The 144,179-nt window shown below is 44.2% G+C and overlaps 1 protein-coding gene across 2 annotated transcripts; it reads left to right on the top strand.

Annotated features, from left to right (window-relative positions):
* Nucleotides 1–33,315: 33,315 nt before the first annotated feature.
* On the top strand, nucleotides 33,316–142,386 carry RUNDC3B (RUN domain containing 3B). Of its 2 annotated transcripts, XM_075271741.1 has the most exons (11): nucleotides 33,316–33,707; nucleotides 69,606–69,721; nucleotides 88,024–88,157; nucleotides 89,245–89,330; nucleotides 89,985–90,074; nucleotides 91,568–91,648; nucleotides 95,248–95,416; nucleotides 100,083–100,240; nucleotides 125,960–126,106; nucleotides 139,354–139,472; nucleotides 141,698–142,386. In XM_075271741.1, the coding sequence occupies exons 1-11, from the start codon at nucleotides 33,625–33,627 to the stop codon at nucleotides 141,841–141,843; spliced, it is 1,329 nt and encodes a 442-aa protein (XP_075127842.1). In that variant the 5' UTR covers nucleotides 33,316–33,624; the 3' UTR covers nucleotides 141,844–142,386. The 2 variants fall into 2 exon arrangements, with proteins under 2 accessions (XP_075127842.1, XP_075127843.1); XM_075271742.1 differs by lacking the exon at nucleotides 125,960–126,106.
* The last annotated feature ends 1,793 nt before the right edge of the window (nucleotides 142,387–144,179 follow it).

Here is a 144,179-nt window from a genome sequence, read left to right as displayed (position 1 = left end):
CTGCAGGACTGGAGTGATATGCTGGGTCTGGTGACACTAACCTATATATCTGCAGGGCTGGGGTGATATGCTGGGTCTGGTGACACTAACCTATCTATCTGCAGGACTGGGGTGATATGCTGGGTCTGGTGACACTAACCTATCTATCTGCAGGGCTGGGGCGATATGCTGGTTCTGGTGACAGTAACCTATCTATCTGCAGGGCTGGGGTGATATGCTGGGTCTGGTGACAGTAACCTATCTATCTGCAGGGCTGGGGTGATATGCTGGGTCTGGTGACAGTAACCTATCTATCTGCAGGACTGGGGTGATATGCTGGGGTCTGGTGACACTCCCTTTAACCCCTTAACGACCAATGGCGTACATGTATGTTCATTGATCATGAGGGTCTTCATGGAGAGGACTCAGGAGCTGTATAACACAGCCAGCATCTACCGCTATCAGCCACAATCGGGTCTGACACCGATTGCACCTGTTAACACTTTAGATTCCACTATTAAACATGACAGCAACATCTACAGTGTGAAGACTCCCAGGCAGTGTATTGTCTGAGCAATCAGACCCCCTGGGGTTCAAGGTCTTTGGGGAGTCTGAAAGTAAAAGAAAAAAGTTCTAAATGTATAAAAAACACAAAAAATCCAAACTTTCGCCCCCTTTCCCTAGATCACATATAAAAAGAAATAAACCATTATGTGATTATATGAACTGGAAAATGAAAAAAATTATGACTCTTGGAAGGTGGGGAGGAAAAACGAGATGCGCAAAAATTTAAATAAACTCTTTAAGGGGTTAATAGGAGGACCGCCCCTGAGGAACCTGCCATTGGATGACCAGTTTTCCTGTAATGGAAATGTAGTAGTAGTCTTCTAGATAAACTTTTAGCAGATTTTTGGTCTGGCTCATAGATAGGGGCATGAAGGGCATATGGACATGGGGTTCCTTGATGGGACCCCCCTTTTACTGCATTAAATAATATTATAGTAGCAGATATGACATATACAGCATTTGGCTGTGTCTTTAGTGTGGTAGTATACAGTACATGCCAAAGCTAACTTGTCAGAGTATCCTTAGACATTATGAATGGAGAAGAAATCATAGAGTAAGTAACTCGGGATAAGGAAAGATAAGGAACACAAAGATTTACAAAGTGACTCAACATTTTATGTAAAACTTATCAGTGATGTCATGAGTTGATCAAAAGATTTACTTCAAAGCTGGTAAAAATAGACCTGATACGAAAGGTAGGCAAATACACTTAGTGTCCACCAATGGCTATCCACCGCACATGCCAGGAGAAAGAAGCAGCGGGGCTAGCACTAAAAAAGAAAATCACTTGTTCTAAAACTTAAAGGAATCCTATGAATAAAAACCTTTTTTTCTCACTAACACATAGGAATAGTCTTAAGAAAGACTCTTCTTCTCCTACCTTTAGATGTCTTCTCTGCACCGCCGTTTGGTAGAAATCCCAGTGTTCATCAGTATGCAAATTAGTTCTCTCGCGGCATTGGGGGCAGGCCCCAGCACTCAAACAGCACTGGGGGCGTCCCCAATGCTGCGAGAGAACTCTCTAGCACCGCCTCCATCTTCTTCAGGAACGGGGTCTTCACGCGTCTTCTTCTGGCTTTGGGGGTCAAACTTCTAGGCCTCGGGCTTAGGGCAAAGCCAACTGCGCATGCCCACAGGCCACAAGAAAATAGCCGCTTACACAGTATTGTAAGCGTCTATTTTCTTGTGGCTGGTAGGCAAGCGCAGTCGGCTTTGCCCTAGGCTCGAGACCTAGATGTTCAAGCCAACGCCCGGAAGAAGACGCTTGAAGACCCCGTTCCTGAAGAAGATGGAGGCGGTGCTGGAGAGTTCTCTTGCAGCATTGTGGACGCCCCCAGTGCTATTTGAGTGCTGAGAGAGAACTCATTTGCATACTGGCAAATACCAGGATTTTCACGGAATGGCGGCTCGGAGAAGAAATCTAAAGGTAGGAGAAGAATAGCCTTTCTTAAGGCTATTCCGACGTGTTAGCGAGAAAATATTTAATTTTAATAGTAGAATCCCTTTAAAGGGAAGGTGTTGGCAAGAAATGACCTATGCTTTAAATCACATTTTTTGTGACAAACATATTTTTTTAAGAATTTTTGATTATGTAGTTTTTAATTTCGCAAATTGATATATATTTTAAAAAAATCTAAAAACCAGCAGAACCAGCGTTGATTGGCCGAATGCTGTACTCTGTATGGCATTCGGCCAATCAACGCTGGTCAATGCATTCCTATGGGAAAAAGTCAGCTCGCGCATATCGCAAGCTGACAGGGATCCCAATGTAATACAGTGACTTGGGCATGTTATATGCCCCCAGACATGCTTCCCCTGCTGTCCCAGTTGCTTTCCAGGGTGTTGGCATCATTTCCTGGGGTGTCATAGTGGACTTGGTGATTCTCCTGAGTCGAAGAGTGGGATCCCCTGAAACCAGCATTTTTTCCCCTTAGACTATAATGGGGTTCGATATTCGTTCGAATAGTCGAATATTGAGGGGCTATTCGAAATGAATATTGAATATGGAATATTTTACTGTTTGCTCATCTCTAGTCATCATCTAACTCAAGGCTCTTGAATGGGTTTGACACTGCCTTGCTGGTGTCAGGGCAGCTACCTATAGGTGGCGATAGAGAGAGAGCTAATTTGCATACTTTATTACCCATGTTGCATTGCCTGTAAGACTCCCTGGATCTCCTCAATGAGAAACACTACCCCCAGAGATATACTCCATATTGTTATTACTGATAAGGTGTAACATAACTAATAATATTAAACACATTAACAACTAAAACCTTATAGGAGAACATTTATTGATCACAGTGAAAAAACTAACTGAGACTTTGGAACCACAAGTGACATCCGCAGCAGCGATAGAAGCCAAGTAATACAACAGAGGTCACATAGACAAACTTACTTTCCTGTTTCCCACACACTATGTGGTTTTACCTGTAACATTGTCCTCAGTATAGTAGCATATATACAGCATGCAGTAAGTTATACAAAATATTCTAAGATTTATTGGTTCTTATTATATGTAAACCAACAACATAAAGAATATTCTGCAAAGCAAAATACTGGTATCTCCCCGCTGCAGATTCTGCCTGTCTGAGACTTGTTCTTCCTAGTCATGTTCTGATTATTTTATTGCTGGATTTTACCGTATCCTATCTATCTCCTATCTATCTGTCTATCTATCTATCTATCTATCTATCTATCTATCTATCTATCTATCTCCTATGTATCTATCTATCTATCTATCTCCTATGTATCTATCTATCTATCTATCTCCTATGTATCTATCTATCTATCTATCTGTCTATCTATCTATCTATCTATCTATCTATCTATCTATCGCCTATCTATCTCTCCTATCTATCTATCTATCTATCTATCTATCTATCTCCTATCTATCTATCTATCTATCTATCTATCTATCTCCTATCTATCTATTTACTATCTATCTATCTATCTCCTATCTATCTATCTAGCTATCTATCTCCTATCTATCTTACTATCTATCTATCTATCTATCTATCTATCTATCTATCTCCTGTCTATCTATCTATCTATCTATCTATCTCCTATCTATCTATTTATCTACCTACTGATTATCTATCTATAGTATCTATCTATCTATCTATCTATCTATCTATCTATCTATCTATCTATCTCCTATCTATCTATCTAGCTATCTATCTCCTATCTATCTATCTATCTATCTATCTCCTATCTATCTATCTAGCTATCTATCTCCTATCTATCTTACTATCTATCTATCTATCTATCTATCTCCTATCTATCTATTTATCTACCTACTGATTATCTATCTATAGTATCTATCTATCTATCTATCTATCTCCTATCTATCTATCTATCTATCTATCTCCTATCTATCTATCTATCTATCTATCTATCTATCTATCTATCTATCTATCTAGTTCTACAGAGCCTGACAACTTTCAATATACAGTAGTCAAAGTACAAGCATCTATTTCTGCACAATTTCCACTATGGATATTATGTAAAGTAGATGTTCCATGCAGATTTAGTAATGTTATCTAAAATTTACACGATGCAAAGTTAGACTAGACAGTCTTATACTACACCAGATTTATCACAGTTACTGATGCTGGAGGATACATCAGGTGAATTATTAGACTTTCTAGTGTAACTTTACACCTCCTATTAGTTTTCTTAGTTTACACTAGAAAATTTTGGACCTTCGTCTTTATTGGGTCTCCTATCTTGCAACTGGCGGAGAGTACAGGTGACTGCACATGCTTGGCTCTTTCTGTCCATTTATATGAGTACTCCAAAAATAGCCAGCCAGGAAATGAATGGAGAGAGCTGCGCATGCGCGGTCACCTCTCCTCTCATAGAGATCACAATCCTTGTTAGAAAAGAACGACGTGACACAAATACTTGTATTTCCATGAAATCATAATGATGGGGCATATTTTGCTATGACTTGTCCTCTGTGATTCCTCCTGGAAATGTATAAATAAATTGCCAGCCAGGTTCCGGAGGGCTGTAGACTCAGATTAGATCAGTGTTTTCCTCGCAGACAGTCCCCCGCTGTTCTACATACAATTGTTCTTCCGTTTTATAGTTGATCCTGGAAGGACCCTGGGTAAGGAATGTGCAGGAACAATGGATATTTTTGATTCAATATGTCAAATATTTCAAAATATGTTTCCTTAAGTATAATTTTATTAATATTATTTATTCTAGAGACCGTGTCTTGTGTATTTATTCAGGGACTGGGAGGACTTTCATTAGTGCATTTCATTGGAAAAAGCATCTTCTGCAAAAAAACAAAGGAGATAAGAAGAAGTTGTTAAAGGGATATTCCATGAAAGCAAGTCATATAAGATAGGGGATAACTTGCAGATAGATAGAGAGATAGATAGGAGATAGATAGATAGATAGATAGATAGATAGATAGTAGATAGATAGATAGATAGATAGATAGATAGATAGATAGGAGATAGATAGATAGATATATAGTAGATAGATAGATAGATAGATAGATAGATAGATAGGAGATAGATAGATAGATAGATAGATAATAGATAGATAGATAGATAGATAGATAGATAGATAGATAGGAGATAGATAGATAGATAGATAGATAGATAGGAGATAGATAGATAGATAGAAGATAGATAGATAGATAGACAGATAGGAGATAGATAGATAGAAGATATATAGATAGATAGATAGATAGATAGATAGATAGATAGGAGATAGATAGATGATAGATAGATAGGAGATAGATAGATAGATAGATAGATAGATAGATAGATAGGAGATAGATAGATAGATAGATGATAGATAGATAGATAGATAGGAGATAGATAGATAGATAGATAGATAGATAGATAGATAGATAGATAGATAGGAGATAGATAGATAGATAGATAGATAGATAGATAGAAGATAGATAGATAGATAGGAGATAGATAGAGAGATAGATAGATAGATAGATAGGAGAGATAGATAGATAGATAGATAGATAGATAGATAGATAGATAGATAGACAGATAGGAGATAGATAGATAGAAGATATATAGATAGATAGATAGATAGATAGATAGATAGATAGATAGATAGATAGGAGATAGATAGATGATAGATAGATAGATAGATAGATAGGAGATAGATAGATAGATAGATAGATAGATAGATAGATAGATAGATCGATAGATAGGAGATAGATAGATAGATAGATAGATAGATAGGAGATAGATAGATAGATAGATGATAGATAGATAGATAGATAGATAGATAGGAGATAGATAGATAGATAGATAGATAGGAGATAGATAGATAGATAGATAGATAGATAGATAGGAGATAGATAGATAGATAGATAGATAGATAGATAGATAGATGATAGATAGATAGATAGATAGATAGGAGATAGATAGATAGATAGATAGATAGATAGATAGATAGATAGGAGATAGATAGATAGATAGATAGATAGATAGGAGAGATAGATAGGAGATAGATAGATAGATGATAGATAGATAGGAGATAGATAGATAGATAGATAGATAGATAGATAGATAGAAGATAGATAGATAGATAGACAGATAGGAGATAGATAGATAGATAGATAGATAGATAGATAGATAGATAGATAGACAGATAGGAGATAGATAGATATGCCCAATAACATGTTGCCTATATGTTTCACCAGTGTGATCTGTTTGCTCATTGTGACCGATGACATCATATCTCATGAATCACACAGATCTGGCATTTCTCCAAAAACTCAATTAGACATTGCGGCTCTGTAATGTGTCTGACATCAGCTCTCGTGTATTTCTCCATTATTGGAGGACGAGTGAGATTGACCTTGTTCTTGTTGTGTACGGCTTCCTCTTCTGTGATGACGCATACTGATCCCACAATACCAAGCCACGACTGTCACATGTCACTGAGCTCAGAATGTCGCCCTGAAATCTTCTCTTATTTTATGTCTTTCTATTGTCTGTTGATTTGTAAAACTCTGTTCAGATTTTGGTTGTTTTTTTGGTAGGTGATGTCCCAGCACAGTGCTATGGTGCCTAGAAGAGCAAGCTCAGCCCAACCAGAGGAATATTACATGGGCTTGCGCTGATGTCAGATGTCAAAGATGGATCAGGCATGTTGGATTTCAATATGCTTTATCCTTAAATAACATAAGTCAGTACCAGGGTCAGGTGCTCACATAGTATAATGCCCCTTAGGTAACCCCACAGAGTATAATATGGCCTAGCTGGTATCACACCGTATAATACCTCCCTCTTCATTGACCACCATACAATATAAATCCCCTCTGTGATTCCCACATAAAGTATAATGGCCATCGTCAGGACCCAGATATATAAGGTCCTATGGATGGAGAGACAGCACCCGAAATACTGGACTGTCCTGTTGGATCTGGGATGAATGAGAAGTAGCTTTGTGTCCTCAATGGAAGCTGAGTTGCAGTAATGGTGCCCATACAATTATATAGGACACAGAGACGCCACTTCCAGCTCCGAGTTGTATATAGTATGGGTGTCAGAAGCAGCCCCTTACAGCTGACCAAATATTGATGGCCTGTCCTAAGGATAGACCATACAAACATTCCTCTCCAATCAGACATTTTCTGGCTCCTTCTTATGGGTATTACGGGCCGGCACCCTTGCATTATAATTGACAGGTATGTTTATTAACCGTAATGTAAAGATTGGGTTATCGAGTCTCGGTACTGTCAGGGTTGAGCCGATCTTGAGATTCCAGGATCGATTTTAAAATCCGATTTCTGATCATTTTCCAGCCGATCCCGATTGGGATCCGATCTTTCCCGATCCCGATTTCTTAACCCTAGTCAATGCTTCTCTATGGAAAAAGTCACTTTTAGGGTTGAGACGATCTTGATAGTTCAAAATCTGATTTCCGATCATTTTCCAGCCGATCCCGATCATGAAATTTGCTCAATCACCAATTGGGATCCAATATTTTCCGATCCCAATCGTTCAACCCTAGCCAGAGTTCCTACTTTTGTCTTATACATATTCGGTATACAGTAGGCTTATGTGCATGTGTACATAGTGTCAGACTAAGTAGATGGCGGTGAGTCAGCAGCACCGGACCTGCAGGTACAAAGTCCTTACAATAACACAAGTGTCTGTACAAGCAACACAACAAAGATTTCCTTTTCAGGACATATATGTAAGGTGGACTGAGAGGAGTGACTATATGGACAATGTATGGTACCTGTACAGGTTAGTCACCATATAGGGCTTGCTGCGCTATCTCTACCATGTCCAAATTAAGTAGTCTTATAATCCCCAAGAAACCATGCCATATTAGGTATCACATATCAGGGCTGCTATATGTACACTTACCCCCCGTGTGTGCTGTAAGGATTTTTTTTCCTCTTCCAAGTCCAAGGATAACCTCCGTGTCTGAGACCAATCGATCTACATGTGTATATGAGATCAGTGGTCCATTCTTCGTTAAAGACCCTCATCAAACACACACACACAAAAAATACCCGACCCATTGATCTTCAGTACCATGATCTCCTTATATGTCCTACACACGGTATAACGCCGCCTTTACTGGCACACACAATGTATTTTTCCCTTTACTGGCTGTCACAGTGTGTTACCGCTTGGGACCCCTTGTACAACTTCTCCTCCTATCCCTATCCTTGATTATATCCTGGCAACAAACTGCTATTTTTGCCTTTAGAGGGTTATTTTTCTCCTTTCTGTCAGTGGAAGGCTGTGTATCATAAATCTTCCGACTCCAATGCACCAGAGGGCAGGGGAAATAAATTTACAATGCACACTACTCGGCCTCATATAAGGTATTCAGCTAGCATTGTACCAATTCTCTGTTCCACCTGCAGCCTGGTCACTTATATTATATTCACTCTATCTCGGCAATGGAGGCAGCAATTCACAAGGGGGAAAACACCAATTGATACAGCTGACACTAACCTATCTATCTGCAGGGCTGGGGTGATATGCTGGTTCTGGTGACACTAACCTATCTATCTGCAGGGCTGGGGTGATATGCTGGTTCTGGTGACAGTAACCTATCTATCTGCAGGACTGGGGTGATATGCTGGTACTGGTGACAGTAACCTACCTATCTGCAGGACTGGGGTGATATGCTGGTTCTGGTGACACTAACCTATCTATCTGCAGGGCTGGGGTAATACGCTGGTTCTGGTTACACTAACCTATCTATGTGCAGGGCTGGGGTGATATGCTGGGTCTGGTGACACTAACCTATCTATCTTCAGGGCTGGGGTGATATGCTGGTTCTGGTGACACTAACCTATCTATCTGCATGGCTGGGGTGATATGCTGGTTCTGGTGACACTAACCTATCTATCTGCAGGGCTGGGGTGATATGCTGGATCTGGTGACACTAACCTATCTATCTGCAGGGCTGGGGTGATATGCTGGGTCTGGTGACAGTAACCTATCTATCTGCAGGACTGGGGTGATATGCTGGGTTTGGTGACACTAACCTATCTATCTGCAGGACTGGGGTGATATGCTGGGGTCCCAAGACAGACTTTCTTTAACATAACTTGCCCATCAGCCCACTCCCACACCGCCATTGGTGGTCTGACATAGAAACATATCTACTAGTCATCCATTTCCCTATGAACAGCCTCACCCTGTGGTTTGATGCCCCATAACTGCCCCATGAACTTGTGAATTGGTGAACCCAAAAACTTATCCAAGGGCTATAAAAGGAAAGATAGATTGTAGACTGTAGTATGTGATAAAACTAGATTAAGGGAAATCATTAATCTGGATTTTTCACCACCCAGGTTTATTTGTAATCAAGGGCTGGGCATGTGAGAGAACAAGTACATGATAACATGAGTGCCCAGAACCATGGCAGGTAGCCCAACAACAAGGAGAAAGGTCAAGTAACACAAAAACATCCAGACAGCCATGTTATGGCCTCAATAACTGGCCCCGCCTGCAGTCCTTGCTCTAATGTTAGATCACCACAGGGGTCCATGTCTGTGAGGGGGCTGTAGTTATATGTCCACTTATGGCTCATGCATCGTATTATGTCTATTAGACCAGAACTATTGGTACATGCAAATAAGACCTCCTTGGTGGAAAAAGGGGAACTTGCTCTAGCACCACCTTTGGGAAGGTAGCTCCCTTTGGATCAATGCCTGTTTTTTTTTTCTGTAAAATTAGAATACCCCCTCCAATAGAAAGAGTGACCTATCCACAGACATCAGTGTCAAGGTTATTGCCGCTCATCATTGCAAAGCAAGGTATTGGCTGGCTAGGTCAGAGGTCATAGACGTAGGTAAGCAGCGGTAATATATAACCCATCTATGCCAGATTTTTGGTGTTTTCTTCGGCGCACAAGATTTTTATTGCACCAAAGATGCGCCCCATTGTTCCTTCTTGCCAGTTCTTACAATAGTGGTGGAGACCAAAACGGCCATGGCTGGGATGTCTCGGTCCAACAAGTTTACGGTAACTCACACCAAATAGCTGATGTTATTCCTAAAATCTACGCCAGTTCTTGACTGGCCTAGACTTCATTTCTGGCACACAGGAGCGCCGGAGTTGTGTATTCTGCCAATCAGCAGATTGTTTTAAGCCTCATGATTGGCATGAGCCTCATGGGGTTTTTGCCTTCCCCTGGATCAACACTGTAGGGATTGTAGGGTTATAGGTTGGACTTGATGGACTGATGTCTTCATCCAACCTCCTCTACTATGTAACATGCAAGTGTTATCCAAGTGCCTTCTATGATCCATTCAATGGGGTTCCTGCTCTATAAATATTGGAACGAAGCACTGGTACCCCCTTGAAAAAGCCTTGGGCTGCCCACTTGGTCATGCACATACGGCCTAAGACTGGCATACAGAACACCAGTCTTAATAAATACCTCCCACCATGGATCTTAGACCGCAGTTTTGCTACAGTAGTTCCTTTTTTTGGGATGGGACTAGACTGGCTAACCTTTAGTTCCCATGCCCTTCTTCAGACCTCTTTTGGTGACCCTGACCACTGCCTTCGGGAACGTCCCACAAGACTTGCTATTTTGGAGATTCTCTGACCCAGACATCAGTACTTGGCCCCTGTCAGAGTCGCTCATATCCGTCCCTTGGCTGTGTGCAGATAACGCACAAGATCCTCCTCCACTAGGTAAGAACATTGGCCACAAGCCCTAGCAATAGTTATCTAACACAGCGGAAGCCGAGGGCCCAACCTCCCTCCATGACCGCTCTGTGGCCATAAATAGGGTGAAATCTTTCAGGGCTTATTAATGATTTACCTAAATTAGGAGCGTGGCACTTACTCTCCCAGGTCAAGTTTCTGTGTTTTTTTCACATCCCCAGGAATAATAATGTAAGTGCCAACCAGCAAATAATGGAGCAATAAAGCCCAGAGTGTGACACAACCTACTGCCAGAAGACAGACTGATATCAGGCCGCTTCTTGGAACAGCTCAGCAGGACTCATGGGTCATCTGTGTCTGTAGGGCCAGCTCAGTTCATTACGGTGATTTCACCTCCATTAGACTAAGACATCTCTACTAGAATGGTGATAATAAATACATGTTAGTGCCTATTCACATTAGGCATATTAAGAGCTCCTGGAGTACAAGCTAAGTAAGTCCATGATGGTCCCAACAAGTGCCCTGATATTTTAGAGTATTTCAAAGAACTCCTGGAATTGTGCTATTCTATAAGGTGAATGCAACAGATTCATAGCTATGAGGCCGGTGTATTCATGAGGAGAGTGACCTCCTCCCCCACCGACCGCCTGTCCAGACCTATTGGGCCAGTGATTGACAGATTGCTCTGTGTAAGCTCTCATACACAACAGACTGTGAATTACAAGCTTATGGGGACTCAGAATGAGGTGAGATGGGGGCTCTGCTCATAAATACACTGGTCTCATAGTTATAATTCTACTGACCAGTAACTGTAATATGCAATATAGGCCAGTACAGAGCCAGGAAACCCATTAATGGTGAGTATTATACAGGATGTTACTTACGATCAGCACAGGATAAGTAATGTAATGTATGTACACAGTGACTGTACCAGCAGAATAGTGAGCGCAGCTCTGGAGTATAATACAGGATAAGTAATGTAATGTATGTACACAGTGACTGTACCAGCAGAATAGAGAGCGCAGCTCTGGAGTATAATACAGGATAAGTAATGTAATGTATGTACACAGTGACTGTACCAGCAGAATAGTGAGCGCAGCTCTGGGGTATAATACAGGATAAGTAATGTAATGTATGTACACAGTGACTGCACCAGCAGAATAGTGAGCACAGCTCTTGAGTATAATACAGGATAAGTAATGTAATGTATGTACACAGTGACTGCACCAGCAGAATAGTGAGCGCAGCTCTGGAGTATAATACAGGATAAGTAATGTAATGTATGTACACAGTGACTGCACCAGCAGAATAGTGAGTGCAGCTCTGGAGTATAATACAGGATAAGTAATGTAATGTATGTACACAGTGACTGCACCAGCAGAATAGTGAGCGCAGCTCTGGAGTATAATACAGGATAAGTAATGTAATGTATGTACACAGTGACTGTACCAGCAGAATAGTGAGTGCAGCTCTGGAGTATAATACAGGATGTAACTCAGGATCAGTACAGGATAAGTAATGTAATGTATGTACACAGTGACTGCACCAGCAGAATAGTGAGCGCAGCTCTGGAGTATAATACAGGATAAGTAATGTAATGTATGTACACAGTGACTGTACCAGCAGAATAGTGAGTGCAGCTCTGGAGTATAATACAAGATAAGTAATGTAATGTATGTACACAGTGACTGCACCAGCAGAATAGTGAGCGCAGCTCTGGAGTATAATTCAGGATAAGTAATGTAATGTATATACACAGTGACTGTACCAGCAGAATAGTGAGCGCAGCTCTGGAGTATAATACAGGATGTAACTCAGGATCAGTACAGGATAAGTAATGTAATGTATGTACACAGTGACTGCACCAGCAGAATAGTGAGCGCAGCTCTGGAGTATAATACAGGATAAGTAATGTAATGTTTGTACACAGTGACTGTACCAGCAGAATAGTGAGCGCAGCTCTGGAGTATAATACAGGATGTAACTCAGGATCAGTACAGGATAAGTAATGTAATGTATGTACACAGTGACTGCACCAGCAGAATAGTGAGCGCAGCTCTGGAGTATAATACAGGATAAGTAATGTAATGTATGTACACAGTGACTGTACCAGCAGAATAGTGAGTGCAGCTCTGGAGTATAATACAAGATAAGTAATGTAATGTATGTACACAGTGACTGCACCAGCAGAATAGTGAGCGCAGCTCTGGAGTATAATTCAGGATAAGTAATGTAATGTATATACACAGTGACTGTACCAGCAGAATAGTGAGCGCAGCTCTGGAGTATAATACAGGATGTAACTCAGGATCAGTACAGGATAAGTAATGTAATGTATGTACACAGTGACTGTACCAGCAGAATAGTGAGCGCAGCTCTGGAGTATAATACAGGATAAGTAATGTAATGTATGTACACAGTGACTGTACCAGCAGAATAGTGAGCGCAGCTCTGGAGTATAATACAGGATAAGTAATGTAATGTATGTACACAGTGACTGCACCAGCAGAATAGTGAGCGCAGCTCTGGAGTATAATTCAGGATAAGTAATGTAATGTATATACACAGTGACTGCACCAGCAGAATAGTGAGCGCAGCTCTGGAGTATAATACAGGATAAGTAATGTAATGTATGTACACAGTGACTGCACCAGCAGAATAGTGAGTGCAGCTCTGGAGTATAATACAAGATAAGTAATGTAATGTATGTACACAGTGACTGCACCAGCAGAATAGTGAGCGCAGCTCTGGAGTATAATTCAGGATAAGTAATGTAATGTATATACACAGTGACTGTACCAGCAGAATAGTGAGCGCAGCTCTGGAGTATAATACAGGATAAGTAATGTAATGTATGTACACAGTGACTGTACCAGCAGAATAGTGAGTGCAGCTCTGGAGTATAATACAAGATAAGTAATGTAATGTATGTACACAGTGACTGTACCAGCAGAATAGTGAGCGCAGCTCTGGAGTATAATTCAGGATAAGTAATGTAATGTATATACACAGTGACTGTACCAGCAGAATAGTGAGCGCAGCTCTGGAGTATAATTCAGGATAAGTAATGTAATGTATATACACAGTGACTGTACCAGCAGAATAGTGAGCGCAGCTCTGGAGTATAATACAGGATGTAACTCAGGATCAGTACAGGATAAGTAATGTAATGTATGTACACAGTGACTGTACCAGCAGAATAGTGAGCGCAGCTCTGGAGTATAATACAGGATAAGTAATGTAATGTATGTACACAGTGACTGTACCAGCAGAATAGTGAGCGCAGCTCTGGAGTATAATACAGGATAAGTAATGTAATGTATGTACACAGTGACTGCCCCAGCAGAATAGTGAGCGCAGCTCTGGAGTATAATACAGGATAAGTAATGTAATGTATGTACACAGTGACTTCACCAGCAGAATAGTGAGTGCAGCTCTGGAGTATAATACAGGATAAGTAATGTAATGTATGTACACAGTGACTGTACCAGCAGAATAGTGAGCGCAGCTCTGGAGTATAATACAGGATAAGTAATGTAATGTATGTACACAGTGACTGTAGCAGCAGAATAGTGAGCGCAGCTCTGGAATATAATACAGGATAAGTAATGTAATGTATGTACACAGTGACTGTACCAGCAGAATAGTGAGCGCAGCTCTGGAGTATAATACAAGATAAGTAATGTAATGTATGTACACAGTGACTGCACCAGCAGAATAGTGAGCGCAGCTCTGGAGTATAATTCAGGATAAGTAATGTAATGTATATACACAGTGACTGTACCAGCAGAATAGTGAGCGCAGCTCTGGAGTATAATACAGGATGTAACTCAGGATCAGTACAGGATAAGTAATGTAATGTATGTACACAGTGACTGCACCAGCAGAATAGTGAGCGCAGCTCTGGAGTATAATACAGGATAAGTAATGTAATGTATGTACACAGTAACTGTACCAGCAGAATAGTGAGCGCAGCTCTGGAGTATAATACAGGATGTAACTCAGGATCAGTACAGGATAAGTAATGTAATGTATGTACACAGTGACTGCACCAGCAGAATAGTGAGCGCAGCTCTGGAGTATAATACAGGATAAGTAATGTAATGTATGTACACAGTGACTGTACCAGCAGAATAGTGAGTGCAGCTCTGGAGTATAATACAAGATAAGTAATGTAATGTATGTACACAGTGACTGCACCAGCAGAATAGTGAGCGCAGCTCTGGAGTATAATTCAGGATAAGTAATGTAATGTATATACACAGTGACTGTACCAGCAGAATAGTGAGCGCAGCTCTGGAGTATAATACAGGATGTAACTCAGGATCAGTACAGGATAAGTAATGTAATGTATGTACACAGTGACTGCACCAGCAGAATAGTGAGTGCAGCTCTGGAGTATAATACAAGATAAGTAATGTAATGTATGTACACAGTGACTGCACCAGCAGAATAGTGAGCGCAGCTCTGGAGTATAATTCAGGATAAGTAATGTAATGTATATACACAGTGACTGTACCAGCAGAATAGTGAGCGCAGCTCTGGAGTATAATACAGGATAAGTAATGTAATGTATGTACACAGTGACTGTACCAGCAGAATAGTGAGCGCAGCTCTGGAGTATAATACAGGATAAGTAATGTAATGTATGTACACAGTGACTGTACCAGCAGAATAGTGAGCGCAGCTCTGGAGTATAATACAGGATAAGTAATGTAATGTATGTACACAGTGACTGTAGCAGCAGAATAGTGAGCGCAGCTCTGGAATATAATACAGGATAAGTAATGTAATGTATGTACACAGTGACTGTACCAGCAGAATAGTGAGCGCAGCTCTGGAGTATAATACAAGATAAGTAATGTAATGTATGTACACAGTGACTGCACCAGCAGAATAGTGAGCGCAGCTCTGGAGTATAATTCAGGATAAGTAATGTAATGTATATACACAGTGACTGTACCAGCAGAATAGTGAGCGCAGCTCTGGAGTATAATACAGGATGTAACTCAGGATCAGTACAGGATAAGTAATGTAATGTATGTACACAGTGACTGCACCAGCAGAATAGTGAGCGCAGCTCTGGAGTATAATACAGGATAAGTAATGTAATGTATGTACACAGTGACTGTACCAGCAGAATAGTGAGCGCAGCTCTGGAGTATAATACAGGATGTAACTCAGGATCAGTACAGGATAAGTAATGTAATGTATGTACACAGTGACTGCACCAGCAGAATAGTGAGCGCAGCTCTGGAGTATAATACAGGATAAGTAATGTAATGTATGTACACAGTGACTGTACCAGCAGAATAGTGAGTGCAGCTCTGGAGTATAATACAAGATAAGTAATGTAATGTATGTACACAGTGACTGCACCAGCAGAATAGTGAGCGCAGCTCTGGAGTATAATTCAGGATAAGTAATGTAATGTATATACACAGTGACTGTACCAGCAGAATAGTGAGCGCAGCTCTGGAGTATAATACAGGATGTAACTCAGGATCAGTACAGGATAAGTAATGTAATGTATGTACACAGTGACTGCACCAGCAGAATAGTGAGTGCAGCTCTGGAGTATAATACAAGATAAGTAATGTAATGTATGTACACAGTGACTGCACCAGCAGAATAGTGAGCGCAGCTCTGGAGTATAATTCAGGATAAGTAATGTAATGTATATACACAGTGACTGTACCAGCAGAATAGTGAGCGCAGCTCTGGAGTATAATACAGGATAAGTAATGTAATGTATGTACACAGTGACTGTACCAGCAGAATAGTGAGTGCAGCTCTGGAGTATAATACAAGATAAGTAATGTAATGTATGTACACAGTGACTGCACCAGCAGAATAGTGAGCGCAGCTCTGGAGTATAATTCAGGATAAGTAATGTAATGTATATACACAGTGACTGTACCAGCAGAATAGTGAGCGCAGCTCTGGAGTATAATACAGGATGTAACTCAGGATCAGTACAGGATAAGTAATGTAATGTATGTACACAGTGACTGCACCAGCAGAATAGTGAGTGCAGCTCTGGAGTATAATACAAGATAAGTAATGTAATGTATGTACACAGTGACTGCACCAGCAGAATAGTGAGCGCAGCTCTGGAGTATAATTCAGGATAAGTAATGTAATGTATATACACAGTGACTGTACCAGCAGAATAGTGAGCGCAGCTCTGGAGTATAATACAGGATAAGTAATGTAATGTATGTACACAGTGACTGTACCAGCAGAATAGTGAGTGCAGCTCTGGAGTATAATACAAGATAAGTAATGTAATGTATGTACACAGTGACTGCACCAGCAGAATAGTGAGCGCAGCTCTGGAGTATAATTCAGGATAAGTAATGTAATGTATATACACAGTGACTGTACCAGCAGAATAGTGAGCGCAGCTCTGGAGTATAATACAGGATAAGTAATGTAATGTATGTACACAGTGGCACCAGCAGAATAGTGAGTGCAGCTCTGGAGTATAATACAGGATAAGTAATGTAATGTATGTACACAGTGACTGTACCAGCAGAATAGTGAGTGCAGCTCTGGAGTATAATACAGGATAAGTAATGTAATGTATGTACACAGTGACTGTAGCAGCAGAATAGTGAGCGCAGCTCTGGAATATAATACAGGATAAGTAATGTAATGTATGTACACAGTGACTGCACCAGCAGAATAGTGAGCGCAGCTCTGGAGTATAATACAGGATGTAACTCAGGATCAGTACAGGATAAGTAATGTAATGTATGTACACAGTGACTGCACCAGCAGAATAGTGAGCGCAGCTCTGGAGTATAATACAGGATAAGTAATGTAATGTATGTACACAGTGACTGCACCAGCAGAATAGTGAGCGCAGCTCTGGAGTATAATACAGAATAAGTAATGTAATGTATGTACACAGTGACTGTACCAGCAGAATAGTGAGCGCAGCTCTGGAGTATAATACAGGATGTAACTCAGGATCAGTACAGGATAAGTAATGTAATGTATGTACACAGTGACTGCACCAGCAGAATAGTGAGCGCAGCTCTGGAGTATAATACAGGATTTAACTCAGGATCAGTACAGGATAAGTAATGTGATTAATTTACATGTAAACTCCAAGATGACATTACAAGTGGATACATCTATAATATGTTATATCTGGTTGAATAAATCTCTGTATTCCCTGTGAAATAATAATTCTGCATCATCTTTTCTCAGAATTTCCTATGTGCTGTTATTCCTCCTGGAAATGCTCTCATCCGCTGACACTTAGGAGTTACTCTTCTTCTTATCTGTTTACAAGAATAAGCCACACTGCTAGTTTACAGCTTGGGTTAAGCCTTCCTATACATTGTGTGTCTGTAATTCCAGGTAAATTCCGGTCTCTACCTTATATAGGTGTGTTCGCACTCACTTCACCTGAACATACGGCTTATCAGTTGCACCAACAGGGTCAGTCATGGAGGTCATAAAGTTATTAGTGTAATATGACGGCCTTACATTCCACATACCGCCATTCATTGTTAAACTGCTTCGTCATTTAGACACTTCAGAAAGACATTGAGGACCATTTATCATGGGCTGATGCTCGGTATATAGGTGCGCTTCCAAGCCGCGCTGGTGCTGAGATTTATCGAATTTGCCGGAAAACAAAACATTTTCTTGCATTTTCCAGTCTAGTGAAGTACAGATGTAGCAATGGTTAATAGCACAGAGTGTTGGCCTCATACACGCTACTTAGCATGCACTCAGTGACATTTGGATGACATCTGAGTGTCACGTGAATGCCTTCTGTACTACATTTATTTCTATGGGGGGGGGAGTTCTGTTCTGATCCAGAACAGGGCATTGGATCCATCCTCGGCCATGTGGGTGACACTATAACTTGACCCGTTCAATGCTCTATGTTGTCTTCTGTGATAAGATATCATTGCCCAGAAAGTTATCACACTGCAGAAACATTACTACATGTACATTGCAAAGTCTACATATAAAGCTCTGCATATTACGTTTCTTTCTGGAGTTTTTTCCCACGGACTTTTCTATAAAACTTTAGCACACTGAATGTAACAAATGAAAAAAACAAACACCAAGAACAGTTGTAAAAAATGCAGTGAAAAACTTGCAGTGAAATGTATTGTGTCTATACAATAACTAAAAATAGTAAAAAATTGCAGATTTACTCTAACTGCAAAGTGGATGGGATTCTAGTGAATCCCATGCCCACTATGCAGTAAAAATGTGAGATGATGACTTGGGGCAGCCCTGGAGACAGCGCTGCTTCACCACTCACCTATCGGCAGCAGCGCTCTATGCAGTCTGCAAAGAAATAACGATTTTTTACAATATATTGCAATGCATTGGCATTGTAATGCATTACATTAGTGATCAGACCCCCTGGGGTTCAAGACCTCTAGGGGGTCTAATAAATGCAAAAAAAAAAAAAAATAAAAAAAAAAATATATATATATATATATATATATATATATATATATATATATATATATATATTAAAAAAAAATTAAAACGTATGGGGCAACACAGTGGCTCATTGGTTAGCACTGCAGCCTTGCAAGGAGTTTGTATGTTCTCCCCGTGTTTGTGTGGATTTCCTCCCATTCTACAAAGTCATACTGATAGGAGAAAAAAAAAAAAAGTACATTGTAATCTCTATATGGGGCATACAATCTAAACTAAATTTTTAAAAAAATTTAAAAGTATTAAAATTCTAATCCTCCCCCTTTCCCTAGAACACATATAAAACTAATACTGTCAACACTGTGAGGTAAGGTACGTTAGGTAACCCTGTGTCCGAAAACACTCTACAAATCTATAAAAATATTTTTCGTGTATGGTATACGCCGTAATGGAAAAAAAAAAGTTGTCTAGGGGTTAATAGGAGCACTGCAGATCCCCTATAGTCAGCCAGACTGAATTCCAAGGGCGGGAAAAACCCAGTCCTCAAGCTCAGGGAAGGGGCAGACAGACAACCAAAACACCCCCTCCCCTTCCCCAGCACCTACTGCACCCAAACACTCCAACCATTTTAATTTTTGAAATTTTCCAGTAGCTGCTGCATTTCCCCCCTCGGCTTATACTCGGGTCAGTAAGTTTTCCCATTTTTTTGTGGTAAAATTAGGGGCCTCGGCTTATATTCGGGTCGGCTTATACTCGAGTATATACGGTAGATAGATTTGGTATTGCTATAATAATACTGACACAAAATGCCATTATATTTTTCTATTTTTTTGCATCCTGTCCTACCTACTATATAATAATTGATTGGTACAATCCATTGCACTACTGCCTGTACATGTGTGACCTGCTCCAATAACTGTTAGAGTATGTTCACACAGAGTTTTTTGGAGCAGATTTTGAGGAAGCCGGATTTTGAATCCGCCTCAAAATCTGGCTCCAAAAACGGCTCCCATTCACTTCAATGGGAGCTGCTCACTTCTTTTTTCCGCTATTGCGCTGTTGCGGCTAGCCACGTTGAAGTGTTCACACGCAGAATGCAAATTCCGCCATGTGAACATACCCTTACGGCGCACATCAGTCCCCCATCAGAGGGTATCACACAGGTTAGCACTGCCCTATAATCATCTGGGTCATCAGAATGGAAAGGACCAGAAGCCCCATAGACGTGACTGCATCACAGAATACACTCGGATGTCACTCCGATGACTGTCATAGCAGTGCATTCCACATCACATGCACACTCGGTCGTGTACATGGGGTCTTAGACTGTATCTAGAGGTCAGAGTCAGCAAGGTTGATGAAATACAGACCTGTTATCTCTTCTATCTCCACAATTCTTGTAATTCATCATCTCACGATATACTCACCACTCCTTGGAGGGAACTCGCTTCACCTGGCTACTGCCGCTGTGTTATTAATGTAGTCAGCCAGCAAACATGGCAATTGCCTGACAACTTTGTACCGTGGAGAGATAAGTAGCGAGATATCTGCCCTTTATTGCCAATCTTTGATCCATTGTTTCACTCATTCTAATAATATGTCTTCTTACTGCAAGAACCTGGAAGACTCGATGTCCATGGATGTGCGAGCAAGTAAATAAATGACAAGGGTGACAGTGTGCAATAAAGTCTATCTGCAGCAACGGACATGAAAGGGGTGAGCGGGGTCACAATACCTATATTATATAGGACTGTTCACCAACGCCAACTCTTTGTCTCTGTCCATAGACACCGTTCTATTGATTCTGGCGCAGTTGGAATTTGGACTCTGCGCAATTGATGCTACTAGTTCCAGAATCCAATGTGTTAATCGTGCTCTCTAATGTCAGGTGGGTGGTCCCAAAGAGTCAGCGACCGCCCACCTGACAGTAGAACCATGAGTAACGCATCAGCTGCTATATCTAATAGCGACGCAGGGACGTAGGGGTCTAGAGAAAAAATCCAACTGTGCAGAAATCAGGGGAGCGGAGCCTATTATCTGTGCAGAAATCAGGGGAGCGGAGCCTATTATCTGTGCAGAAATCAGGGGAACGGAGCATATTAACTGTGCAGAAATCAGGGGAGCGGAGCCTATTATCTGTGCAGAAATCAGGGGAGCGGAGCCTATTATCTGTGCAGAAATCAGGGGAGCGGAGCCTATTATCTGTGCAGAAATCAGGGGAGCGGAGCCTATTATCTGTGCAGAAATCAGGGGAGCGGAGCCTATTAACTGTGCAGAAATCAGGGGAGCGGAGCCTATTATCTGTGCAGAAATCAGGGGAGCGGAGCCTATTATCTGTGCAGAAATCAGGGGAGCGGAGCCTATTATCTGTGCAGAAATCAGGGGAGCGGAGTCTATTAACTGTGCAGAAATCAGGGGAACGGAGCATATTAAATGTGCAGAAATCAGGGGAGCGGAGCCTATTATCTGTGCAGAAATCAGGGGAGCGGAGCCTATTATCTGTGCAGAAATCAGGGGAGCGGAGCCTATTATCTGTGCAGAAATCAGGGGAGCGGAGTCTATTAACTGTGCAGAAATCAGGGGAACGGAGCATATTAAATGTGCAGAAATCAGGGGAGCGGAGCCTATTAACCCTTTCCCAACGTCCTTTGTATTATTACGCCAGATGTCAGGTATTTAAATATGGCAGCAGCCCCTCAGGAGCTAAGTGAAGGGGTCACCGCCACTGATCCCTGGCATTAAATCCCTTGACGTCTTGGTCAAAGCTTATCGGGACTCCGTTATGTACTGAATTGCCGGCCCCAGGAGTGTGTGTGATGATCTTTTAAAATGACAGGACCCTATGGAAGGCCCTCAGACTTGTCATTGTCAGCGAGGGGCCATGGGGGTTGGTCAATATACCAGTTCCACAACCCTCGGCCCACGGGGAGCATCTTGGTTGTATATAGAAAAGCACCTCCGCTCCTCTGCGACATATAAGTTCTTACCTGAATGCTCCATTTATGGAGGAGTGCACCCATCCAGAGTCTCCTTATACAAGCTCTTCCATAACTCTCATAGAGCTGACTGTACTTTTTCTAGTTTATGGCGCCCTCTACTGGCAACGACAAATATCATCCAGTTATTTATCTATATTGCAGGCAGCCCAGAGATGTAACTGGCAATAGGAAATCCTTATGTATAGCACCTACATTAGATACTGTCATTATATGGCTATTTGTACAGTATATAACAATATGCCCCTATTGAACGAGCTTTCCAGTGACCGTCTGCAGTTAGGAAATCAACCACTAGGTGTCGCACTTGTTATTCTTTGCATAATTCTATAATGTATTACTATTTATACACTATTTAGAAAAAAAAATACATGGACCCCCCCCCTTCCCTGACCATTACACCTATATGACCGTGTCGGACATCCCATTCCAAACACAGGGGTGTTAGTACAGACCCGGGCCCCCTTTGTGGCCCCTTTCTGTAAGAAACTGGAGTGAGCCCATGAAAAGTATCAAATATCCCCTGAAAATGGAAACTATTCAGAGGTTCTGCTTTATCAACTTGCTTGGTCTGTCGGCTTTGCCTCTATTTTTGTCAATGTTGTTCCTTTTATCCCTGGTGTCTGGGAGCTGTACCCATAGGGGAGCTTATTTTTTTGCAGGACGAGTTGTATTTTTAAAGGGGTTGTCCAGGAATGATAGGAAACTCAGGGGTGTCAGGCAAAAAATAAAACATCGTACTCATCTCCCACTACATAGGATATATGTGATATGAAACATTGAAATAAGATATTGCTGTTACATATGTCTGATGGCGCCACCTACCGGTTCACTCAAAGAACATCCATCTTATTTGCTCAGTGTCGCCCCCACAATCACAAGGTTCGCTCGATCGCCTCTGTGCAAGAAGATCCACATGATGGGAATGAGCTACTGAGTATGTGTGACCACTGGACACAAAGGGAGGATGTTCTTAGAGGGAGTCAAAAGAACAGCAGGGGGCGCTATTACAAGTATGTAACAGCAATACCTAAACAGCACTTCATAGCTTAAAAACTGATCCCTGCTGAAAAATTGTTGTCATTCCCCATCTGAGAGATAAAAAATTTACTTGTGGGGCAGCCGTTGGGGGACCCCTTTAATTATTACTATTATTATTGCGCTCTCCTGGTTCTCCTCTTATCTCTCAGACCGCACTTTCAGTCTATCATTCGCGGGCTCTGTTTCTTCCCCTCTTTCCCTTGCTGTTGGGGTTCCTCAGGGCTCGGTCCTTGGCCCCCTGCTCTTTTCTCTCTACACAGCCCCCATTGGACAAACCATTGCCAGAGTTGGCTTCAGGTACCATCTTTATGCTGATGACACCCAATTATACACATCTTCCCGTGACATCACCCCTGCACTCATACAGAACACCAGTGACTGTCTCTCTGCTGTCTCTAATATCATGTCCTCGCTTTATCTGAAACTAAATCTCTCTAAGATTGAACTACTACTGTTTCCACCATCTAACAGATCTGTCCCTGATATATCCATTACAGTCTCAGGCCTTACTATAACTCCTAGGCAGCAGGCCCGCTGCCTCGGGGTCATATTTGACGCAGACCTTTCCTTCACCCCTCATATTGAATCACTCGCACGTTTATGTCACCTCCACCTCAAAAACATCTCCAGAATACTCCCTTTCCTCATCAGAGATACACTAAAGACACTTATTGTCTCTCTGATTCATTCTCGCCTTGACTACTGTAACTCCTTACTAATCGCTCTTCCCCTCACTAAACTCTCCCCTGTACAATCTATTCTGAATGCAGCGGCCAGACTCATCTATCAGGCTAGACGCTACAGCGATGCCTCTGGTCTGTGCCAGTCACTACATTGGCTGCCTATTCATTATAGAATAAAATATAAAGTTATCCCCCTCCTCCACAAGGCTCTCCATAATGCTGCACCTCCATACATTTCCTCCCTCATCTCTGTCTACCGCCCAACCCGTGTTCTCCGCTCACTCAATGACCTAACACTTACATCCTCTATTATCAGAACCTCCCCCGCTCGTATACAAGACTTCTCCCGAGCTGCACCACTTCTCTGGAATGCTCTACCCCGGACAATCAGATTAACTCCCAATTTCTACAGTTTCAAACGCAAACTAAAGACGCATCTTATCAGACAGGCCTATCACAATGTCTAACGTAAACCCTTAACCCTCCTCTGTCCCCGCTCCCACATTTCCCCACATGATATGATGCCATCTCAGGCTAACTTTATAGGTCCAAGCTCCATCCACATGTTACAGGACACGACTAGTGACGGCTCATACAGTTTTATGTTTGTGTAATGACAGTCACCTCTATTACAAAAGTATCTGACCTCTGCATAAGCAATACCGCCCCTGCTACCTCTTGTGTCACCCCCTCTACCTCATAGATTGTAAGCTCTTGCGAGCAGGGCCCTCAGTCCCATTGTGTGAAATGACTTTCTTTGTTATGTATCTTTCTGTCTGTATTTGAACCCTACAAATCGTACAGCGCTGCGGAATATGTTGGCGCTATATAAATAAAAAAAATTTTTATTATTATTATTATTACTATTATTATTATATCTGTATATGTTCAGTACTGTTATCTAGAGCGCTGATACTATTAAAGGGAAAGTGTCACGGCATACATAGTGACCCGTTGCTGACTCCCCGCACCACTGATTGACAGCTTTCTCCCTATGTACGGTATAGGGGGACAGCTGTCAATCAGCATCTAAACAGCAAGGGGAGACAGCCATTTAATGAAAGGGGAGGGCCCCCTCCTGGTCCAGGCCATAGCAGGTCCTGCAGTGCGGTGCGAGCCACGTTCTCATCTATAACCCCACTCAGGCTCCTAACAGAAGATGCCGCCTAATGCCACTTGTACAAACAGGAAAACACAAGTCATTTTCTAGACTGAAGAATCCACTTAGAGCTTCGTCTTAATGATGCCGCTTGTTCGGCAGGATTGTGCGCTCACGTCTCAGCGTAATAGTTATGGAAAATACGAATATGACAACTATAAAGAAAAATCTACAATTCACGCTGCGTCTCCCAATATTGTGATAAGGCGGCAGAGCGAGATAAATCCTTCGGTGTTTTACTGCCGGCGGCGGAGATATAGACGGAGATAAGAGGAACAGGAGGGGGCGCTAGTGCGTGAGCATGAATCAGTACTAGTGGGGGAGGGGGAGACAAACTGATTAAACGGATTATTCACTCAATATCTTGGATCCATCAATAGACTGAGGCTTATGAAGGATCTGGGATAACGGATCCCACATGGAGGCAAAATGGCCTTTGTCCATTTTCCATGGCCGTTTTGTTTAATGGTCATGTGAATGAAGAATAGCCCCCTGTGACATATTATTTCTACATCATTGGAGAGCTGAGTGTCACCTATCACCTGTATCAGAACTTCCTATAGGATTAAATGGTATGGACAGACCTTCCATAGAGGAGGACACAACCTCCTACCACAGCTACGGCTGATGATAAGACAGGCTCCTGTCACACAGTTATAATGGTGGAGGTGACAGCTCCGCCTCCCTGACTACATACTTATGGAGTTTTAGCAAACTTAATGTAAGTTCACACCCAGTGGCGTAACTAAGAATGGCGGGCCCCTGTGGCGAACTTTTGACATGCCCTCCCCCGACCGACGCCAAAGACCCCGACCTACCAACCCCCCTCTCCCTGCATTCCTGTGCGCACTATTATGCCTCACTGTAGCACTTGCACACAGTATTATGCCCCATAGTGGCCCTTGCACACAGTATTATGCCCCATAGTGGCCCTTGCACACAGTATTATGCCCCATAGTGGCCCTTGCACACAGTATTATGCCCCATAGTGGCCCCTGCACACAGTATTATCCCCCATAGTGGCCCCTGCACACAGTATTATCCCCCATAGTGGCCCCTGCACACAGTATTATCCCCCATAGTGGCCCCTGCATACAGTATTATCCCCCATAGTGGCCCCTGCACACAGTATTATGCCCCATAGTGGCCCTCGCACACAGTATTATGCCCCATAGTGGCCCTTGCACACAGTATTATGCCCCATAGTGGCCCCTGCACACAGTATTATCCCCCATAGTGGCCCCTGCACACAGTATTATCCCCCATAGTGGCCCCTGCACACAGTATTATGCCCCATAGTGGCCCCTGCACACAGTATTATCCCCCATAGTGGCCCCTGCACACAGTATTATCCCCCATAGTGGCCCCTGCACACAGTATTATCCCCCATAGTGGCCCCTGCATACAGTATTATCCCCCATAGTGGCCCCTGCACACAGTATTATGCCCCATAGTGGCCCCTGCACACAGTATTATGCCCCATAGTGGCCCCTGCACCCAGTATTATGCTCCATAGTGGCCCCTGCACACAGTATTATCCCCCATAGTGGCCCCTGCACACAGTATTATCCCCCATAGTGGCCCCTGCACACAGTATTATGCCCCATAGTGGCCCCTGCACACAGTATTATGCTCCATAGTGGCCCCTGCACACAGTATTATCCCCCATAGTGGCCCCTGCACACAGTATTATGCTCCATAGTGGCCCCTGCACCCAGTATTATGCTCCATAGTGGCCCCTGCACACAGTATTATGCCCCATAGTGGCCCCTGTGCACAGTATTATTCCCCATAGTGGCCCCTGCACACAGTATTATTCCCCATAGTGGCCCCTGCACACAGTATTATTCCCCATAGTGGCCCCTGCACACAGTATTATCCCCCATAGTGGCCCCTGCACACAGTATAATGCCCCATAGTGGCCCCTACACACAGTATTATGCCCCATTATGAACACCCATGTACAATTATTATACTCTGGGGTTTTCAGACCCCAGAGTATAATAATCAGAGACTGAGGAGAGATACCAACATAAAAAACACTGTTACTTACCTATGCTCGGCTCCTCTGCACTCCTTGGTGGTGTCGTCCATCTTCAATGACATCCGGGACGTCACATGAACCGGGACACAGGTCCCGGTCATTTGATATCACGGACATCATACAAGTAGGCCTGAAGCCTGCCTGGAGAGGTAAATAACAGTGTTGTTTATGTTCCCTTACCTCTCCTGGGCCTCCGATCATTGTACTAGGAGATCTGAAAAGACCCCCGAGTATAATAATAGTTTATGTGGAGCCCGCGGGGTCAATTACCAATCCCGGCCCCTGGGAAGTAAATCTGCTTGCAAAAATTGAAATTTGGCCTTGCCCAATAGGTAAAATACAGTCGTTCTCTTCTTCAAATTCCACTTCATATTCAGCATCAAAAACCTCATCTGTATTGGACAAATAAAAAAAATTCTGCTTTAAATTCCCGAAGCAGAAATTTTCTGTTTGACAAATTCAGTGTCCAATTCCTACGTGTGAACTTAACCCTACGGATATATAATAAGAGAAGGGAAATGACACTGTCCTCCCAGCAGGCACAGAAGGTACTGTCTCTAGCTGCCATGTGATGCTGAAACATCATGGGAGTTATAGTGAAGTATAGGAAACCTAAAAATCAAGCTGGGGGCTGCTTAGGAGCGGACAGGAGGCCGTACTTCAAGAAGTAAGACCAGAGGACATAAAAGGGGAGCAAAGTGTGATAGATAATGGAGTGGGGGGTGCATGGGGGGGGAGAATGGCAGAAGAATGGTGAGGTATTGCTTATTTTATGTTTTAACCCTTTAGTCCATTACCAAATATAATTGTGCACAGGTTTCTTCATAAACAGTGCCACACCTATCCGCAGGTTGGGTTTGGTATTGCAAATCAGCCCTTATTCAGTTCAAAGGAGCTGAGCTGCAGTACCTGACACAACTCATGGACAGGGATGGCGCTATTTCTATAAGATAGCAGCTGTGCTTGTCTGCGCTACTTTATCTGCTTAGGGCCGTCACTAGGGGGCGCTTACTACGTATGGATTTATAAAGTCAATAACTCCATATGCTTACAGCTCCCCTAGTGGCTGCTGCTGGCAGACCTCAGGTTCGTTTTGGCAGGCATCTCAGATATGGCAATTACACCCAAGCGGCGACAATATAAAACATCAGATTAAGTTGCAGACAGACATCTGCCCTCCGACACCATCTAAGTCCGGTGGGACGGACAGAAACAGATGGACTAAATCTGCCGTTACAGAAGACCGAAGTCACTGGTGCATGGCCTGCATTACTGACGGGATCAGCTGTTTAGTTAATATATTACATATGTACAAGTATCCAGGTTTAGAAAAACAGTGCCACCCCTGTCCACAGTTTGTAAGTGGTATTACAGATTAGCCAAAGTTGTACTGAACTGAGCTGCAATTGCAGAGGGAGCCTGTAGACAGGAGTGGTGCTGTTTCTGTACCAAAGCCGCCATGTTTTTTTGCTCCTGGGCAGTTTGGAAGCAGGCAGGAGCCATTTAGTGGGGCAAGATATTACTTTTTTTGTGCATTTTACTATTGAGCTCAGGTGTCAGAATCAGGTGTCGGAGAGAGATACTCGGCTGAAACTTTAACCTGATGTTTGACTGTTTGGACATGTCGGCGCGGTCGCCGCCGTCCAGCAGGGGTCACCCCACTCCCGGATACATCTCACAAATCTGCCAGCTCTTGTCTATTTACAAGGTCAGAAGTGAATTAAATAGAAACCATTCGCCACAGATGGGCGGCCATTATTCAGCCAGATGCCAAGTCACATGCTCGCTGTTTATTTGGTTATCATTATATTGTATCATGTACAAAGCTGCAATGAAATATACAATATACTTATGTATTAAAGGGGAACTCCAAGACTGGAAATAGGTGATTACTAAAAGATTGGTGGGATCAGACACTTGGCACCCGCGCTGATCAGCTGTTTGGAGATAATGCAGCCTCAGCTTCTGTACTCAATACCAAGCACAGCGCCATACATGGCCTAGTGGTTGTGCCTGGTATAGCAGCTCAGCCCCATTCACTTGAATCCAACTGAGCTTCAAATAGGCCATATGACCGATGAACATCACCCGACCATGGCCAACCAGTATATAACCATTTACTTGATCTCTGGTGCGTTACCCTTTATTTTGTTCTACTTAACCCCAAGTGACTGAATAACCCGTGCCTATATTATACTGGACCCTGGCCCTCTTTAACCATTGACTGTCGCCCCTATAGATGAAAATACATTTGTTACATTTGTTCTAAATTCTTTGCATATTTCTCTTTTCTATGTTTTGCTTCACAAGGAGCCTTTACTTGGCTTAATCTTATAGATTTTGCTATGACACAGCGCGTTCTATATGAAGTATCTGGAGAAGACGGAGCCGGCTGTGTCCCAATCGTACAACATCAACCAGCTGCAGTATAAGGAGCGGGGCCGCAGCAGGACGTCTTCTTGTCATAGGATGTATCGTGAGCCTTGGAGTTCAGCACTAAATCTCCTGGACAGCTCCGGGCAAAGAACGTCTTCAAAAGCAACAGACCCCGCTGTTACCGAATCCTCCAGCACCAGCGCCCGTCCCAGCGTTGTCAGATCACCATGTCTGATTATTTATGCTGTTTATAGAGGATTATGGTTCGATTTATTATATCCCAAACTTCTATATATGGATACCCGCTAGAAGAGAGACAGCTTCCCATAGATAAAACCCCGCTGTACTGGCTGGATACTGGTTACTTTATGGTGTCCCTCGAATTCTGAAAAAATAAAAAAAAGAATCAGGCGAATATAAGAAACTTTGTAATATATCTTATTAAGGAGATCTGTTTTCTTCTCCACTTATCAGGATGAGTTACTTCTCATATAGAAGTCTATGGAGAGGCTGCTGGGAAAGACACACAAATAAATGTGAGAGAGAGCTGTACTGACACTGCTGTATCGTCAAGGTAAGACTCTACCACTGCACAGAATGAGGCTGGCAGCAGCCTTCTCCTCTCCATAGACTTCTGTAGGTTAGGCTAAAAAATGGAGGCATTTTTTTTTAAAAAAAAGCCTGTCGTTTTAGGCTACTTTCACATATCTGATGGGATTATGTGTCCGATACAAAATCTATACCATTCAGTGTGCATGTTTTGCATGGACACCTACACGTAAAGTATGCCGCCATAACACATCCATTATCCCTGTACTGTGACATCACTGTGTGTATTATCCTGTACTGTGACATCACTGTGTGTATTATCTCTGTACTGTGACATCACTGTGTGTATTATCTCTGTACTGTGACATCACTGTGTGTATTATCCCTGTACTGTGACATCACTGTGTGTATTATCCCTGTACTGTGACATCACTGTGTGTATTATCCCTGTACTGTGACATCACTGTGTGTATTATCCCTGTACTGTGACATCACTGTGTGTATTATCCCTGTACTGTGACATCACTGTGTGTATTATCTCTGTACTGTGATATCACTGTGTGTATCATCCCTGTACTGTGACATCACTGTGTGTATTATCTCTGTACTGTGACATCACTGTGTGTATTATCCCTGTACTGTGACATCACTGTGTGTATTATCCCTGTACTGTGACATCACTGTGTGTATTATCCTGTACTGTGACATCACTGTGTGTATTATCCTGTACTGTGACATCACTGTGTGTATTAGCCCTGTACTGTGACATCACTGTGTGTATTATCCCTGTACTGTGACATCACTGTGTGTATTATCCTGTACTGTGACATCACTGTGTGTATTATCCCTGTACTGTGACATCACTGTGTGTATTATCTCTGTACTGTGACATCACTGTGTGTATTATCCCTGTACTGTGACATCACTGTGTGTATTATCCCTGTACTGTGACATCACTGTGTGTATTATCCCTGTACTGTGACATCAGTGTGTGTATTATCCCTGTACTGTGACATCACTGTGTGTATTATCTCTGTACTGTGACATCACTGTGTGTATTATCCCTGTACTGTGACATCAGTGTGTGTATTATCCCTGTACTGTGACATCACTGTGTGTATTATCCCTGTACTGTGACATCACTGTGTGTATTATCTCTGTACTGTGACATCACTGTGTGTATTATCCCTGTACTGTGACATCACTGTGTGTATTATCCCTGTACTGTGACATCACTGTATGTATTATCCCTGTACTGTGACATCACTGTGTGTATTATCCTGTACTGTGACATCACTGTGTGTATTATCTCTGTACTGTGACATCACTGTGTGTATTATCTCTGTACTGTGACATCACTGTGTGTATTATCTCTGTACTGTGACATCACTGTGTGTATTATCCCTGTACTGTGACATCACTGTGTGTATTATCCCTGTACTGTGACATCACTGTGTGTATTATCCCTGTACTGTGACATCACTGTGTGTATTATCCCTGTACTGTGACATCACTGTGTGTATTATCCTGTACTGTGACATCACTGTGTGTATTATCCCTGTACTGTGACATCACTGTGTGTATTATCCCTGTACTGTGATATCACTGTGTGTATTATCCCTGTACTGTGACATCACTGTGTGTATTATCCCTGTACTGTGACATCACTGTGTGTATTATCCCTGTACTGTGACATCACTGTGTGTATTATCCCTGTACTGTGACATCACTGTGTGTATTATCCCTGTACTGTGATATCACTGTGTGTATTATCTCTGTACTGTGACACCACTGTGTGTATTATCCTGTACTGTGACATCACTGTGTGTATTATCCCTGTACTGTGATATCACTGTGTGTATTATCTCTGTACTGTGACATCACTGTGTGTATTATCCTGTACTGTGACATCACTGTGTGTATTATCCCTGTACTGTGACATCACTGTGTGTATTATCCTGTACTGTGACATCACTGTGTGTATTATCCCTGTACTGTGACATCACTGTGTGTATTATCCCTGTACTGTGATATCACTGTGTGTATTATCTCTGTACTGTGACATCACTGTGTGTATTATCCTGTACTGTGACATCACTGTGTGTATTATCCCTGTACTGTGACATCACTCTGTGTATTATCTCTGTACTGTGACATCACTCTGTGTATTATCTCTGTACTGTGACATCACTCTGTGTATTATCTCTGTACTGTGACATCACTCTGTGTATTATCTCTGTACTGTGACATCACTGTGTGTATTATCTCTGTACTGTGACATCACTGTGTGTATTATCTCTGTACTGTGACATCACTATGTGTATTATCTCTGTACTGTGATATCACTGTGTGTATTATCTCTGTACTGTGACATCACTGAGTGTATTATCTCTGTACTGTGACATCACTGTGTGTATTATCCTGTACTGTGACATCACTGAGTGTATTATCTCTGTACTGTGACATCACTGTGTGTATTATCTCTGTACTGTGACATCACTCTGTGTATTATCTCTGTACTGTGACATCACTCTGTGTATTATCTCTGTACTGTGACATCACTGTGTGTATTATCTCTGTACTGTGACATCACTGTGTGTATTATCTCTGTACTGTGACATCACTATGTGTATTATCTCTGTACTGTGACATCACTGTGTGTATTATCCCTGTACTGTGACATCACTGAGTGTATTATCTCTGTACTGTGACATCACTGTGTGTATTATCCTGTACTGTGACATCACTGTGTGTATTATCCCTGTACTGTGACATCACTGAGTGTATTATCTCTGTACTGTGACATCACTGTGTGTATTATCCTGTACTGTGACATCACTGTGTGTATTATCCTGTACTGTGACATCACTGTGTGTATTATCTCTGTACTGTGACATCACTATGTTCTGTAGTACTGATCTTGCTTCCTAAGATGGTCATAGTAGACTTGGGCTGCACTGTAAGTTTTTCTAAGGACCCCCATGGTTATCTTTAAGCGCTGCAGTAATATAGTATTGGTCCTCTAAATCCTTCATACACTTCATAGTGATTGCATATCCTAGCAATGTACCATACAGAGATATCCCCCTATATGATATTTATCTTTTCGTGGAGATCCCCTTTAAGAGCATGCTGATGCTGATGTAGATGGGGCTGCTGCTCCCTTCTGATCTAGCAGAGCTGGTTGCTGCACAGCTGACATATTGCCATCCCCTCTGCTTGCTGCATTCTGGCCTCATCTCATTGCACAGGCTCCAGCTCCCATTCTCCTGCAGGAGCCTCCATTGTGTCTTGTCCTGTGGCTGGGCTCTAGCAGGAGGCTGGCTGCTCTGCACTTCCGCTCCAGTCACATGAGGAGGAGAAGAAGAAGCTGGATCCAGCTGTATGACTAAGGAGCAGCTGCTCCCAGCTCTGTGCAAGGAGGAGCAGTCACTGGGGGCTAAGCCATTACCACACTGCACCTGCTGCCCTGCAAGGGTCCTCCTAGGAGAGTGCCAGGCTGCAGCCCCCTGCCCAGCTGGAGTGCCCTGACCCCCTCCTCAGTGCTCTGCTGCACCCCAGCCTGTGACCAGAGTGACATCAGCCACAGACACCAGAGGGGGAGGAGGAGGAGGCAGCTCACAACTCCAATATTCCTATAGAGGAGACAAAAGGCTGGCAGTCCTGAGTGGAGATGGCTGCCCTCAGCCTGTCCAGGAAGAAGAATGCCTCAAGGAATGCAGCAGTGGAGAGGAAGAACCTCATCACAGTCTGCAGGTAACACTGGGGGGCGCCAGGGAGTCCATGGGGATGGTGCAGGCTGGTCAGTTTCTCGCACTGTTTACATTCTATCATGTGCAGTTACATTGTATCATGTGCAGTTACATTGTATCATGTGGAGTTACATTGTATCATGTGGAGTTACATTATAGCAGGTGCAGTTGCATTATATCCTGTGAAGTTACACTCGATCATGTGCAGTTACATTGTATCAGGTGCAATTACATTCTATCATGTGGAGTTACATTGTATCTTGTGGAGTTACATTGTATCTTGTGCAGTTACATTGTATCAGGTGTAGTTGCATTATATCATTGCAGTTACATTCTATCCTGTGCAGTTACATTGTATCAGGTGTAGTTGCATTATATCATTGCAGTTACATTGTATCAGGTGCAGTTACATTGTATCAGGTGTAGTTGCATTATATCATTGCAGTTACATTCTAACCTGTGCAGTTACATTGTATCAGGTGCAGTTACATTGTATCAGGTGCAGTTACATTGTATCAGGTGCAGTTACATTGTATCAGGTGCAGTTACATTGTATCAGGTGCAATTACATTCTATCATGTGGAGTTACATTGTATCCTGTGCAGTTACATTGTATCAGGTGCAGTTACATTGTATCCTGTGTAGTTACATTATATCATGTGCAGTTACATTGTATCAGGTGCAGTTACATTGTATCAGGTGCAGTTATATTATACCATGTGCATTGTTACATTGGAACTCTTTGTCTAAGGTTTCTTTGCAAATGTTCTGGTTTTGTGTTGTGCAAAGTAACAAACTTGATTCAGTTGAGCCCTGGAGGTTCAGCACTGCTACATCTGCACATAGGACTGACTGCTAGTGTATTCTATTAGTCTATTGTGTTTAAAGGGAAGTTTGCAATGAACATGACCATATTTCGTTTTGGAGACAATTAAAGATCAAACAGTTCTAAAGATTTCCTCTAACCATCTTAGTGGTGACATCTGTTGTCTTGGTTGCCAATACGGCCATGAATATAGGAACTTTCTATAGTCAGAAACCAGCTATGATATCCGTATAGTGTTCGGGTTATCTTCTCATACATGTAGTGTCCCCTCCACAATATCCAACATCATGGCTGGGTGTCCGACAAGTCCCAGACCATAGAAAGTTCCTTTATTCATGGTCGTATCCATTGTTAACCGATCAAGACAAAAGATGTCACCACTAAGATGGTTATCTATAAAACTCTGCAAAATTTTTAATTATTTTTATTTGGAAAAAATGTTTTCCTATTGATTATTTACAGATATAAATATGGTTATGGAAAACCCCTTTAAGTTCTAAGCAATAGGGCAGACCGTGCAGTATGGAGCCCTGGTAGCGGCATTATGTGATCTACATGTGATCGATAGGAATCCTATTATTAATTAGAGATTTTTATAGGATGTTTGTAGGCAGATTGAAGTCATGTGATTTGTCTGTTTACCGCCATGACTATAGTAATTGTTACCGTGCTATGATATATTCAGTTTGTTGCCTTCTCCATGGTCGCAGTCATGTGAGTTGTTCGACTTTTCTCATGTTTCATTGTTTAATATTTGGAAAAGCTGAGTGCTACAAAAAGTGTAATAACCTATGTCACATGACCGGCCAAGTCAAATCTCGGCTTCTAACCTGGAGGCTATGGCTACCCGGCAATTTTAGTATCAAGCTGCATACAAGTGAATTGGGACCTGCAACACCAAATACAGCAGGTTTGGAATGTTTGCAACTGTTGCATTGTGGTTGTATTATGTTGCAGTGTAGCCACAATAACAGTCACTAGATACAATGTTGCAATGCAAAGACAACGTATTCCTAGCCTGATGGAGGAAAGCCGCCTACGCCTACGCTGGTGCTTTATATCACTCCATAGGACACCTTTACACAATTTTGCACCTCATTACACCGACACCGCTCACCCCTGTTGAGGAAATTCAGTCCCACGAAGGCGAACTTTAATAAATCAGTCATATTGGACATCAGGGAATGCATATGCCAAATGGATATCTAGCACCCTATAAACTATAATATAAAATAATATTCCTCTGGCTTCTCTGCTTCTTCTATGCTATAGGAAAGTCTGTTCCGCTTTACTGTACAGAGGGATACAGATAAAAAAATGTATACTGTTGGAGGTATACGAGACATATCGTGATGTGCCCTGACATAGAGTCAAAAATGTCAAAAAGTATAGAAATAGATATTGTGTCTGCACTGGTTGGGCTGAGGCTCAGGTGGATGGACAGTCACTGGCCTCAGTGGTCACCTATCGGGTCTCCTTGATCTCCTATATTTCATTGATACGCAACATTTGACCACTGTGGCAACCAAATGGCTGCAATGGTCACTCAATGGACTAACCAGTGGCAGAATGGGCAATCCAATGCCCCAACTGAGGACTAGAAGTATGTGAGTATCCGATCTTATACCCAAAAACACAATACTAGAATAGCGACCAACTGGTACAGTGAGATAGGGGCCCTGTCTGGAAGGGCTTACAATCTATAAAGGAAGGCGGATAGAGACAGTAGGTGAGGGTAGAAGCTGTCCAGATGGTGTTGTGGTGGCCGGAGAGTGTTTGGGGTCCTCTTGAAGGTTATGATGGTGCTGGATGGTTTTATGTATCGTGGTAGCCCATTCCAGAGTATGGGGGAGGCACGGGAGAAGTCTTGGACGCAGTTGTGTGAAGAGCAGATAACAACAGGAGGTCTGGAGATTACGTGTGGGTATGTGACGGGAGATTAGGTCAGAGATGTATGGAGAGGACAGGTTGTGAATGGCTTTGTAGGTCATCATTAGCATTTTACAGCATCACTCACTTTGCAGGACCTGTCCTGTCCATCCATATCAATGCACTGTGTAATACCTAGTATCGCCTATGGGGGAGCTGTAGGGAAATGGAAACATTTACTGGCAGGCTTTCTGATAGATTGTAGCAGGTCGATGGAGGAACTGTGTCATCAGCTTATTGACCCTATTATGGGGTCAACTCTATTGAGATGGATTGTGTTTGTGTGTCACATATAATATAACGATATGAAATACAAGGTGACAGTATTCGCTGGTGGTGACTCTATGTAGCGGTGACATCATCTGCTATTTACGTTCAGCATAACATGGACTTTCATCCTCTTAAGTAACCACAATGAATTCTTGGATGATCGTGAAGCCCCCGCTAGTGTCCCAGCCCGTCTGTAACCGGCCATTACTAAAGCTACCTTTACTAGGTCAGAGAAAAAATCCTAAATCCTATATGTAATGAGTCAAACGAAACAATCAATATTAACCCCTTAGTGTTGTAGTTCGTGGAGTCTTCCGTAGGTTCTGGTTAGGGTTCTATTTAGGCTACAGCCCCACGTAGCAGAAACGCAGTGTATTTTGTTTCTGGTGTGGATCGAAGCAGAATGGAAAATAGAAAGGAAGTTCTTAGACTTTTCCCTTCGGTTAAATCTTGACTTTGTCTCAAAAACAAATTGCAGCAAAATCTTCAACAAAAAAACGTTGCGTTTCCACAACGGGTGGCCTTAGCCTAAATGTTAAAAACAAGACAAAAACAGACATAATGTGCACTATCTGCATGTGTCATTTTATTATTTGTTCAGTTCATTGTTCTGATCCGATGATAGATCAGAACAATAGACTAAGTAGTGGAAATGTGAACTTAGCCTTACATGTTTTGGGTTCCTGGTAAGTGTATGGCGCTGTACTTAGGTACTTTGCGCTGGCGGTATGTGTTATGTAGGTTGGGTAATGGTGCAGTATTTGGTTGGTGCTTCTGGGGAATAGTTTGGACTGTTCTGTGGTGTTTGATTTTTCTGAAGAGGTATTTTGTGTTACACTGTAGTCTGTGTTATCACTGTTCTAGGGAGGTAATATTGTGATGCGCTGTGGTGTTTGGCTCCTCTGGGGAGGTATTTTGTGTTGGGCTGTGGTATTTGGCTCCTCTGGGGAGGTATTTTGTGTTGGGCTGTGGTGTTTGGCTCCTCTGGGGAGGTATTTTGTGTTGGGCTGTGGTGTTTGGCTCCTCTGGGGAGGTATTTTGTGTTGGGGTGTGGTGTTTGGCTCCTCTGGGGAGGTATTTTGTGTTGGGCTGTGTTATTGGACTCCTCTGCGGAGGTATTTTGTGTTGGGCTGTGTTATTGGACTCCTCTGGGGAGGTATATTGTGTTGGGCTGTGGTATTTGGCTCCTCTGGAGAGGTATTTTGTGAATGGCTGTGATATTTGGCTCCTCTGGGGAGGTATTTTATGTTGGGCTGTGTTATTGGAGTCCTATGGGGAGGTATTTTTTGTTGGGCTGTGGTATTGGACCCCTCTGCGGAGGTATTTTGTGAAGGGCTGTGGTATTGGACTCCTCTGGGTAGGTATTTTGTGTTGGGCTGTGGTATTTGGCTCCTCTGCGGAGGTATTTTGTGTTGGGCTGTGGTATTTGGCTCCTCTGCGGAGGTATTTTGTGTTGGGCTGTGGTGTTTGGCTCCTCTGCGGAGGTATTTTGTGTTGGGCTGTGGTATTGGACTCCTCTGGAGGGGTATTTTGTGTTGGGCTGTGGTATTTGGCTCCTCTGCGGAGGTATTTTGTGTTGGGCTGTGGTATTGGACTCCTCTGGAGGGGTATTTTGTGTTGGGCTGTGGTATTTGGCTCCTCTGCGGAGGTATTTTGTGTTGGGCTGTGGTGTTTGGCTCCTCTGCGGAGGTATTTTGTGAAGGGCTTTGTTATTGGAGTCCTCTGGGGAGGTATTTTTTGTTGGGCTGTGGTATTGGACCCCTCTGCGGAGGTATTTTGTGTTGGGCTGTGGTATTGGACTCCTCTGGGTAGGTATTTTGTGTTGGGCTGTGGTATTTGGCTCCTCTGGAGAGGTATTTTGTGAATGGCTGTGATATTTGGCTCCTCTGGGGAGGTATTTTATGTTGGGCTGTGTTATTGGAGTCCTCTGGGGAGGTATTTTTTGTTGGGCTGTGGTATTGGACCCCTCTGCGGAGGTATTTTGTGAAGGGCTGTGGTATTGGACTCCTCTGGGTAGGTATTTTGTGTTGGGCTGTGGTATTTGGCTCCTCTGCGGAGGTATTTTGTGTTGGGCTGTGGTATTTGGCTCCTCTGCGGAGGTATTTTGTGTTGGGCTGTGGTGTTTGGCTCCTCTGCGGAGGTATTTTGTGTTGGGCTGTGGTATTGGACTCCTCTGGAGGGGTATTTTGTGTTGGGCTGTGGTATTTGGCTCCTCTGCGGAGGTATTTTGTGTTGGGCTGTGGTATTTGGCTCCTCTGCGGAGGTATTTTGTGTTGGGCTGTGGTATTGGACTCCTCTGGAGGGGTATTTTGTGTTGGGCTGTGGTATTTGGCTCCTCTGCGGAGGTATTTTGTGTTGGGCTGTGGTGTTTGGCTCCTCTGCGGAGGTATTTTGTGAAGGGCTGTGTTATTGGAGTCCTCTGGGGAGGTATTTTTTGTTGGGCTGTGGTATTGGACCCCTCTGCGGAGGTATTTTGTGTTGGGCTGTGGTATTTGGCTCCTCTGCGGAGGTATTTTGTGTTGGGCTGTGGTATTTGGCTCCTCTGGGGAGGTATTTTGTGTTGGGCTGTGGTATTGGACTCCTCTGGGTAGGTATTTTGTGTTGGGCTGTGGTATTTGGCTCCTCTGCGGAGGTATTTTGTGTTGGGCTGTGGTATTGGACCCCTCTGCAGAGGTATTTTGTGTTGGGCTGTGTTATTGGACCCCTCTGCGGAGGTATTTTGTGTTGGGCTGTGTTATTGGACCCCTCTGCGGAGGTATTTTGTGTTGGGCTGTGGTATTTGGCTCCTCTAGGGAGGTATTTTATGTTGGGCTGTGTTATTGGACTCCTCTGGGGAGGTATTTTGTGTTGGACTGTGGTATTTATCTCCTCTATGGAAGCAATATTATATTGAGCTGGTGTTTGGCACTTCTGGTGAAGTATTTGGTGCTGTGTTGTGGTAATAGGGAGTGGGGCAAGGGCTGTAAACAGGGACATGACCTACAAATGGAGGTGCATACCACTAGTCCTTTTCTCCTTGGAAACAGATTCCCAAAGTTGGCAAGCATTGTTTACAGAGGTCTTTTCACCATCTCCTCTAACTCAAGTTTGTTCATCCTGTAATAGGTGTGGCTCCACTGATTCTGGCACCGTTGGATTGTTTTCTATAATCCTCACCATTCCTGAGCAATCAGTGCTGTTAGTTTTGGTGTCTGATATTGTAACTAATTTCCCTAATATCAACAATTCTGGGCTCTGACACTGTCTACTTCTGATTGGAGATCTGGGTCACGCCATCTTGCCTGCTCCTGCCTGACGCCACCCACTTGAAATAAGGTAGTCTAGTTACCATATCAGGCACCAAAACTAACATCATAAATTGCTCAGGAACGGTGAGGACGATAAAAAAAATTCCAACTGTGCTGGAATCAGTGTAGCGGGCCTATTAGAGGATGCAAAGAGTTCATGTTGGTGGAGGTGATGAATGGCCCTCATTAAAGGCAGTGTAAGGGGCAAACATTTATTTACAGGCTCGCTACCTACAGGTGGCACTAGAGAGACAGTTTTCAACCCTCTTTGTGTGGCCGCTTGTTACCTTAAAAGTGAATGTTACATATTAGGAAGTTTCTGTATTCCATTGTTTCCCCGTCACTGTCGTGTAAGATAATTTTAGATGACTGATGAACAATGGGCTCAGATTCCCAAGTGGCACAGTTATATTTAGGGATCTGGGCAGAGCGGCTGATGAGTGGATTTAAGGTAACGGTGGATGTGCCAGTCACTTCTTACACACCATGACAAATAAACCTTCACCTCACATGTAAGGTGCAGCCGCTCAGCGTAAAAGCTGTTACTCTGCCCGTGAAATGTTTCTGCTGCACGAGCAACACCTATAAGATAGTCAGTAGAATGTTATGTCCTGTTTACTGATGTAGCAGAGCTGAGATTGTATATCCTGTAGAGTATTCGGGATATTAAAGTGTAACTAGACAAGGTCCACACTGGCACCAGGTGTCCAACAGCCCGAGGGACCCCATTGACTATAATGGGGTGCGTCAGGTGTCCCTTCATTTTAGCTGAAAACATTGGACAAAAAGTTGGACTTGCAGGACTCGGAAGATTTAGGACAGACACTACGACGGAGTCTCTGAACGGAACCTTGATGATTGGTGATAGATTGAAGGGTTTGTCTTCTTAGCACAAACCTTTTAGTATACCCTATTATGGAACATCATTTAGGGTTTCCCCTCACCCTTCATGAAGTAGAGCGAAGAACCTGCGTTGGTGGCCCCTCCATGTATGGGGCAGTAGAAATAGCCCCAACTTCCCAAAGTTGCACAATGTAGCCACAATTTCCCATGCCAATGTCGAGTGGGGGGTTTAGAAGCAAGACTTATGGTGGTCCCCTGAGCAAGAAGGGATTAGCCATGTGAGACAATCCCATTAAAACCATCTTCGTCTTCCATACTTTGAAGGTTGGACGTGTTCTCAGATGACCATCTCCTCCCCTGTACTGTTCAGACACCCACTTTAGGATAAGGCTTTGGAAGCCATGTCTTTTTTTCTGGTCAGGACATACACAAATGAGAAACCACTATTCCAAAAAATTCAGGACAGTTGGCGTCCATGCTCTTCTCAGACACACTTGTCTAAGTCCATTCGGATCCCGAAGGACCCCCGTTGACTATAATGGAGTCCATTGTTCTCTCAATCACTTTGCTGGACGAAATAGTCACATTTGCAGATTTTTGCTGGACTCTTCCATGGCAGACCCACATTGGGACCCACACTTGTGTTACGACCAGGAGACCATTGTCATCCCATTGGATATGCTGTAGAGGTCTGAGATGGGAATATCCCTTTAAGAAGTAGGTGACAGAAATAAAGGGTTAATATCCTATTTTATTCGTACACGCAGAGAATCTCCTCGCCTCTTTTTCTTTTCTGTGATTCCGGAATACTCTGCGCGGTTTGGTTCTGTTCCAGAACATTGAAGCGTTGCCCGGTATTCGGCGGTGAGACGGCCGATGCTGACATCGTACATTTTTCTACAAGAACAGTGATTGAATTTTCAGCGGTATAATTATCCCAAAACTCCGGTGTAATATCTCAGTGTAAACGTGCCAGGAATTCATCGGTGGCGATTGTCAAAGTTTTTGTATTTCTCGTTATTTTTTATTTTATTATTATTTTTTGTCTGTTTTTGTATCGTAAACATATTTTTCATCTAGACCTGAACAGAGGAACTAAAATCCTCCAGTCGGATTCCTTTAGGTAGGAGTGTAGGCGAATCTGCTAAGTTGATGCTTACGTACATATCCGTACCATGAGTCCTCTGTCATATATGGAGGTGTAATATGGCATCCATAGCGTTACATCAGGTCTCTGTTCTACTGCTTTACATCATCGAGATTTTACAACATTGCCCAAAGTAACAGAATTTGGGTACAGTTCAGCATTTTCTGCCAGTTGAATGTCCTGTCGTCCATTACACGAACCCATTGATCTCAAAGGACAACGTGCAATACCTAATTTCACCAGCGGTGTCGCTGCAAGGGGATTGAACTCTTATTGCCACAAATGGAGAACCCCATTAAGATAACTTGATTGTATCCAAGCCCCTTTAATGTTGATATACTGTATATTAGGGTACACGGGACAAGTGGGCGGTAACACTGTGGTTCCTCTGGGGGCGGTGTCTCCGTGCGCTACATGTCCTGCATTGTTACCGCCCACTTGGCTAGTAGACTCTAATCTGTATCAACACTATAAGGGCTTATATCTTTGGAATAGCTGAACGGATTTGGATAAACCAAGCACCAAAATGCTCAGGATGACAGCGCCAATCAGGTGAGGTAGGTCATTGAACTTAGTGGTAGAAAATGTCTGCACAGACCTTGATGAAGAACTAGTAAGCAGATGAATGCTGGGAAATAATGTCATATCAGGGGCGTAACTATTAGGGTAGCAGCGGTAGTGGCTGTCACAGGGACTGGGACATTAGGGGGCCCGGCGGCAGACCCTACCACTGCAAAAAAAAATTTTTTAATAGGTTGCTGTAGTAACTCCAAACAGTAATGGGCCCTATTTACTTATCAATCGTTGCTCCTGCTCATGGCCGCCGGCGCTTCCCCTTCTGCGGAGGTGGCTGTAAGCAGGAACTGGGATCAGTAAGTAAGGCCGAGGACCTGCGAACCCACCAAACTCCACTATCATTATACTCGGGGGGATCTTTTCACTATAATGATCGAAGGACCAGGAGAGGCGAGGGAACACTTAGAACACATAGAAAACACTGTTACTTACCTCTCCTGGCTCTGGAAGGCTTCAGGCCTATTTGTTGACGTCACAGACGTCATGTGGACTGGGGCTTGCGTCGTGACACATGATGTCTCTTCCATCATTGAATATGGCTGACATCAGCGGGAAGCGCGCCGGAGCCCAGGAGAGGTCAGTAACATTGTTTTTTTATGTTTGTATCCTCCCCTGGGTCCCCGATGATTATACTCTGGGGCCATATCAGAAGTACACCACGGGGCCCCGCCATAGTGTGTCATGTCTCAGACTACAATGGAGATTACAGTAGCATTGTCATAGTGACAAGGCCTCTGCCTCGCTGCTTCTTACATCTTACGAGAACCATCATGATAATAATGGGTATGGCCGGGCTCTCAGGTTTTGATGTGGATTAAAGGAGTTGTGGAACTTTCTGCTGGTTAAATTGCTGCAAATCTACTGAAAATTGCCTCCATCTGTCTGCTGGATATATACTGAGATGATGTTATGTTTGAGCTGCTATATACAGTGATTTATTCTTACAGGTCACATTGTATTTGTTGTTGTGTTACACAAAGACTTCTGACCTGAGCCCATTTTAGTCTATGCAGGGCAGGGGTGTCCGCAAGTAACCGCTTTTTTAGCGGATGGGCTCTCCGTCATTCATGTCCCCAGTGATGGAGAGCCTGGCACAAGTATGAACCTAGTCTTAGCCATATTGCCATAGCAATATTACCATTGAGGCCTGCCTGTGGCAGGTCTCAATAGTAATCCAGGGATTTTTCCATAGACTGCAATACAGTAGTTTTTCAGTCTATAGTATAGGCCAGGGGTCCTCAAACTGCGGCCCGAGGGCCACATGCGGCCAGCCAAGCACTTCTGTCTGGCCCCGCCGACAACGCCGGCAGGCGTGCATTTATAATGAAGCTCCTGGGGAGCTCGGGCCAGGCCATGGAGCGCACTTCACTTTACCTATTGGAGGGCACTGCTCCTGATGTCTGTGCGACCTGCTCTGTTCCGGCCCACTGTTTAAAAAGTTTGAGGACCCCTGGTATAGGCAGTCTAATAAATGCAGGTTTTATCCCCCTGGATAAATAAAAAAAACTATATACATTTGGTATCACCGACTATAGGTAATGTATAGAGATGAGCGAACACTAAAATGTCCGAGGTTCGAAATCCGATTCGAACAGCCGCACACTGTTCGACTGTTTGAACAGATTTCGAACCCCATTATAGTCTATGGGGGGAAATGCTCGTTTCAGGGGGTAGGAAAAATTCGATAAAATCATACTTACCAAGTCCATGAGTGACGGTCGGGCTGGATTCTGCTTGAAGTCTTCTCCCGGCGCAGCGTCCCCGCGTCTTCTTCCGGGTGGAATTCACTCTGCCTAGGCATCCGGCCTAGGCAGAGCCGACTGCGCATGCGCGGGCATGCACGTGCATGCATGCGCAGTCGGCTCTGCCCAGGCCTGACGCCTGAGCAGAGCCGACTTCACATGCGCGAATATGCGCGTGCAAGCCCGCGCATGCGCAGTCGGCTCTGCCTAGGCCGGATGCCTAGGCAGAGTGAATTCCACCCAGAAGAAGACTCGGGGACGCAGCGCGGAGAAGACTTCGGAAAGGTAAGAGAAGAACCAGCGTTGATTGGCAGAATGTATAGCATTCTGCCCATCAACACTGGTTCTGCATTGAACCTTAAACTTCAAACAGCTGGTAGTGTTCGATCAAGTACGAGTATTTCGAATACCGTAGTATTCGATCGAACACTACTCGCTCATCTCTAGTAATGTACCATTTTTACTGTACATTGGACATTATAAAAACATAACCTGTACACAAATGCCATTGCACTTTTTCCCAATTCCACAACCTTCCGATTTGTTCCCCAACTTCCCAATACATTGCATAGAATATTAAAAGGTACCATTAGGTAGTACAACGTATCCCACAAAAAATAAGCCCTTGGCTTTAGGAAGTCACGGAGTAAAAAATGAAAACACAACAATGAAAAATATCTTTGGTGGGAAGAGGTTAAACTGCAGGTAGTTTGCTACAATGTATCAGTTCTCCGGCATTGACCATTGTCAGGTTAGGGAGGCTGTTCCATTATGGCTCCCACTGACCCTAATGGTGGCTGTATAAATATGTGTACGGTGGGATTATTTGGGTCACTTTGCTGCCACTTTGGTTTATGGCAAGCATTCAGCTGGCAGTATTACGATGTCACAAAAGGCTAATGCATTTATAATGGAGAGCAGTGACAGGTGCTTGAACCAGCTGTGAATACACATCGGGCATATATCAGCGTCCTCTCCGCTCTGATCTGGACCCACCATTGTTTGCTTCTGCTCTGCTCTCAGTACGTTGCGATCACTGAATCATATCCTATTGTGTCTGCCGAGCCCCATCACTCAGAGATGTCTGCAGCGGGAGAGCGAACGCAGTAGAAAAGGTCATTTTGTACTATCACAATGATAAGTCTTTGTGAATATTTACCCAATCAGATGTAGAGCCTGTCTGCAGAGCAATGGCCGCCACATGCGCAGGATATAGAACTCATGCAGAGTATGAGATGGAGTCTGTCAGCACCTAAACATTAGCAGAGTATCTTATAGTGCACAGAGCCCTGACTGCAGTGTTATGATGGATTTGTGGAATGGTTGCCTGAATTTGACAAAAAACGGTTTCTCATACTTATGTGAATGAGCTGTGAGTGTAGCGACACATGTTCAGTGGAGGAGGAGGAGGATCTTGCTTTCCTTCAGCACCCCATTCCAGCAACAATGACGTCATTGGAGCTTCCCCGCCTCCTCCTGAGTAACAGGTAGATCTTGTTGTGATGCTCCGCCTCCCCAGAACATGCCCCCAATGCACTCTTTGCTCATTTGCATAGGAATAAAAAGTAGCTTTTCATTGAAAGTAAGAAGCCATTCTATTCTACAAATATGTTCTAGCACTGTGGTCAGGGCTCCGAGTACTCTAAGATACTATGGTTAGTTTCCTTACGTTTTGTAGCTGTCAGACTCCCTTTTTAGACAACTTAGCCTCAGTTCATAGAGCTTGTGAGTCTGGACCAAAATGTAACGCACTTTGATTCAAAATGATGCTGAAAAACCTCTCTGACGTGTCTCCCTTCTAGTTGATTTGCAGATCACATCCTGTTAATAGGGAAGTCCCATCTATAGATACATTAAATAAGCAAGACAGGGTCACAGTGAGTGGAAGATGGAGGGACTGGTCTCTTCACACAGTGAATGCAGAGGGGAAGGGCAGATTCTCCTCACAGCCTCCACACACATCTGCAAACTGCTTAGTGATTACATATGGGATATTATTCACAGACAGCAGCAGATTTCCTGACTGTGCTCATAGATTGCTCTTTTTCTATATCATCCCTGCATGTATTTGTCCTGTATTTGCAGTCCAGTGTTCCTAGATCTCCTATATGGTGGTCACTTGGGATTTTCTCAGCTATTTGTTTTGCTATTGTACAGTTACTCCTTACACCTATAAGTAATGGATAGGGGAGGGGGCAGACTTCTTATTTTACATGTCCCCTGCCTCAGAGACAAATACAAAATGTGCAGCAACCATAATGTGGATATTAGCGTCAGAAAAACTGATAAGACATCATGTATGAAGGCTTATAAACTCATATATACAGCAAGACCCTGCACATATTCCAACTTTTCATGAAAACTCATGCACTTCCAGTTGTAAACAACTTCTCATATAGGAATAGTACAGGTGAATAGAAGAAAGTTTGTAATAGATCTGTTGATAGATCTGTTTCCTTCACCACTTAATAAGCTGTTCCTTATCTTCAGTTTAACTTCTTGTTTACATGATATCCTTCTTTGTATTCAGCCTCACACATAGAGCTCTATGGAGAGGGGAGGGTGGAATAACATGCGTCTGCCAGTTGGGTAATTGATTTATTTCCTCATTCTGTGTTCTTATAGCCCCTTATCTACATACCTAGCGGTTTTAGGAGTGTGGCCAGAGCAGCAAGTATTTGAGTGTTTTTCTTTCCCCCCTCCCCTCTTCATAGACTAATATGGAAAAAGTAATTACCTGAAAAGTGATTAAACAGATTTCTTTAATAAGATACATTGCAAAGTTTCCTTTTTCACCTGGGCTATTCATTTATGAAAAGTTGTTTATACAGTCCTATGAAAAAGTTTGGGCACCCCTATTAATCTTAATCATTTTTTGTTCTAAATATTTTGGTGTTTGCAACAGCCATTTCAGTTTGATATATCTAATAACTGATGGACACAGTAATATTTCAGGATTGAAATGAGGTTTATTGTACTAACAGAAAATGTGCAATATGCATTAAACCAAAATTTGACCGGTGCAAAAGTATGGGCACCCTTATCATTTTATTGATTTGAATTCCCCTAACTACTTTTTACTGACTTACTGAAGCACAAAATTGGTTTTGTAACCTCAGTGAGCTTTGAACTTCATAGCCAGATGTATCCAATCATAAGAAAAGGTATTTAAGGTGGCCAATTGCAAGTTGATCTCCTATTTGAATCTCCTCTGAAGAGTGGCATCATGGGCTACTCAAAACAACTCTCAAATAATCTGAAAACAAAGATTGTTCAACATAGTTGTTCAGGGGAAGGATACAAAAAGTTGTCTCAGAGATTTAACCTGTCAGTTTCCACTGTGAGGAACATAGTAAGGAAATGGAAGACCACAGGGACAGTTCTTGTTAAGCCCAGAAGTGGCAGGCCAAGAAAAATATCAGAAAGGCAGAGAAGAAGAATGGTGAGAACAGTCAAGGACAATCCACAGACCACCTCCAAAGAGCTGCAGCATCATCTTGCTGCAGATGGTGTCACTGTGCATCGGTCAACTATACAGCGCACTTTGCACAAATAGAAGCTGTATGGGAGAGTGATGAGAAAGAAGCCGTTTCTGCACGTACGCCACAAATAGAGTTGCCTGAGGTATTAAAAAGCACATTTGGACAAGGCAGCTTCATTTTGGAAACAAAAATTGAGTTGTTTGGTTATAAAAAAAGGCGTTATGCATGGCGTCCAAAAAGAAACAGCATTCCAAGAAAAACACATGCTACCCACTGTAAAATTTGGTGGAGGTTCCATCATGCTTTGGGGCTGTGTGGCCAATGCCGGCATCGGGAATCTTGTTAAAGTTGAGAGTCGCATGGATTCCACTCAGTATCAGCAGATTCTTGAGAATAATGTTCAAGAATCAGTGACGAAGTTGAAGTTACGCCGGGGATGGATATTTCAGCAAGACAATGATCCAAAACACCGCTCCAAATCCTCAGGCATTCATGCAGAGGAACAATTACAATGTTCTGGAATGGCCATCCCAGTCCCCAGACCTGAATATCATTGAACATCTGTGGGATGATTTGAAGCGGGCTGTCCATGCTCGGCCACCATCAAACTTAACTGAACTTGAATTGTTTGTCCAAAATACCTTTATCCAGGATCCAGGAACTGATTAAAAGCTACAGGAAGCGACTAGAGGCTGTTATCTTTGCAAAAGGAGGATCTACTAAATATTAATGTCACTTTTCTGTTGAGGTGCCCATACTTTTGCACCGGTCAAATTTTGGTTTAATGCATATTGCGCATTTTCTGTTAGTACAATAAACCTCATTTCAATCCTGAAATATTACTGTGTCCATCAGTTATTAGATATATCAAACTGAAATGGCTGTCATAAACACCAAAATATTTAGAACTAAAAATGATTAAGATTAATAGGGGTGCCCAAACTTTTTCATAGGACTGTAACTGGAAGTGCACTTTAAATTCTGTTTTATCCTCATCCTTAGGCTACATGCAGACTGTTTGGCTGGCCTGTAAAGGGAAGCCTCCTTCTCCTCCTTCTCCATCACATGGAATTTGTTCTGCTTCCTACAAGGCAATTCCTCTGCAATGGCAGTTGTATCTATGTCTACTTTCTGTGCTGGCTATACGGGCTACCTTGCCTAGCGTGGACCTACTGACCTACTGTGTTCTGCAGCTAGGTTGGGGTTACGGGTTGGGTATCCTAATTATATACCACCCCATTGAGGAATTGACTACCCTGTGTGACCACGACCAATATGAAATACACCATTGTGGTACAACTCTGTCTAGTGTCTAGGTGTCTATCTCGGCCTTGCTACGAGTGATGATGGGTCTGATTTAGGAGATGCCTCTGCTTCGGTTTATCGATCATGGACATTTCCTTTCCGTAGACTTCATGGCCTTTGGTGATTTTCTGCCCTGTGAACATTAGTTGTATCTTTTAGCCTTCTTGTTATCACAGTATCATCTGTTTGTGTGCAGCGTCTTCCATGACGGGCGGTGTAATATCCGGCACAGGAGAAAACACTCATATTGTAATATTTTCCTAGAACGTCTTGTCGGTGAATATCCTAATCACGAGTCATTCTTCGGATTACCATATTTTCCATCTCTGGTAGAATTGTGATGCCTGTAGACAATTTCTCACAGAGCTCTTCTTCTTCCTCTTTCTTATTCAATTATTACAGTTCATCTTTGTCTCTTCTGAAGGTTGATGGATGAGAATTGAACCATCTAATGACTTCCCTTGTCTCTCCATGACGCCTTTACTTGTCTTTATTTAGAAGGATAACACTATGTAAAGTTCAGTTCTTGTCTGACTCCTGGTGCCCTCGCTGATCAGCCTATTTAAGGGGTTTGTGGCACTTCATTGCAATCTAGCGCCATACATTAGAAGTGGCTATTTCTGGTACTGCATCTGTTTGCAGCTCAGCCCATTCTTACCAGATATAGACCCTACAAAATGTATATGAAGGTGTGCCAGGTAATGCAGCACTGACCAGAGCACCGAGATCCCTGTAGTTAGCTGATTTTTTTTTTTTTTTAAGTCATACTTGTAATGGAAATTTTCTTGTCCTGTACATGCTATTACTTTATACAAGATATGGATATGCAGTTGTTGAGCGAATAAGTCAGGCTGTTTATTAAAACTCCAGGTAATTTTTACATAAATTGGGCCAAACTGCAGATATTTTTACATAAATTGGGCCAAACTGTAAATATTTTTTCATAAATTGGGTCAAACTGCAGAAATTTTTACATAAATTGGGCTAAACTGCAAATATTTTTACATAAATTGGGCCAAACTGCAGATATTTTTTCATAAATTGGGCCAAACTGCAGATATTTTTACATAAATTGGGTCAAACTGTAAATATTTTTACATAAATTGGGCCAAACTGCAAATAATTTTGCATAAATTGGGCCAAACTGTAAATATTTTTACATAAATTGGGCCAAACTGCAGATATTTTTACATAAATTGGGCCAAACTGCAAATATGTTTACATACATTGGGTCAAACTGAAGATATTTTTACATAAATTGGGCCAAACTGCAGATATTTTTACATAAATTGGGCCAAACTGCAGATATTTTTACATAAATTGGGCCAAACTGCAAATATGTTTACATACATTGGGTCAAACTGAAGATATTTTTACATACCGTAAATTGGGTCAAACTGCAAATATTTTTACATAAATTGGGTCAAACTGCAAATATTATTAAATAAATTAGGCCAAATTGCAGATATTATTATATAAATTAGGCCAAATTGCAGATATTTTTTCATAAATTGGGTCAAACTGCAGATATTTTTACATAAATTGGGTCAAACTGCAGAAATTTTAACGTAAATTTGGTCAAACTGCAGATATTTTTACATAAATAGTTTTTTTTTGTGGGTAAGGGTCCTTTTAAAGAAATACTAAAGCTAGGAATGACTGAAAAGTATACAAAAATATAGACGCCCTCATTTTTTACCGATTTGCTGCATTTTCTCCTTGAAGCAAACAGCTTTGTAGAGACCCTGCAGAGAACAGAGATGTTATCCACTTCACCGAACTGCCTTTTCACCGCTCCATTCCTTATAAAAAAATAAAAAGTGTTCAAAGTACAAGAAAAAAAACCCCACAAAAATGCTTTAAAAAAGTACACACAATTGGCATTGGATACAAACTATAACTTTGTCAGATTATTTAACCCTAACCCTCTAAATAATTTAAAAAAATATTAGTGGAGTTTTTTATTTATTAAAAAATTATCAAATATTTTACTAAATGTTACCAATGAAAATCTCAATCAGTCCTGTTAAAAACAAGACCCATGGTAAGAAACATAAAACAAAAGTTTTAGAAGGTTTTTATACTATTCCAAAGTAGTAAAAAATTTTAGACTCCACGCTGTGTAGTGATTTAAAAAAAAAATCCTCTGGCTACTTAGTCCCCCCCTGTTGTCCACTCACCTGCACAGATCGCTTCCACTCCCCATTCTTCTCGCTCTCTTCTTTCTCCTTCATATGCCTTCAGAGCGCCGTGCGCGCCCTCGCCTCCCTAGGCTAGTGTTAGAGATGCTGGGAGTAGGCGGGGCTTGTTGTGGATTAGAAGAGTGTGGTCGGGTACAGGGCGGGGAGACATGAGTGCATCACTCACGTCTCCCCTCCCAGTTCCCGCCCACAGTCTCCTAAGCCACAAGCCCCGCCTTCTTCCTAGGTCTGTAACACTAACCTGGGAAGCAAGGTGCACACAGAGCTCTGAAGGCCTGTAAATGAGAGAGAACTGGACCAAGAAGAACGGGGAGCGACAGCGGCAGTGGATCTGTGCAGGTAAGTTGAGCGATCGGGATCGGAATTCTGTTCCCAATCTATTTTAGGAGGGATTGGAACCTGATCGTGATCGTGAAATTTAATCGATTGCCGATCGGGATCCGACCTTTTCTGATCTCGATCGCTCAACCCTATCCACCACCTCCACCTCAATGCATCCTTTTGTAGGTGTCGCTTCAATGATTCTGGCACAGTTGGAATTTTTTCTCTAGCCCCCACCAATCCTGAGCAATCTGTCTTCTTACTTTCGTCACCCACTCTCTACTTTCAGGTGGGCGGTCCTAGGATAGAGCAGGTAGACACAGACTGCCCACCTTACAGAGAGCCTAAGAAGTATGTTGTGTGCTGAAACTAACAGCTCAGGAATGGTGGGGGCTAGAGAAAAAATTCCAAGTGCCTTGTAATCAGTGGAGGAGTGACTATGCACGGGTGTGAAATGTTAATGTTGGTGGAGATGATGAAAGGTCCCCTTTAACATGTTATTTACTGAACAAAATGTATAATGCAACTCCAGCGATGTGACGCCGCATCTCTCAGCACGCCTGGGAGTTGTAGTATCATAACAAGTTGGGGAGCCATAGACTAGGGACCACCACTCATTAATAACACATTCCCAACTTATTTCAGTCAATCTCCAGTATTTATCAGGCTTGGTTTTTGGGTTGTAATGTTCCTTTAATATTTACACCTGTAGCTGTCAGTCTGCCATGCCCCCGAGGCCCCAGGATTGTTGTCAGATTGAATAGACAAGTGGCTACAGATGGTGCTTATGTTCTAGAGTCCCAGTAATGTGTTGTAGAGGAGTCTTTGGCGTTCTGCCTATCTCCAGATAACACTGATCGTGAATGGTAAGCCAAAGAAATGTGAATCATTCTATTTGGAGCAGCTTTCAGGCTCGTCCTGGATATACGGCTCAGTCATCGGCTTCTGCCGCACAAAATTAGCTTTTTATGTCTAAATAAGCAACAAAAGAAGCTAAATCCCATCGCAGCCTCACAGCATAGACTTAGAATCCATCACCTCTTCATCAGCAGACAATGGAACTTCGTCTGATCCATGTCTGTAGCTTATCTGTATCTGGAAAAGCTGGGTGACAGCAAGTGTAGCTGCCATTCTCTCTGGGTTTGTTGCTCAGCCTTGACGTAACGGGTGAAAAAGAATTTTAAGCAACTTGTCAGGAGAAGATGAAATACAGATGGAGGACAGCGTCACATATAAGGTGCAAAAATGGAAAATTAAAATAATTAAAATTAATGGTGAAAAATGGCAACTTTGTGTGTGTAAGTCATTCAGTGTAAACAGGACTCTGTGTGGACCACTTAAAGGGACCCAGCATATCACCCCAGCCCTGCAGATAGATAGGTTAGAGTCACCAGACCCCAGTATATCACCCCAGCCCTGCAGATAGATAGGTTACTGTCACCAGACCCCAGCATATCACCCCAGCCCTGCAGATAGATAGGTTACTGTCACCAGACCCAGCATATCACCCCAGCCCTGCAGATAGATAGGTTAGTGTCACCAGACCCAGCATATCACCCCAGTCCTGCAGATAGATAGGTTAGAGTCACCAGACCCCAGTATATCACCCCAGCCCTGCAGATAGATAGGTTAGTGTCACCAGACCCAGCATATCACCCCTGCCCTGCAGATAGATAGGTTAGTGTCACTAGAACCAGCATATCACCCCAGTCCTGCAGATAGATAGGTTAGAGTCACCAGACCCCAGTATATCACCCCAGCCCTGCAGATAGATAGGTTAGTGTCACCAGACCCAGTATATCACCCCAGCCCTGCAGATAGATAGGTTACTGTCACCAGACCCAGCATATCACCCCAGCCCTGCAGATAGATAGGTTAGTGTCACTAGAACCAGCATATCACCCCAGTCCTGCAGATAGATAGGTTAGAGTCACCAGACCCCAGTATATCACCCCAGCCCTGCAGATAGATAGGTTAGTGTCACTAGAACCAGCATATCACCCCAGTCCTGCAGATAGATAGGTTAGAGTCACCAGACCCCAGTATATCACCCCAGCCCTGCAGATAGATAGGTTACTGTCACCAGACCCAGCATATCACCCCTGCCCTGCAGATAGATAGGTTAGTGTCACTAGAACCAGCATATCACCCCAGTCCTGCAGATAGATAGGTTAGAGTCACCAGACCCCAGTATATCACCCCAGCCCTGCAGATAGATAGGTTACTGTCACCAGACCCAGCATATCACCCCAGCCCTGCAGATAGATAGGTTACTGTCACCAGACCCAGCATATCACCCCAGCCCTGCAGATAGATAGGTTACTGTCACCAGACCCAGCATATCACCCCAGCCCTGCAGATAGATAGGTTACTGTCACCAGACCCAGCATATCAACCCAGCCCTGCAGATAGATAGGTTAGTGTCACTAGAACCAGCATATCACCCCAGCCCTGCAGATAGATAGGTTAGAGTCACCAGAACCAGTATATCACCCCAGACCTAGGCCTATGTCCATGCCTCTGCTGTAAAGCACATCACTAAATGCTGTTAGCAGAGCAGTGGAGAAGCTCGGGCAAGATGGCTTCCCCCATTATCATGTACAGTAAACAGAATCAAAAATCTACAATTGGAAAATAAAAACAGATAAAAGAGCAAAGTGCTAGATATCCAGTATCTGGTTTTGATAATTAAATAAAATCAATTTAGTAATTATATAAAATAAATTGCCAATACTTCCCCTTTAAATGTTCTAATTTGTGATAACTCCTGCAAGTAACAAGTTACGTCTGAGTTTCCTCCCGGTGTTGCAGTCTTCTGGCTCTTAGTTCACCTTAATCTTAATAATCGCACAGAACAAGGATTTGATTGTCTGCCGGAGCAGAAGACGTTTCCAGCGCAACTCGGAGAAGAACTAATCATCGGTATTGTTGCATGCAGAGAGCGCCATTGTTCTGCTATCAGTGTCATCTGGAATTGCTTTGCCGGCTTGGTGCCGTTGCAGCGTCTGTATACCCTGTGATGGATGAATTGCCGGAGCTTTTTGTACTCTGCCGGTATTAGGAGACTCTGCAAATGACCTCTATTATTTGTCTTTGTGTTTTTTTGCAAACAGAAATGTGCTGAAAAACAGGCTGATTTTATGTTGTAAATGTTTACATGGCATAGAGTAGAGGAGCGGAAGGGATGAAGGAGTGGAGAGAAGGCAGTGGGAATTATGATGGTGCTGCGCAGTGGGATGTGTGGGGTTAACGTGGACCCAACTAGTATTTGTGACATTAATATATTTTATTAAGAAAATGTGTCTCTTTCCAAGACATCCTGCCCTTCTCTACTGAGAGTTGTACTCTGCTTTCACTAGGAGTATACAGGGCCCAGCTCCTGTACGATGCTGGAAAGGTTCTGGTGTCATATGAAAGCTAGACTTCTAAGCTCTCACATGACACCAAGATCACAGTTCTATTTGTAAAATTCCCAGAAGGAATCACATACTTAGAAGCAGCTGCTCTCAATCCCAACTGTGTTATAAACTGGTTATATCTCCGTAATAATATAGATTATAATCCCCTCTTTCATAGGACACCAGAAGGATGTTTCTACGTTTTATAATCCCCAAAATATAGCTGTTTGAAGTGACCCTCTTACTTAAAGGGATTGTCCAGGATAAACTAAGAATTAACCCCTAAACTAAATTCCCTACCCCCCACCTAACTTCTAATTTACTTTAATTAATTTTTTTTAATAATTACTCATATCTCAGGAGCAGTCATATGACCACCCCAGGGACACTTTCTGATAATCCGGTAACCCCCCTGTCCCTTTCAATATTTACCACATATTTCCTGTCTGCTAGTAGTAGGCGGAATAGGTTAGCTAGAGAGAGGGGGGAGTGTGGGAGGGGGTAGTAATGAGTGGGATTGCTAGTCTACGGAGAAGGCGGAGGGGCTAGTAATGGTGGGATTGCTAGGCTAGCGAGACGTGGAGTGTGGGAGCGGCTAGTAATAAGCGGAATCGCTAGGCTAGAGAGACGGGGTGGGTGGAAGGGACTAGTAATGGGCGGGATTGATAGGCTAGGGAGATGGTGGAGGGTGGGAGGGGCCGGCAGTAGGCAAAATCACTAGGCTGAGGAGATGGCAGAGGGTGGGCGTGGCTAGTAATGGGCAGGATTGCTAGGCTAGTGAGACAGGAAGAGGGTGTAATGGAGTGAGAGGGGGGCTGAGTGAGAGGGAACTATTGCACAAGCTACAAAGGAAGCTGCACAGCAGGAAGTTACACTATGTAAACAAATGCAGAGGATGCAGCAGCAACCAGAGACATATACTGGTATATGGGTGTACTTATTAACCCTTTACTAGCACAAACAGACCTTTCTAAAAAAATAAAAAAAAGACTTTCTGCCTGGAAAACCCCTTTAAGCTTTCCTGCATTATGCAGAGAGCGCCTCCTAGTGTGCAGTGTACAGATTCAGCTCTCAATAGAGAAACAAGGGAAAGTAGAAAGAGGGGCAGAATTTCCCAGAAAGGAGATATTTCTTAATAAAGTAAATTACACAATGTATCTACTGTATGTCACAAACACTGCAAACAACTCAGGAGTTTTTGGAAAGTTTAGTTACACTTTAATGTATGTAGAGTTCTGCAAACGTATCGGCAACGCTTACCAAATGGCTAGTTGTGTTTTTGTAAGTGGAGTTATTGCAAGTCTTGACCCTTGTTTATGGGAATACTCCAGAGATATATCTGTGATGGAAGCTGAAATGGAAAGTCTACAAAGCCGAACAGTCCTTGTATGTTTTCTGCATTATTTCGCATTCCTTTAGCTATCTTGCATGTGCAGAGTATTTCAGATCTGACCATAGTCAGGATTTAATCGTTTGTTTATTGCAGTAATTTTGTAACATTGTATCAGCAGCCGGACATTCCGGCCATGAATTGTATCAGAGATTTTTCTTTGTCCCCTACTGTAGATCTTGTCTTGACAGGAGTAATCTCATGAAGACAAACCCTATTAGAGCATATGGAAGTTGTAGAGGAGGTCGCCTCTCAGAGAACACTCTATAAGAGCAGCTTATACACTCGCTTCACACACTTGCAAAGGCCAAAGGTGCCATGGTTATGAAAGCAAATCCTAGGTACTAACTAATATAGCCGAGTCTGATGCTGAAGCTGAATAAGGGCTTTCTATTACTACCAAAGCACTTGATTGACATCAGTACATGTCAGTACTTCCTTATATGTGTCACATACTGACAACCATTGTACGAGCTACAGTGATAGGAATCTTGTTTTTTTAATGTAGATTGTGAGCCCCATATAGGGATCACAATGTACATTATATTTCTCCTATCAGTATGTCTTTGTAGAATGGGAGGAAATCCACGCAAACACGGGAAGAACATACAAACTCCTTGCAGATGTTGTTCCTGGCAGAATTCGAACCCAGGAGTCCAGCGCTGGGCCACCGTGTTGCCCCTTAGTAATCTTGGTTGTCAGGATTTCCCCAGACCAATATCCACTGCTTTGTTTTGCCTTTTTGGAGATAAGATCTTTATACGCCTCCATATTTTCCATTGTAGAATATGAATGTGTTTTCCTTGCGTTCTTTGCTCCGTGCGGCGGTGATGGTCTCATTCCAATACATAACACAGAATAGAGGGTGACTCAGGAGTAAACGGCCCAGCGGCTCCGACGTCAGCGAGCAATGACAAGTCATTCTACCATGTAATGTAACATGCCGTCTCCCTTTTACTGTGGTCTTATAGATCTGATATTATATCGCCCAACAATGCCAAAATAAAACAGCACGTACAGGGTGTCATGGAATGAATGACATTTACAAGATTTTATGAGAATATAAAACAGTTTGCTTTATTTTGTCAGAAAAAGCGCCACTCTTGTCCAGTGGTTGTGTTTGGTATTGCAACTCCAAGTCAATGAGGTTTATGCAATACCAGACACAACCTGTAATCCAGAGTGGTGCTGTTTCTTAAAAAAAAATTCTTTACAACATGTCTGTAAGACATGTAAGCGTCTGTTCCACTCCAGGTCACTGGTCTCAGCATACACATGGGGCGCAAGATTCATACACAAGGACTGAATGGAAACCGGCGGCAGACACCAGAGCACCGGGGATGGGTGAGTATGATTCGTTTTTAATGTTACACCTCCCCGAGCCTTCACAGGGGTAGACCAGTTCCTGGACAACACCTTGAAGCTCATTGGCCTAGCTCTTGGTGGTGTACTGTATTTGTAGTCAGATATTCTACTCTCCATTGTCTTACGTCTCAGCTGGATTCTGGTAACCACTTCACTATGAATGATATCGATCCTTCTTCAGAAATGAGATCCATGTCAGGCAGGGACGGAGTAAAGTGATGGATAAAGTTCTTGCAACCATTAGACGTGTTCGGAAACAGAAATCACAATGATTTTCCGCTCCATTTCTGTTTATTTATGGTTGCTGAGGATCTATCACCTTGTCACGCTTCCTTGTCTCAGTAATACTGTATAGAAACGTAATCTGTCACACTCAATAAATGGAACAATTTAGGTTTACCTCCAATTATGTAAAACGTTTCATAAATGAATAGTCCAGAGGAATATCAGAAACTGTGTAATATATCTTATTAAAGAAATCTGTTTCCTTCACTTGCCAAGCTGAGGTTTTTTACATAGAAGTCTATGGAGAGGGGAGGAAGAGGAGGAGGTCTGGAAAAGACACACTGATAGCTGCTGCTTTCAAGATAAGGCAATACCATGATAGTAAATCAGTAAACAGCCACTTCTTCCCCTCCCCTCTTTTCATAGACTTCAGTGTGTAGATACAGACTCTATGTAAACAAATAGTCGAGTGAAAGTGAAAGGAGGAGCAACTTGGCATGCACACGGCCACAAGAAAATGGCTGCTTACACAGCTTACTAGGTAAGTGTTCATTTTCTTGTGGCCCGGGCATGCACAGTCAGCTCTGCCCCAGGCCTAGAAGATTGAAACCCAGGATGGAAGAAGACACAAGGAGAGGCCGTTCCAGAAGAAGATAGAGAGTTAAGTGGGTTGTCTCTAAAATAACATCTATCCCGTAGACACAAAATAGCTTATAAATCATTGAGAAAGGGTCGAGACAACCAGAGTATTAGCAACACAGACAGATAAGGCTATTATAAGGAGACAATCCCTTCAAAGGGAACAGCCACCTAAATTTGGTACACTAAGCCAGCAACCGATCCTTATGGACAGGGGGTTTATCAGGTGCCCCAGATATCCCTATAGTCTCCCTGTCTATGAGAGTGATAAAACAGAACACATCACTTAGCGTCTATTATGTGTTATATTTAAGTAATGCTTCAGGGTCTATGTCAAGGCTCGGACATTGACATAGGTGTTTAACTTTCCAACAGGGGCCACTAGAGGCGCAGTTTTCTTTTTTGAGTAGAGGGCTAATTTGTGTACCATTTCCTATCAAATTTTTAAAGGGGTATTCCCATGACGCTTGTTCAGCAACCTTCAGGCTGTTGTGCTCTCTTCACTTCCTGCTTTTCTCAGCATATTGGTGGGTGGGGTTTCACTTGCACGGGATTGGTTGTAAATGAATTACCACAGTGTGAAGCTGATGTAGCAGAGCTGGATTTGAGTCAGTTTGCATTACATACAGAGGTAACGGACTCCGTATCTCAGCCCTTATCAGCCAAATTCAATTAAACCGACTGATAAGAGCTCAGAAATCCCGGAGCTCTCACCTTCCCTATCTGAGAAGCTCTGCTACTTATCAGACACAAACAGCTCAGAGCTGCTCCCAGTCCCTCCCTCCCCCTCTGAGAGCAGGCAGCTACATCACTTGACAAATGAGCAGATAATCCCAAGAGCCATAGAAACGGAGTGTAAACAATGAAGTGAATAAATTAAGATAGCGGCCAAACAAAGCAGTTTTGATAAAGCAATGCATTTAGGAAAAGTCTTATATCCACATAAACTAGCAGTATAGACAGGATCCTTGTGATGGGACAACCCCTTTAAGTTCAAGGACCGTAGTGTGACTAAAAAACAATATACTACCTGATCCCGAAGTATTTGTTAATTTAATGTAAAATTCAAAACATAAATCAAATATTACGTAGTGACATGTCCATAATGACCTGAGCAATACTACTGTAATATTATTTTCCCTGCATGGTGAACACTATAACAAAAAAAAAATGGAAAAATGCAAAAAGAAACGGTTTGGTCATGAAGGACTAAAGCAGGTCAGTCACTAATGGATTAAGATTAACATGCTCCCCATCATTACAGTCATGCCAGGCTTTATTTAATACACTGTCATTATCATTACATTCATGCCAGGCTTTACTTAGAACATGGTCACCAATAGAGATGATTTGAATACTAGATTCGAATAGTTTTGAATACCTCCACTCCTATAGGAATGCATTGTAGTGGCCGCACACCAAGGGGTTAAGTGCCGGCCGGCGGCGCCGGATGCTAACATGCATTCCTATGGAGCGAGGTATTAGAATCTAGTATTCAAATCATCTCTAGTCACCATCATTATATTCATGTCAAGCTTTATTTAGTACATGGTCACCTTATTACATTCATGCCAGGCTTTACTTATAACATGGTCACCAACATTACATTCATGCCAGGCTTTACATACAACATGGTCACCATCATTACATTCATGCCAGGCTTTATTTAATACACGGTCACCTTATTACATTCATGCCAGGCTTTACTTAGAACACGGTCACCATCATTACATTCATGCCAGGCTTTATTTAATACATGGTTACCATCATCATATTCATGCCAGGCTTTACTTAGAACACAGTCACCATCATTACATTCATTCCAGGCTTTATTTAATACATGGTCACCTCATTACATTCATGCCAGTCTTTATTTAATGTTATATTTACGTTGAGCATCCTCGGCCGTGCGGCTCTCATTAATTCTCCAGTTTATCACTTTGTATTTTCGGGCACTTTACCCGTTAGTAATTAGCTCTTCTAGTAATTTGTTGAGACAGAAGATGAGGATTACGGTAGATTTAATAGACCCAGACGTTCCGTTTTTTATTAGTGAACATTTAGACTCGTGGACCTTGTTCTATGTAAATGAGGAGCTGTAATATATTCCCATTGTCGACTGTCTTAGCGCACTATAATTATATCCAAGTGCAGAACAAAGAATCTCATGAGGCTCCTTGAGGAGGGAATGGACCGCACTGGAGATGTACACGTGTGCTGAGACAGGAACCGCGAGCTGGGGGCAAAAACGCCACAGGACATATAGATAATGTTATTAGCGAGCAGGATGGACATGGAGGAACTCGCTGTTATACCGGGTAATGCAGGAACATGGTCGGGGGGAGTTAGGGGGATCTGGTAGCTTTCACTTTGGTCAATTGTAAACTAATCTGAGCGAATGATAAAGGGACGTCTATCTATAAATGTATGTGTATCAAGCCTGCAATCTAATAACATAATGATTATGTAGCTGTGGGATCGTGAGATATATATGTGGAGATTTATAGGGGCAGAGAGTTGTGCAGTAGATTCTCGCAAATCCACATCCAGCCCTATAGAATACGTTACAAGCCTTTGAGTAATGCTGTTCTTGCAGTAAGATCTCTATAGGATCAAGGTCACCCTATATTGTACAGTGTTGCCCTGAGGCACCATACTGTATATACTCGAGTATAAGCCAACCCGAATATAAGCAGACCCCCCTAATTTTACCACAAAAACCTGGGAAAACTTATTGACTCGAGTATAAGCCGAGGGGAAGGAATGCAGCAACTACTGGAAAATATCAAAAATTAAAATGGTTTTTGGGTGCAGTAGTTGCTGGGGAAGGGGAGGGGGTGTTTTGGTTGTCTGTCTGCCCCTTTCCTGAGCTTGAGGACTGGGTTCCCCCCCCACACACACACACTTGGAATTCAGTCTGGCTGACTATAGGGGATCTGCAGTGCTCCTATTAACCCCTTCCCGACAGAACAGGAGCACTGCAGATCCTCTATATTCAGTAGACCGGGCACTGTCAGACACAGGGATACCTAATGTGTTTGTGTTTCACAGGATTCTAAGGAAAGGAGGGATTTACAACTTTTATTTTATTTTATTTTATTTAAAGCTTCTTTCTTTTCCCCCACTATTTTATGGCAGATTCTATACATTGATATTTTTTTTAAAAATTCTTCTTCTAAGTGTATAAAAAGATAACGCTATATAAATTTATATTACTTACTAATTTTTTTGTCTGAGCATAGTAACTCCATCCATTTTATCAAGACAGAGTCGTTTGTATCTATCTGCTATGTTACGCCATATAGTTACATTTTTGTGCCCATGTGCACAGTGTTCCCCCACACATCTCAGTTTCTCAAAAAACTCCTGTGAAACCATTTCTCTCATGGCACCTTAGTTAACTTCTTCTATTTTTGCTTTTAAAAATTTTATTATTTCATAAATAGAGATGAGCGAACACTATTCGAAACAGCCGTTCTGAGTAGCACGCTCCCATAAAAATGAATGGACGTAGCCGGCACGCGGGGGGTTAAGCGACCGGCCGCCGACAAAGTCTGCGTGCCGGCCGCTTTCATTCATTTCTATGGGAGCGTACTATTCGGAACGGTTCTGCAGTAGATTCTCGCACGTCCAGCCCTACAGAATACATTACAAGCCTTTGAGTAATGCTGTTCTTGCAGTAAGACCTCAATAGGATCAAGGTAAAGAGGCCCTCGGGATTACAGACATTATTATATGTGGGAACCTGTTTATTTCGCTTTGTCTCGCTCACAGGATAATAAATGCAGTGTATGGAGACTAAAATACTGGTTGCTTAAAGAGAACAAGTCGCCAGGAAATTACCGATTTTTTAAAACAAGTTTTTATGTTAAACATATTTAAGAATTATTTTGCCATATGCATTAAAGGTTTTCAGTCTGACCACTAAGCCTAATAATAGCCTGACACTTCCAATTTTGTATGGGTCTTTTTTACATCACAGGCAAGATTGCAATAGAAGATAACACCTCTATAGATAACACTGAGACATCATTACATCCACTCCTGACAATAAGTGATGTCACAGCTTATTATCTCATCCTTAGACCACAATGTGTCGGTTCCAGTCTGTTGCTGTCTATGGCTATAAGAGAGCTGTAAACCGTGCCACTAAATGCTGTTAACAGAGCAGTGCTTTATCCCATGAAGGGCTCATAAGGGGGGACATTATAATGAGTAGGCGACACTAAGGAGGAATTATACTGTATGTGGAAGACTAAGGGGGCATTATAATGTGTGTGGAAGACTAAGGGGGGCATTATAGTGTGTGGGGAAGACTAAGGGGGCATTATACTGTATGTGGAAGACTAAGGGGGCATTATACTGTGTGTGGAAGACTAAGGGGGCATTATACTGTGTGTGGAAGACTAAGGGGGCATTATACTGTATGTGGAAGACTAAGGGGGCATTACACTGTATGTGGAAGACTAAGGGGGCATTATACTGTATGTGGAAGACTAAGGGGGCATTACACTGTATGTGGAAGACTAAGGGGGCATTATACTGTATGTGGAAGACTAAGGGGGCATTATACTGTATGTGGAAGACTAAGGGGGCATTACACTGTATGTGGGAGACTAAGGGGGCATTATACTGTATGTGGAATACTAAGGGGGCATTACACTGTATGTGGGAGACTAAGGGGGCATTACACTGTATGTGGGAGACTAAGGGGGCATTACACTGTATGTGGGAGACTAAGGGGGCATTACACTGTATGTAGAAGACTAAGGGGGCATTACACTGTATGTGGGAGACTAAGGGGGCATTATACTGTGTGTGGAAGACTAAGGGGGCATTATACTGTATGTGGAAGACTAAGGGGGCATTATACTGTATGTGGAAGACTAAGGGGGCATTATACTGTATGTGGAAGACTAAGGGGGCATTATACTGTATGTGGAAGACTAAGGGGGCATTACACTGTATGTGGGAGACTAAGGGGGCATTATACTGTATGTGGAATACTAAGTGGGCATTACACTGTATGTGGGAGACTAAGGGGGCATTACACTGTATGTGGGAGACTAAGGGGGCATTACACTGTATGTGGGAGACTAAGGGGGCATTACACTGTATGTAGAAGACTAAGGGGGCATTACACTGTATGTAGAAGACTAAGGGGGCATTATACTGTATGTGGGAGACTAAGGGGGCATTATACTGTGTGATGGACACTAAGGCTAGGTTTATATGGTGGAAAGTGAAGAAAAATTCCTCTTCATTCCCCCCCCCCATATTTGGCCGTGGGATTACCGTGACGGAATGGCGATGTCCCTGCATTACTATTCCTCTGATAATAGGCCCAGATCAATGGTCCTTATTAGCAGGGACTCACAAGCCGCAGAATCCGCTGCAAAATCAAGCAGGACACTGATTATTTTCCACGTCCTGCTGCGATCCCTGTCTCCCCTTGAAAACAATGAGAAGCAGTTTTGGGATTTAATCTGCCAAGGATTCAGTGCAGAATCTGCTCCCAAATCTGTGACAGATTTCTCCATGTGAACCTAGCCTAAGGGTTCGTTATACGGCATAAGGGACACTAAGGGACATTATACTGTGTAGGGGGCTATAAGGAGGTATTATACTGTATGTTACAAAAGAAATTGAACTATCACTGTATGGGGGGCACAAAAAGAATGGGGAGGTCCAAAGGGTGCATGGGCGTGGTTTTTGGCCCTTCAATAAATTTGCATGTAGGGGTGCAGCAGAGGGAACCTGGCATTTTATAGGACACAATAACACTACATTCTGCACTATTTTGTAATAGGGGACATGGCGTGTAGGAAGGGAACATGGCCACTGGCCCATTTCTTCTTGAAAACCGTTTCTGAAGGTTGCCATGTATGCCCTAGTTTGAGGAGATTAGTCTGGAGACAGATCCTCTTTAAGGAACATAATTCTATCTGCTCCAGAAATCACTTTCTTCCTGGTAATTGACTGTCGGAGAGTGTGAAATCTTCCCAGGGACCCCGGACTGACGGCCAATAAGGAACGCATCAGAACTGAAGAAAGCCATTAGAAATGGGAGATGTGTAATATGTCCATAGACATGATCTCGCAGGGATGAATCAGCGGCCACTGGAGCCGAATCTTACAGCTAATTACCCAGGTCACATAGAGGGAGCAGATGCCGAGGAAAGGTCCGCACCTACCTGAGTGCCATATAGAAGGAGATTACGGTTTATTTCCATATCTGTGCAGCAGATGGCTTCTTGAGAGGTTTCAGAACACGGTGGAATACAAGAAATCTCCAAAGACATCCAGTCAGACTTAACCTGACAGAGAATGTAGATGCGAAATACAGATTACAGGCTGCTGGCCCATTCCAAAGTCCTTATGGGTTTCAGGGAAAGAAATTAGATTTACATTTAACCCATTTTGTTTGTTTAGTATGAAATACACTGACCATTTCCAATACACGGGACTGTCATACTAGTATACAGCCAACCATGTTGTTTATATGGAAAGAAATCATGAATGGCATAGACCATAGTTGGGAAAACATGGTAAAAGGGATCAGGATTTTCCCAAGAATTTGCATTTAAAGGGAAATACCATTGAGCTTGTGCTGCTGTGTGTTTAGTGTCAGCCTTGTTACTAGGGTTGTGAGCCTGCACTGCTCCTGAGGACATGTGACTGCACTGTTACTGTGTTACTAGATCTGTTAGGCTGCACTATTATGGTGGAGGTCTGTGGCTACATTGTTACTTGGGTGTGGGAATACAATGTTACTGGGGACTTGTGACTGCACTGTTACTAGGTGTATATGGCTGCATTTTCTCTGAGGTGTGGCTGTACTGTTACTAGGGGATATGACTGCACTGTTACTGGAGTTCTGTGGCTGCACTGTTACTGGGGGTATGACTGCATTGTACTGAGGGGCATGACTGCACTGTTATTGGGATAGTATGGCTGTACTGTCATTGGGATTATATGGCTGCACTGTTATTGAGGGTGTGTGGCTGCACTGTTCCTGGTGGTTTGCTTGCTGCACTGTTCCTGAGGGTGTGTGACTGCACTGTTACTGAGGGTGTGTGGCTGCACTGTTGCTGAGGGTGTGTGGCTGCACTGTTACTGAGGGTGTGTGGCTGCACTGTTGCTGAGGGTGTGTGGCTGCACTGTTACTGAGGGTGTGTGGCTGCACTGTTGCTGAGGGTGTGTGGCTGCACTGTTACTGAGGGTGTGTGGCTGCACTGTTGCTGAGGGTGTGTGGCTGCACTGTTACTGAGGGTGTGTGGCTGCACTGTTACTGAGGGTGTGTGGCTGCACTGTTGCTGAGGGTGTGGCTGCACTGTTACTGAGGGTGTGTGACTGCACTGTTGCTGAGGGTGTGTGGCTACACTGTTACTGAGGGTGTGTGGCTGCACTGTTGCTGAGGGTGTGTGGCTGCACTGTTACTGAGGGTGTGTGACTGCACTGTTACTGAGGGTGTGTGGCTGCACTGTTGCTGAGGGTGTGTGGCTGCACTGTTACTGAGGGTGTGTGGCTGCACTGTTACTGAGGGTGTGTGGCTGCACTGTTCCTGGTGGTTTGCTTGCTGCACTGTTCCTGAGGGTGTGTGACTGCACTGTTACTGAGGGTGTGTGGCTGCACTGTTGCTGAGGGTGTGTGGCTGCACTGTTCCTGGTGGTTTGCTTGCTGCACTGTTCCTGAGGGTGTGTGACTGCACTGTTACTGAGGGTGTGTGGCTGCACTGTTGCTGAGGGTGTGTGGCTGCACTGTTGCTGAGGGTGTGTGGCTGCACTGTTACTGAGGGTGTGTGGCTGCACTGTTACTGAGGGTGTGTGGCTGCACTGTTGCTGAGGGTGTGGCTGCACTGTTACTGAGGGTGTGTGACTGCACTGTTGCTGAGGGTGTGTGGCTACACTGTTACTGAGGGTGTGTGGCTGCACTGTTGCTGAGGGTGTGTGGCTGCACTGTTACTGAGGGTGTGTGGCTGCACTGTTACTGAGGGTGTGTGGCTGCACTGTTGCTGAGGGTGTGTGGCTGCACTGTTACTGAGGGTGTGTGGCTGCACTGTTGCTGAGGGTGTGTGGCTGCACTGTTACTGAGGGTGTGTGACTGCACTGTTGCTGAGGGTGTGTGGCTACACTGTTACTGAGGGTGTGTGGCTACACTGTTACTGAGGGTATGTGGCTGCACTGTTACTGTGAGGCTGCACTGTTACTGAGGGTGTGTGGCTGCACTGTTACTGAGGGTGTGTGGCTGCACTGTTACTGAGGGTGTGTGGCTGCACTGTTACTGAGGGTGTGTGGCTGCACTGTTACTGAGGGTGTGTGGCTGCACTGTTACTGAGGGTGTGTGGCTGCACTGTTACTGAGGGTATGTGGCTGCACTGTTACTGAGGGTGTGTGGCTGCACTGTTACTGAGGGTGTGTGGCTGCACTGTTGCTGAGGGTGTGTGGCTGCACTGTTACTGAGGGTGTGTGGCTGCACTGTTACTGAGGGTGTGTGGCTGCACTGTTGCTGAGGGTGTGTGGCTGCACTGTTACTGAGGGTGTGTGGCTACACTGTTGCTGAGGGTGTGTGGCTGCACTGTTACTGAGGGTGTGTGACTGCACTGTTAGTGAGGGTGTGTGGCTGCACTGTTAGTGAGGGTGTGTGACTGCTCTGTTAGTGCCGGTGTGTGGCTGCACTGTTGCTGAGGGTGTATGGCTGCACTGTTACTGAGGGTGTGTGGCTGCACTGTTACTGAGGGTATGTGGCTGCATTTACTGAGGGTGTGTGGCTGCACTGTTGCTGAGGGCGTATGGCTGCACTGTCACTGAGGGTGTGTGACTGCACTGTTAGTGAGGGTGTGTGGTTGCACTGTTACTGAGGGTGTGTGGCTGCACAGTTAGTGCCGGTGTGTGGCTGCACTGTTACTGAGGGTGTGTGGCTGCACTGTTACTGAGGGTGTGTGGCTGCACTGTTGCTGAGGGTGTGTGGCTGCACTGTTACTGAGGGTGTGTGGCTACACTGTTGCTGAGGGTGTGTGGCTGCACTGTTGCTGAGGGTGTGTGGCTGCACTGTTACTGAGGGTGTGTGGCTGCACTGTTAGTGAGGGTGTGTGGCTGCACTGTTACTGAGGGTGTGTGGCTGCACTGTTACTGAGGGTGTGTGGCTACACTGTTACTGAGGGTGTGTGGCTGCACTGTTACTGAAGGTGTGTGGCTGCACTGTTACTGAGGGTGTGTGGCTGCACTGTTACTGAAGGTGTGTGGCTGCACTGTTAGTGAGGGTGTGTGGCTGCACTGTTAGTGAGGGTGTGTGGCTACACTGTTGCTGAGGATGTGTGGCTGCACTGTTACTGAGGGTGTGTGGCTGCACTGTTACTGAGGGTTTGTGGCTACACTGTTGCTGAGGGTGTGTGGCTGCACTGTTACTGAGGGTGTGTGGCTGCACTGTTGCTGAGGGTGTGTGGCTGCACTGTTACTGAGGGTGTGTGGCTGCACTGTTACTGAGGGTGTGTGGCTGCACTGTTGCTGAGGGTGTGTGGCTGCACTGTTACTGAGGGTGTGTGGCTACACTGTTGCTGAGGGTGTGTGGCTGCACTGTTACTGAGGGTGTGTGGCTGCACTGTTGCTGAGGGTGTGTGACTGCACTGTTAGTGCCAGTGTGTGGCTGCACTGTTAGTGAGGGTGTGCGGCTGCACTGTTACTGAGGGTGTGTGGCTGCACTGTTACTGAGGGTGTGTGGCTGCACTGTTGCTGAGGGTGTGTGGCTGCACTGTTACTGAGGGTGTGTGGCTACACTGTTGCTGAGGGTGTGTGGCTGCACTGTTACTGAGGGTGTGTGGCTACACTGTTACTGAGGGTGTGTGGCTACACTGTTACTGAGGGTGTGTGACTGCACTGTTAGTGCCAGTGTGTGGCTGCACTGTTAGTGAGGGTGTGCGGCTGCACTGTTACTGAGGGTGTGTGGCTACACTGTTGCTGAGGGTGTGTGGCTGCACTGTTACTGAGGGTGTGTGGCTGCACTGTTACTGAGGGTGTGTGACTGCACTGTTAGTGCCGGTGTGTGGCTGCACTGTTAGTGAGGGTGTGCGGCTATACCATGACTGGCTGTATGTGGCTGCACTTTTTCTGGCAGTGTGTGGTTGTCACACTTACCATAAATGGAGATTCTGTATTTTTACTGTTATGCAGGATGCGCGGAAGCCATTATTATTTGGGGTACAGTAATGTTGGCAGTGACTCAGATCGTTCTTCGACATCTTCCATACCGTCAGAATAGATGGCATAATAATACAGTATACAGCAGGATTCTAACCATCAATATTTTAGAAATCACGACAAAACCCAGTGAGGGGTTGCTGGCTGGCACTAGGATTTATTGCACAACGGATCTGGCACCCGGTAAACAACGCAAATGTGAGCAGAGTTTTAGAATTTCATGTTACTTACACGAAGGAGAAAACTGTGTAAAAATGGAAATAAAAAAATTTAGCTTGTCCTTGTAGTTTACTAATGAAAATAGTAAATGTTCTTTCTTACGTATTCTCTTGGATGGACATGCCCAGTTATGTGTCTCACAAGGTGACCAGCTTTTCAAGGCAACATGATTTCGCAGGGAGGTGTCTTATTTCGCTTGTATGTGGCCACCCAGTGGTTGTGCTGTGAAGTGCAGCCTGTCAAGGGTTCTGCTATCATCTCACAATAATGTATTGAATTGGTTTATTGAGAAATTAGAGCCAGATTACAGTCAAGTTAAAGGTTAACACATCTATCATATAATATATGGTCAGTATTGTACTGTTTTACATAGTTACATAGTAGATGAGGTTGGATAAAGACATCAGTCCATCAAGTCCAACCTACAATCCCTACAGTGTTGATTTTGCCCATAAGACGTAACCCACTATGGTGCTATATACTGTAAGTACCTTACATTATAGGAATAGTCTCTGACTGGCTTCTCTGGTCTTTCCTGCAGGTTTTCGGTGAAGACGCTCATTGACCGCTCCTGCTTTGAGACCATCGATGATTCCGCACCTGAATTTTTGAACTTTGCCTCCATTCTGGAACAGATCCTAAGCCATCGCCTCAAAGGTAAGAAGTGATGGAGGCCTCACCTTTCCTGTCTATACTCATACCTGGCAATTCTCCCAGAAGACTCCCGAATAAAGGAGTCTCCAAAAAGTGTGTAAATCTCACGGACCTGATGGAGTGGTCCCGCATCCACTGAGTACATGGGCACATTATGTGATGGTCACATGACAAAAAAGAGTTGTTGCCAGAACTTTTGGCATGGCCATGTCACAAAAAAGTGGAATTATACATCCCGAAAGGGAATGTGGCTTTGGAAATGTGGCGTGGCCTCCACCAAAAATTTCCTTGGCGCACTTCACCCACCACAAGTCTTCTACAAAAAGTTGGCAAGTATGGTTATACTTTAAATGGATGTGATACATAGGAAATGTTAGCTGTTAGTTAGCTCAGATGTCGATGATCTGGGACCCTGTCTATCATTATTCTTGCTCTAGGCACCCTCCATTATCAGAATGTGTATTGGTTTCTGGAGAATTTGTGGCCAAGGCTCTTTCACCCCAATTTTGCCTTCAGCTCGAGGCCTGTTTTGTCAGCAAACACATTTGTAAAAGGGTTGTTAGGCCATGTAAGCCTAGCAACCAGAATGTGACATATAAGGCCCCGTTCACACGGGGAGCGGATTGGCGGATTTTGGTCCTTAGAGTGACACAGGAAGACGCGTCACAATAGGGCCAAAATGTGCCTGTCGTGGCCTCCGACAGTCGCGGCTTCCCCCTCCGGAGTAGGCTCAAATGAATAGGCCTAGTCCGGAGGGTGGTGTTGCGAGGCGGACGCCGGGACGGAATCAGCTGTGGAGTCTGCCTGAAGAAAGGACAGCTTGTTTCTTTTTCCCATGAGCGTCAACATGCCGCTCACGGAAAAAAGTAAACTGGCAGTCTACATATACCTCCACTGTGAGGGGGCGGATTATGACGTGGATTCAGTGCCATAATCTGCCCCCTCTTGCCCCGTGTGAACGGGGCCTTAGGCCAAGTTCCGATGGTGAAAAAGAAGAGGAATTTGAGGCGTACATCCAATTCAGATTCCTCTTCGCTTTCACCCCCCTCCACAGCGGAAAGCCGAAGTAGATCTCTTGTTTTCCACCATTGAATAGACTCGGATGATTGGGCTTAATCGGAGTCTTGCACCGCAGTCTCTACGTGGAATCCACAGCAATACCACGTAGAAAGCTTATGTTTTTCATTGTCCTCCTAGGATCTCTAGCTCCTATTGAATACAATGTGATGCAGAATCGGGGCCAACTCTGATGCGGAGTCTGCCATATAATCAGTGTCACCTTCTACCATATCAACGAGCCCTTAGGGAGCATTCACACGGAGTAACGCCGGCCGTAATTTGTGCTTATTTTTACTGGCGTAGAAATGCGAAGGTCGCGTTTACGGAGCGTTTATGTGAGCAAAAAACGCCGCGTATACGCTCATAGAAAAAAAAGCGCAGCGTAAACGGGACCCTCGCATTTCTACGCCAGTAAAGCACAATTTACGGCCGGCGTTACTCTGTGTGAATGCTCCCTTAGGGCTCACTCACACGGAGTAAACGCGGCGTTAACGCCACCGCAAACATGCACTGTCAAAATCGCGGCGCAAACGTCCCGTAAACGCGTGAATGAGCCCTAAGGGATTTACTCCATGTGAATGAGCCCTTAAAGAGAAGCCCTTTTCTAAAAACAGTATCACACCACAGCTCCATTCACTTCAATAGAGCTTAGCTGCAGTACCAGACACGAACCAGGGAAAGTTGTGGCACTGTTTCAGTATAATAACAACAACCATGTTTCTCTTGTACATCCCTTTTATGGCTTCAGGCCCATGTTACGGAAACGCAGATTTTTTTTGTTACAGATTTCGCTGCATTTTTTTGTTTTGTTTTTGGAGCCAAAGCCAAAAATGGGAAATGGGATGGGAAATATTTAGGAAGTTCTTATACTTGTCCCATTTGCACAATCCACCCCTGGTGTTGGCGAAATCTGCAACAAAAAAAAGCTGTGTTCCTGCAACGCAGGGCCTCAACCTAAAAGGAACTTTCCAGGAGTCGAGTATTAATGGTCTGTACTTAGAAGCTGCAATTCCTGGTGCAGCCACACTTGTATGTGGAGTGCTGTATATGTGTAAAGTACAAAAGCCCCTTTATTTGACTGTCCAAAGGCCTACACAAAGGATTTATGTGTACCCCTTTTCTTCTATCCGTTATGGACCCCGAGAAGAGCCTGGGGTAACCATCAAAAAACTAACCCACTAAAGGGGCAGAATGTGCCTGAGATCCAAGCTGTCCCTATTAACCAATCACAGCGCAGCTTTCATGTTGTATTCTGCTCCTGAAAAATGAAAGCTGCTCAGTGATTGGTTGCAACTGAGACACCACTCTTCATATTTTCTGTGCTGGTGACCGCTAGGCCGTACGTTTGCCTTGTAATCTATGCCGGTTTATATAGTCAGTTTTCGGAAAGTGACGTGGCCATCGTGTGACCCGAGACTTGCAACTTTTTAGGCCCAGAAATAACAATAAATTTTCCCCAGTGCGTTAATAGCGTGTCAATAGTGTTAGGCATGGCGGTGTTCCAGACGGGGTGACATTTCCAGCCATTTTCAGTCATTTTCCTGTGCACGCGATGAATTATTATAAATGAAGGTTATTCGTTGCAGTAAATCAAAATAGGTCAAAAGTATTTACCAACAAAAAAAATCGACACGACGTGACATTTCGCTTACAAATACCAGTGGGCCGAGTCCGGAAATTATCCTTGCATGACGCAGAGTTTAAGGATCTGTCCGCAGCAAAAATGCAAATGAAATATCCGTAAAAACCGCAAAATGAAAAGTCTTTACTTAAATACTTCTGTCCAAATATCATTATAGACTGACCCAGATACAGCGGGAGTCCGTTACCGTACCATACATAGGCCGAGTTCACATCTGTGTTGAGGTATCTGTCTTTTATGCATAAAAAAATGATGAAGCAATGGATAGAAACGGATCAAGATGCAAATGAGCTCCAAAAAGATCATTTGCATATTATACACCGATTCACACACTAAAACACTATTTGACTCAGGTAACCCTAACCTATCTATCTGCAGTGCTGGGGTGATATGCTGGGTCTGGTGACACTAACCCATACCTCCCAACTTTTGAAGAACCGAAAGAGGGACAAAATGTACGGCGCGCATAGCGCGCCGCGGCAAATTTAGCCCCACCCACTTTTGTGTTGACTCCGCCCACTCGTTAATTTTTCATGTGCCCGCACACAGTATAATCCTCCTACAGTCACCCGTAAATTATGTCCCCCCTCTATCTCTCCCCCAGTTTCATATACACCCTTCATCTGCCCCCAGTTTCATGTCCCTCTTCCATCTCTGCCCCCAGATTCATGTCCCCTCCATCTCTGTCCCCTCCATCTCTGCCCCCAGATTCATGTCCTCTCCATCTCTGCCCCCAGATTCATGTCCCCCCATCTCTGCCCCAGATTCATGTCCCCTCCATCTCTGCCCCCAGATTCATGTCCCCCCATCTCTGCCCCAGATTCATGTCCTCTCCATCTCTGCCCCCAGTGTCATGTCCCACATCTCTGCCCCCAGATTCATGTCCTCTCCATCTCTGCCCCCAGATTCATGTCCTCTCCATCTCTGCCCCCAGATTCATGTCCCCCCATCTCTGCCCCAGATTCATGTCCCCTCCATCTCTGCCCCCAGATTCATGTCCCCCCATCTCTGCCCCCAGATTCATGTCCTCTCCATCTCTGCCCCCAGTGTCATGTCCCACATCTCTGCCCCCAGATTCATGTCCCCTCCATCTCTGCCCCCAGATTCATGTCCCCTCCATCTCTGCCCCCAGATTCATGTCCCCCCATCTCTGCCCTCAGATTCATGTGCTCTCCATCTCTGCCCCCAGTGTCATGCCATCCTCTCCTTCATCTGCCCCCAGATTCACGTTCCACCTCCACATTAAACTTACCTTCTCCTCCGCTCCCTCGCCGCTCTCTGCCCGCCTCTCTCGCTGACACATGCGGCTGAAGGAAGGAGCTGACACAGGTGGCTGAAGGAAGGAGCTGACCTGTGTCCGCTCCTCGCTTCGCCGCTGCCGCCGGCTCCTGGCTTGTACATTGCGTCTACAAGGTCAGCTCCTCGCTTCAGCCGCATGTGTCAGCGAGAGAGAGACGCAGCGGCGAAGCGAGCACGCGAGCAGCTTCAGCCGCATGTGTCAGGGAGAGAGGCGGGCAGCGGCGAAGCGAGGAGCTTACCTGTGTCAGCTCCTTGCTTCAGCCGCATATGTGTTCAACTCAGATCTGCGTCCTCTGGACCCTTTTTGTTTTATTTTCCCGGATATAACCAAAAAAAAACAAAAACAAAAAAAAAACACATATAAAATGCAAAAATTAAAAAAACACATAAAAATTAGGTGGTATGTGTCACCGAAAAAAGACAGAAATTAGTTGAATAACCCTGATAAAAATGTTATAGCCCTCAAAGCCGCACATACAAAAAAAAACCTGAAAATGTGTCCTGTCCTAAAGCAGGGAAATTGTCCCAGTGCTGAAGTGGTTAAACACATATTGGAATGTCAGGTCAGTCCCTTAGCTCCCCCTAGTGGTGACTACAGGTAGGCAAAATTTTATCTTTCGTATATAGGTAAACTATGTAGGGGATTTGGAGCTCTGTATCAGAAATCAGAGCTCTGCTCTCTATATACTGTAGGTATATAAAGAAATTAACCCATGCAGGATTTGGAACCGATTTGCATAAAAGTGTTTCTACTATGCTATATTGTAAAATGTACTTTTCCTTTAAGTCTCCCCGTGACAAGCACGTAACCCCGGCATAGAGAGAGCATCTTGTGATCACCTTATTTTCCGCTAAGTGCCGTGTGTAGGATGAATGTCGGCCGCATGTTCCAATTACATTATATGGAGAAATCATTATATTGAGCGTAGCGGTAGCGCCCCCTCTGGGTTCACACCAGGGGCTTTAAAGTTTAATAGAAGGTATATCCATTATCAACTCGATACCCTGTACTCCACTATTTCCACCTCTTGTTAAGGAAATCGATGGCAGCCATATGTAGCGCTATTGATTTTTTTGGGTTTGTTTTGTCCTTTAGGACTTTTTGAGCTATTTGCACCATACTCCATTATATTGATAAAGTGTAGGCGGTCATATCAATGGGAATGTAATGTTCCTGACTATCGCCGCCGAACCGTTCTATATGGCTGCTAACGCCAAAGCGGGTTCTTTTCCACCTCTTGTTGGAATGAAAGAACTATATAACCATACAGTTAAAGGGAATGTGCCATCTCAAATTTGACCTATTTTTTTTTTTATAGTTTCTTATTAAATTTATTTTTTTTTAAGAATTTTGGATATTTTTTAGAAAAAATTGTATTTAAAAAGTACCATATCCTGCAGTTATGACTCTGACTGCTAAGCCTAATGATAGACTGATACTTGCCAATTCTGTACAGCTTTCCTTTGTAGCAATCACCTCTTTTATATCGCAGACAGGATTACAATAGAAGATAACACCTCTATGGATTACATCTATGACCCATCATTACAGCCATTACTGGCAATAGATGATGTCACAGTTTATCTATACCTCCCAACTTTTGAAGAACTGAAAGAGGGACAAAACATGCTGTGCGCTGCACGCGCCGCTACAGATTTAGCTCCACCCACTTTTATGTTGACTCCGCCCATTCCCATTCATTTTTCTTGTGCCCCCACACATTATAATCCTCCTACAGCCACCCATAAATTATATGTCCCCCCTCCATATATGTCCCCTTTCATATACCCCCTACATCTGCCCCCAGTTTTATGTCCCCCATCTCTCCCCCAGTTTCATATACTCCCTACATCTGCCCCCAGTTTCATGTCCCCCATATCTTCCCACAGTTTCATATCCCCCTCCATCCCTGCCCCAGTTTCATGTCCCCTCCATCTCTGCCCACAGGTTCATATCCCCCCTCCATCCCTGCCCCCAGTTTCATGTTTCCCATCTCTGCCCCCAGATTCATGTCCCCCATCTCCGCCCCCAGTTTCATGTCCCCCCAATCTCTGCCCACAGTTTCAAGTCCCCCCATCTCTGCCCCCAGTTTCATGTCCCCCATCTATGCCAAGTTCCATGCCGTTCCCCACCCCTCTTTCATCTGCCCCCTTCATTATGTTCCACCTCAATGTTTAACACAAAAAACACTTATACTCACCTTCCAACGTTTCCTGCAGCTCTCTCCGCAGTTTCACTAACAGAGTTGTAGGCGCGATGTGACATCATCACATGGCGCCTACACATCCACTAGCCGGAGAGCAGCGACTAGTGGATGTATTCCTCCAGATGCAGATCTGAGTTGAAACTGGGACATACCTCCCGCCGACTGGGACCGCGGGACAGGACACCGAATCTGTGAATGTCCCGTGGAATCCGGGATGGTTGGGAGGTATGGTTTATCTCCTCCCCCTCCCTGCACAGAGCATGTCTAGAAAACTCTTCCATAGTCCTCAATGAGTCGACTCCAGGCTATTGATGCCTATAACCATGAGACTGCTGTAAAGCGTATCACTAATTGCTGTTAAAAGAGCAGAGAAGTTTAGGCAAAATGGCCGCCCCATAATCATATACTGCAATTTGGGACTTATAACAGGAGATATGTTTTCAGCAGGGTATGTGCTTATATATAGAGCCCTATATGCTGATGTAAGATGAACCTACAGGAAATGTTGCCCTTGATCTGTGACTTGCTGATGCCAGGATATCCATAAAAGCCACCGCACGTCAGATTGGAACCCCCGTCCTATTATCTGCCCATTATCTCGCCTCCACATCCGCATTGTAATGATTCTCCAGCAGATAACCGGGGACGCTGCTCGGGTCACAGAGATCTGTACGACAGATGATAAGATCTGCGCTCCCACATATAATCGTGAGAAAGTCTTGTGTCTGATCTTGAAAGGAGCGCTGACGCTCGGAGGATTTTGTCATGGGTGGATTTTATTACGGGGCTTAATGTTTCCTTTCATCGCAGATCATGTCGGATTTCTTTCTTTGTGACCTTCCACTTAATAAAACCCTCATTATTTCTCCTGGCGGCGAATATCGATAGAATGACGCCTTATCGCTGCTCGCTTAGTCATAGTCAGAGGTTCATGTGAGGAGTCTCCGGACACATAGCGCCATTTCTTATATTGTTTTTAGAAATTTTCGTTGGTTCAACGCTTTTGGGGTCTTGGGGTTGTCCGAGACCTAATGGTAATGGATACTGATGACCCAGGAAGGTCGATGATGTAGGAAAACATCAAACCTCTTAGGGAAGGGGATTGGCACTGGAGCAGTGAGTTTTAGGGGTTAAGGGTAGATTCCCCATACACTAAGTTTAGACGAATGTCCCTCCCTATGCACCCCTGCTCTGAAAATCTCAAAGTAGGGTCTACTGGCCAAGTGGTTGATACAGCGTACAGAGAGCCCAACACCCAAAAAATCCACAGTGTTACCATGCACTTGGCTAGTAGACCCTATTCTGCATCAACAATATAAGGGCTTATATCTGCGGAATGGCTGAACAGGTTTGAATAAACAAAACGCCAGAATGCTCAGGGTGAGAACGCCAATCAGATGAGGTAGGTCATTGGGCTTTTCATACCTAGTAACAGGTCATCCTTAAATGATACAATATGCAGTGGGCGAAGTGGGCGTTGGGGCTGGAGGTGGAGGCCGCAGCCATCATTGGGGTATAAATTTATGAATTTATTGCAATAGTTTTGTTTCTATCTCCATGAATCGGTATATATATAGGGTTATGGGGATAACGTCTCTCCTTGAGGAGAGACCACCTTCTCAGGTGTGTGGAGTCTTACAAAAAGCCATTTTCGCTCCACTGCGGGGGATTATGGGAAAAATATGCAAAAAATGGCTTCTCCTGTATCAGGGAACTAGATAACCCAAAACGTGATATCGACCACTGAGGCCACATGGCCAGAAGATGTTGGGGGTAATGGAGACGTCTTTTTGATTTTGCAGTCTGTATGAAGGATACGTGATAGTCCAGGTAGCCCCACATGGGATGAGCTGGGGTAGATGGTGATGTGACGAGACGTGGGCTTTATGAGCGATGAGGGCTAGACACTTACCTGCTGCTTTTAGGGACATTTATCTCAGCCCATTATAGTCTGTAAGTCTAGTGCCTTAACCCCTTCCTGTTCCTACATGTTTGCCTTTGTTATGGCGCTCTTCAGCACACAACATGTCCTTCCTTTCACAAAACACATCATTTACCATCCTGGTTCTTGGTATTGTTAAGATCTCCGTCACCCAATGTTCAGTACACGGTGTTACGGTACATCACTTGTAATCCTATCAGTGATGACGGCCACCTTATGACATTTGTACAGAATTTCTGCTGACGTATTTATCAGATTGATTGAATTCCATGAATGTATTGTCGGCATTGTACGCCTCGCCATCCCGGTGGGGGGGATTCAGACGCTTCATCTTTCTACTCTCGGAGCCAGTTGGTGGAGCGGTGGTGTGCTGAGATGCTTGGGAACCACCATGATATTTCCGTGCTTTGCTTCCGTGCCCTTTCTGGACATGATCCTTTGGCTGCTTTCACACATTTGCACGTCCTAAGTAGGGTTGAGCCAATCTTGAGATTTCAGAATCGATTTTAAAATCCGATTTCCGATCATTTTCCAGCCGATCGCGATTGTGAAATTTACTCGATCGACGACCGGAAAGATCTTTTCTCATCCCGATCGCTCAACCCTAGTCAATGCTTCTCTATGGGAAAAGTCACTTTTAGGGTTGAGCCAATCCTGAGATTTCAGGATTGATTTCAAAATCCGATTCTGATCATTTTCCAGCCGATCCCGATCGTGAAATTTGCTCGATCGCCGATCGGAATCCAATCTTTCCCGATCACTCAACTCTAATCCTAAGGTTTTGTTCACATAACATTTGAGCCTTGGTGTACTGTATATGTTGGGAAAGGTTCCTCAGTGCCGAAATTTACACCAACAGTTCCAAAAAGCCCAGTTAGTTTGAAGGGGCCAAAAGTGCACCCTTTTAGCTTTGGTTAGGCCAGTATACATTGTTTTAACTGTAAGTAGAAAATTGACTAGTAATAACCTATGGCAAACTCTTGACCTCAGAACTTATTCACACCTCCGCATTTCATGCAGATATGGTTTCAGCATGGTTAGCTGTTTTGAAAATTGGGAATGCAGCCATGTCCCATTCAAGTCTTTGGGACACCAGTGCAGTATCCATATCCGTCACTACTAAAAATATGGAGGGCAGTGCAGTGCCTGGCGTGTAAGCAATGATGGGAGCTGCACAGTCCAGGAAGCAGCTTATCTGTGGGGATCCCCTACACATCTAAAATTGATGACATGCCTTATGGATAGGCGTGGAAAACTGCTTTAATGTAGGAGCCTATGGGTAACACATATGAAATTATATGGGTTCTACAGCTGTATCTCCAGTGGTCCCATTGACCCAGTAGCACCTTTGAAATAACCAGGGTCTTGCCTTTCAGACCCCCACTCCTTTCACCTGGAGAGAACACCCTTGTTCTTGTGATCTGCAACTTGGTACAAAGTAGACATTTGCTTGGACCTGAAGTTAAAGGGGTTGTCCCATCACAAGGATCCTATCTATACTGCTTGTTAATGTGGATGTAAGACTTTTCCTAAATACACTGCTTCAGCAAAACTGCTTTGTTTGTCCACTATCTTACTTTATTCAATTCTTTGTGGCCACAGCCCTGACTTAGCTGCTCCTGAGTCAAATGATGTATCTGCTGCTCTCAGGGGGGAGGGAGGAGGGGCTAAGTGCAGGCAGTGAGCCTGTGTCTCTAGCTATTCCTGTGTCTACACCATGTGACCTAGGTCCTGCACTCAGATAGGGGAGAGGAGCTGCTTTAATTTCTTCTGTTCTCCCAGTTATCAGGCTAGCTAACTCATTTGTGTTCATTATGGCAGAGACAGGCAGTCTCTGTATGTAACACAGAATGGAGTTGCTGCTGCCTGTACTTCATAGTCCAATATGGGTGGGCGGAGCTACACGCGAATTTGGGGGCAGAGCTAAACGGCAGGTTGCACATGAAACCCCGCCCACCAAATGATGCAAGAAACCAGGAAGAAAGAAGATTTTACAGCAGTAAAGACTGATGAGTATGTGAGGTGGGAATACCCCTTTAAAGGGACAACTGAGTAAGTTGCCAAGGTGGAAAATCCACTTAAACTTCTGTCCCATCCAAACGTCTCCCTTATGGGTACTGGGCTACGTATTCGTTCCGAGTGGTTATACTCCCACTTACCCAATCCACTGAAACCTATACAGTCCTATACGGTACTACATGTTTATAGCTGGATACCTTTTAACAATGGTTTTGCCTGTACCTAGGATTTACAAATCCCTCTCTGGCAATGTGCGTTGCACCGCAACATCGCTCCGTTCAGGTCAACTGTTCCAGCTTCAGTCAACTTGGGGAATGGGAGCACCACTATTTAGGGACTTAGAAGGGGACACGGTGACCCTTCATTCTCCCGATCCAGGTGGTCCCATAGGTCAGACTCCCACGATCATAAAGCCCTATGGATCACTTCATTAGATAGCAATACCTCTTTACCGTCCTCCATGAGAAGTTTTCGCCTGACCTTGCTACATTTCCAGAACATATTAATTTTGATTCTTTATAAATGTTCTCTTTCATGTATTTTAGATGTTTCTTCCTTTGATCAAATGCAAATGGGAAACATTCATTGAACCACCCAAGCCCCAGAGATCGCCTTTCATGTCCAATCTTCAGTAGCCGCTCATATTTGATGACACCGGCGTATTAGTTGCCAGAAAGTAAATCTAATTATGTATATGTGGTCAGAATAACACACAGACACGTATTATAGCAAGTGGAGCTGACGGTCACAATTTGTTCCTACACGCGATTTATTGACCTTTCTAAAATGATTGCTTTTATGTCTGGGAATGAAGGGTATCTAATGGTGGCCTCTAGGGAGACCGCCCGCTCGCTCGCCCGCCAACATCGTCTACTAATGAAATATGTCATGTGTTTCATATACTAATACATTACAGAATCAATTACCGTCCGTCCAGACCGATTTCACGCGGACATCATAATTTGGTGCAATTATACAGAAATGTGTTAAAATTTTACCAGTAGTACAGACGGCTTTTTGTAACAAGAGAAGCTATAAGATATAAAGGGTTAAAGAAGTGGGTGCCTATGTTATACAGGGTCTACAACCTGAGGTTAGAGCCCTCGGCTCCAGTTGGACATTTGGGAGGAGCATGTTTAGAGCCAATCAGCACTGCTGAGAAAATTCCTTTTCAGTTGGACGCCAAACCAACACCAATACCAAACCGTCTTTAGGGAGCACCCGTAATTCTTAAAGGGCGTCCTAGAGATGAGGAGTGTACATATTACCCATATGAACAACCAGGGGTACAACTAAAAATGCTGGATGGAAAAGAGTACTCTAAGGGTCCGTGCACACAATGTAATGCAGCGCTCATTCTGACACGTAAACATGTGTCAGAGTCAGCGCTTCAAAATAGAATCCCATTGACTTCAATGGGTTCCGTTTAGTGCACGCTACACATTGAAATCAACGGGTTAAATAGCCTCCCATTGATTTCAATGTGTAGCGCGCGTAAGACGGAACCCATTGAAGCCAGTTGGTCATGATGTCAACACCCTCCACGTGACTACTGAGACCCAATCACAGGCCTCAGTGCCGACATCACAGAGGAGGTGGAAGACTCATTGGGCATCCAGGACTTTGCAGAGGTATGAGTATTTTTTATTTGTCCACAACTCTCCTGGGCCTCCAATTTTTATATTCTGGGGTCTAAAGGCCACATTTGTTTGCCAGCCCCAAATACGTTGCTAGACAAGGGAAATTTGGGGGTATTTTATCATCACAAATTTTCAATGACATCATATAATGAATCACAAAATTACTGTATGACTGTTTTTTTTAGGCAGGTGTTGGTATCTGGTGAGGTTGAACTGCAATAGCACATATAGGAGTGGCTCTGTTTTTGGAAGAGAGTGACCATATTCTTCCCGGACGCCACTTTTTTAACTTTTAATAGAAAAAAATTTGCACCGTCAATATATACGTTAGCGTCTTCTCATGTGGTGCCATGTATACGTATATTTTTATTGTACCAGAGGCCAGGAGTCATCAGGACCACCCCCCGGATCTCCTGATCAGCTGATCTGCACAAGTCCAGGTTCTGAACTACCAACATTTAGCCATAAAGTTTTATTTGGCCAAATATCTTTCCCTGCAATGCCCAATATTGCAGTCAATGGCTGACCATGTATTATTCAGGCTGGCCCGATCCACCAGATTATGGGCTGTTAATACCTAGCAGTTCCCTATTCTAGGTATGGACTCTAGGTAGGGACTCCCAATCTTGGTAAGTTACATATGCCCTAAATAAAACATAAATTGGAGTTGACTTTCAGAATGGCGTCTATATTAGCAGTCAATGGCAACTTCCTCGGTGATGGGTTTGTGGATCTCAAAAATGTTGACTCAGACTTGGAAGAAAACAAGTACAATAATAGTTGTGACGTAGATTCTCGGAGGATTTTCCTTCCAGCAATGTCTTCCCTTGTGAAACAACCTGTCAGGATGTGTGAAGATGTTCAGACAGCCCATCGTGTGGATGGCAATGGGTCCAACAACAGTAAACATTTCTTGGGGCTTAACCTCTTCAGTATTTTGCCTGATTCAGGACCGATCATGGTGGTACCCATAGCTGTGTATACGGCCTTCATTGAGCACTGTCTATACAGCGATTGGGATGGCAATAAACCTTCCCTGCCTTCTCAACGGGACCTCCAGCTGTAGTTACTGCTTAATACCGAAAGGGTGTACAGGTATATCCTTGAAGAGTGGACCACCTGGATGTATATATAGTCTATGGGCGCCTGGAACTGGTTAAGCAAATGCAGATATATGCACTTTCTGTCAAAGGAGCTTTTCATTTATGGAAATAAAAAGAAAAAACTCTGTTCATTTCTTTTAATTAAAAACTAGATAAAAATTTAATCTGCGGAATAAAATTACCGGTGACGTTACCAGTCCGTCTAGCTTTATTACAGTTTTCAAAACCCAAAAATATCAGTTTGGTTTGCATCAATACTTGTGGGCATAGCGATTTCTATTCTTGGCGGTAACAGGCAGCTAGCCAATGTCGTACAAGAAGACGTAAGCAAGGAATACTATTTTACAAATATAAAGGGTTTTAAAAATTTTGATATAAAAATTTCCTCTAACCATCTTAGTGGTGACATCTTTTGCCTTGATCAGTTGCCAATGGATGTAGCCATGAATGCAGGAACTTTCTATGGTCTGGGACTTGTCAGAAACTCAGCCATGATGTCCTTATTGTGGAAGGGACACTCCATGTATGAGAAGATAACCTGGACACAATAAGGACATCATGGCTGGTTATCAGGAGGACACTACATGTATGAGAAGATAACCTGGACACAATAAGGACATCATGGCTGGTTATCAGGAGGACACTACATGTATGAGAAAATAACCTGACCACAATAAGGACATCATGGCTGGTTATCAAGAGGACACTACATGTATGAGAAGATAACCTGACCACAATAAGGACATCATGGCTGGTTAGCAGGAGGACACTACATGTATGAGAAGATAACCTGACCACAATAAGGACATCATGGCTGGTTATCAGGAGGACACTACATGTATGAGAAGATAACCCGACCACAATAAGGACACCAAGGCTGGTTATCAGGAGGACACTACATGTATGAGAAGATAACCTGACCACAATAAGGACATCATGACTGGTTATCAGGAGGACACCACATGTATGAGAAGATAACTGGACCACAATAAGGACACCATGGCTGGTTATCAGGAGGACACTACATGTATGAGAAGATAACCTGACAACAATAAGGACATCATGGCTGGTTATCAGGTTCTCCCAGCACAATGTCGACTCCAGATAGCGGTTAAAACTTAACTTTTATTATAGTAGTAACACAACTGATTAAAAGTTCATATTGTGAGCAAGGAGACTGGTCCCAAGCCTACGCATTTCGGAGTAATGCTACTCCTTAGCCATAGATTTCCAAGATGGCGTCGACTTTAGTAATGAGAGGGATTTTCACACAATTCCACAATTATTATATAGCCACAGGAGTAATGTCAGACAGAGATCCGCCAATATTCACAAGAATGGGGTTCCCTGTCCTGTTTTTGATTGGAGTGATGGTCGCACATGTGCACTGTCACTCATTGATCTCCATAGGACTGACCAACATAGACAAGCACTTGGCGATATCTATCAGTCCCATAGAGATTGACTGAGAAGCATCACAGGTATAACCATTGCTCCATTACCATGCGATCTCCATTCTCGTTACCGCTGGGACCCCAGGGATCAAACACCTATCCCCATCCTGTGTCCTGGTGTGGAAGTCCAGTGGGCTACAATTTGTGTATTGGGAGCTTTCTACCATAAAACCAGATCTGTAACCACTATAAATATACAATATATTAGGTTACATTCTCCAGACCAGAATATTGGATTGTGAAAAAATGGACAGGTTTCTGTTCTTGTAGTCCATTCCTTTCACATCCCAGCAGGGAGAAGAAGACTTTTTCTTTATAGGAATGGTTTTTCATCTTTGCTTTTCTAGGATACAAGGATACAATCTGGGATTATAAACAAGTGAGCAGCAATGGCGGGGCTCTCCTTTAGATAAGGCCGTAGCTGACTCAGCATCCTACGTCTTTCGTTCCAGCTTCCTGTTGGAAATTGTACCCTACAGGTGAATTGCTATAACTCCATTGCCTTGACCAAATACAACAGTGCAGAAAATCAATAGCCATTTGCTAACCATTTAAGAGCGGCAATAACCTAATGCTGTTTCCAAAGCACAGACTATACGGATGGAGCAGAACTTAAGGTTGCATTTAACTCTTTGGGGCCAGGGTTAACCCCTGATATAACATATTTGACATAACATGCTACCTTTGTAAGTGCATTGTGTGCTGCCTATCTTGTGCTAATCCTGGATATTATACTCCAGAGCTGTATTCATAATTCTACTGAATTATTGAAAACAGACAAGCTTGCTGACAGATACATCCCTAACAGCTCCTGTTTTGCATTGCAGCAAGTTTTTTCATGAGATTACTGCATAATACCTGGTGTGAAGATTTTACTTCTCAGAAAGAAAAGCACTATAGTGAGCTCTGTGCAGAAGAATAACTGCAAGATTTTTGCTCTGAAGCTTTCAGAATTGTGAATGCAGCTCTGGACTGTGATACAGCCTGTAACTGAGAGTAATAATGAATGAATTGCCCCATGGTGGGACTATTAAAGGATTATCTTATCTTAATGCAGAGTATTCATGAAGCTGTTTTCCCTATCCATGGTCCAGAGTGCCCCTTTTAAATTGAAGGTCTGAAGACCACAGGCCCCCTCCCCTCCTTCTGCCATAGCCTGACATACATGAATAGTACAGGCGGTTGAAAGAAACTTTGTAATTTACTTTATCAGAGAGAAACACCTCTTTCTGCTTTTATCAGGCTGTTTCCTGCTCCACCTCCTCCTGCTAAACTGACTTTCACTCTGAAAATCACTACTGAATCCATCTTAGGTCACATGACTCTGATTACTCATGTCGTTAGATGTCTATTGGGGAGAAGTGAGCAGGAATTGCAGAAGATAAGAGAATAAAGACAAATAGAAGCTTTCTATCACAACCAAAGCACTCCAGCAGTTCATTCCTATCAGTACAAGTCAGTACTTCTCTTCATATGTCCTGCATGATCTTAGGACTGTTTCTGAGTGTGAGTAGAGACAGTAACAGAACAGATTCTCCATAATTTAGCTAATCTCCAACCCCCCGCTCCGCTATTCACTGCTATGGCGCTGTAAGCACCGTGGGACTTTAATGCAGTGAATGAAGGGCTGGTCAGGAATTACATAGTTACATAGTAGATGAGGTTGGATAAAGACATGAGTCCATCAAGTCCAACCTATAACCCTACAATCCCCTACGATTGATTGATAGAGCACCGTTTAGATTAGACATACCCTGGCTGCTTGTAGACATAGACATGTTTTTTATTATTTTATTGCACTTTCCGCTTTTAGATACTTATACAGTTTTGCTTACAAAAATTCCCTATTTTTCACATCTCGCTCTCTAATCTTCATGGCGTACATAGTTTCAAGGTCATATGAAGGTGAAACCTGACTTATTATTTTACTGCTGACGGTCTGTAGTGTACTCATGTGTAGGAAGCTTTCCCCAAGGCCAGAAGAATGACAAGGACTTGCCCTTGGTATTTTGCCGATCCTTGGAATATTTTCTTTGTTTCCTTCATGACTCATTGGGTTAGAGAGAATGAGTGCTCGGAATCAGCCTACAGTATTACCGGAATTATATATTCCTATTAATATGGCAGAGATGGAACTTGTGTGATTTGTGATAAAATATATGATTGAAGAAACCTGATATCAGGTAGCGGTGCCCTGCTTGTTGGCTATCTCCTCTCTATCCTGAGTTATAGTTATAAATAAAAGTTGTGTATTTTTATAAGTGCAATACATAATGTATTTTATACTGATCCTGAGTTACATCCTGTATTATACTCCAGAGCTGCACTCACTATTCTGCTGGTACAGTCACTGTGTACATACATTACATTACTTATCCTGTATTATACTCCAGAGCTGCACTCACTATTCTGCTGGTACAGTCACTGTGTACATACATTACATTACTTATCCTGTATTATACTCCAGAGCTGCGCTCACTATTCTGCTGGTACAGTCACTGTGTACATATATTACATTACTTATCCTGTATTATACTCCAGAGCTGCACTCACTATTCTGCTGGTGCAGTCACTGTGTACATATATTACATTACTTATCCTGTATTATACTCCAGAGCTGCGCTCACTATTCTGCTGGTACAGTCACTGTGTACATACATTACATTACTTATCCTGTATTATACTCCAGAGCTGCACTCACTATTCTGCTGGTACAGTCACTGTGTACATACATTACATTACTTATCCTGTATTATACTCCAGAGCTGCGCTCACTATTCTGCTGGTACAGTCACTGTGTACATACATTACATTACTTATCCTGTATTATACTCCAGAGCTGCTCTCACTATTCTGCTGGTGCAGTCACTGTGTACGTACATTACATTTGTTATCCTGTATTATACTCCAGAGCTGTGCTCACTATTCTGCTGGTACAGTCACTGTGTACATACATTACATTACTTATCCTGTATTATACTCCAGAGCTGCACTCACTATTCTGCTGGTGCAGTCACTGTGTACGTACATTACATTTGTTATCCTGTATTATACTCCAGAGCTGTGCTCACTATTCTGCTGGTACAGTCACTGTGTACATACATTACATTACTTATCCTGTATTATACTCCAGAGCTGCGCTCACTATTCTGCTGGTGCAGTCACTGTGTACATACATTACATTACTTATCCTGTATTATACTCCAGAGCTTCGCTCACTATTCTGCTGATACAGTCACTGAGTACATACATTACATTACTTATCCTGTACTGATCCTGAGTTACATCCTGTATTATACTCCAGAGCTGCACTCACTATTCTGCTGGTACAGTCACTGTGTACATACATTACATTTGTTATCCTGTATTATACTCCAGAGCTGCACTCACTCTTCTGCTGGTACAGTCACTGTGTACATACATTACATTTGTTATCCTGTACTGATCCTGAGTTACATCCTGTATTATACTCCAGAGCTGCGCTCACTATTCTGCTGGTGCAGTCACTGTGTACATACATTACATTACTTATCCTGTATTATACTCCAGAGCTGCGCTCACTATTCTGCTGGTACAGTCACTGTGTACATACATTACATTACTTATCCTGTATTATACTCCAGAGCTGCGCTCACTATTCTGCTGGTACAATCACTATGTACATACATTACATTACTTATCCTGTATTATACTCCAGAGCTACTGGCGGTCATGTGTGTAGACAGACACATCATCGTTGCAGCCAAGTAAACAGTGACTGTCGGGAACAGTTCTGGATCTGGTTCTGGATTGGTGGGGCATTTACTAGATATGTCTGAGGTCTTCTCTTATGTTTTGCCTGTATTTCTTCCTGGTTAGATTGTGTCCGATTTCACTCATGACTAATGGACTCGTAGTGTGTTGAAACATTATGGCTAACTCCTGCTCCGTCTCTCTTCAGGTCAGCTTACCTGGTTTGGTTATGAAAGTCCTCGAAGTTTTTGGGATTACATACGGGTTGCATGTTCTAAAGTATCCCACAGTTGTATCTGTAGTATTGAGAACATGGAAAATGTCAGCTCCTCAAGAGCAAAGGTAAGAGATTCTGAGATGTCGGTACTAAGTGCACAATGCCAGTGACTACTTGCAGTATCACTATAACCTTTCAGTGAACCAAGATCTTTGCGAATGGTCCTGCTTATCTGGTGGGAGTCTGGTGTCAGGTAGAAATGAATACAAACCGCACCTTTCATTGGCCATTTTAGGCCCCAGAATCCTTGCGGAGACCCAGCTTGTGTAGGGAGTCTTACAGACATTGCATCCTGGGAAAAAAATATGCAAATTAACACTCTGCATAAGGAAGAATAATGTCTCTCTAGCGCCATCTATAGGTAACTACTCTTTAAGGCAATGCCTGACTCTCTGTAATGGTTTTCCAGAACTTATACATGGTATTGCAGTTTAGTTTCAACATCTTTGCTCCCAATTATCAAAAAACCAGGTCCTGGTGGGATGGGGGAGGTTTCCTTAGATTCAGCTCTGACTGTCCTCATTATGGAGATCCCGCTGGTTTAGACTGTTTTCAACTTGGGATATCCCCAGAAATAATTAAAAAGGGAACTTGACAATCCTATCTTTCATATGACACCAGAACCACAGTTCTATGCTTTATAGTGCCTGATATAAGCCTTTGAAGTGAGCGCCCTCTAGCCCCAGCTTCCCTGTGTTACACCTGTATTCACTATACTCACAGTCTAAAGCAGTGAAAATTTCTGCTGCTAAGGCTTAGTCCACATCTACACTGGAGTCCCCATCTGGGCTCTGTGTGTAACCGCTATCACAGCGGACCTCCTGTCCATTGCTCCAGTCCTCCGACTGATAGGCCAACGCTAGTGTGAACCCTGCGTAACATTGGAAAAGAATACATAGGGGTCACAAAGTGGATTTCAGTGCAGGGTTTCATGGAGAGGAACCAAAATCCGTTATTATCTGGAGACCGGCTTCTCCAACTCTGGGGATTAGCTTTATATAGTCACTGGGGCAAATACTTTGTTGCCATTGGGATGTGGTTGGGAATTGGACAAGGCTCTAGCCAACTGGAGAATTTCCAGGGCCCCCAGTCTTCTGAGTATTGTATTGGCCATAAGTTTTTCCTTTATTCTTCCATATTCTTACATTTTAGGGTAGGGCTTGGATCCGAGTTGCACTTATGGAAAAACGCCTGTCTGAATATATCACATCTGCACTGAGAGACTATAAGACGACAAGGTATTGTACGCTTTTATGTGCGTTTTCATGAATGCTATATATCCGTTTCATTATGGTGTATACTATGGCGGTGACATTATTCGCCCATCCTCTACATACCTGCTGACGGGCTCCACATAGCAGACATCACCTTCCTGGAATGTACAGGATTCTAGTATGGCGCGGTTGTTTATACCATGAGTGCTAGTATTTTATTATGTATATTCACTTATTATTACGCTTCATGCCAAGAGAATGGACCTGATTCATGTTGAGGTCCGCGCCTTGTCGCCAATCTTGCAAATCCTCCACTGTCTAGACAACATAAAGACCAGCATTTAATACACCAGTCTTGATAAATCTGCCCCAAAGTGTATTATAAAGCTGCTAAACTTTTTATCGTAAATTGCAAAACAACAGGCTTTTCCCAAGGGACTCTGTTCACATGGGTGCAGTATGTGCCCATTTCAGAGCTGGGGGAATACATGTCCCCTGTGAAATATATGAACAGACATCATGAATCACCGAGTCCTCTCCTGAACACATAATGCCATAAAAATTCCATAAAATGTACAGTCAGGGCTCGCGCTTGCAGTTGTTATAGTAAGGTATTGCAGGCCTGACGTGTTATTGACGATCTGTTTGCTAAACCGAAAGCCATTTTCTGCCCCGTAGGAGGTTTTATGATGACGGAGCTATAGTCTTAGGTGAAGAAGCCAACATGCTGGCGGGTATGCTGCTTGGACTCAATGCCATTGACTTCAGGTAGGTTTTCCATGGCACTGCCAGTGCCTACATAGGTCGTCTGGAAAGGTCCATGGCACTAACATGCTGCTGTCAAGTTTGCAGAAAGGGCTACAGGTGCAGATCATCTGATAAATATCTACTGTCTCTGTGGGTGTATCTATTGTTTCCTTAAAGTGCAACAACGTTTTATAGATGAATAGTACAAGTGAATATAAGAAACTTTGTAATATATCTTATTAAAGAGATCTGTTTCCTTCTCTATCACATTCTATTACATAGAAGTCTATGGAAAGGGGAGGTCAGTCAACGCTTCTGATATTGCTACATCTTCAATGATAAGACTCTAGCACTGCACAGAAGGCGGCAATAACTCAATAAAGAGCCTACTCCTCTCCTCTACCCTCTCCATAGACTTCTGTGTTTGATACAGATAAAGAGTCTGCATTAAGATTAGAAGGAAGTAGGGTTTTTTGAATAAGATCTATTACAAAGTTTCTTATATCCACTTGTACTATCTGTTTATGAAAAGTGGTTTTATAATGGGAGGTACCCTTTAATAATTTCTTTTTTGGGGGGGAAGTAGGGTTGGGTTTAGGGTTAGGGTACTACCCTTTAATAATTTCATCACGTCTTTATAGGGGTGAAAGGTGTGTTTTTGTGTTAAAGTATTCCCAATTCCCTGCTTACAAACATAGTGTTAATTCATCCGTCCTCAGTAGCTCCCCCTAGTGGTGACATCTTACTGTGATCATATTGCCACATTTTAAAAGTATGCAAATTAGCTCTCCTCCAGAAAGAAGAAAACTGTCTCTTTAGTGCCACCTATTGGTAATAAGTGAATTAAACTGGTATTTTGGATAGGCTGAAGTAAAAGGATCCTCTATCTGGACTCACTATTCAATTCCCTTAATCATTCCCCCATTTGGAAGTTGAGGGCCACCCAGGGGGTGTAGAGAAAAAGAACACACCATTATTGTAAATGGTAGATCGGGGCCACTACTACAGGTTTTGCATTGGGGTCCAGGAGCTTCAAGTTCCCCTTTAAGACTGAATCATTGCAGTTACTACATCATAATATCTCCATATGAGAGACTCAGTCCTGGTCGGTCTCTAGTTAGAGAGATCTGACCAGTCCAACTTCATCATTATAGGATCCTAGGTAGGGTTGAGCAATCGAGATCGGATTCCAATTGGCGATCGAGTAAATTTCACGATTGCGGTCGGAATTCCGATTCCGATCTTTTCCAGCGGGATCGAGGTCAGAGGTTATCTTAAGATTGGCTCAACCCTAAAAGTGACTTTTCCCATAGAGAAGCATTGACTAGGGTTGAGCGATCGGGATCGGAAAAGATCGGATTCCGATCGGCGATCGAGCAAATTTCACGATCGGCTGGAAAATGATCGGAAATCAAATTTTAAAATCGATCCTGAAATCTCAAGATCAGCTCAATGGGATGGTATAATCTACATTGTATTGTTCCTCTGCTAACTGTGTTACGTATTCCCTGTAGTTTTTGCCTTAAAGGAGAGGGCCTGGATGGGAGCTACCCCGCAGTCATAGACTACACGCCTTATCTCAAGTTTACTCAGAGGTGAGCTGATATATTGCACTCATCATGTCCGCTTACATTATTGTCAATGAATGTCATAGAGACAATGCCTGTATGGTGTTACTTAAAGGGCGACTCCAACCAGATAGGTTAATGGCATACTCTTTGACTATGCTGGTGGTTTCGACAAGTTTTGAGTGTAGTGTCTCTCTATATATACAGGGCAATAGAAGTGATACTGTGCAGTGTCTATATTTATATGAGGTAATAGAAGTAGTACTGTGCAGTGTCTATATTTATATGGGGCAATAGAAGTAGTACTGTGCAGTGTCTATATTTATATGGAGCAATAGAAGTAGTACTGTGCAATGTCTATATTTATATGGAGCAATAGAAGTAGTACTGTGCAGTGTCTATATTTATATGGGGCAATAGAAGTGATACTGTGCAGTGTCTATATTTATATGGGGCAATAGAAGTGATACTGTGCAGTGTCTATATTTATATGGGGCAATAGAAGTAGTACTGTGCAGTGTCTATATTTATATGGGGCAATAGAAGTAGTACTGTGCAATGTCTATATTTATATGGAGCAATAGAAGTAGTACTGTGCAGTGTCTATATTTATATGGGGCAATAGAAGTAGTACTGTGCAATGTCTATATTTATATGGAGCAATAGAAGTAGTACTGTGCAGTGTCTATATTTATATGGGGCAATAGAAGTAGTACTGTGCAGTGTCTATATTTATATGGGGCAATAGAAGTAGTACTGTGCAGTGTCTATATTTATATGGAGCAATAGAAGTAGTACTGTGCAGTGTCTATATTTATATGGGGCAATAGAAGTAGTACTGTGCAGTGTCTATATTTATATGGAGCAATAGAAGTAGTACTGTGCAATGTCTATATTTATATGGGGCAATAGAAGTAGTACTGTGCAAGGTCTATATTTATATGGGGCAATAGAAGTGGTACTGTGCAATGTCTATATTTATACGGGGCAATAGAAGTAGTACTGTGCAGTGTCTATATTTATATGGAGCAATAGAAGTAGTACTGTGCAAGGTCTATATTTATATGGGGCAATAGAAGTGGTACTGTGCAATGTCTATATTTATACGGGGCAATAGAAGTAGTACTGTGCAATGTCTATATTTATATGGGGCAATAGAAGTAGTACTGTGCAATGTCTATATTTATATGGGGCAATAGAAGTAGTACTGTGCAATGTCTATATTTATATGGGGCAATAGAAGTGATACTGTGCAATGTCTATATTTATATAGGGCAATAGAAGTAGTACTGTGCAATGTCTATATTTATATGGGGCAATAGAAGTGATACTGTGCAGTGTCTATATTTATATGGGGCAATAGAAGTGATACTGTGCAATGTCTATATTTATATGGGGCAATAGAAGTGATACTGTGCAATGTCTATATTTATATAGGGCAATAGAAGTAGTACTGTGCAGTGTCTATATTTATATGGGGCAATAGAAGTGATACTGTGCAGTGTCTATATTTATATGGGGCAATAGAAGTAGTACTGTGCAGTGTCTATATTTATATGGGGCAATAGAAGTAGTACTGTGCAATGTCTATATTTATATGGAGCAATAGAAGTAGTACTGTGCAGTGTCTATATTTATATGGGGCAATAGAAGTAGTACTGTGCAGTGTCTATATTTATATGGGGCAATAGAAGTAGTACTGTGCAGTGTCTATATTTATATGGAGCAATAGAAGTAGTACTGTGCAGTGTCTATATTTATATGGGGCAATAGAAGTAGTACTGTGCAGTGTCTATATTTATATGGGGCAATAGAAGTAGTACTGTGCAAGGTCTATATTTATATGGGGCAATAGAAGTGGTACTGTGCAATGTCTATATTTATACGGGGCAATAGAAGTAGTACTGTGCAATGTCTATATTTATATGGGGCAATAGAAGTAGTACTGTGCAATGTCTATATTTATATGGGGCAATAGAAGTAGTACTGTGCAATGTCTATATTTATATGGGGCAATAGAAGTGATACTGTGCAATGTCTATATTTATATAGGGCAATAGAAGTAGTACTGTGCAATGTCTATATTTATATGGGGCAATAGAAGTGATACTGTGCAGTGTCTATATTTATATGGGGCAATAGAAGTGATACTGTGCAATGTCTATATTTATATGGGGCAATAGAAGTGATACTGTGCAATGTCTATATTTATATAGGGCAATAGAAGTAGTACTGTGCAGTGTCTATATTTATATGGGGCAATAGAAGTGATACTGTGCAATGTCTATATTTATATAGGGCAATAGAAGTAGTACTGTGCAATGTCTATATTTATATGGGGCAATAGAAGTGATACTGTGCAAGGTCTATATTTATATGGGGCAATAGAAGTAGTACTGTGCAATGTCTATATTTATATGGGGCAATAGAAGTGATACTGTGCAATGTCTATATTTATATAGGGCAATAGAAGTAGTACTGTGCAATGTCTATATTTATATAGGGCAATAGAAGTAGTACTGTGCAGTGTCCAGATTTATACAAAGCCAAATATAGTAACCCCAGGGGTGTAGCTATAGGGGGTGGAGGTGTTGCAGTTACTACCAGGCCATGAACCCTTGTATGGCCCCAGTGGTCCCTCTGCCACATAAATTTACCCCTATTCTAAATGACACAAGGTAGGGGCCCCATTATAGATTTTGCATTGGGGCCCTGGAGCTTCAGGCTACACCTCTGGTAGCCACTGATGAGAGCCAGCCGTAGAACAACAGGTACAAGACAAGGCAGGAGAAGGGTCACAAACCAAGTTGAGGCCTAGGCTTGCACTTCGGTTCCCAGGCCTGTTGCCATCTTCAGGCACAGTATTTCTGTACAGCCCGAGCCAACAAGGACCAGACAGCAGCGGCGGTCCCTGGCCTGGGCACGGTCCTGGCCCTGGCCATGTTGAGTGAGTGCTATAGGGTTAGGGTCTTCTCTACCATTTCTGAGCTTCAGGCGCAGTGTACTCCCCTCATTACATGGCACTCACTGGACATAAATAACATGCATGTAGTCGAGCATACAATTACTTGGGTCATGTCACGTAGAATTCGCGGCAGCAGAAAATACAGAACAATAACCCCTTATTTTACTGATCGTACCGAGACTTAATGGAATTAATGTCTGAGTTATGGAAGGTTATAATCCTGTTCTGGATTGACGCATTTAACCACACGGTGCGGAGAACCCCCCCGGGGATCTTTACATTTGATTGCCATAAATGAAACCTGTTTACAGCATTTTCACAGTAATTGATTTTTTCCCTCCAAGGAAAGATTATAGGAAATTAAGCAATAAAGAAATCTGAGAAAAGCAAAAAAACACACAAGAATATTTCAACTAAACCTGCGATACAGTATGTGCGGGGTAACGCCAGCAAATTAAGTCCTCCGTATCTATATGCTTGGCCAAACCAAGTGTGCATGTGTATGAGAAGGTCAATAGGGATAGCTATCAGCCCAGCAAGTGTTCCAGGGATCGCTATGGAAGGTGTATGTGTATATCAGACTCTTCCTCTTCCAGCCATAGCCCAGATGTGATTGACAAGCGATGATACCTGTGGCTGATATTTCTGTCTTCTTGTACAGCTCTGATAGCATCAGCAGTGATGAAGAGGAGCTGCGCACATTGGGGAGCAGCGGCAGTGAGAGCAGTACCCCAGAAAATATCGGCCCTTCATTCATCATGGATGAAAACACCTGGTACAACAAGTGCAAGAGGGTGGAGCAGAAGTACCGGCTAGCCTTGGAGCAAAAGGTAACGGTGCAAAAGTGCAATTTCCAGCTTTCCAGGGATGAAAGGCGCTATAATGGGATCTATGCAGATTAATATCAGATACAGTGGCGGCATGCTTTATTTATTTATTTATTTATATGTCCGTTTCCCCATGCCTTGATTAGCACACATACAAATTTTCAGGCAATTCTGTCCATTGGGTCAGCCTGGACACAACTCAAAACACCTCAGGTTATTTTATGGCCACCATGTGTGTATATATATATATATATATATATATATATATATATATATATATATATATATATATATACATCTATACATAGTGTATTATATTTAATTTAGAATCTGTGTAATAAGTTCAGCTCTCCAGTGTTGCATTCATAATTTAGCAGGTTGTCATCAGAGATTGTTGACAAGCTTGTTATCAATCACACGCGCAAAGCTCCTGTATTACACTGATATTGAGGAATATTGGAAGATTTCAGCTCTGAAGCCAAAAGGATTTAAAGATTTAAATGCAGCTGTGGAGCCCAGTACAGGCAGATAATGCATAGGTAATATGATGTAACTCAGGATCAGTACAGAATAAGTAATGTAATGTATGTACACAGTGACTGCACCAGCAGAATAGTGAGCGCAGCTCTGGAGTATAATACAGGATAAGTAATGTATGTACACAGTGACTGTACCAGCAGAATAGTGAGTGCAGCTCTGGAGTATAATACAGGATAAGTAATGTAATGTATGTACACAGTGACTGTACCAGCAGAATAGTGAGCGCAGCTCTGGAGTATAATACAGGATAAGTAATGTAATGTATGTACACAGTGACTGTACCAGCAGAATAGTGAGTGCAGCTCTGGAGTATAATACAGGATAAGTAATGTAATGTATGTACACAGTGACTGTACCAGCAGAATAGTGAGTGCAGCTCTGGAGTATAATACAGGATAAGTAATGTAATGTATATACATAGTGACTGTACCAGCAGAATAGTGAGCGCAGCTCTGGGGTATAATACAGGATAAGTAATGTAATGTATGTACACAGTGACTGCACCAGCAGAATAGTGAGCGCAGCTCTGGAGTATAATACAGGATGTAACTCAAATATGTACAGGTGAGGCTATGTCCATATACTGTACTTCCATATTTACTACTGACACCTTTTTGTGATGCTCTTTAGAAGTTTAGATGTCTGTACTGGATTTCATTGCTCCTATAGGGGTCTGATAGACTCTCATTATTTTATGCCAATGGCTTATCAGGGCTGACTCTGGGCCGTTCCTTGGCAGATTCAGCTCTGCTACCTCTAGACATGGCTCCTTTGTCCTGCAGTATAATGTTACTATATGCAATGTAATATTATCCCGGTACATTATATACAGCAGATATACTGCGGGGCTGAGATGATTGCCATATTCAGGCTCTCCATATCCCGATATGTCTGTCCGCACAGAGGATGAATGGATTTTGGATATATTCTCTTGCTGTATTTCTCGTGCGTCCGAACCTTCTTTCCGCTCTTTTCTTCCAATTGCAATTGGAGATTTTCTATTGAAATTCTGAATAGGAAAAATAAAATGAGTCTATGGATTGTGCGATAAGCGGGTTGTGTTGGTGCGGGCGTGCGTCGGCTGCTGCCTCCATATTGTATTGTGTCCTTATCTGTAATGCTGCTAGAGGGTGACAATCCTATGACTGAGCCGTATACACACACTGCAGTTTTATTCAATTCCACAATCTCAGACTTCATTGCACTTTATAGGGACGCTAAGCCCAGACTCTGTTTTCTTATATGGATTACATGGTTAAGGCCTTTTTCACATTTCGCTCTCCCCGGACGTGTCCTGGTCTCCATTATACCAAGAATGTTCTTTTTGCCTCCATTCAGGGCGTTATCCTTTTCTTAAAGGGGTTTTCATACAAGATGATGTTATCCCTATCCATGGGGTAGGAGACAACTTGCAGATTAATGGGGGTCCGAGCCCTCAGACCCCCATTGAAATGAAAGGAGGAGTGTGCACGCTGCCCGACCACCAGAATGGGGGCTGAAAGTCCCCTGTCTCCCAGTGCGCAGACCCCCACTGATCTATAAGCTACCCCCTTGCCTATGCATACGGGTTAACTTGTTTTTGTGGGAAACCCCTTTAACTGTGTAGTATAGTGTGTTTTTTTGGGTGACACCATCCGACATGCCTAAATAGATTTATGATTGGTAGGGGTCTGACTGCAGAAACCCCCACCGATCCTGAGAACAGGGGGTGTATTACTCCAATTTAGAATGTAGTAGAGGACACAAACGTGCCCCAGCTCCATTCATTTCAATGGGAGCGTCAGAAAAAGCCAAAGTTCAATCTCCGGCGCTTCGATTAAAATGAATGGGGCTGGGGTATGTCTGTGGTCAGTAATACACCCCAATTTCTCAGAATCGATGGAGGTCTCAGCAATCAGCCCCCACCGCTCAGCAATTGATAGTCATATATAGAGGATAAATCATTTTCATGGGATAATCCCTTTAAGGAGACAGCCTTTAAGTCCACCTTGTGGCATGCGGTTCTTATAGATAATATAGACCATACATGCCCTGCTAAGGATTCTGGGAACGGAATAAGTGATCCTTGGTAAAAAGAAGAAGACGCACTCTAGCGCCACCTTTTAGAAGGTATCTCCCTATAGATCAATGCTTAGTGACATGATCTGGGATTAAGTTCAAAGGCTATTGCTGGACACCTCCTGCTCGGCCTGAAGAAGACACCCACCCGGTGTCGAAACACGTAGCCGTTTTAAGCTGTTGTTCATGCCCTTGGAGCAATAAAACAGAACCAATTCATCTTAACCTTGCACATCGTTATTGTTACTTTCAAGTTTATTACGGATTTTGCTGCCATTAGCGCTCTGTCAGTTCCCGGTTTTTCTATATATGCTTTCCGATCTGGGATTAAAGCCAAGTCAGAATATCTTCTCCAAAAGGAATAGTTATTGCCCCTCACGAGTATGAATCAGGGTGCTAGCTGGCTGGGTAAGAGGGAGGGGACCTTTGTGGGCCCCCCAGAATCCAGGGCCTGTTAGCAACTACTACTGCAGCACCCCTATAGCTACAGCTCGGCCAGAATGGTCCTGGTGAATCCCGATTAGCTCCCCCTAGTGGTGACTGCAGTTAGCCAGGAATTTATCATTGATCTCTGAGTCTCTGTGAGGCTTTTGGAGCTCTATAATATAGATATATTAGTAAATTGTTCTTGTTTTTCCGTAGCTTTGGTTGCATTTTGGCTACAGCTTTCCAGGTGACAGACTTCACATCACTGGTAATGGTTGTCCGGTTTGTCTTCTCAATGTCATTAGTGTTATGTGATGTTTCAAGTGGATCCTTGACAAGAGCGTCACCTGCATTCATGATGAATCGATCCTTGGCTCCTGTACACTATCTGTTCTACAATATTGGATCCCAATTAGAGAGACGACTTTTCTTTTTCATGTCTGTTCCTTACTGGCCGTGGTTTTTCTAGTTAAGAGTATTTTCTTGTAACGTGGACTCCCAGATGTATTGGAATCACATGACACCTTGTCTACACGTCTTCACACATTGCTGCATTACGTAGGACGGTTGTAGCACAAGTTCTTATTCTGTTTTGCGCTGCTTTTACTACTTGGGTCTTTCATGTGTGATATTAGGGATCGATTTGATCTACTGCGAGCACTTACCGATGACTTTGTTACCTTAATTCCTGGATATGTGTCATAAGATAACCAGCTATTCAATTCAACATGATTTAGAGATATTTTGTCATGAGATATCTATCCTATGTGTGCCCACCTAGTGGCTATGTTGTGTGTTGCGGCTTGTCCATGGTTTTGCTAGCATGTCACAATATTTTATTGAATTGGTTTTATGAAAAGGAAACTAAAGGTAAAGCTGGACACATTGGTAGGAAGGGAGGAAAAATACGACACGAATCAGTGTCTTTACTTTTTTTCTAAAATGTGCTTAAAGGGGTTGTTCAGGAATGATAGGTCTGAATAAGGAGGCCAGGAAAGGTGGAAATATAAAACATACTCACCTATCCCTGGTGCTTCAGTGTTCTCCACTGTGGTCCAGTCTAGTGGCACCCCGGGCCTTGTTCTGGTCGTTGTCTTGGCCACAGGTGACTACTGAGGATAATCAGCGGCCTAAAGAAAGGAACTGAGATGTAACTCACATCCGAGATGTCCTTAAGTCTCAGTGGTCAAGGACTTCTGCCAGAACAAGACCCTGGACAATGGACCTTGGTGGGGCACATCCGAGCACCATGTGCTTTTTATTTTTCACCTTTGTGACCATCTCATCGAAACCAGACATTCTTGGACAACCCCTTTAAGCTCAGAGCTCCATGGTGACTTTGGCCTTCATGAGACCAAAGATTGTTGGGTCACCCTGCAACTCAGTTATGTTGCATTGCAACCCCCTGGCATTCAATCTCTATGTAACTACAATTAATGGAGTCGCACGGTGACCCAGTGATCTTTGTTCACACGACGGAGTAGTGGCCAAAGTCACTGGCTAGCGCTAGCCATAAACATGTCCACCAAGGGGGCAGGACATACGCACATTTACATAAAAGTGGGCATTATTATCATGTATTGTAGTCCCAATAAAATCCTGTAAATTAGAGGATAGATTTAACCCAAATCGGTTCTGTTTTCAGGGTTACCTTGAGGAATTGGTCCGTCTGCGAGAAGGTCAGCTCTCGGATTCCGTGACTCAGAACAAATTGTTACTTCAGAGGATTAAAGACACAGAACTGAACCACAAACTGGAGAAGGAGCAGCTGGAATACATCATTGTAGAGCTCCAGGACCAACTGTGAGTATGAGAGGAAGGACTACGTCTTAAGGACCCGCATTCAGCTGTTTCCATCAGTTCCTTAAGGCTGAGTGGAGCAGCAGCACAGACGCCGACTGCTCGTTCATTCTAAGGATATGTTCACGTATCCCTCTGAGATCCTGATTAGAGATGAGCGAGTAGTATTCGTTCGAATATCGAATACCATTATAGTCTATGGGAAAAAACGGGAATGTTGTTCCGGTTTGGTTGGAAACCATTGTACGACACATTGGATCCTCCAAGTCCAAGTAGCAGGACGAGGAGCACGAGGAGGTTTTTGAATTGAATTCAATGGAATTTTCCTGCGTGGTATTCGACCGATACGAGTATTCCATCGATTACTATTCGCTCATCTCTAATCCTGATCCCTTTGTATACATTTGCTATATACTGGCGTCTTGTGTACTTTTATATTGACCTGCTGAATAGAATTGTATTTTCTCGTCCTCTGTATTGATAAATGTAATTGTATTACTCGTCCTCGGTTATTGATATTCTGGCAGTGAATTCCGGTATATTTTGTGCACTTGTATCTTTGTCTCTGTAGTGTTGTCACTATTGTATTAGTATTATATACTTCGGGCGATATGTTTTGTTATTTAATGCAGAATTCTGTATCCTATTTAGTTACATTATCATTTTTTTTTGAGAGTTTGGTTTAGGGCCCGTTCACACGGGAACAGAGGGGGCGCATTATGGCGCGTAATCCACCACATCATCCGCCCCCTCACAATGGTGGTGTATGGAGACCACCAGGCTACTTTTTTCTGTGAGCGGCATGTTGCCCCTTCCTTCAGGCGAGCCGCAGAGTCCGCCTGGCGGCAGCAATCTCTGGTGTCGGCCCGTTCATTTGAGCCGACTCCAGGGGGGGAGCTGCGACCGCGACAGTCATGGCAGGCGAGTTTTGACCCAAGAGTGATGTGGCACCCCGCGTCGCTCTCGGTGCCAAAACCCACTATACCATCCCCGTGTGAACTTAGGGGGCAGACCTTTTTCTGTTACAAAGTTCCAAATCCCATGCTACCCTTCTCATAACCATTGTGTTAAAGGGACTTGGTGGGGAGTTTAATTTGGTGGTTTCTACATGCTGGACCCCAGGGTTTCCATGCTGGTTCTGACTCAGTATCACAGGATCAGAAACAGCCCCCGTTCCCCAAATTGCCTCCTCTCCCATTTTTACCATTAGTTACCTATATTATGCAGCCAACCCCCACAGTACTGTGAAATCAGGGGAGGAGGGAGTTGCGACCCAGAGAATGGGGACTGGTTCTGATCACATGACCAGAGTCAGAACCAGCCCAGAACCCCTGAGTCCAGTATGACGAGACCACCGGTGGAAAGGAGGTAAATTAAACTGAGAGCTGAACGGGATTCTACCATTAAAATCAAATTTTTTTTGTAGATCACACATAAGAATAGCCTTAAGAAAGGCTATTCTTCTCCTTCCTTTAGATGTCTTCTCCGTGCCGCCATTCGGTAGAAATTCCGGTTATTGTCTGTATACAAATGAGCTCTCTTGCAGCACTGGGGGCGGGCCCCAGCGCTCAAACAGCACTGGGGGCGTCCCCAATACTGCGAGAGAACTCTCCAGCGACACCTCCATCTTCTTCAGGAACGGCCTCTGCGCGGCATCTTCCAGAGCTGGGTTCAAACTTCTAGGCCTCGGGCAGAGCAGACTGCGCATGCCCGTGGCTACGAGAAAAATGGCCGCTTACACAGTAAATAAGCGGCCATTTTCTTGTGGCCTGTGGGCACAAGAAATGTGCAAGTGACACCATCCTCACATACGATATGACTGAGAGCTGAATAAGGGGTTATTCCACCAGGCCCAGATTTGCTCACCCTTTTGGGACAATGAGAGGTCACCTGTTTCCCACAGCCTCATAGACATTTTGGAAGAGTTGACAAGTACGATTACATAGTTACATAGTAGATGAGGTTCTATGAAGACATCAGTCCAACCTATAACCCTAGAGTGTTGATCCAGAGGAAGGAAAAAAACCTCATTGCCCTATTTCAGGGGGAAAAAAATTTCTTTCCAACTCCTATCTTTTTTATCCCTTATCCACAGGACTTGGCCTAAACATCCGAACCATGGGACCCCCAATGATCACAATACAGGGGCCCACCAGTGCCTCTGAGTGCTTCATGTGCAGGGAGCTGTACAGCACACGCCAGACCACCACTCTCTTCACTTTTATAGGACCTCCAAAAATGGACAGTCCCATAGAAGTGAACGTATGCATAACAGTAGAATTGTGGATCCCCTTACTCCTGATCACTGTCAGTCTCAGCATTCTGGATCCCAATGATCAGACACTTACCTGTATCCTCAGGAATGAGTGGATATAATTGCAAAAACCCCTTAAGTTGTAAATTCCACTTCAGTGAGCTCCCCCTAGTGGTGGCTGAAGCAGGAAGGATTTTGATGGCTGTATAAAGGCAGCAGGGGTTTTGGACCTCTGTAACAGAAAACTTAGATTCCATCTCCTTTACTGCAACACTAACCAGTGCAGAATTTTTACCTAAAAAAAGCAGGTTTATGTAAATGTGAGGGTAACGTCTACCATAAAGGTCTGCCATGGAGTGCCTAGAGTGAAGTTTTGTCTTCCTCATTGTTCCCGGAGATATGGCAGTGTTTAGTATGCTGCTCCTGTGCCCGTGTCTCTTGCACTGACTGCACACTGTCTTTTATAGGCTCTTGTTATGTCTGGGTTTGGGTTGTGGGAGGATTTTCTGCTTAGTAATTATCTATCAGAAGTCAATTTCCTGTTACCTCTCTTAAAATGATGTTTCATCTTGGTAATTGGCCTAGTGGGATGCGCGAGCACTGAACGCCTCACCATCCAGACCAGTGCGGACTGAAAAGAACAAGACAGAATGTCATATTTATAAGTGACTGCTATTAAAAGAAAAAAACACCCCCTCCCCTCGAAAACAGGAGATCTCGTAGGGGCCTTTCAGATTCTCTCCTTGTTATCTCGGTCCCTGACACAGTTTGTCTGACAACCATGTATGTGAGTGAATACTAAGCCTGTGTAAAGCCAACGCAGACTGGCATGAGGCCGCGGTATCATTGTCCTGGCCGGCAGGGTAGGCCACAGGCCAGGACATCCTTGTAGTCTCTGCTGCTCTGTATGTTATATCATTGTTAGTGGGGGCGCTATTACTGCATGGGGATGAATGAAGGGGGCACATCCATTGTATGGGGGGAGTTATGCAGCACAACTATACTGAGGAAGGCACTAAATGAGCAATATTGCTGTGGGGGAGGGGGCAGTAAGGGGGTGCTACTCTGTGAACGAGCAATTAGGGGTACTACTACTGTGTAAGAGCAGTAAGCAGGCACTACTACTATCAGGAAGGTACTAAATGGACAGTATTACTGTGTGAGGTGCACTAAGGGGGCACTACTACTGTGTAGGATCAGTAAGTGGACTATGAGGACTGTGTGGATTGCACTAAATGGGCAGTATTCCTATTTAACAGGTAACTACAGGGACACTACCACTGTGTAGGAGCAGTTAGGGGGCACTACCACTGTGAAGAAAGCACTAACTAGGGAGTATTACTATGTGGTGGGACACTACCAATGTGTAGGAGCAGTTAGGGGGCACTACCATTGTGTAGGAGCATTTAGCGGATGATACTACCGTGTAGGAGCATTTAGGGGGCTCTACCACTGTGTAGGTGCATTTAGGGGGCACTACCATTGTGTAGGAGCATTTAGGGGGCACTGCCACTGTGTAGAAGCATTTAGGGGGCACTACCACTATGAGGAAAGCATTAACTGGGCAATACTACTGTGTGGTGGGGCACTACCATTGTGTAGGAGCATTGTGATAGAGACAGTATTACTTTGTGGGGGGCAGTGTTACTCTGTGGGCACAAATAGGGGAGCACTGTTAGTGTGTTAAGTTTTCTGTTGTCTGTGTAATGCAGGTGCAAGCTCCATAGCGTGAGTCCCCCATAGCGTGAGTCCCCCATAGCGTGAGTCCCCCATAGCGTGAGTCCCCCATAGCGTGAGTCCCCCATAGCGTGAGTCCCCCATAGCGTGAGTCCTCCATAGTGTGAGTTCTACTCTATTTAACCTCTACCTAATACTGATGATCCTGAACAGATTGTCCCTTCTAGTAACTCAGAAATCCATAAAAAGAACTTTGAAAATGATTTCCTAAACCTGACAAACCATTTAAAGAGAACCTTTCACCACTTCCAACAAGTCCAGCTCTTTACACTATGTAATAGCCGCCGCTCCGCCGATTCTGGCACAGTTGTTCTCTAGCCCCCACCATTCCTGAGCAATCAATGCTGCAGGAATAGTGGGGGCTAGAGAACATGGGAAAAGTCCTACCATTAAAAGTGAGAGGACAGCTTGCCCTGTAGTATTGTATTTATTAGGTTTTTATGTCATAAATACCCTACATAAGTCACTGGGATCCATTGCACAAGCGGTCTACTCATGGGCAGGGTTGGATATGGTTAATAGAGAGCCCCTATCCCTAGGAATAGGCTCCATGAGCACACCCAATAGTCTGGCCTTGGCCATGGTACAAGGCCAGTTGATAGGGTTTCCATCGCCTAGTCACCCCGCGTAGAGGGTAGATGACAAATACCCCTGTATACGACCAAGCCTTATAGACGGGGATGGAGATATACTGCCAATAAAACACTTAACCTTTCAGTCTGAGAGGTCCAGAGAGAAACGTATCCCGGGCGCTTCATCTCATTGCTGCTGATTGATTCAATGTATTGTTATTTTCCGATGTCTGACTGAGTCATCCAGTGCTAAGAAGCATTTCCACTGTATGAATGGCGTTCAGCCGCAGGGACTGGAGCGCAGTCATCGGGATGTGGTTGTGAATGGAGTTTATTTAACCCTTCTTCATCAATCTCCCGTTTCCTGCTCCAGTCTTGGCCTTTATTAAGACTGGCGTACAATATGCCAGTCAAAATTTGCCCCATTGTATGCAGACATGTGTAGTACATTATACAAATATCATCCCCACCGATCTCATATTGATGACCCCTCCTCCTATGGATAGGCTACACCCTCTTTAATTCTTATGTCTCCGCAGGGGTTTTGGAACCCTGTAACAGAAGACGGAGCTTCAAGCTCCACCAGCTGTACTGGACGCAACTCTAGTGCTTTGTATTACTCCTCCTTAGTTTGGGGTTTGCAGGCTGAGCTGTCTCCCCGAGACCTAGGATGAATGAGACATTTTATAGAGTCACGCTGTGCAATTGTTGTCTCCGGCGCAGCGGGATCCTTTCCTGTTTCTGAGAGGAAATATAAAGACGATATAATCGTAAGAAGAATCAACAACCAGATGGAAAATCTTCTTTTTTGCTATTCTGAACTTCTCAGTAAATGTCCCTACCTGGGCCAGTGGTCAGCCTGATCCTTCAGTAATACCGCCTGCTTTAAGGATAGTTAAAAGGGATGTTCAGGGGTAGAAGTCAGAATGGCTTAAAAAAGTAAGAAAATGCAGCAAAAGGGTTAATAATTAGTTTTTTCAATTAACAGAATGCGGTGAGTGAAGAAAAGAGAAATGTAAAATCCCATCAATATTCGTTGTGACCTTTGCCCTTTGCCTTCCATCAGTTCTTTTCGTTACTTGCAGACAGTTTTTGGCAGGACACGGCAGAGAGGTTGTTCCTGCCGCCATCTTGGAGAACTAAGCCCAGATCTTCTGTGGAAGTAGGCTTGCTCCAATCCGTCTGTCTCTTTGTGTCATCCCAGACAGACTGGATGATGATGAGATCAGGGCTATATCTGTGGGGGCCATATCATCAATTCCAGGACTCCGCCTACAAAAGACAAAGTTCACACCAAATATTGATGGGATTTACATTCCTCTGTTCTTCATTCACTTCATTTTGTTAAATGACAGCAAGAAACTATTAACCCTTCGATATGTGAAAGCATTCTTGCTTTGCAGCATTTGTCCACACCTGCCTAAAAGTTTTGCATAGTACTGTACATCTGCATCCCTCCCCCGACAGTGATTTTTCTTTAATTTTTTTTATCAGACAATCCCTTTAAGTCTTTTTTTCTACAAATATGATACATTACTGATCTCATAAGGAATGCAAGTTATTGCCTTAGGGAGGGTTCACACGGTGTAACGTGCCGCGTGATGTGGCACGTCTACACCGCGGGACCCTTTGCAGGCCGTACACGCTCCCATTGATTTCAATGGGAGCGGGGATCGTATGCGCCGCTCTAGTTTGCAGCCGTGATTTTGCGGCCACAACATCACAGCCGCAAACTAGCGCGTCGCATACGACGTCACATGACCAGGGCCTGCGTCCCTTCTCATGTGACGTCCCGGACGTCATTGAAGATGGCCGACACGACCGAGGAGTGCAGCGCAGCCAGGGATAGGTAAGTGACAGTGTTTTTTATGTTGGTATCCCCTCCTTGGTCTCTGATTATTATACTCTGGGGTCTGAAAAGAGTCCAATAATAATTGTTCATTATTGTGTCGATAGTGGGGCATAATACTGTGTGTGTAGGGGCCACTAGGGGGCGTAATATTAAGTGCAGGGGCCACTATGGGGCATAATACTGTGTGCAGGGGTCACTATGGGACATAATACTGTGTGCAGGGGCCACTATAGAGCATAATACTGTGTGCAAGGGCCACTATAGAGCATAATACTGTGTGCAGGGGCCACTATAGAGCATAATACTGTGTGCAAGGGCCACTATAGAGCATAATACTGTGTGCAGGGGCCACTATGGAGCATAATGTGTGCAGGGGCCACTATGGGGCATAATACTGTGTGTAGGGGCCACTATGGGGCATAATACTGTGTGCAGGGGCCACTATAGAGCATAATACTGTGTGCAGGGGCCACTATGGGGCATAATACTGTGTTCAGGGGTCACTATGGGACATAATACTGTGTGCAGGGGACACTATGGGACATAATACTGTGTGCAGGGGACACTATGGAGCATAATGTGTGCAGGGGCCACTATGGGGCATAATACTGTGTGTAGGGGCTACTATGGGGTATAATACTGTGTGTAGGGGCCACTATGGGGGATAATACTGTGTGCAGGGGCCACTATGGGACATAATACTGTGTGCAGGGGCCACTATGGGGCATAATACTGTGTGTAGGGGCTACTATGAGGTATAATACTGTGTGTAGGGGCCACTATGGGGGATAATACTGTGTGCAGGGGCCACTATGGGACATAATACTGTGTGCAGGGGCCACTATGGAGCATAATACTATGTGCAGGGGCCACTATGGAGCATAATACTGTGTGCAGGGGCCACTATGGGGCATAATACTGTGTGTAGGGGTCACTATGAGGGATAATACTGTGTGTAGGGGTCACTATGGGGTATAATACTGTGTGTAGGGGTCACTATGGGGGATAATACTGTGTGCAGGGGTCACTATGGGGGATAATACTGTGTGCAGGGGCCACTATGGGGGGATAATACTGTGTGCAGGGGCCACTATGGGGGATAATACTGTGTGCAAGGGCCACTATGGGGGATAATACTGTGTGCAAGGGCCACTATGGGGGATAATACTGTGTGCAAGGGCCACTATGGGGGATAATTCTGTGTGCAAAAGTGCAGGGGTCACTATGGGGAATAATACTGTGTGTAGGGGTCACTATGGGGTATAATACTGTGTGTAGGGGTCACTATGGGGTATAATACTGTGTGTAGGGGTCACTATGGGGGATAATACTGTGTGCAAGGGCCACTATGGGGGGATAATACTGTGTGCAGGGGCCACTATGGGAGATAATACTGTGTGCAAGGGCCACTATGGGGGGATAATACTGTGTGCAAGGGCCACTATGGGGGATAATACTGTGTGCAAGGGCCACTATGGGGGATAATTCTGTGTGCAAAAGTGCAGGGGTCACTATGGGGAATAATACTGTGTGCAGGGGACACTATTGGGGATACTACTGCAGGGGCCACTATGGGGCATAATAGAGAGCGCAGGAATGCGAGGGGGAGGGGTCGGTTGGGGTCTTCGTGGGGGGAAGCCCATGTCAAAAGTTCGCCATGGGGCCTGCCATTCCTAGCTACATCACTAATGGCAACCATTGGGTCTCCAGAAAGAAACAACCACAACATTTTCTGGGACAAAGATCTCCCTCCTACGTTGTCCTAGGCACATGTGGCTTTCCCTGTCCTGGTAATGCAGTGTAGTCCAAGCTCAGACCATAGTAAAACTGTGTCACTGTGCTTAGAAGAACACTGAAGTAGTCATGGTCATCCAAAGACCAGCACCCCTCCATTCTACTCATCAGTGTAGGATACAAGGCTCTGACCACCACCGATCACACCTTGATGACCTATCGTAAGGCTGGTTATGGTAGGGGCAAACATTCACCCTTGTAAAATAGTTCTATGACTTCAACTAATAAAAAAGTTGTGTGTCTGGCACAGACTGATCCGAGATCTTCATGAAGCTCCGGGGAATAATTACGATGGTATTAATACCACGCTGAGAAATGAGGCCACTTATGGCTGGAGAAGATTTCGTCTACTTGTTGAACTCATTTCACCTTAGTACATTCAAAGCAACGTCTGCCACTGCGAACCCGAGGAGTTCATCAGTCGTGAAGTACGTAGGAGTTGTCAGAGCCCTTTTACCATGAGAGGTGGAAAGTTGGAGAGCAGCGATCCTGACAGGAACATCGGCAGCTTGTGATGAGTGGAAAATGCTAATTATAGTCGTCTCCGAAACCATTAGCATTATGTCTATAGACATCAAAGAGATGAGTAACCGTTCCCTCTTGTTAAAATATTGATCGGAATAACTCTGCTGCTGAGTTATATTCCAGGGCCGCTGTTCTGAGGATGACAGGGATATACATCTCTATCTATCGGTCAGGTATTGACTGCCACCATTGTATTAAAGGAGAACTACACCTCATATCTTCAACCTTGTCACGTATTGAGGCAGATTATTAAGACTGACATATCGCATGCCAGTCTTAATAAAGGGCCAACTGGCTGTGGCTTGTTCATCAATCAGGCCATGTGCCACAATGGAAACCTAAGCCAGAAAAACGGACGTCTGCCCCAATCCCTGCCCCTTTCTACCCACACAATGTGTCAAGCAAGGTGTGTATCGGAGCTCGTGGTGTGCATTCCTGGGCCACAATATCCTGCCCCAAATATACCAATCCTACAAATTTCACCAATTAAAGTCTCCGAAATTAATAATTTATAACCAAACTTAATAATTTAGTTAATACATGAAATAGATTACACAGATGTCAAAAATGTAAAAAAAAACCTTAAAAGAAAGGAAGAGGTCACAGCGAGTCTCCACTCCAAAAATAGGTTCAATACGCATATTAATCCCACATCATACAAGGGTTGGGAAATAAAGCACAAAGAAAATCTTATGGCAGTGGCTGATAACAGAGAACAACAGTGAGCCAGTGTTGCATATAGTTATGTATACACCCTTGTGCAAGAATCCATACTTTTTTAAGGCAGGCAGAGGTCTGGGTAAGCAGCACAGGGTCGATATGGTAATCAGACAGAGGTCAGGGAAGGAGGCACAAGGTCAGTATGGTAATCAGATGGAGGTCAGGGCAGGCAGCACAGGTTCAGTACAGTAATCAGGCAGAGGTCAAGGTAGGCATCACACAATAAGAACAGTAAACAGACAGATCAGGGAAGGCAGCACAGGGTTAACACAGTAATCAGACAGAGGTCAGGGCAGGCAGCACAGGTTCAATACAGTAATCAGGCAAAGGTCCAGGTTGGCTGCACAAGTGCATAGTCAGATAATCAGGCAAAGGTCAGACATAGGAGGTCAAAATACAAATCAAGCAGATACACCATCACAAGAGCTACAAAAGCTAGGAACCTTTTCGCTCAGGGACCGATACTTAGGGCTGGTACTTGGCCTCTTGGAGCATGTACCAGCAGGAGACAGGAAACAAGGACGGCTACTCCAGAGATGGAGCACACTGCGGCGGGTGTTCTGGCATCTATGACTGCAAAGAGAGGACAGATGTCGGTAGTCAAAGACTGCCAGCATTACACTCGTGAGACGAGGAAGACGTTGTTTTTTTTTATCATGAGCTACTTCTTTTGGGAATTGAGAATTCAACATCTGATTTCCAGAAAATGAGTTCTTACTTTAAAGTGGCATCCATGATTTTATTAAAGTGTACCCCTAACTACAATTTCACATTGCACCTAAATTTCCATCTATTTGAAGTCTAGCTGCATGTTTCCAAACCTCCGTATCTCTACCCATGTAAGAGCTTTGGTGTCCCAGGCCCCTTCTCAGCCTACAAGCCTATAATACAGGGGTAGGGAACCTTAACTCTCCAGCTGCTGTGACACTACAACTCCCAGCATGCTCCATTGACTTCCATGGGAGTTCCCAGAACAGAAGAGTAAGTATGCATGCTGGGAGTTGTAGTTTTGCAACAGGTGGAGAGCCAAGGTTCCCTACCCCTGCTATAGTAGTAATGCAAGCTTATAGGCTGAGAGGAGGCCCGGGAGACCAAATATCATAATACAGGGTGTTGTCACTCCATACATATATGTATTTATTAATGCAACTTGGTAAGACTGTACATACTGTTCCAAATGATACATTCATCTCTGCTATGTTGACAACCTCAGCTCTACTACACCTGTTTGCGCAGCTGTTGTCTCTGAATACAGTGTCTAATAGCTCCGGATAGACTCCCATACGTTTCATTTGCATGAATGCTTCTTTATTTTCCTCGCTTGTGTATCTTATGTAATACTGAATATCAGGTTTGCAAACAAATCACATCCTTTCCGTGATGTGAAGAACGCCATCTGTTTTATTATGTTCCCTTGTGATTTCACCGCTTGTTTCTGAAAGACTAAACCTCGGCGCATTTGTTATGTTGAGCGCCGTATATTGTAAGGTAGCAAACAAAGTTATGTCATCTGCCACAGTAATGGGGATGCTGGGATAGGATATAACAGGGGTGTACAACCTGCGTCCAGCAGTCGCCAGAGATGCCCCCATAGTAGAGGACCTGCCCCAGGTGACCACTTTGAACATTCCCTGTTTTTTAGAAGTGGCCACCAGTAATCTGTGGGGAAATCGGTTTTCATCTCTGCAGCGCCACCACAGGAGAAGTGAAGTATTACGTTGCTCCTTGGGTGCAAAATGGATGTTAAAAATGGATGTTTTTTAATAGCTGTTTTGCACCATGGTCATGTGATTGTGGGCTAAGAGTAAGTTCACACAGTGGATTTTTCAGTGGGACCCAACGTCACCCCAGAAATTTCCACCTCCATTCACTTCAATGGGAGACTCAGATGGAATCTGCACAAAGATCAGTCAAGAGGTTTATTTTTTTCCACTAGCTAAATTTTTCTGGGTGGTGTCAAAGGCAGAAAAAAATGCAAATTTTTGTGCAAAAACTCATTTTGCACACATAAAATTGCAACTTTTTTATGTCCTGTATGTCAGAAAGCTGACATTGGACCCCCTTTTTCTGACTCATCACATGGTATAGGACCCCCCTTTCTTAGCCCATCACATGGTATAGGATCCCCTTTTTCTGGCTCATTACACGTTAAAGGACCCCCATTTTCTGGCCCGTCACACAGTATAGGACCCCCTTCTTCTGGCCCATCACATGGTATAGGACCCCGATTTTCTGGCCCATCATATGGTATAGGACCCCGATTTTCTGGCCCATCACATGGTATGGGACCCCGATTTTCTGGCCCATCACATGATATGGGACCCCTTTTTTCTGGCACATCACACGGTATAGGACCCCCATTTTCTGGCCCACCATACGGTATAGGGCCCCCTTTTTCTGGCTAATCACGCAATTTATAACCCATTTTTTTTAGCCCTCACACAGGGACCCCATTTTCTGCCCCCCACAGTATATGATCCCCCTATTTATCGCCCTTGCACAGTATATGACCCCCTGTTATCTCCGCACCCCCACACAGTAGTGGCCAATACTTTTTACTCACCTGTCCACACTACAGACCTGGATGCTCTCCGCTGTCACCTCCAGGGAGCGCTGTTCCCGACGCTGAAGAAGGCTGCGACGCTGTATATAGCATCCCGGCGTTCTTCAGTGTCGTGACATCAGTGTAGCACCGCCTAGAGGAGGCGGGGAGGGTGGCCAGGACAAGAGCGTGGACAGGTGAGTAAAAAGTATCAGCAGCTGCTAATTGCAATAACACAATAAGTAGCGGCCGATGTGTGTCACCCAAAATGTCTTGGCGTGTCACCTGTGACATGCGTGTCATAAGTTCGCCATCACTGACCTAACCTATCATGGCGACTAGTGGACTATCTCTATGGTCGCTGCAGTAACTAGGTGGGGTTTGGGACATTCTCTATTACCCTGAAGGACTAGTCCAGCGCCTTGTGTGCCTGAATATAAGATGATAAGCAGGGATGCGCTACAACTCCCATCCTCCTCAAAAAGAAAAAAAATCCACCGGGAGTTGACAGGTAAATATAAGAAGGAATTTTCCAAAGTTTTCCGATTTTTATTAAATTTCCCTTTCACAAACTTGAATTCAAATTGCACAATGGTTAGAAAACTCCTACACAGAATGTTTGACAAAAACGTCTCCCACGCAGAGAATTGCTGAAAGCCGGCGGATTGAGTTGACATGAACAGCAAACATGGCTTGTACCAAAGGTGAAAAAAACAACGTTCCCCGCTCAATTGCCCCTTATGTAATATAATATGCCGACTGAAATGAACCGGCCCTAATAGCGGAGGCTCTGGGCTTATTATGGAGCCGGATCTTCACCCTTATCTGATTATTGCACCATAGGGGGCACTACTGTATCTTTGCATGCCTATGACCTCATACGGGTCCTCATGGTGTGATTTCAATGGGAGCCGTCTTTTTGGTCAGGATTTTGAGGTGGATATGGCCTCAAATTCCTGACCAAAAAACTCTGTGTAAACTTAGCCTTAGACTTTTGGGGGGTTTTGGCTGCTCTTTATGGCTTCAATGAGGTTCTAAGATCTTGGACCGTACTTTTTAGAAGGGTCTCTTGACAATAAGTACATCAAAAACCGCATTTATCAGTCCAAATTTTGGCCCCTACACACACAGGAATCCAGCCCAGACAACGGTCAGTACATTGGTCGGATTTCCTGGCCCAAACCCAACCAGGAGACCAGGACTTTCTATATCCTACTGATCCATAATGCTGGCTCCTCGTGGGCTCTCCCGTCCATATTATACACAGTATGGGACGGAGGCAGGGGATATCAGCGTCTTATATCACTATGGGGCCGGGAGTCCTCGTGGTTCAGACCAGGAAACTTGTCCGAGGCACGGTCCGGGTTCCCCTGTGTGCATGGGGCCTTATGGTGGCAGTACAGATCATTGGGGCTCAGTATTATGATGAGATCTTATCCGCACCCCATTACTATATCCCAGATTTGCTCTTAATCCAAGATTAATAGTTACATCGAGATGAGATGACTAATGTACTTTACATGTACCTACCCCAAATAGCCTTTCCTTCCTTCTCTTTACACCCTCCGTCCTCTTTGCAACTTTCGCCCTTCTTTCATCATCCGGTAATGCCCCCCACAAGCTCCTCGAAGCGTGCAAAGCGCAACATCGCAAAAAGTAAATGAAAATGTCACCAGAAAATATTGTAAAGTGCCGGCAATTATATGGAGGTGATTTATCAAATAATTGCAGTGATGACTAAGCAAAGCACGGAGGCAGCAGATAGCGCCCCGCGCCAAATTACATTCATTGTAGATTAATTGGATGGTTCCTCAGCCCCATCACCCCTGACAGACACGGCCACCCCGCAGAGATGCTCTGACGGCTTCATCATGGCGGACTGCGCACAGCATGTAATGATATTAATTCACATAAATAAGACATTTGTATTCCGCCCGGGATCTCATGACTGTGACGTGGAAAGTGTTTTTGTGCTTAGATTTTTGGGATTTTTCTTTAACTTTTACTGATTTGTTAATTCATGATATACATTGTACAGCACTATCAGTGTAGATAGCAGCGGTCCTATAAGGAAGGGTTGGTTCATATATGATATACATTGTAAGACCAGGGCCGTTTTAAGACATTGGTGGGCCCTGTGCAAGTGTTTCATGAGTGGGCCCCCTGATCACCAAAACCTGCACATATTCTAATTCCCCCTCAATGACCCCCACATGGTATGATGCCCCTTAGTGGCTAATGCCTCTCTAGTGGCCCCATAATGCCCCTCATAATGTACCCTTCCATGTCGCCTCCACAGATTCATATCCCCCACCCCACCCCCGGGGTGTCCCTACTGTGTTATGTCCCCCCCCCTTTGCCTGCAAAGTATCATGTCCCCCCACCTCCCAGGTTGCCCCCAGAGTAGAATGCCCCCCCATCCCCCAGATTGCTTCCACAGTTTCATGTTCCCCATTGCATATAATCAAAGAAAAAACAAAGCTTATTACGGTACTCACCTTTCCCCGTTCCACCATTCACTCCCCTCTCTGGTCCCAGAGACGTCACTACATCACGCCTCCTGCTCCCAGGACACCGGGGGTGAAGACAGTGGCCGGGTGATGAATCAGGGAGTGGATGGCTCTCTACTCCATTAACGTCTGCAATTCATCAGTGTATTCCAGACACCGATGAGTTTGTGCAGACCGGACCCATTGCCTGGAAAGTGGGACAGAAAATGCTGGACTGTCCCACTGTCCAAAGGGGCCCCCCGCTACCATAGGGCCATCCAAAAATAGCATTATCAAACCCGTACGGTGAACACCATAAAAGTATACCATAATGCACAAATTAATGTATTTTTATCACCTCCCCCCCCCCCCAAGAATAAAAAGTTCTCAAAAAGTCATACATACAAAATATTGTTTCCAATAAAAACTACAACTTGCCTTGCAAAAAATGAGCCCTGACATATCTCCATGAACTAAACAGTAAAACAGTGATAGATGTCAGAATACGGTGAAAGTCGCCTAAAAGATAAAATGCAAAAAATTTTGATAGAATTGTAATTTTTTTTTCACACTCGCCCCACAAAAACATTAATAAAAGCTAATCAGAACATTATATGTACCCACAGTGGTGCCAAATGAAAGTACAACTCGTCCCACAAAGAACAAGCCCTCACATAGCTAAGTTACCCCAAAAATGTAAAAATATGAATTTTGTAAGATAAAAAACTACCAACTACCCCACGTCATTAAAGGGTTAAGATTAGAGATGAGCGAACAGTGTTCTATCGAACTCATGTTCGATCGGATATTAGGCTGTTCGGCATGTTCGAATCGAATCGAACACCGCGTGGTAAAGTGCGCCATTACTCGATTCCCCTCCCACCTTCCCTGGCGCCTTTTTTGCTCCAATAACAGCGCAGGGTAGGTGGGACAGGAACTACGACACCGGTGACGTTGAAAAAAGTAGGCAAAACCCATTGGCTGCCGAAAACATGTGGCCTCTAATTTAAAAGAACAGCGACGCCCAGGTTCGCGTCATTCTGAGCTTGCAATTCACCGGGGACGGAGGTTTCCGTCCAGTTAGCTAGGGGTTAGATTCTGGGTAGGCAGGGACAGGCTAGGATAGGAAGGAGAAGACAACCACAACAGCTCTTATAAGAGCTAAATTCCAGGGAGAAGCTTGTCAGTGTAACGTGGCACTGACGGGCTCAATCGCCGCAACCCAGCTTTCCCAGGATCCTGAATGGAACACACTGACAGTGTATTCCCGTATACCCCATATATACACCCCAAATCCCCGTTCCAACGGTGTGCCCCCCCACCTTCACCTCAGAAATACCCTGCAAGTCCCCTAGCAATAGAATTGGGGCTATATACACCCACTATTTTTGCTACTGGTATATAGTGCCATTGTCTGACTGGGAATTCAAAGAATATATTGGGGTTACGTGCACCCACAATTTTTGCTACTGGTATATAGTGCCATTGTCTCACTGGGAATTCAAAGAATATATTGGGATTACGTGCACCCACAATTTTTGCTACTGGTATATAGTGCCATTGTCTGACTGGGAATTCAAAGAATATATTGGGGTTACAAATACCCTCATTTCTTGCTACTGGTATATAGTGCCATTGTCTGACTGGGAATTCAAAGAATATATTGGGGTTACAAATACCCTCATTTCTTGCTACTGGTATATAGTGCCATTGTCTGACTGGTAATTCAAAGAATATATTGGGGTTACAAATACCCTCATTTCTTGCTACTGCCATATAGTGCCAGTTTCTGACTGGGAATTCAAAGAATATATTGGGGTTATAAATACCCTCATTTCTTGCTACTGGTATATAGTGCCATTGTCTGACTGGGAATTCAAAGAATATATTGGGGTTACAAATACCCTCATTTCTTGCTACTGCCATATAGTGCCAGTTTCTGACTGGTAATTCAAAGAATATATTGGGGTTACGTGCACCCACAATTTTTGCTACTGGTATATAGTGCCATTGTCTGACTGGGAATTCAAAGAATATATTGGGGTTATAAATACCCTCATTTCTTGCTACTGGTATATAGTGCCATTGTCTGACTGGGAATTCAAAGAATATATTGGGGTTACGTGCACCCACAATTTTTGCTACTGGTATATAGTGCCATTGTCTCACTGGGAATTCAAAGAATATATTGGGGTTACGTGCACCCACAATTTTTGCTACTGGTATATAGTGCCATTGTCTCACTGGGAATTCAAAGAATATATTGGGGTTACGTGCACCCACAATTTTTGCTACTGGTATATAGTGCCATTGTCTGACTGGGAATTCAAAGAATATATTGGGGTTACAAATACCCTCATTTCTTGCTACTGGTATATAGTGCCATTGTCTGACTGGGAATTCAAAGAATATATTGGGGTTATAAATACCCTCATTTCTTGCTACTGGTATATAGTGCCAGTTTCTGACTGGTAATTCAAAGAATATATTGGGGTTACAAATACCCTCATTTCTTGCTACTGCCATATAGTGCCAGTTTCTGACTGGGAATTCAAAGAATATATTGGGGTTATAAATACCCTCATTTCTTGCTACTGGTATATAGTGCCATTGTCTGACTGGGAATTCAAAGAATATATTGGGGTTATAAATACCCTCATTTCTTGCTACTGGTATATAGTGCCATTGTCTGACTGGGAATTCAAAGAATATATTGGGGTTACAAATACCCTCATTTCTTGCTACTGCCATATAGTGCCAGTTTCTGACTGGGAATTCAAAGAATATATTGGGGTTATAAATACCCTCATTTCTTGCTACTGGTATATAGTGCCATTGTCTGACTGGGAATTCAAAGAATATATTGGGGTTATAAATACCCTCATTTCTTGCTACTGGTATATAGTGCCATTGTCTGACTGGGAATTCAAAGAATATATTGGGGTTACAAATACCCTCATTTCTTGCTACTGCCATATAGTGCCAGTTTCTGACTGGTAATTCAAAGAATATATTGGGGTTACGTGCACCCACAATTTTTGCTACTGGTATATAGTGCCATTGTCTGACTGGGAATTCAAAGAATATATTGGGGTTATAAATACCCTCATTTCTTGCTACTGGTATATAGTGCCATTGTCTGACTGGGAATTCAAAGAATATATTGGGGTTACGTGCACCCACAATTTTTGCTACTGGTATATAGTGCCAATTTCTAACTGGGAATTCAAAATGCGCAAGGCTCCCGGAAAGGGACGTGGACGAGGCCGTGGGCGAAGTCGGGGGAATGGTTCTGGGGAGCAAGGTAGCAGTGAAGCCACAGGGCATCCCGTGCCTACTCCTGTGGGGCAGCAAGCATTGCGCCACTCCACAGTGCCAGGGTTGCTTGCCACATTAACTAAACTGCAGGGTACAAACCTTAGTAGGCCCGAGAACCAGGAACAGGTCTTGCAATGGCTGTCAGAGAACGCTTACAGCACATTGTCCAGCAGCCAGTCAGACTCTGCCTCCTCTCCTCCTATTACCCAACAGTCTTGTCCTCCTTCCTCCCAAAATTCCCAAGCTTCACAGAACAATAACCCCAACTGTCCCTGCTCCCCAGAGCTGTTCTCCGCTCCTTTCATTGTCCCTCAACCTGCCTCTCCACGTCACGATTCCACGAACCTAACAGAGGAGCATCTGTGTCCAGATGCTCAAACACTAGAGTCTCCTCCATCTCCGTTCGATTTGGTGGTGGATGACCAGCAACCCACCCTCATCGACGATGATGTGACGCAGTTGCCGTCAGGGCATCCAGTTGACCGGCGCATTGTGCGGGAGGAGGAGATGAGACAGGAGTTGGAAGAGGAAGTGGTGGATGATGAGGACACTGACCCGACCTGGACAGGGGGGATGTCAAGCGGGGAAAGTAGTGTGGATGTTGAGGCAGGTGCAGCACCAAAAAGGGTAGCTAGAGGCAGAGGTCAGCAGCTTAGGCGAAGCCAGGCCACACCCGGAATCTCCCAAGATGTTCCAGTTCGTACCCAGCCCCGAAAAACTCCCACCTCGAGGGCACGTTTCTCGAAGGTGTGGAGTTTTTTCAAGGAATGCGCCGAGGACAGATATAGTGTTGTCTGCACAATTTGCCTCTCGAAATTGATTAGGGGCTCTGAGAAGAGCAACCTGTCCACCACTTCAGTGCGCCGTCATTTGGAATCCAAGCACTGGAATCAGTGGCAGGCAGCAACAGCAGGACAAAGGCCGCCTGCCGTTCACGCCACTGCCACTGCCTCTGCCACTGCCACTGCCACTGCTGACTGTGCTGGCGATGCACTCCAGAGGACGAGCCAGGACACCACTTCATCTGCCTCCGCCACTTTGTTGACTTCTCCCTCATCCTCCCCTGTTCCTGTCTTATCTCCTTCTCCTGCACCATCAAAGGCACCATCAGGCGCTTCTTTACAACAACCCACCATCTCTCAGACATTGGAGCGGCGGCAGAAATACACTGCTAACCACCCACACGCGCAAGCCTTGAACGCCAACATCGCTAAACTGCTGGCCCAGGAGATGTTGGCGTTCCGGCTTGTTGAAACTCCCGCCTTCCTGGACCTGATGGCAACTGCGGCACCTCGCTATGCCGTCCCTAGCCGTCACTACTTCTCCCGGTGTGCCGTCCCTGCCTTGCACCAGCACGTGTCACTCAACATCAGGCGGGCCCTTAGTTCCGCGCTTTGCACAAAGGTCCACTTGACCACCGACGCGTGGACAAGTGCATGCGGACAGGGACGCTACATTTCACTGACGGCACACTCGGTGAATGTAGTTGAGGCTGGGACTGCTTCCCAAACTGGCCCGGTGTACCTCGTCTCCCCGCCTAACATTCCTGGCAGGGACACGAGAAGAACACCCCCCTCCTCCTCCTCCTCTACCGCCTCCTCCTCCGCCACCGCCTCCTCCTCCGCCACCGCCTCCTCCTCCGCTGTTAGATTGACCCCAGCTACGAGTTGGAAACGTTGCAGCACTGGCGTTGGTAGACGTCAGCAGGCTGTGCTGAAGCTGATCAGCTTGGGGGACAGACAGCACACTGCCTCCGAGGTGAGGGATGCCCTCCTCGATGAGACAGCAATATGGTTTGAGCCGCTGCACCTGGGCCCAGGCATGGTCGTTTGTGATAACGGCCGGAACCTGGTAGCAGCTCTGGAGCTTGCCGGACTCCAACATGTTCCATGCCTGGCCCACGTCTTCAACCTAGTGGTGCAACGTTTCCTAAAGAGCTACCCCAATGTTCCAGAGCTACTGGTGAAAGTGCGGCGCATGTGCGCCCACTTTCGCAAGTCGACAGTAGCCGCTGCTAGCTTAAAATCTCTCCAGCAACGCCTGCATGTGCCACAACACCGGCTTTTCTGCGACGTCCCCACACGCTGGAACTCAACGTTTCAGATGTTGAATAGAGTGGTTGAGCAGCAGAGACCTTTGATGGAATACCAGCTACAAAACCCTAGGGTGCCACAAAGTCAGCTGCCTCAGTTTCACATCCATGAGTGGCCATGGATGAGAGACCTTTGTGACATCCTACGGGTCTTTGAGGAGTCCACAAGGAGGGTGAGCTCTGAGGATGCGATGGTGAGCCTTACAATCCCGCTCTTGTGTGTTCTGAGAGAATCCCTGATAACTAACCTAACTAACCTAATCCCAGGATAACTCAGATCACACAGAGGAGTTAGGGATAGCATCCGATCCGTCACAGCTGGAGAGTAGGTCCACACATCTGTCCGCTTCACTGCGTTTAATGGAGGAGGAGGAGGAGGAAGAAGAGTTGTCCGATGATGTGATGGTGATACAGGAGGCTTCCGGGCAACTTCGAATCGTCCCATTGTTGCAGCGCGGATGGGTAGACATGGAGGATGAGGAGGAAATGGAGATTGAACTTTCCGGTGGGGCCAGAGGAGTCATGCCAATTAACACTGTGGCAGACATGGCTGAGTTCATGTTGGGGTGCTTTACAACCGACAAGCGTATTGTCAAAATCATGGAGGACAACCAGTACTGGATCTTTGCTATCCTTGACCCCCGGTATAAAAACAACATCTCATCTTTTATTCCGGTAGAGGGGAGGGCCAATCGCATCAATGCTTGCCACAGGCAATTGGTGCAGAATATGATGGAGATGTTTCCAGCATGTGACGTTGGCGGCAGGGAGGGCAGTTCCTCCAGTAGGCAACCAAGTTCTCACCGGTCCACACAAACGAGGGGCACACTGTCTAAGGTCTTGGACACCTTGATGGCACCCCCTCGCCAAAGTGCCGCCACGGAGGGTCCTAGTGTCACCAGGCGTGAGAAGTATAGGCGCATGTTGCGGGAATACCTTTCCGACCACAGCCCTATCCTCTCCGACCCCTCTGCGCCCTACACGTATTGGGTGTCGAAGTTGGACCTGTGGCTTGAACTTGCCCTATATGCCTTGGAGGTGCTGTCCTGTCCTGCCGCCAGCGTCCTATCTGAGAGGGTGTTCAGTGCAGCCGGTGGCATCATCACTGACAAGCGCACCCGTCTGTCAGCTGAGAGTGCCGACCGGCTCACTTTGATAAAAATGAACCACCACTGGATAGAGCCTTCATTTTTGTGCCCACCTGTGTAAAGCACCCCAACATGAAACTCCATGTCTGTACTCAACCTCTCCAATTCCTCCGCATCCTCATACTCATCCACCATAAGCGTTGCACAATTCTGCTAATACTAGGCTCCCTCCACCCTGATTTCCCCCAACTCTGCTGGTTAGAGGCTCCCTCCACCCTGATTTCCACCAACTCTGCTGGTTAGAGGCTCCCTCCACCCTGCTTTCCCACAACTCTGCTGGTTAGAGGCTCCCTCCACCCTGCTTTCCCACAACTCTGCTGGTTAGAGGCTCCCTCCACCCTGATTTCCACCAACTCTGCTGGTTAGAGGCTCCCTCCACCCTGCTTTCCCACAACTCTGCTGGTTAGAGGCTCCCTCCACCCTGATTTCCACCAACTCTGCTGGTTAGAGGCTCCCTCCACCATGAATTGGTCCAAACTGGGCTGTTTAGAGGCTCCCTCCACCATGAATTGGTCCAAACTGGGGTTTTTAGAGGCTCCCTCCACCATGAATTGGTCCAAACTGGGCTGTTTATAGGCTCCCTCCACCATGAATTGGTCCAAACTGGGGGTTTTTAGAGGCTCCCTCCACCATGAATTTGCCCAAACTGGGCTGTTTAGAGGCTCCCTCCACCATGAATTTGCCCAAACTGAGCTGTTTAGAGGCTCCCTCCACCATGAATTGGTCCAAACTGGGGTTTTTAGAGGCTCCCTCCACCATGAATTGGTCCAAACTGGGGGTTTTTAGAGGCTCCCTCCACCATGAATTTGCCCAAACTGGGCTGTTTAGAGGCTCCCTCCACCATGAATTGGTCCAAACTGGGCTGTTTAGAGGCTCCCTCCACCATGAATTTGCCCAAACTGAGCTGTTTAGAGGCTCCCTCCACCATGAATTGGTCCAAACTGGGGTGTTTAGAGGCTGCCTCCACCATGAATTGGTCCAAACTGGGCTGTTTAGAGGCTCCCTCCACCATGAATTTGCCCAAACTGAGCTGTTTAGAGGCTCCCTCCACCATGAATTTGCCCACACTGGGCTGGTTAGAGGCTCCCTCCACCATGAATTGGTCCAAACTGGGGTGTTTAGAGGCTCCCTCCACCATGAATTGGTCCAAACTGGGGTTTTTAGAGGCTCCCTCCACCATGAATTGGTCCAAACTGGGGTTTTTAGAGGCTCCCTCCACCATGAATTTGCCCAAACTGGGGTGTTTAGAGGCTCCCTCCACCATGAATTTGCCCAAACTCTGCTGGTTAGAGGCTCAATCCACCCTGATTTTCAAAACAAATGTTGGTGCCAACCTCAACTTACTACAAGGGCCAAATTCACTGCTGGTGACAAGCTCTCCTCACTGCAAGTGCCAAATACACATGTTTCAAGGTGTTTTCCTACTGTCAGAGAGGTGGTATTGAGTGTGTAAAGTGTGTAGTTGTTAGGCTGTGATGTTGGGGTAATAGAGGGTCTTTGGTGTGTTAGATGCCCCCAGACATGCTTCCCCTGCTGTCCCAGTGTCATTCCAGAGGTGTTGGCATCATTTCCTGGGGTGTCATAGTGGACTTGGTGACCCTCCAGACACGGATTTGGGTTTCCCCCTTAACGAGTATCTGTTCCCCATAGACTATAATGGGGTTCGAAACCCGTTCGAACACACGAACATTGAGCGGCTGTTCGAATCGAATTTCGAACCTCGAACATTTTAGTGTTCGCTCATCTCTAGTTAAGATATGTTTTTGCCCCTTTGTGAATTTTACATCTGACCGGATGTCACCGTCACCCTTCATCCTCTCTGGGCAGAAATCTTCTCTTTGTGTCTTGCAACTGAAATTTTATTTTCCGAGACCAATTTTCTAAGGACCTGAACGGCCCAAACCTCACACAGTGATTATATGAACAAAACCATGGAAACCACCAGCAATACCGTGCGGGGATATAGATTTCTAGGCCGGGCTGCTGGGGGGATATGTCAGCTATAATAGGTCCTATTAGGACATCGGAGATAACACTATAGATTGGGACCTCCATGCAGGGCTCGCTCTTCTTGAGGACCACCTCGGTCACTGTAGGTTGGGATGGTGGCCAAGGCAGTAATCTTTGTCCATGGTCCAGGGGCTCAGCACGAAAACCGTCATCTCTAATGCCTCCAGTGACATGCATGTTATATGTAATGTGCATTTAATGTTCATATATGTTTACCACGTATGTATCCAAAATTCCAATTTTTTATAAAAAATTTTATTTTTTATAAATTGCTGAAATTTTGTGTTGACCCCCTCCGTCCCAACTCTAGTAGATGATAGAGCATAACATAACGAACACATTATCCTATTAATATTATAAATGTGAAAGTTTGTGAGTTTGTGGGTTTGTGGGTTTGGATGTTTGCATGTTCGGATGTTTGTTCCTCAATCACGGAAAAACCGCTCCACCGATTTGGCTCAAATTTTCCAAAAACATAGTAAATACACCCGATTGCACAATAGGCTACTTTTCGTCACAATAACGCACATACGTTTTTTCCAGGACCCACGCAAAAAGCCAACTCACATCACTATCTCTGCAATCGCACACACTTTGGACCATAGGAAGCCCTAAAACTTCACATTCCCCTCTATACCCTAGCCCCTAACCCCACACAATCTCATATACATATACTTTACCACTTTGCCCCTCACCTTACCGATACTCCAGGAGGCGCTCTTTAACACTCCGAGCAGCCATGTTTGCCGACCCCCACCGCTCTGACAATCCGCCACACCGCCCACCCATGTCAGTACCCCTAGGCAGTCTAATAAATGCAAAAAAAAAAAAAGTTTAAAAACAGTAAAAAAAATATTAAAAAAAAAAAAAAAGGATTAAAAATTCAAATCACCCCCCTTTCCCTAGAACACATATAAAAGTAGTTAAAAACTGTGAAACACATACATGTTAGGTATCCCCACGTCCGAAATCGCCCGCTCTACAAAGCTATACAAATATTTTTCCTGTTCGGTAAACGCCGTAGCGGGAATAATGGTCAAAAGTGCCAAACCGCCGTTTTTTCACTGTTTTGATTCTGATAAAAATTTGAATAAAAAGTGATCAAAGCAATAACATTTCCCGAAAATGGTAGAACTACAAAGTACACCTGGTCCCGCAAAAAAAGACGCCCTATACATCCCCATACACTCACGTATGAAAAAGTTACGGCTGTCGGAATATGGCGACTTTTCAAAAAAAAAAATTTTAACATAGTTTTGGATTTTTTTTAAGGGGTCAAAATGTAAATAAAACCATATAAATTTGGTATCCCCGGAATCGTAACGAAACACAGAATACAGGGGACATGTCATTTTGGTTGCACAGTGAACGCTGTAAAACCAAAGCCCGTAAGAAAGTCGCAGAAATGCATTTTTTCTTCAAATCCACCCCATTCTGAATTTTTTCCCTGCTTCCCAGTACATTATATAGAATAAATAATGGTGGCATCATGAAGAAAAATTTGTCCCAGGAAAAATTAAGACCTCATATGGCTCTGGGAGCGGAGAAATAAAAAAGTTATGGGGTTTAGAAGGAGGGGAGTCAAAAACGAAAATCAAAAAATGCCATCGGCGGGAAAGGGTTAACTTCAAATACTTCTGTCCCAAAGTCACTATGTAAAGTTTCTCACAGCACCGTATATATAGCAGCTCAAATACAAAGTAACTTCAACACAAAAGTCTCACGTATTCTCTGAATTAAAGCAAAAACAAGATACAAAGTTACATTTCATATCCCATCCCTTATACACAGTACGAAAACCTTACCCGCGCCTGTATATACCCACTGCTACAATCACCGCAGACGAAGTCGCGGGTACCAGCTAGTTAAGAAATAAGGGATGAATGAAAGTGAAAGTGACTGCCAGATCAGACTACGCAGCGTATGTTTGTCGTCTGTAACCATGGAGACACATAGTTCTGCCTAGGAGCAGTACACACAAAACGGAAGGAAATTTTTTATCAAAGTTCCTTTATTCTTTATTGTAGATGTTTTGACACAATAGAAATCTGGAATCCTTTTTGCTGTTTTTTAGTTATTGCATTTTAGCAGATACCCCATTTCCAAGGGTGACAACCAATTCCTTAAAGCGCCCAAAGAAGTTGTCGTTTAGATTTCTAAAACCAATTTCGTAGGCAAAGTTTGATTCATTTTTTGTCAATCAGGATCTTGGAAAACTAAATGACAACTTCTAGAGATGAGGGAGTAGTATTCGATCGAATAGCTTGCCGCCATAGGAATGCGTGTAAGCGGCCGAACACCAAGGGTTTAAACGCATCGAATATTCGGCCGCTTACACGCATTCCTATGGCGGCGAGATATTCATCTCTAACAACTTCTATTTTTTTATTGTTGTTTTTTAATGGCCACCATTAGTCGTTGTAGAATCTGTTAGCCCATATAACGTACAAGAGGACAACTCGAAGAAATCCATTCCCCGCCATCTTCTTTTTAGCGTACAGATAGGAAACCAAGTCTTGTGGTTAGGCCATTGGGATGTCGGGCCGTGGTAATGTTCCAGCCATCCTTCATCTCCATTCCCCTGTGCGCATCCATCGTGCCTCCATTCGTTGTTTGGCCTCTATTTTGATAAAGGAAAATGAAGGAGTTCCCTGTCTATATCTTCACAGGACTGTACTAAAGAATAATGACTTAAGATCGAGACAGGAGTTAACCACTCACCTCACCAATCAGTGGCCTTCCCCAGGAGCTCTGGATGTTAAAGCTGTGGCCCTGGAGACATTGCTCTACCAAAAGCACAATGACCAGTGGGATGAGTAAGTGTAATATGTCCTTGTTGTCAACGCCATACCAACAGGAAACCCATCCGATATAGCCAAGCGGGCCATGCAGAGCAATCGATGGCCACCTCCTCGGACCGCTCCTAAACTTGTGAAGACGTAGGGAGTCCGGAGGCCCTTAAAGTGCCCTCAACATAAGACATATACAATGAATATATAAGAAATTCTAATCATGTCAGTGGTTGGAGTACAATTAAAGGAACACTCCATGCTAAACTTAGAAACGGTGTCAGTTGCAGGAAATTAAGGGGTGGAGCATGACAGTCCTGTATCAACTTGACAAAAGCAGATAATTTAAGGGGTTTTCCGTGCTAAAAATATCCTAAGGATAGGTCGTCAATACAAGATTGGTGGGGTCTGACACCCGTTACCACCACCGATTTTCAGCAGCTGATATTTAGACAATGGAGCAGGAAGCAGACAGCGCTGTTCTCTGTGTAGTGGACAGATCAGGTATTGCAGTTCAGCTCTCATTCATACGAATGGGATTAAAGCCGCAGTGACTTCATTTCGCCACTACATAGAGAACGGAGCTATCTGCTTCCTGTTGCATTCTCTGTGTATCAGCTGCTGAGAAGAAATAACCAATGGGGTTTCTGGGTGTAAGAACGTGACAGATATGATGTAAGTGACCTATCTTTAGGATAGGTTATCAATATAAGAATGGTGGGGTCTGACACCCAGCACCCCCACTGATTAGTTGTTTTCAGCAGCTGATATTCAGAGAATGGAGCAGGAAGCAGACAGCGCTGTTCTCTGTGTAGTGGCCAGATCAGGTATCGCAGTTCAGCTCTCATTCATTCAAATGGGATTAAAGCTGCAGTGACTTCATTTCGCCACTACATAGAGAACGGAGCTATCTGCTTCCTGTTGCATTCTCTGTGTATCAGCTGCTGAGAAGAAATAACCAATGGGGGTGCCAGATGTGAGAATGTGACAAATAGGATATGTGACCTATCTTTAGGATAGGTTGTCGATATTTTTGACTTAGAACACCCATTGAAGGGGTTTTCCCTCCAATACAAATTATACTTAAAACAATGTGTTGCAAGAAAAAGGAAAAATGGAAATTTTTTCCATGTTATTACCTATGTTTTAAAAAAATACCTAAAAATCGTGCAGTTCTTACTTTGTCCACTAGGACATATACTATTCTGAGACTTCCTGTTTTCTGTAGGAGATTTCTTTGCAGCAGTGACCTCACTTACCACACACTGATGATCACAGTGATCAGTGATCGTGTATATGTAGGTAAGATACAGAATCCACCAGTTGCAATGGAGGATTTCACATCTTATCTACATCCCCTCTCTACAATGTCCTTTGCCCGGGTCATAGAACAAACCTAGAAAACTCACCCTACGAGAAGGGTCTGCTCCAGACCATTGTGTCTATGGCTGATGGTCCTTGTACAGGAAACAGGAAGTCACAGAGTGTTTTAGGCTTAGTGGCAAAAGTTGGAATTGCAAGATTTTTAGGATTTTTTTAAATATAGAAAATTAAAAACAAGTCCAAAAAAATATTTAAAAAATATGTTTAACATAAAAGCATGTTTAAAATAATAGGTAATTTTTTGGCGACGCATCGATTTTTCAGCAGAATGTGATCAGTTTAGGTCCCACACTTGGACCCTGCACAGATCAGCTGTACTGGCATTGGCTGAACACCAGAATATATAATATAAAAGTAATAGCCATAACCCAGAACCAATATACCTATACAGTGGATGGGGCTGCTACTATTACTTTGATAGGAGATCTTGCTCAGGCTTCCAAGAGAACAGCTGATCTGTGCAGATTCCGAGTGTGGGACACCCACAGATCATATACTGATGACCTATCCTGTGGGTAGGTCATTTTGACTTTCACTCAGCAGCTGCCATTTTGACAGTGCAGAGGAATGCCCCGTGGCAGGAAGGATGCCCTGTGGTAATGAGAATGCCCCATGGCAGTGGGGATGCCCTGGATTGTACGTCTGTTCCAGTCCTTCTGTGTGGGAGGCCGACATTCTAACCCCATATTCACACAACTGGGTTTCACCCATGAAACCAGGTCTGTGGTTTGGCTGGATTTACAGTAGCCCACAAGAGGGACTCCTAGCAATACAGTTATTCATGCTGCTAGGAGTCCTTGCTTCTCAATGGCGAACTGTTCCCTACTATAATCGCAACGGGACGGTGGGAGGAAGGATAAATCCAGCCAACACACGGAACAAACGTTACAGGTGAAACTTGGTTGTGTGAATACAAGGTAGAAGTTGAGCCACTGAGTTGTTCTCAGTGAGAGGATTTTCTCTTTCTAAAAGCCTCAGTTGTCTGTTTCTTTACATACGGAATGTATATATCTCTGTAAGCCAGTATATTATAATATGTTCAAAAATATATATATTTTTTGAGTGTACAATGTACTGGTATATAGACATATATTGGCAGTGGATTTTGACACGGAATCCGCCTCAAAATCTGCTGCCAAAAACAAGTCAATGGGAGCCGCTCACTGCTTTTTTCCACTAGCTAGTAGGCGCGGCGTGAGGCCCATTCATTCATGCCTAATCCGGAGCGGAGTGCTGCGATGGGACGCCGGTGCACTGCATCAGCATTCAGTCGCGGCTAACGCGCGGTATCTTCACACATGGAAACCTAAGGTCCTAGGCTTCAACCTTGCACCCCACATCTCTCCCCACACAGTACACCCTGCACCCCACAACTCTTCCCTCATAGTACACTAATGCACCCCACATCTTTCCCCCACCCACGTTCAACCTTGCACCCCACATCTATCCCCCCACAGTATACCCTGGACCCCACATCTTCCCCTCCCACACAGTCCACCCATGCACCCCACATCTCTCCCCCTTCAGTACACCATGCACACCACAGTATACCCTGAACCCCACATCTTCCCCTCCCACACAGTCCACCCATGCACCCCACATCTCTCCCCCACCCACAGTCAACCTTGCACCCCAAATCCCCCCACAGTACACCCTGCACCCCACAGTACACCCTGAACCCCACATTTCCCACACACACAGTCCACCCTGTTCCCACATCTCTTCCTCAAACATAGTCCACCCTGCATCTCACATCCCCCTCCCCAGTACCTTAGACCACACAGGTCTAAGTACCTAGTCACGTGACCATTTGATGTCACACAGGTCCTTCTAAGTACAGGAGTCAAACTTTCCCCTGATCACCCCCGCTCTTATCCCAGTTACAACCTTTTATCCGTTATAAGAGCGGGTGGTGATTGGTGGAATGTTTGTTAATAAGTAAAACACTGCAGGGGCAGAGTGGGGCATGCGGTGAGCCGTGCAGGACCGCGGAACAGCAGTCTAAAATCGGGACTGTTCCACGGGATGCGGGACGGTTGGGAGCTATAGCTAAGCCCATCTTGTTATTCCAAGACAGACTCTGAGCTCACAGAGGATCTCAGAGCAATGTCTAAGGCCCTGGCATTCTGGAAATCAATGACGGTTCAAGATTATAAAAAAAAATGTGCAAATGTTTTAGGCAGTTGGGATGGGGGGAGTCCTGCAAAGCAAGAATTACTTTCAGAAATAGAATATTCGGTGTGACCTTTGCCCTTTGCCTTCCATCAATTCTTCTCGGTACTTGCAGACAGTTTTTGGCAGAACTGGGCAGGGAGGTTGTTCCCGCCGCCATCTTGGAAAAGTAAGCCCTTATCTTCTGTGGATGTCGGCTTGCTCCAATCCGTCTGTCTATTCATGTCATCCCAGACAGACTGGATGATGTTGAGATCAGGGCTATATCTGTGGGGGCCGGATTATCACTTCCAGGGCTCCTCCTTCAAAGGGCAAAGGTCACACCAAATATTGATGGGATTTATATTTTTCATTCTGTTCATTGCCAAACATAAACTATTAACCCTTCTTTTTCCCATATCTGCCTAAAACCATTGCACACTACTGTACTGCACCAAAGTTATAGTAGATGAGGTCGGATATAGTCGCAGGTCCATCACGTCCAACCTATAACCCTATAATGTTGATCCAGAGGAAGGCAAATAAAACCCCATTGGGCTGATTCCACTTGCCCAATATCAGGGGGAAAATTCCAAATCCGGAAATCCGTATAAAATCCTGGATCAACTTGCCAAGTGTCTTGTCTTCTGACCTATCAGAGGATGTAAATGTTAACCCCTTAGTATCTGAATATATGAAACCCCAATTGAATATCTTGCCACCAGTTGAACCCCCACCTCTGGAACGACAGGCAAGCATTGTAAGATAGGGGGTCGCTACGTAATTGCTTGTGAAACCCAGAATCAGGCGTGAGCCGCCGCTGTTGGGATTGAGATGTTTACGGCGAAGAACACGGAGGATACGATTTTTCAGAACATCATAATGGCTAAAATGACATGTGCTACTCCGGGGAGAGCGGCAGCAAATGCTTAAATTAGTAGTTATTAAACAGCTCGGCGGCCCACACACACGCTGACAGCTTGTGTTCCACTTGTCAGTGCGACTCGGGGATTTTCAACCTGCGGCACTTTCATCTGTTTTCTTAAAGCTATAGCGCACCTTCACATCTATTATGCACCATTATATGCTATTATCTACAAAGAATTCTTCATCATCCGTCTCCTTCCTATCTTTGCCGCTCTCCCAGTGTACTGTATGTCTTAGGCCGGGGCCCCATGTAGTGAAACCGCTGAATTTTACATTACCTGAAAAGTGGATGGGATTCTGGTTAATCTCATCCACACGTTGCAGAAAAAAACGGGAATAATACGATTTCAAAAACGCATAAGAGAGTTAATCTGATTTCCTAATTTGGGTTCTCATTTACTTAAAGGGATCCTATCATTGTATACTCATTTTTTTCTAACTAACACATAGGAATAGTCTTAAGAAAGGCTCTTCTTCTCCTACCTTTAGATGTCTTCTCCGCGCCGCTATTTGGTATAAATCCCAGTTTTCTTCGGTATGCAAATGAGTTCTCTCGCAGCACTGGGGGTGTCCCCAATGCTGCGAGAGAACTCTCCAGCGCTGCCTCCATCTTCTTCTGGAATAGCCTCTCTGTGTGTCTTCTTCTGTCCTGGGTTTCAATCTTCTAGGCATGCACAGTTGGCTCCGCCATCATGCCCCTGGCCAACGGTCATACACCAGTTTACTGTGTAAGCGGCCACAAGAAAATGGCTGATTACACAGCTTACTGTGCGCAGTCGGCTCTACCCGAAGCCCGATGACCGAGCTGACTGCACATGCCTAGGAGACTGAAACCCAGAACGGAAGAACACGCAGGGAGAGGCTGTTCCAGAAGAAGATAGAGTCGTCGCTGGAGATCTCTCTTGCAGCATTGGGGACATCCCTAGTGCTGCGAGAGAACTCATTTGCATAAACCTGGATTTCTACTGAACGGCGGCGCGGAGAAGACATCTAAAGGTAGGAGAAGAATAGACTTTCTTAAGGCTATTCCTATGTGTTAGTCAGAAAAAAAGGGTATCCAATGATAGGATCCCTTTAAAGTTGTCCCTCTTGACTCTGGAGGACCATAGCCGTTGATCAGGATTATCCTACTAATAAGTGAAAGTTGCCGCACTTGTGAAAGTTTGTGTGTTTGGATGCTTGTGAGTTTGGATGTTTGTTCCTCAATCACACCAAAACACCTGCACGGATTAGCCTCACAATCGGCACACACAAACAGTGGAACTGGGAAGGAAACATAGGCTACTTATTATGCGGCTAAATACCCGTACCTCGCTACTGGAGCCGCCAAATTCATGATCGCGCTGGGCTAAAGGACCCAAGATGACGTCATCTCAGGCCCTTCAGCCGTTCGCCCATAGGATCGCGTGAGTGTGTGGGCGGCACTATATAGTAGTGTGCGGGCTCAGGAATATGGCGTCGCGCTGCTCCGGGGTGCCGCCGCCATGCAGCCTTGGTGTGTGACTCCGCGGCGTCTGTTGGCTGTGTGCTCACGGCATGCCTCCTCACTATTTAGCTTCTGCTGGCGGGGAGTGACAGTAGCGGCACGTCTCGGCTCCACATACTGCGTGAGTACGACGGGGGAAGTGCCTCTGCAGCCGACAGTGTGAGGGGGTTTAATGGTACGCCGGGAGCCTGCTAAAGGAGCGTGGTTTATTGCCTGGAGATTGCGGTAAGGGGGGAGGGGGGTGCCGGGACACTGATGTAGATGGGAGAATTGGGGGGGGGGGAGACTGCTGTAGATGGAAGAATGGGGGGGGGGGCGGGAGACTGCTGTAGATGGGAGAATGGGGGGGGGGGTGGGAGACTGCTGGAGATGGGAGAATGGGGAGGGGTGGCCGGGAGACTGCTGGAGATGGGAGAATGGAGGTGGGGGTTGGTGCCGGGAGACTGCTGGAGATGGGAGAATGGAGGGGGGGGAGGGAGTCCGCTAGGGGGTGCGCTGGAAATGTTGGGACGCAGAAGGGTGGTTGTGGGGGCCTCCTAGAATGCGCGAGAAGTGGGTGTTGTGCGCGCGCTGGTGGCTGGAGGAATTGGGGGAGTCGGGCCGCACCTGCGGATACTGCGCATATACTTAGATGTCGGAGAACCACGACGCAAACCTAGGCGGATTATTGCCAGCACCCATTGTATACGTGGGTCGGCACCAACAAACAACCCGCGGACGAAGTCGCGGGCAGATGCTAGTATCCTATAAGTAAAACAGTCATAATCCCTAATACTTCTATAATCCTTATAATCCCCAATACATCTATAATACTAAATCCAACCAGAATTCCTAATATGTTCATAATTATTATAATCTCTAATATCTCCATAATCCTAATCATTCCTAATATAACCGGAATCCCTGATGTAATCCTAATATCTCTTAATTCTTGTTGCGCAAGATAAATTCTTAAAGGGGTTGTACCACGAATTAAATGCGCTGCTTTTGCCACTTTACAAAAACGGGCATGACAAGAGCGTGCAGGGGACCGGATTTATTATCAGTTACACCAGATATCTGGGGATCAGAGGAGCCCCCATAGCGGTGGGCGGTGTTATGACTTTTTTGGGGTAGGGATTAATATGCTGATAGGGAGCAGCCGATATTTACTCACCCATCCCCTTTCATATCAAGGCCTGTCTCCGCTTCACTCTCTAGTAGGGGCCGCACTCTGCATATGGATGGTGATGTCCTGATATTGGTGAACGTTCAGACATAGTGTGCGATGTGGAGGCCGATGTAGTAGCCTGAACAGGAGTTAGTAGCAGCCAGTAGGTAGCAGTCTAATATATTACTGTGTGGGATCCAAAAAAGGGTGCAATAACAGGGCATAACTATCGGGGTAGCGGCTGCCACAGGGCCCAGGACATCAGGGGGCCCAGCGACAGCCGCTACCGTTGCATTGTGGGTTTTCATTTTTTTTTATTTTTTTTAATAGGCCATTACCGGCTAGAGTAACTCCAGCCAGTAACGGGCCCTATTTACTTACCGATCCTGGCTCCAGGCAGGATTCAGACTTACTTGTGTGACGTCCCTGACTTTACATGGCCGGGGCCTGCATCCTTATGAGTCGCGACGCAGGCGTGGGTCAAGTGACACCCTGTACATCATTGAAGATGGCTGACGTCAGCAAGGACTCACCAGATCCAGGGTTAGGTAAGTAACATTGTTTTTTATGTGTGTACCCTCCCCTGGGTCTCCGATTATTATACTTGGGAATCTGAAAAGACCCCCGAGTATAATAATTGATCATGGGTGGCCACAATGGGACATAATACTGTGTGTAGGGGGGCCAATATGGGGCATAATACTGTGTGTAGGGGCCACTATGGGACATAATACTGTGTGTAGGGGGGCCAATATGGGGCATAATACTGTGTGTAGGGGCCACTATGGGACATAATACTGTGTGTAGGGGGGCCAATATGGGGCATAATACTGTGTGTAGGGGCCACTATGGGACATAATACTGTGTGTAGGGGGGCCACTATGGGACATAATACTGTGTGCAGGGGCCACTATGGGGATAATACTGTGTGCAGGGGCCACTATGGGGGATAATACTGTGTGCAGGGGCCACTATGGGGGATAATACTGTGTGCAGGGGCCACTATGGGGCATAATACTGTGTGCAGGGGCCACTATGGGGCATAATACTGTGTGCAGGGGCCACTATGGGGCATAATACTGTGTGCAGGGGCCACTATGTGGGATAATACTGTGTGCAGGGGCCACATTGGGGCATAATACTGTTTGCAAGGGCCACTAGGGGAATTAATACTGTGTGCAGGGGCCACAATGGAGCATAATACTGTGTAATACTGTGTGCAGGGGCCACTATGGGGCATAATACAGTGTGCAGGGGCCACTATGGGACATAATACTGTGTGCAGGGGCCACTATGGGGCGTAATACTGTGTGCAGGGGCCACTATGAGACATCATAGTGGGTGGGATTGGTCAGTCGGGGTCTTTGGCATTGGTAGGGGGGCCCCGCCATTCCTAGTTATACCACTGGTGCAATATACAGTATTGTGTGAGGACCAAAAAGGTGATAATGTGCTGTTTGAAGGCCAGAAAAGGGGACAATATACTGTATAATGCTACTAACGTGGACAATATACTGTATAATGCTACTAAAGTGGACAATATACTTTCTGTGGTGTGCAATAAAGGGGGTATTTTTCTGTACGAGGCCACTAAAGGAGTAAATATACTTAGGTGGACAGTAAGTAGGGCATTATATTGTATAGAGATTTTTTGGCCTGCAAATGGGGGGTGGTTCTGATAAAGAATGGTGGGGGGAAACCAGGCATAAATTTGTTTAGGGTCCCAATATGACAATTCCACCTTGCTGCAGCCAAGAAGTTTATGTTTCTAGTCCGAACCATTGAACGCTCTGTCATTTTAAGTAAATTTGTTCCCAGAACTCCCCTATATAGAGATTTTGTTTACCCCCTCTCCATTTAGATGGTGAATGACACCGGTCATGCCCCCGGTTTGGCACACAGCCTGCTTGCAGGAGTTGACGTCGCTGTTTCTGGCCAGACCACAAGGTGTTAACAATTTCTAATTTCCAGCTGAATGTCACACAATCCGCACAGAACACGCTGCACATTGCTATTTCCATATGAATAGACATAAGCACCGATAAAAGAACCCAACGTGACGCCGCGGGTCAGACAGGTTTCTTTAGAATAGGATTTCTCGCAGCGGCACATTAAATTACTACCTAGTCTGTCGGGCGCAGTTTAATCATTCACATTTGGGATTGTTATACAGGATTTAGGATTTACTGCGGCGTCAATATTAATGGAAGATGCTCGGTTCATGGTGGTAGAGATAAGGACATGGCGCCCACTGAGATCCGAGCAGATGGACATCGCCGCTGTGCCATTGACTCCGTGTAATGATCACTCTCATGTAAAAAAAAAGACAAGGTGGGGTGTAAGAAAGCCCTCCATAAGCAGGTGCAGATTGTATTAGATGTAGCCAGAGATGTATAACCTGTATGTGGTGGGTCCATTCCCCTCCCTGCCTCAGGAAGCCTGTATGTGTGTATACAAATACCCTCAGCCATGAGTCAGCCACAGGTGCCCCCGTAACAGTGCACAACATCTATAGGTGCCCCCGTAACAGTGCACGACATCTTTAGGTGCCCCATAACAGTGCATGACATCTATAAGTGCCCCCATAACAGTGCATGACATCACTAAGTGCCCCCGTAACAGTGCATGACATCTATAGATGCCCCCGTAACAGTGCATGACATCTATAAGTGCCCCCATAACAGTGCATGACATCTATAGATGCCCCCGTAACAGTGCATGACATCTATAAGTGCCCCCATAATAGTGCATGACATCTATAAGTGCCCCCGTAACAGTGCACGACATCTATAGGTGCCCCATAACAGGGCATGACATCAATAAGTGCCCCGATAACAGTGCATGACATCTATAGGTGCCCCATAACAGTGTATGACATCTATAAGTGCCCCCGTAACAGTGCATGACATCAATAAGTGCCCCGATAACAGTGCATGACATCAATAAGTGCCCCAATAACAGTGCATGACATCTATAAGTGCCCCCATAACACTGCATGACATCTATAGGTGCCCCATAACAGTGCATGACATCTATAAGTGCCCCCTATAACACTGCATGACATCTATAGGTGCCCCATAACAGTACATGACATCTATAAGTGTCCCCATAACAGTGCATGACATCTATAGGTGCCCCATAACAGTGCATGACATCTATAAGTGCCCCCATAACACTGCATGACATCTATAGGTGCCCCATAACAGTGCATGACATCTATAAGTGCCCCCATAACACTGCATGACATCTATAGGTGCCCCATAACAGTGCATGACATCTATAAGTGCCCCCATAACACTGCATGACATCTATAGGTGCCCCATAACAGTACATGACATCTATAAGTGTCCCCATAACAGTGCATGACATCTTTAGGTGCCCCCGTAACAGTGCATGACATCTATAAGTGCCCCCATAACACTGCATGACATCTATAGGTGCCCCATAACAGTACATGACATCTATAAGTGCCCCAATAACAGTGCATGACATCAATAAGTGCCCCAATAACAGTGCATGACATCTATAAGTGCCCCCATAACACTGCATGACATCTATAGGTGCCCCATAACAGTGCATGACATCTATAAGTTCCCCCATAACACTGCATGACATCTATAGGTGCCCCATAACAGTACATGACATCTATAAGTGCCCCCATAACACTGCATGACATCTATAGGTGCCCCATAACAGTGCATGACATCTATAAGTGCCCCCATAACACTGCATGACATCTATAGGTGCCCCATAACAGTACATGACATCTATAAGTGTCCCCATAACAGTGCATGACATCTATAAGTGCCCCTGTAACAGTGCATGACATCTATAAGTGCCCCATAACAGTGCATGACATCTATAAGTGCCCCCATAACAGTGCATGACATCTATAAGTGCCCCCGTAACAATGCATGACATCTATAGATGCCCACGTAACAGTGCATGACATCTATAAGTGCCCCATAACAGTACATCCCAGCCACAGATACCCCAGTAGAGTCCATGACATCTATAGGTGCCCAGCATACCAACCACAAGTGCCCCATAATAGTGCATGCCATCTGCCGGTGTTCCTATTACAGTGCATTCCATCTACGGTGCCCCCATAACAGAACATGACATCCATAGTTTTTCCATAGCCATGCACTCCATACATACCGTAAGTGCCCCCATAAAAGTGCATGCCATCCACAGGTGCTCCCATAACAGTGCTTGCCATCTACCGGTGCCCCTATAATAGAGCATGACATCCACAGATGCCCTATAACAGTGCATATCATCTATAGGTGTCCCATAACAGTGCATAGTGCATGTCATACATAGGTGTCCCCATAACAATGTAGGACATCTACGGTTACTGCAATAACAGGTCATACCAGCCACAAGGGCCCCATAACAGTACATGTCATCCACAGGTGCCCCCATCAAAGTGTATGACATCCAGATCTTCCCTCATAATGTTAGATGCCATCTACATGTCCCCCCATAATACTTTATGCTGGCCACAGGGGCCCCTGTCTTTTTGTTCTTATCAGTTCAGGAGCAGGACCTGCACGGTCTCCCCACTTCTTCCTCCACAGACCCCACAGTCTCCTCATCCAGGGTTACATCATGGCGTCTGTATCTTTGATGGAATAATAATGCTGCATGCTGTGCTATTCTTCCCATCAATCCTGATATAACCGCGGCAGGTGACTCCAAACAGAGTTGACTGTTATGGCGGGGGGAGGGGTACTTGGATTAAAAAGGCTGATATAGGGGGTAAGAAACGTGAAGTATTGTGGCACGACTTGTAGTAAATCTGACCAGCCAAGGCGCCCCCAACCTGCTGTGCCCACTGAGAGGTGAATGTTTGTGTCTAAAGTCTGGCATGAATGATTTACTTATTATCCATGAGTTACGACGTCCTCAGGAATAATAACAATTGAACTTACCAGGCGGCCATTTAAAGGCTACATGGCTACATTCTCCCAAACACAGCGCCACACTTGACTATAGGATGTGTTTGGTATTGCAGCTGAGCACTATTGTAGTGGATAGGGCTGAGATGCAATACCACCCACAACCTGTGGACAGGGGTGGCACTGTTTTTAGAAGAAATCAAAAATTATCTTACACATGGTGTGATAAAGAAATAAACTGTAAGTGTAAACTTGTAGTTACACAGCATAGTTGGGATGTCTGTAAATTACTTAGACTTCTTATAAAGAACCTTACTTTGGTCTTGGAGTCGAATGTTGCTTTTTATGACCCATATTAAGTAGGAAATAGAGAGGAATCTCAAAAAGAATCAGGAGGACCCAGAGCTCATTGAATTCAGTGTGTACCAGGCAATACTTATTTTCTCCTGTGGTGGCGCTGTTGGTAAATGTAGCACTTTCTGCTGGACCCACCTGAAGATCATGACCGATCACTAGAGGTCCAACCACTTAGGAAGTCCTATTGACTCTTTATCTGCTGGCTGAGATACAGCTATTTTTTTTTTTTTTTACCTCATCTTTAAAGGGGTTCGCTGGAATCTGAGCTCCTACAGGGCAACAAAATTCTGAATTTAGCTCTAGGGATATATGGAGGAGAGAACAGAACTCAACATAAGGAAAGCCAAGAATTTACAAGATTTCTGTGCATTATATGTAGCTGGTACGTGTAGCGCGGTGCGCGTTGTGTTCATAGACAAGGTTATTGTAACTTTGAGAGTCATCATGGCACACCAATGAACCAGAGAAACAACATGTCGGACTCTGCTACATCTGGACATGCATAAAAGAGCAGCAATGCCTGTATTTATGTTGTGCTAAGTGGCCTCATAGAGTCTTGTGTATGCCAATATCAGGGTGGTGACCAATATGGCTACTATTACAGATGCTACAGGGGTTGTCATACTTTGGATCTCCCAAAATCGTATCTTCCATTAAGCAAGAGAGCTAGCTGCAAATATGGTATGCAGTATATTACTCCTGTATACATATGTATGTAGTTAGCTCCCCCTAGTGGAGGCTGCAGGCAGGCACATTTTTAGGATTCCTTTCTATAGGCTCTCTACCTATAACAGTGGGTAAGTATGCTGAGGTGAGGGGGTGTCAGTATACAGCCCTTATGGATGCTCTAACTATGGAATATGCTATTTGCAGTTATATCCTTGCACTAAATGTCTTGCCCGTTCTTATTTTTCAGTAAATCGTTCCATCGTTTTGGGCACTTATCTGCGGATGCCAGTCTATCTCAGATTTCCTTTGACCCTGGGCATTCTCAGGACGGCAGCGCAAAACATGACAGCTCCCGCTTAAGTGGAGGTGAATAATAATCTCTATTCTGTTACCTTGTCCTTAATAATGGTATATAGTATATAGAGTGTATACAGCATGTGGTCTTCTTACAATGGAAGGAAGGAATATTAACTGGAGGATAAGGCTACATAGAATTTGTCTGTAGTCTTTTACCATAGAGACGCATGGGAATAGATAGGAGCTGTTTACGCAAAAAGTTTGCAAAAGTGTACATACCCTTTAAATAAGGAAAAAATATATTTTTGTATCGTGTTAGCCAGTGGATATGAAATATATAAAGAAAACTTGAGAGTCTTCAGTAGTTGATACCTTTTTTAATGGCTAACTAATAATGATGACAGAATACAAGCTATCAAGACTCCAGGCCTCTTCCTCAGATACGCTTACTATATACTATACCTGAGGAAGAGGCCTAGAGACTCAAAAGCTTGTATTCTATCATCAGTCATCCAATGGTGACTTCTCCCTTCTTATTCTTCTGGACCTCTCTGCAGCTTTTGACACTGTTGACCATCATCTCCACCTCACTATGCTCCGCTCAGTCGGCCTCAATGACACTGCGCTCTCCTGGTTCTCCTCTTATCTCTCAGACCGCACTTTCAGTGTACCATTTGCGGGATCGGTTTCTTCCCCTCTTTCCCTTGCTGTTGGGGTTACTCAGGGCTCGGTCCTCGGCCCCCTGCTCTTTTCTCTCTACACAGCCCCCATTGGACAAACCATTGCCAGATTTGGCTTCAGGTACCATCTTTATGCTGATGACACCCAATTATACACATCTTCCCGTGACATCACCCCTGCACTCATACAGAACACCAGTGACGGTCTCTCTGCTGTCTCAAATATCATGTCCTTGCTCTATCTGAAACTAAATCTCTCTAAGACTGAACTACTACTGTTTCCACCAACTAATAGATCTGTCCCTGATATATCCATTGCAGTCTCAGGCCTTACTATAACTCCTAGGCAGCAGGCCCGCTGCCTCGGGGTCATGTTTAACGCAGACCTTTCCTTCACCCCTCATATTGAATCACTCGCACGTTTATGTCACCTCCACCTCAAAAACATCTCCAGAATACGCCCTTTCCTTACCAGAGATACACTAAAGACACTTACTGTCTCTCTGATTCATTCTCGCCTTGACTACTGTAACTCCTTACTAATCGGTCTTCCCCTCACTAAACTCTCCCCTCTACAATCTATTCTGAATGCAGCAGCCAGGCTCATCTATCAGGCTAGACGCTACAGCGATGCCTCCGGTCTGTGCCAGTCACTACATTGGCTGCCTATTCATTATAGAATACAATATAAAGTTCTCCCCCTCCCCCACAAGGCTCTCCATAATGCCGCACCTCCCTACATTTCTTCCCTCATCTCTGTCTACCGCCCAACCCGTGTTCTCCGTTCACTCAATGACCTAACACTTCCATCCTCTATTATCAGAACCTCCCCCGCTCGTATACAAGACTTCTCCCGAGCTGCACCACTTCTCTGGAATGCTCTACCCCGGACAATCAGATTAACTCCCAATTTCTACAGTTTCAAAGGCAAACTAAAGACGCATCTTATCAGACAGGCCGATCACAATTTCTAATGTAAACCCTTCCGCACTATAATTAGAATCCCCAAAATTTAACCCTCCTCTGTCCTCGCTCCCACATGATATGTCTTTTCAGGCTAACTTTATTTGTCCAAGCTCCATCCACGTTACAGGACACGACTGGTGACGGCTCATACAGTTTTATGTTTGTGTAATGACAGTCACCTCTATTACAGAATTGTCTGACCTCTGTATAAGCAATGCCGCCCCTGCTACCTCTTGTGTCACCCCCTCTACCTCATAGATTGTAAGCTCTTGCGAGCAGGGCCCTCAGTCCCATTGTGTGAAATGACTTTCCTTGTAATGTATCTTTCTGTCTGTATTTGAACCCTACAAATTGTACAGCGCTGCGGAATATGTTGGCGCTATATAAATAAAATGTATTATTATTATTATCATTACTATACCTGAGGAAGAGGCCTAGAGACTGGAATGCTTGTATTCTGTCATCATTATTAGTGAGCCATTAAAAAAGGTATCAACTACTGAAGACTCTTTTTATTTATTACTATACTGTATTTCATACCCTTTAAAATGAACGTATATATGTTGCAGCTAATGTGAAGATGGAGGGAGCAGAGACCCCGATATAAGACATTGTTGAACTTAACGTGCCCACTTTATATTTGGCCAGGTAAAGAAGACACCCCTTCATTACTCGGCCTCTGTGGATCCCTCACCTCCGTTGCAAGTTACAAGTCCCTCACGAGCCTCAAATCCAGTGAATGTCTTGCCAGCCCCACCACAGAGATGACAAGCCCAGGCCTAACCCCATCATGAACGGAGAATGTATACAGGAAAGGACAAGCTTTTTCATTTTTTTCTCATATGCAGACTATACTCCATGTCTGGACGGCTGCAGAAGGCACAACGTCTTGTTAAACCCATTGACTTTTTTTTTTTTTCTGCAATTTTTGTTAATTTTTTGAATTTTTGTTGTCCAGAATGTATCACTCCAGAAATGTTTTTGTTCCAACTGAAGCGGGTCTGCACATTATGGCGGGATAACAGGATGCAGCCAGTCAAGGTGCCCTTATCTCTATGTCCATAGGACGGTGGTCCTTCCCAGTATGTCACCAGTATTTACCATTCCATCCGAGTATGCAGCTTCGCACTGAACTGAAACGCGTGTACACTAAGCCAACGATTGTCTCACACGGTGATGTGGCGCCACCTGCTCGTCCTTGCGTCGTTTTATTTCGGTTGTTAGCTTTCCGTGCCATCTGCAGGTCCACACGGCTGAACGTGGGCCTTTTTTTCTATTTTTGTATGTGCAAAGTTAATTCCATTAAAAAAACAAAAAGTACAAACCACAGAAATAAAATATGGGTTGACAGCAAACGTTCTATGGACATTTATTGGGACTTTCGGTCTCGATCAATATCCGGTCATACTTTGCACCGATCAGCTGATGTTTCCTCTTTGTGCTGGACGCTTTCAGTAAAATGTGCATACCTACAGCCCAGTCCCAGTCTCTATAACAGCGGTGCAGGGGTATTGTAGTTCTGTGCCTATTACTGAAATTGGTGCTCTGTCCAAATCCCCCAATTAGGGGCAGAACGTCCCTTTAATAGCATAGGTGAGTATAAGAAACTTTGTGATATAGTTTATCAGAGATAAAAGCTTCTTTCTCCTCTCTGGAATCTTTCTTGAATCTGTCTTGGTCACCCAAGACAGACTGTCAGCTCATAGAGGTATCAAATTACTGGAGAGGGGAGAGAGAGAGAAGCAGAAAAGAGACAAACGGAGGCTGTCGGAGCCAGTAATAAGTTTTCTATCTCAGCCATGTGACTTATTTACCTCAGCAATGGTCAGTTATATCTCTGCAATGTCCTGTAAGATTCTGGTGACACTTCTGAGTGAGTGAGAGTTATGGTAAGTTCAGACTGAGTTTTTTTGGACCGGAACCTGAAGCGGAGGCCGTCTCAGGTTCCGATCCAAAAGACGGGTCGCCGCGACTGAAAGCCGGTGCACTGCACCAGCATCCAGCCACGCACTCCGCTCCGGATTAGGCCCAATGAATGGACCTAGTCCGGAGGAGGGAGAGTCTTCAGGCCGAATCACGAGGCGAAACAGGGGGGGACACATCGTGGCTACGCTGTATTTTGACGGTCCGTAACAATGGACTGTCAAAATATCGGTCATGTGAATAGGCCCCAGTAAAATGAATGCTGCCGTGTGACATTGTGTGAATGTAGTCTCGGGCTGCCTTCATGTGACCAAGTCTCATCCATGTTCCAGCCAAATTTACTGGCCTGAACACTATGCTGGTAGCCGGACTCCTAGAATTATAGTTATCTATGCTGCTAGGAGTCCCTGCCCCCCAGAAACATACTGTCCCATAGTGATTACAGTACAGGACCGTATTTTACAGGAGGCAGGGACTTCTATAACTATAATGCCCAGCAAAATCTCGGCCTACTGTTCAGGCTGGTAAATCTAGGTCACACACGGACCATGTTTCACGCATGAAACTAGGTTGTATGAAAGCAGCCTTAGAAGCACAGAATTTCCTCGTGTGTGTGCTATGTATGGGAGACATCATTGCGCCTAGTCTCCATCTATCAGCTCAGGAATAACCGCGACTTACAGTTAGATCCTCCATAAGGGAAAACTGCTAAAAGAATAAAAGTCCTATAACGTCCCAAAATAGTGTTAGGCCTTATTCTATATTTTGAACATCTCTAGATCTGTGAAAATCGGGTGAAACACGGATGTCATCCATTTTTTTTTTTTTTCACGGACCTTTGAATGAATGGGTGCCTAAATCATCCGCGAAAAATGTGGACTTGTGAATATGGTCGTACTCTTTATGTATACACATATTGCAAATAGTCATCCAAAGGGTAAGGTACGCTTTACGCCATACACAAGCGAGCCAACAGGGGTTAACCAAGCACGTAATCGAGATCGCGTCATCTATCAGGCACACTCTTATTCCATATTTATAAGACTATAAATTTATGACCTATGTTGGCCTATGGCCAGGAAAGGCACTGTTAAAAAAAAAAAAAAAAATTACTTTTTTTTTTTTTCTTAAAACCTAAACTCCAGCTCAGAGGGACAGCGGGAATCGGAGGCGTCTTATTTAATCACTTCTATTAGCAGTGTTTGTT

This window comes from Leptodactylus fuscus, chromosome 4 (genome assembly GCF_031893055.1).
Source record: "Leptodactylus fuscus isolate aLepFus1 chromosome 4, aLepFus1.hap2, whole genome shotgun sequence".
NCBI lineage: Eukaryota > Metazoa > Chordata > Amphibia > Anura > Leptodactylidae > Leptodactylus > Leptodactylus fuscus.
The sequence above is the reverse complement of the archived record's forward strand: the minus strand, read 5'-3'. Positions and strand labels throughout refer to the sequence as shown.

What these genes read in the sequence shown, in the direction of transcription:
- RUNDC3B (XM_075271741.1), top strand. Translation starts at nt 33,625, where the DNA reads ATGGCTGCCCTCAGCCTGTCCAGGAAGAAGAATGCCTCAAGGAATGCA. An exon ending in CTCAATGCCATTGACTTCAG is followed by an intron (nt 90,075 to 91,567) that starts GTAGGTTTTCCA and finishes TATTCCCTGTAG; the next exon opens with TTTTTGCCTTAAAGGAGAGG. An exon ending in GGCTAGCCTTGGAGCAAAAG is followed by an intron (nt 95,417 to 100,082) that starts GTAACGGTGCAA and finishes TTCTGTTTTCAG; the next exon opens with GGTTACCTTGAGGAATTGGT.